Genomic DNA, 144,179 nt, shown 5'->3' with positions numbered 1-144,179 from the left:
TCAGTACAGTCATACATTTAAGACCGATCTTTAAAGCAGTGGTAGCTTCACATGATTCTGAGACTGCACCTGCGTTCTTTGCTTCTACAGTGCCTTCAAATTGCTGCTGCTTTTAAATGATTTGAGATGTATGCGAGTGGTACCAAACTTCTACCTCCTACCTCCATCCCTCATCTGGGATTTCAAAGGACGACGCATTAGCCTCTTAATGTCATAGTTCTGCAAGGGCATCAAGAACTGTGATGAAAACAAATGTCTCCATGCAGTACTTACTACGCCCATTATCCTAGAAAATGCAGAACTGGCAGCTTTGCATGTGTAGAGCATGGGCAGGGACTGCAAGAAGATCCAGTTGCTGGGATAATCATTTATTATTCCCGCCCCCAGTTTTAATTGTATGACCATAAAGTACACAGTCAACGTAGCAACATTAGTGCATCAATTCTTCCTCGTACCGATTTTATAGAGCAGCATGGTACTTACGGTTGCCAAGCCGAGAAAAGTTAGGCTGGACTCTGACTGAAGTCAGCCTGGTTTTCATTTGGCCCACATCGCGCCACTAGTAACAGATTGCTGGAGCCAAACTCTGCCCTCAACTCAATGTAGACAACTCCCTGTTTCCAGTAAGGTAGAACAAGGGTAAATTAAAGGCAGGATTTGCAACCACAGTAGCAAAATAGTTAACAACGCCAAGACTTATTCCAAAACTGAGATAGCTGCGTGCTTTGGCAATGCTTAATTTCTTTTACAACTGCAAGCATATAGGGATATGTTATCAGGTATTTGCTGATAATGGTGTGTTATGGAACGATAACGGTATGTTATGAAGCGATAATGGTATGGAGGAAAGGTGAAATTTTTTCAAAATGACTTTTCAAAGTAGAAAAGTTCTCTGGAAAGCATCGGGTTAACTAATATATTACTGACATTTGTCGATAATTACTTGCTATTAGGACCAATATGCATATGTATCCACACATGGTACTTGTAAAAATGCCCATACAAGAAGTATAGCATCCATCACACACATCCTTTTTGAAAACTTTGACTATTGCAGGAGCTTAGTCAGCTTTAGGCTCTGCACAAACTATTTAATGATAGAGAATCGCCATTTAATAAAGGATTTGGGCGAGGTATTATCTTTGGGAAACTTGAATAAGAATTTACAGCAGTAGATTACAGCTCCACAGACTAATAAGGGTACATAACTAATATTCACAGTCCTAGTGTCTGCATCCTTTAATTGAACACAAGGTGTCATTAGAAAGGTAATGTTTGCAGTCACATTAGAAGTCACAAACCCCAAAGCATGCATTATTACACAGATGGTAGCTGAATATCAAACACAGTAATTTCAAGGTATGAAGTTTGAGACAAGCACGCAGATGATAGTAAAACTTTCGCAATACTGCAGCTCAATCGTTCCGGAAGCATGAAAAGAATGATTAAAGAAAATAAAAAAGAGAAAGGTGACACAGCTCACTGAAACCATGACGTGATTTGGGAGTTTGTCTAGTTCTGCTTAGGAAGCCAAATGAACCACTCACCACAGGAAAACGATATCCAGTAAGGAAAGGAAATCAGATGAATACACAATTTACACACCGTCTAGATAAGAGATATTTGCCTTCAGATAACTTTAAATTCAACTACTGAAATCAAGTATTTCCGGTCTCCAAAACTCTTGTGACTTAGACCAACATCTTAATAGCTCTAATCCATGTAATAGGGGATGAAAAAAAAAAAAAAAAAGAAAAAAAAAAAAAGAAAACCAAACAGAGCTTGAGGTACCTTACACTTCAACTCAATCTGTTACTGGATACACAGCAAGATAAGGTACATTCAATAAGGAAGTCCTCAGGCAATCTTCTGCCTATAGAGTACTCCAAAGTAGTCCTCTTTTTCTTGCTCAGCATATTTCATTTGAAATGTTTAACTAGAAAATGGGATTATACTAAAAACAAATTTCCAGGGAGAGTTGCACTTCGGCTGCACTCCAAAGCTCAGTGCAAAATATTAGACATGCAAGTTATGATGATGGAGAAACCAAATTTCCACTCTTAAATTTATATAGTATAATTAGTAACAAATCTACTCAGAAAAATATTTTAAAAATATTTTAGTGGTTAAGCAGCACCTTCCTTTCTGATGACATAATGCTATTCTTTACATCAAATCCAACCTCACTCAATAGTTGCTTTTGATATTAAAGTGAGCCTAGTATTAAAACTAATGTAAAATTAAATTTTACATGCTCTTCAAGGCAACCTTAAAAAGTGGTAAAGGTTGTCTTGATGTTACTGGAAGCCAGTTTCTTTGCTAATACATGAAAAGTCTTTAAAGGTCTCATTCATCTGGAAAGCAACAACGTACTAGCATAATACTTACCCGTGAATCTTGTAAACCAAATGAAAACGTACCCACTGGATCTCAGTGGGTCAGAAATCAGCACCAGAATCAATCTCCTCTCGATCTCTCTGCTAGTCTCCGCGAAAGGGCCTATTATAATCTCCCAAAATTCAGGAGGACAAAGCACCAACAATCCTATTTTGCACACTGTGCCCACAGCCCCTGGGTTTTTGGACAAAAGCAGTGTAAACTGTGGAAGAGTGTGGGGCAGCAGTAAAGGGGAAAGCCCGCAGAGTATATCCTATCAATGAGCTCTCCATCTCTTCTTCTAGGTGAGACCTCATGTAAAGGGAACACTGCCTTTGTGCCAAAGCTGTAATAACACACAAGAAAAATGATTAACCTAACCTTATAAAAGGCTATCTTAACTCCCCTCTTAAGGAAAGGACTCATTCTTCTTGGGAAATACTGTGGATGTATGGAGAGTGAGCATTAAGGATCAAGGTGCTGTATACACACAGAACATAAATTTTGTTCTTGCATCAGAGAACTTCCAATTAAGTCAAGGTCAAGAGAGAAGACGTAGATCCAGGCAGACAGGTAAAGGACAAAAAACGCACAGGGACAAAGGAGGAGAACAGTCTTGTGAAAGTACCTGCAACAAGATGTAGACAAAACTCTTTGTAGGCACTCTTGCAGAGCAAAGGCTCAAGGAAGATTCTGCAGGACAATAACATAATATGTGATATTGTATGACTACAGAAGAATCCTCTGACATACGAATAGCAGCGGTAGAAGGGAAGCTTGACATATTTAGCATATGGCAATGCCTCATTTTTAATAGTCTTTACTAAAAGGGCTCATGAAATAGCACCAAATACCTTGAGCACAGGGTGATATTTTTTAATTATCTTTATTTGTTTTGACATTTCAGCCTTTACTTTTTACATACTCATTAACATTAATGTTGAGCCAATCTGGCTTTATTTTAGCAGGCAACACTTTATTAACACTCTAAAACTTCAAGTTTCCTCAGAAATGCCTTCAACACACAATTTGGATGACGGCCAGGCATGAAAAGCCACCTCTAACTGAAAATTATTAAAAAATGGAATGGACTTTGGAACGGAGAATACGTAAGTTCAGTTACCCAAGTTTTATGAAAATATAGCAAACATGAAGAGTAGATGGTGTGCCACAGGGAAAAGACGCACACAGGTTGATAGCCTAATCGACATTTCTTTCATGGATGCTCTCTCAGTCATTGCATACTGGTGAGTAAAGCAGTGCCAGTGCTTTGAGTTACATTCACACGGAAGTTCAAACTTTAACTGTATTAAACATATTTGCCTCAAAGAAGAAAAAGTCCCATAGCAATCTCACAGTCTACCTCAATCCCCCCACCCCAGGCACCCTACAACTGGGAAGGGATCCCTTTCTGCAACATAAATGGGAGTGAGAAAAGCCTAAATATGATTTGAAACATTTAGCTAGTAACTTTTTAAAAAGTAGTTTACCTTGAATATGCATCCCGTTTCCCCCCCCCATGCTCTGTCAGCCTGCCCGAGCTGACAGCAACATGGTGGTGACTCTCTCCACTTCAACTCCAAGGGTAGTTGTAAACCTTCACACCCATGTTCTGCCCTGGGTTGTTTGCTTCAAAGAGAAAAGAAAAAACCAAAATAGAAAAAGCAAACCAGGGCACAGCATTAGCACTGTCCTTTTCACTCCCACAGCTGACCAGGAGTGAGGATTAGCTTCCTTTCAGAAGTCCTCTAGCCTTTAGCCTTTACAGGCCTGAAGAGAAAGAATGAAATTTTGCTTGTTCCTCTTCCTGCGGGTTTAAAACATGACCAGATTTTAGGAACTGAACCAACAGGAGAGGGAAAGTGTTCTCACAACTAAGTGCCTTCCTTGCATTCTTTCCCAGCATTCATGGGACAGAAAAAAAAAAAAAAAGCCAGAATAAAGTGCCTACCCTGCCACACCTGGTTATCATTAATTACATAGTTAATCAAACTGGAAAGGCCACACAACCTAATTTAAGCAGAAACTTGGACAGAAATCACTTTTTTTACTGTTGATCTTCCAGGGCTTTGTATGTGTGGGTTATCAGAAGCTGTCATTTTCAGACTGCGCGGACGGGCAAAAGCCAGAGCTGGCATATTTAACTCGGGAGGAGGAAAGGTGAGATTTATGATGAATGGCAGGAGCCAGTTAAAAACTAAACACCTGTCATATTAAATAGAAAGAAACCTGCTATCTACCGAAACTCTGCTCAGCAGAGTCTGACCCCACCTACAGAGAGCTTGAATTACAGGATATTTGTTATAGCAAACAGCAAAATACTAGGGAACCCAAGCCAGGAGTCAGGCTGGGCAGCATGTTGCAGCTCTCTCCCCAAGGTGACAACCTTTCCCCCAGTGCGAAGAGCAGCCCTGCCAAGGAAGAATTTGTTATTTGCGCAGCCAACCTCCTTTTTCTGCCTTGGCCCCAAGGCTAGGAGGAAGGCGGTTGTCCTGCTGTTTATGGCTATGGTCCCATGGGAAGTGCTGCCCCCTCCTCATACAGGGAACTGAAAATTAAATGTTTCGCGTGAAGTGCAGAGATTCTTCAAAAAGTCTTCAGACGGGGGAAAAGGGTAGGTCTATCCATTGCAAGGAACTCTGTAATACACACATAAAGGGTCAGTTTACAGTGACAGAGTGAAGTGAGGAATGTCCTTGCTCTTGCTGTCCTTCATTTGCAAGACAAGGACATTACCTTTGTGCACCATTTGCGCAAGGTAAAAAAGCATTTCTCACCATTCCGAGTCTCTAAATGATCATCTGGGGAATGCTTCCCAATCACCAGCCTGAAGGTCCTTACCAGAAGAAGCTGGGGAACTCAGGACCTCATGTGCACCCAGCACTGGTCTAACGCGGCAAGAAACGGGATTGTCATGGGAGCCCAGGGCATGCTTTCCACCCCTTGGAATTCAGCCCATTGTCTGCCGTGTTTAGTGGCTGGCTGATGAGAGAGTATGGCCACAACTCTCTTGCAACACATAAACCAGAAAGACGACTAACGGCATCAGAAGTATTACAGCAGGGCCAAGGTGGTAGGAAAAGAGAACGTGCTCTGTGATTACTTAGCATAAGATGGGTGAGAAAACAGATCCCAGCTTAGGAAACTACTATATAAGAGCATGCCAGGTTAGACCAAACAACTGGTTAACTCAATATCCTGCTTCTGACGGTATCCAGCAGCAGATGCCTAGGGTAGGTGTATGAGAAACGAAAAAAGACCATATTTCTGCTGATGTGCTTCATGGAGCTGTGCAAATCACCATCCTTGGTTGTCTACCCTTCACCATCCTGTGGTTGTCTACCCTGGCTTGCCCTCCTTCCCCCAGGTTTTTCTCCTGCTCTTTAGACTGAAGCACACCCGGGCAAGGGCTGCCTTGCAGTATGTATGAATGGCACTTACTACAAACAAGCCCTCATCTTGGATGGCCCTCAACAAGGTCTACAGAAGAAATTGTAGGCTAAATCCCATTCTTATCCAGAAAAGTCAAATGAAAAAAGGAACAACTCATGTTTTGCTTCTGCGTGTAAAAAGAGAGGTATGACAGATAAAACCCCTCACCGTTGTAATCCCTCCCCATTTTTCTGCTGCCAGAAAAACAAAGGAACTGCAAACAAATTTTTTTTGCAACTTTTTTCCATTCCATACAACATCAATAGCATAGAACAAATTCAGAAAGTAAGCTGAGATACAACAGATACAACATAAGAGCTACTACAGCTGCATGTGCAAGAACTAAACAAGCTGATGATCCATTAGAGGACTAAGCACAGAGCATTGAGAGGCCAATCACTGCCTTCTGTATGCCAACTGAATATGCCATAATTATTTTCATCTTCTCACTTACAAATAAATCAAAATTTTATTTGAAGGCATAGTTAGTCTTAGGAAGCAACGGCAAGTATAAGCTACAGCCTTAGAGAAAACTACTTGCTTTCCAGTGTATTTGGATACCATTATCAAAAGTGCACACATGCAGCTGAAAGGTTGAACAGCTATAATTGAGGGGACAATTTGGCCTCGTCTCCAAAATCAGGCTAAAATGATAGTTAGATCCATATTAAGTACAGCTTTTTTTTTTTTACCCTTTTTTTTTAAAGCATCAAAAACATTAGTTTCCTAGCTTAAATCTCTTGCTGAAAATGCACTTTAAAATCTGATACTAAACAGCCCAGCCATAGTCCTGATACAAAATACAGTACTACAGATGACACACTGGGAAAAATAAAACAAAATTAACATACCAATGTTTGTGGCTGAACCACTATACCATTACTGGCATTTTGCTTATGTAGTGATTCCATTGGTGTTTTGCATTACATGGCAAAACCATAGGTTCCCCTTCTAAGAAAAGAATTGCTTAATGTGCCAAATGGTACATCTGGAGAGAAGTACTGCCAGCCTGCAGTGATAAAAAAATTAAAAAAAAAAAAAAAGAAGAAAAATGCAAGATTAATTCGATGCCTGCTGGCTAGGTTTCTAAATGATGCTGCTCCTCACAATATTCCTATTGAGAATCATATTTTGGTAATGTATTGTCTAAAGCTTACAGGCTGGAAAGCATCTTTAATCCATTATTTTATGGCTTTTTATTTTTTTGGCAAATCCCATAGCTGCAGGGGAGACGACTGTGGTTTTGGTGAGATAACATGTATTATTAGTGCTTTGCTTTAGCTTTTTAATTAAAATATTCTGTTGCCTTCCACTGTCAGAGACACTATCAGGCACAGAATTTGTTTGATCTTCGAATGAGTAATGTAAAATGAAGCCTTCTGCCTTACAGTGTGGATTTAGTGTCATATGGTATTTAAAGTTCAGCACGTGCATCAGAGAAAACAGGTAGAAAGGACCTATAGATAATAGGTGGTCCATCATAACAGTTTTTTCTGAAGTGTATTACACTACTGTATAAAGTCTAGTCAGCCCTTCCAAGCAGTGACTTCTGCTACTTCTTTTGGAAGGCTACTGCACAAATCAAGCTGTTACTGGCACTGGGAGAGGTCCCTGCAGGGGGACCTCTGTGCCCCTTGGCTACTGTTACAGTGCCCTGGGCAACTTAAAGGCTCTGACTGTGCAACTCCAAGTGGAGACCGGAGGTGTGGCAGACCTCTATCTGAAGTTTTAAATTTAATTAGCTTCAAATTACACCTCCCTTTTAACACTGTTCTCTTCCTGGCATTTTCACTGAAAGAAAGAAAAAAAATCCCAAGCGTTTTAGACTCTAGAGACTCAAATTTGTACAGAATGATACAAGCAGCTGCCAGATCTGCTATGATTTAACTCCAGTGACTTCAAATATAACCTCCATTAGCAGAAGTAACGTAATAGATGTTGTGGAAGATGCTACTGCAGCAAGGCACACAAGTAGTTCACGGTAGGGTTCAAGACATCACCAAACACATCTGTCCCAGCAGACAAGGCAGGGATACAAAGACGCCTTGGAGCAAGGCTCTGCATTGCTAAAACTATGCCAAACCATCCAAGAACACAACTGTGCAAATCTGCAGCCGTTTCAGAAGCTGAAGGAGCCCTCTGGTTTTGAGGTTTGTAACAGTCCCTACATTACAAAAGGCCATCCAAAGAATACGGATGATTTTTTTTTCCACTAAAGGTGAATGATTTTCCAACTGAATACCTCCCCGATTCGATGGTTCTAGGCATGCTGTCTGGAGTTTTTGGAAAGAGACTTACACTATAGATCTCAGAGCAAAAGTTCCCCAAAACATTGCTCTGGGGTTGTGCATAACCAGTCTGAAATAGTCCGTGGACCATATTAAATACTCAGTGGAGAAAAAAGGAGATGCCTTTTTCTAAAGAATATTTTACACCCAAAAATTCCAGAGAGCAAGCTGAGATAGCTGAGACAGGGTACTTAATACGGCAATACAAATGCTTCAGGGATGAGACACCAGTGCATACGACAATGTGGACGCAACACAGGTGAAATGTTTGAAATTCTGGAAAAGGCTATGGGTCATTATTACTAGCTCGCACTGCTAGGTTAGGGCTGGGAGGGTGAGATGAGAAGAGTCGCGCCTTTCAGGGTTACATCCCTTGGAAGCTGCCTTTATGCTGTGAAATTTCTTATCAGTTAGAACAAAGACGCTGACGAAGTCGGCTCGGTCAAGCTGCTGGTTTTGAATGGCACATGTACGGCCACACTTCGCCTGCTTCCCTGCCAGTTTAGGTATATGTAATTTGTGCTTCAGTCTTCAACTGGGTAGTTACCACTTCTCACAGCATTAATGAATACTGAAAAATAGAATTAAACCCGTACTGACCTTTTCAAAATTCTCCGTCATCATCTCCCCTAAAATGGACAAATTGCCAGCCGTCACAGGAAGCTCCTGTGTTTCATAACGTGAACGGCATAAATTGCTTTGACGTTTGTCAGTGCTTCCTACGTCTGGAAGCACCTCCTCACAAACTGGCTACACACGTCAAAAGACACAGCTGAAGTTTGAAAATAAGTCAAGTCTGGCGAACAAACTCACCTGTCCTCCAAACACAGTGACATTTTTCATCTCACACAGCAGTTCCTTTATTTTCCCAAAGATCAGAATTTTTACATTCCAGGAGGTAGTTTTCAGGATTGCTCTTTAGTTCCTTCCTGAAGAAACATGTTTGAAAATTGATCTTATCTAAGTTATTTCCCTTCTCTGACACAGAATACTAATGGAAATTTGAAGAATTCAGAGCAGCATGCCTGTCGACAAGTGGATGAGGAGTGTCTACTTTTAGACACAAGCTACTGTACCTTTTGAACAGCTTTGGGAGACGGATCTCCAGAGATCCTGATGCTATTCGTTTACTTTCAATGTCCAGACCTGTGCTTCATTTTATTGAACAATCAGCTCTGAAGTCTTTCCAGTGGCATTTAATGCGCATCTCTTATTTTAGTGCCAGACGTCAGATCTACAAGTATGGCTTGCACGGCATGTTCCGTGAATTTCTGCTTAACTTATTTTTTACGTGGTAAAAACATTGTTTTTCCCGGAAAACAATGTAACAGCAAAAGAACAAAGTTCACAGTGAAAATAGATGTGGCATGGTTTTATCCTATGATAATGTAACAGTTCCTTAATATTTAACTTCTATAATAACCGCTAAATTAGATACATGCTTTCAGAGACACAAACTGTTCCAAGCCTTGCTGCTTCACAGATGGTGGATGCAGAGATTAAGTGACTGTCTGAAAGTAACTCAGGAAGTCTGTGGCAAAGTCAAAAACTGATCCAAGAACTCCTGATTCCTATCCACTGTCTGAACCACAAGACTATTGTGTCTTCCAACTTGTATTACTATTTTGTACCTGTATATATTCTTTGCCTTCACCATGCTCTCTTAAAAGAGCTCTTGATACCATTAGAAAATACCGGCTCTTTATCTCTGATAACCCCCATGTTCAGCCCTATCGTCCCCTCAAACCTGGATGGAGGTCCAGGGGCCCCTTCCACCACCGTTCCGAGACACACAGCGCTGACAGCCCACCTCCTGCCAGTCCTACAAACACAACCCCACAGAGCTCCCACCTCCTCCCAACCTCTTGAACACGACCTGTCTCACAATTCATTTGCTAAACTGCAAATCTGGCAGCATAGCTGCAGACCTGAGCGTGGTATGCGAGTCTTCTCTGTCCATTAGTGTCTTGAAGGCACTTGTGGTTCAGAAACCCCTTTCCTACCTGGTCTAGGAGGTCCAGTCTCACCCTGGTGCCCAGCAGCTTCAATGCAGCCACCTCAGGCTGCAGGAGTGAGTGCCGCTGCTCTTGGAGGGACCATGCAGTAAATGTCACCTCTGCAAATACATTTTTGCAGAACTTAAATTCTAGGGAAGAAAACCTCAAAGCTTTCACCTTTTATTTGGGATAACTGAGAACATGAAAACTGAAAGACTGTATGGGAGGGATTCAGGAAAATACAACCGGCTGTTAACCACTTCATGTTATTGCGTGTCGACGGGAAATAAATACCAGACGTGTGTCTTCGAAGCCACCCTGATGCTATTTATCTACAGCTGCAAAATGCACACCAGAAGTACAATCCAGGAATTGCACACCATCATGTCCCAGCACTGATCACCACAAAACAGCTTGCTGCACTTTGCGTTCACACGTGGAGTGCCTCAGGTTCTTGCTAAGTGAAAAGAAATCACAGCGGTTCAGAAGCCATCAAATCCAGCTGCCACAAATGTGCTAAAAACGCTGGGGGAAAGAAATAAAACAAACATGAAAAATGTTTGTGTAGAGCAATAAAAGAATATGGAAGACTGCAATATATATAACATTTAAAATGAATCACCATTAAAAAAATGGTGATTATTTCCCTTTTAAAAATTCCTTAATTTTCACAAACACACATACCTGGGTTTACTGTTCTATAAACCAGTTCATCCAGATTTGTTCCTATTAGCTAGATTTCATAACTTACAGTGGACCAAAAATGAAAAGCTGGATCCTGTCACTGGATGCCAGGCAACTTGTGATTAAAAAAGATTTTGGGGATGGAGTTTCCTGAGTAACCATGGAAAACCCACATATTGATCATTTGAGATCAGTGTTCTCCCTTTCCCAAGGGAAAGAACATAAAAACATGCATTTGTTTACATCAGTTTGAAAGGAAGTGGTAGAAAGAATGACTGTAATTCTCCCCTGTCCAACATTATTTCCTGGCGCTCTCAGCATCTGCTGATGTTTGAAGTGAATCTGCATAAAGTGTACCTTTGCTAAACTTCTCAAAATATATAAAATCTCAACCATTTCTGAACAACAAATTCAAAATTAGGTGATAATGGAAATGCAAAACAAATGCCACCTTCTCTCTCTCTCTCTCTCTCTCAGTCCACCAGCAGGAGCTAACAAAGCCTATCCAAATTTGTATTTGAACCCCGCCAGCACCAGTGGGAATGTGTAATTCAGAAATCTCAGAACAATGGAATTTATTTCCATACTGCCACTAATTTCTGGTCCCTGCCTCCAGTTTGACCGGTTCCCATAGAAAAGTGAGGAAGCTGCGGGATGGCTATGACAGCAGATAAGGAAAAGAGGATTATCATCAAAAAGACTTACCTGAGAGTAATCATTCGTCAATATTCGAGTTATGCTTTCCATTATCACAGCATTTGCCATATTCTTTCTATTATAGACATAGAAATGCCAAGGCAATACTAATTTCGAACTATTAAGTTATTCCAAGTGTGATAATTTTGAAAAAATAGAATACCTTACTCATGCTACTCATGAATGTAGTTGCACAACATATAAAACAGGACTGCGCTTTTCCATAGAAGCATAAAGTGGAAACAAATAGGTCTTGCATGGAGATTCATGCTGGTAATTTGATTGGTAATCCCCGAAAATCACTCTGTCATTGGCATATTATCCTCCTGTTCCACAACACAATTTATTGACAATTTATTTCTCTGACAATTTGCTATTACTCCTGGGCTTGCTGGGCAGCCTCCAGTGTGTAGCAGGCTCCAAAAGAGCATGCACCTAAACTCACAGTGCCTCATAGGCTCCGGGAATGATTAAAATGAGAAGGGACAAGATGCTGAGCATTTTCTGTGAGGGTTCTCCCACTTAGCAAGTCACAGAATTGGATTTGTAATCCCATAAACTTTGTTACCTCAACAATAAGACAGGATTTTTTTTTTTTTTTTTTTTTTTTTTTTTTTTAGGGAGTGATAGGAGATATCAGGACAGCAGTGAATGAAATAGAAGGTATCTGTTTGGCATTCGGTGACTGATAGTTGCTAATGTAGTGGATTGGAACATTTTAATCTAGAATTTGCCCTAAAAGAAAGAAAGAAAAAAAAGGGTAATAAATAAAAGGAGATACATGACTCTGGTGGAGGAACCCTGGGGCTCTCCAGCATTTGGAGAACAATCAGTGGACCGGGCACTCAAGGAGAAGCAGCCCTACCCTTCCTTCCATATCAGCTTCCACACAATCCTCCCCCCTCCCCCCCCCCCCCATCTTCAACACATCCTTCACAGCAACAAGTTGTCCTTGGCATGACCCATGTTTCCAGCTAGTAAAGTCTTCCTCTGTTCCCCCCATTCCCTCAGAAGGCATCAGTTTTCTATTTTAAAAATATCAAGTCACCCTATCTCAGCTGCATTATAAACAAAGACAAACAAAACAACCCAAAACAGTTTTGTGTGTGTGGAACAAGAACAAAACACTTCAAACCCAAAGAAGTTTCCAATAAGTCACTCATTGAAATTCAGGAAGAAAAAACCCCAAAGGGTAAAAATACCCCCACGTATCCAAGTTCTCTGAGGCCATTTCTTTCCCTCATCTGTGTTCCATCATCTTCTTCCTTATCCAAAAAAGTTGCGGTGTCCGTGGGAGTATGAAAAAACATTGGTGTGACCACCGAAAGGAACTCTCTGTCTGGCAGCATAAAGCCACGCGTTATCCCGTCTCCAGGAACTCAGCCTTGCTTCGACGGTCATAAATATTCTCTGATGACAAAGCAAAGGGTAGTCATTCATCCAGACTGAATAATACTTTAAAACCTTGAGAAGCACACTGGGATCTGTGCTTTGTCCCCGGCCAGAATGTAAGATCCATGGGAATGAACCCCTGATTGGCTTTGCATCTTGGACACCCAGTGCTGCCCACCTCCATTTTCAGGGTGATCCAGGCAGGAGTGTTGGGCTTCTCCCTTTCAGAGGTCCCAACCCACCCGGTGGCCATTAAATTTATCTGAGGACAGTATGAAGGTTTAAGACGTTCCCAATTCCCTCCCTTGTATTTTTACAAAAAAATACTTTCTGGTTTTTTTTTTTTTTGCTTGCTAGCCTCATCCTGTCTTGAATGTGTATAGGAAGCCAGTCTTTACATTATGTAGGCACCACTGGATGTAGTTTCACAGGGTAGCAAAATAAAATACCATATCCGTGAGAGTGATCAGCCTCAACTACATCACTGAATGACACACAGACATGTGAAGGCTGAAGAAAGCATCCAAGCATAGGCTATCTGATTAATGATAGCTAGTGATCGTTATCAAAAGTTAGGTCACCTTTTAAGATACACTACTCTGCCCCTGGAAGTTTTCAAAGCTTTACAAAACATTGACATACATGTTTTTAAAAGGCAGGAAAAAAAGACTCATTACAAAATTAATTGTACACTATACTGCGTAATCAGAGATCTCCTAATTTTCAAGACAGCATTATTTGACATCCTGTTGCATAAACATTCTGCTTGTGCAAGCTGATCCACGAATGATCAGTAATGTACGTCATAGTCTTGCAAAAGTTATTGATGAGAAAACTATCTTTATGACTAGCTTTCATTTAGTCATTTTAGGAAAAAAAAACCCAAAGATCTAAATGTAAATCACTCTCCTCTTTTGGCCTCCCTTTCCACTGCCCATTCCAGAAGTTAATAACATATTTACAATGAATAAATAATAACTTTATGCTTACCTGTACGCCTTCTCCTTTTACAGCAGTCTTTTAAATTACATTTAATCTTGCCATTCAAGGTAGAAACAGGTAATAAAACTTACCTGTTTATTAGTCAGCGTAGTTTTAGAACGATATTCGCATTTCTTCCTTTGAGAATGTAACTGATTGTTGACACAATGGAGGCCAAGCATGCATTTATGGTGCATGATATCATTGTGTGGCTAATAGAGGGAGTTTACTTATTCCACAGATGACTGCCACAAGAGAATGTAATTGCTCAATAATATGTCGATGTACCCATGGGAAGGATTTAAGTCATCTGAGACCTGTATTGGGAACTTGCCAGGGACCCCAGCACCACCTCTAATTTGCACGAAATGGAGGAATTGTGGCCATCTTCCGCAATAAGGATAAATAGAATGAGGGACGGAGTCAGGAAGAGTCAAAAAGGCAACCCAGATAAAAAAATTGGTTAGACTTCTAGTTGACATGAATAAATCAGTGATTTAAAAAAAATAATCAAGTTCAAGTTTTCTGATTTAAGAGAAAGACTAAAAAAAATTAGATGAAAAAAAAAGCTTTTAAAAACAATTTAGTTTTTATGTTTTTAAAGGCTCCAGGATGTGGACAGTATTGCCACCTAGCCATAAACTCCTAGGAAATGTAAATGTTTCCTCATAAAAAATTATTATTACATGCTTCTTAAAAAAAAAAAAAAAGAAAAAAGAAAAAGTATTTCTCAGAAAACTGAACACAACTAGAAGGGAAAAACTGTTACCCAGATGCAGGAAATAAAAGCTTTAAGACTAACAAACTTCCAAGGGGACAAGTCTATGTAAGTGTAGTGTAGTCCAGTACATAAGATGATCTGCATCAGACAGAAATTATCTCACCAAGAATTAAAGGCTCAAAAATAGATACAACATCTGACTGAAAAACTATTTATGGACAATGAAATCTTTGCAACATTTGCACCATGGCTTTATTTTTTAAATCACGTATCAAGTTAAAGTGGAACATCTGATTGATTGAATACTAGTGTGAGATAAATAACTGTCAAAGCAGAGTTAAGAACTCATTGAATATTGCAAATCAAGTAGCACAATGCAGGACCAACTTAATGAGTATTTTCCATACTTCTCAAGGATGCAGAGAGTCACAGGCTGAGATTCAGCTTGGTGGATGCCTACTTTTAAGTACTTTTAATAACTCCTTCCAAAGATTTTTGAGAAGCTTACCCAAATGTTTTAGTTCAGGTACATGCATAAAAAAAAAATAAATCTTTGTGAATGAAGGCTTCGGTTAGGAATTAATCACTGGATGTGTTGAGAAGCTTTTCAAACCAATGGAAATTGTAACACTCTCCAATAAGACGCATAATAATGTAAAGATACCCTGCAGTTAAAGCAAGAACGACCAGACAGCCCCCACTGGCTAGGGCAATACTGGAATGTAATCCCATTGGATAATTTTTCCTGAATTTTGAAAATCGTTTATGGGATGTTTTCTGTCCGTTCTTTCCTCAAGACGCAGCTCAGAAGAACCTGACCAGTCTTAGCGTGAAAGAGTTCAACCCCAAAACCCACAATGAGTCAAATTATCTGATTCAATGAGATGCACTGTGTCGTGATGTGACGCTCAGCTCAGAGCCCATATGTAACCTACTCCACTTAAAAAAAAAAAAAAAAAAATTAAAAAAATCCTATGCTATTCCTGCTAATTTCAGGTTAGTTTTTCAAATTAGTCCTTTCCCCCAGCCTTACCTCTATTTCTCCCTCTCATCCCCATCTGATTTTTCCCATTTTCAAATAAGATTTAGAAATCTGCTCAATGGCAGGTGGGTGGAGGCGCTCCAGATACTATGTTTGCTGGTAGCCCAGCAGTTATTTGTGGTTGACTTTTTTGGTTGCCCACAGGAATTTCCAGGGTGGTGTAAAGAGACAGATGTGGGATCTTTTCTGCTATATAGATCACACCATAGAGAGATATCAAAGGAAAAAAACAAATCCATGAATAATGCACTAGTGGCAGCATTTGAAGCTCAGAACTTTGAAGACTTGCCTCTGAATTTATTGGTTTAATTATTGGGTATGGACATTTAGGCCACCAGATAGCTTTTGAAATCAAAACATCACTGAAAGTTTTCCCGAATATTTAAAAGTTCATAAAAAATGAAAGTGGGTTCAAGTACTGGCAAACTCAAAGCTGCTCCCGCCCTGACAGCACTGCCCTAATCTTAAATGCTAAAATTGCTCTTTCCTTCTTTTCCTCAGTATCATATTGGTTTGCTTTTTACTTCGGTGAGGCACCTCAACAACTATTCCACGGCTCTTTGCTGCTATAACGTTGGCAAGCTAAAGCGGAGGGCTTCGAGGTTATGGGTGACAAGACAGACCTTTTGCCAGTGTAGATTAGTAAAGCTCCACTGATCGCAGGCTAACTCATGTTAGCCAGGAAATTCTGCTCCTTGTTCTCTTTTCCTTTTATTTTTTTTTTTTTTTTTACTGGTACCACTATGCAAAAATTACTGTCTCTGTGTGATTTTTGTGTGCCTTGTGCTCACACGAGTGACACATTATGGCATTTTTCCCCTTGAGATTAACAAGCAGCACATGATTAAAATCATGTTAACCTAACAGTGCAACTTGCTAATCATTCTTACTCTGGAATCGCCAGCTAAACCTTTTTTCATCATTTATTTTTTCAGGAGAATTTGTGTATGTTTCTGTCAGTCTATTTCAGAGCATGGCAGGTTACAGAGGCGCTTTGATTCATGGCTGGACATAGATTATTTTAAGTAGAAGGAAAAAGGAGCCTTGGTTTTAACAGCATTGCACTGTCATCTTGCGGTTGCAGCGCTTAGTTCCTAACCCTTATTTGGAAATGCCTCGAACAAGAATTCGATGTGAGCAGGAAGAAACGGTGATTGCCTCACTCCCGGGGCTTCGGTTTGTTTGGAGGCCTCCTTCCTGCCACTCTTGTGACAACAAGACAGGCTGACCTTGCCAACTGTTTCCACTTCAGTTCTTTCCATCTCCTTCCTTCATGAGAGGAGAACATGACCTCCTCCATAAAACCATCATTATTCAGAAGACTTCATCTCCTACGGACTTCCAGCACTTCTAGTCTGAACACTTATTCGAAGACGCATTTTCAGGCCAGTGTTGTGTACAGTCCTCCTCCCTGCCTGAGCTCTAAAGAGGGAATGCTCTAACCACTGTCACCTCCCGATTAGTTATACATCTGTTTCACAACTGAGGCAAATCACTTCAAACAACTTCTTGGCTTAATTCACTTTTTCCAACTTGCAAACAGCAACCATTTTTTGCTTCTTTTTCTGGACGGCTCAAGACACCAGCCAGTGTGGGATTCTCCTTGTAGACCATTCCAATCAGCTCAAAAGTGAGTGTTTCCTGAGCTTGTCCAAAACATAAAAGAAAGCCCTGAGCTAGGCTTCCCAACACCTCCAGTTGTGCTTTTCCCAGCTAGAGTGCTGCTCTCCCACCTGGCTCCTTATATCCTCTTGCTGGCTAAAAAGAAACCATATTCCTGAAAGATAAACAAAATGTATCCAGTGCCATGAAGTCTGACCTAATCATCTATCACTGCATGGCTAGAAATGATGAAATGGTAGTAACGAGTTACTTGGAAGCGTGCAGCATGACGCTACCCCTAACCTAAACCACAGATTCCAAAAGCTGCAACCCTTTCCTCCTCCTCAAAAGGCAGTATGTAAATCTCCGATTATATAGATTCTTCCTTACCCTTTTACCAATACCAGGAATCAAAAGTTTAAAAATCTACATTGTTTCTATTCGTGCTCTTCACTTTAATAATTTCTCTCAAGTTAGAAAAGAAAAACTTACAAGGTCACGATTGTTACCTTCAGTTTTGGCTTTTGTATTTGGGCGGCCAATACTTTGAGGGAATGTTTATTTTTGCAGGAACCACTGTTAATGTTAAAAGTCGGGGGAAAAAAAAAAATCAGAAATGGGTTCCTATGGGGCTTAGTTCAGTACTTGGGAGGAAAAACACTGTATTTTGATTAGAATTGTGTTACTATTGTTCCCCTGAATGGAATTCAGAGTATGCATACTGAATTCCGCATTTTCAGAAATAATTGCCTACAGCTTAAAATGCTGCAAACCATGTTTACTTCACCTTTTTTAACAAGTGAAAATTTTCATGATCTTGCAAATGGATTACCACAGATAGGCTTATGCATCGACCCAAAATCTTAATACCAGCAGAGGGATCCTCTGTGGATTTTGGAATCCATTAATGCACCATTCAGACTATGCATGAGAATTACACTCTAAAACTCCCAAAATGCAAGATATTTATTGCAAGATTCTTTTTTACAGCTATGAGGTATTTTAAAGGGTATTTTATTATCTATTTTACCCTCACACTTTCAAAATGACTACATTTTGGTTTAGCTTCAGAAAAGAACAAAACTTCTTGCAGAGATAAAATGAAAAAAACACTTCAGAAAGAGCACTGCAAAATGATGAGGGTAGTATGGAAACTTTTGGAACCGACAGCTACCACCGGTGCGATTGCCGTTATGAAACAAATGGACTGAAATGTGAAGAATCTTATTTGTGGTGGATTTAGCAGAGATGTTAGGGGACTAATCTGACTGATAAAGTGTACGTGGGAAAGTCCAACCGCCAGGTGTGGAATTGTCCCTGAACCCAGGAATCGATGAACTGCAGAGGGCAAAGCAGAACCAAACCAAAACGGGGACACGGCTCACTGCGTGATATTGTGGGAGTGAAAAAAGTTGCAGTCTCCCCAGAGGGAGAAAATCCACATGCGCACACAGTCCAGACAGTGTCAAAACCAAGCTGCTGCTGCTGCAAGGCTCCAAGAGCAGGGTGCCTTGGCTCTGTTTCGGAGAGACCACCTCTAACAGCAGAAGACAGCTCGATGGCTAATTCAGTCCTTCGCCTCACTTACCCATACTGCCAACAAGGCTGCTAATTAGTACTAACTGTGACGGTGGTTTCTGTGATGTGGACAGCTGTTTGTGAAAAGCTGGACTGAGACCACCAACTCACTTCAGACAGGCCACTAAACAGCCATCTGAGGGTAACCACTAGGTCGCTAGCAACTTGGGTTAGATTCAAACTAGTGACTTCGAGGTGAAAAGGCTCCATATTCAATTACCAGTCCCCTGAGTCATCCCCTCCACCCTCTATAGTTATTTCAAAGCGCTTTGGTAAGCAATATCTGAGGACATTACATGTGTTCAAAATGCTAAAAATACACATCTAAGAGGGCAGGGAAAAGATCAGATCACCCCAAAGTAAATTTTCCTTTCTGTTTAAAAAGAAAATAAAGGGAAAAAAATCAGAATTCTAACACTTTAAGCTTTTTTTTTTTTTTCTTAAATATATATGTAAAAGGCCTCCCTCCCACCCCGCTTTTCCATTCCAATTCATTTCTTGCAAATATCATTACAATACTAAAGAAAGAGAGACTGTTCTTGGAAAAAAATAATATTCCTTTTACCTTTGTATTTTCTAAATTGCCAAATCAATCGTAGAAAGAAGGGGAAAATCCTTGAGGGCAGGGGGTGTGAGAAGGGTAGCAGGAACAAAACAAAATGCTAAAAGATGGATTAAAAAAAGCCCCACGCTGAAAACGACAACTCCCAGGGATTCTACCCAGGGCTTCTCAAACTTGCAGATTTGTTTTAAGACCGACGCTGCCCTCTGTTATCCCGGTATATGGTATTTTCAATGCAGCACCAGAGGGCCACCAATCTATTTTTGTCACCTATCCTGGGATCTGACAACTCTCACCAGGGGCTCAGTTAAACAAGACCGGAGTTTTTAAACAAAGTGGATTTTAATTGAGAAGCACCTGTGGTGAGAGTCTACTGGTATTATTAAAAAACAAATTTATCACAGTGAATCATAGAGGCAGGGGGTGGGGGAGCAAGCGGGGAGGGGGGGTGTCCATGCATACGTCATACCTGCAACACAGTACCATTCCTTTCATAAAACTCCCTTGAAGAAATGTGTAGGGTTGGACTGCACCCCATGAAGAGTGTTTTTCCCAACAAGCTGTTCCCAGGGTGGTGAAAAGCTATCATTCATAAAAAATTATTGAGGGGGAAGGAGGTAGCAAAGGGGAGTTCAGAAGGCCAGGGACGCCAGTGGAAACCACAGAATGAGACCCTCTGTAAAGCACGCACCTGTTTATGGCCACCATAATGGCTTAACTAGAAAGCTTAAAGTTCCAAATTGTGGGGGGTGAGAGAAGGGGGGAAAGAGGGAAAACATAATGAAAGCCTGTTCTAATATCAAAATAAGCTTTAACCCATGGAGAGCAGGCTCGCAACGGAGGGCTGCAATGTAGAATAAAGCACAGACAACGAAGAATATGCAGAATTGTGGAGGACACTCTTCAGACACATCTTGCTATCATCAAATAGATATAGGCTTGGGCCAAAGATTGGAAGTGCACTACTTTATAAAATATGCAGCTAAACCCCCCTGCTTATTAAATAATATTTAATGCTGGCCCAGAGAGCAGTTGGGAGCAGAGAGTAGGTGCCAAGGTCTATCTAAATGAATTAATGAACAACTCCTGTAACAAAGAATTCACAAGGCAAGGAAAAGAGAGCGAAGCCACCCTGCAAAGACTTGGATGATACACAAATGTTTAGAATGACAAAGAACGTGCTGTAACTTTAATGACACTATTAGCAAAATCCCTTGGCGATTTGTAACAGTGTTATGCACGCACTTTGCCCTCAGTGAGTAGCAAAAGTGATGTACTCAAGGCTGTTAGTCGAGCTGAGAAGACTTGACATTAAGGAGGAGACTCCTCACAGGTATTAGTCAGTAAGGATGCGCTTTTTTTTTCCCAGGAAGGAGCCAGGCATTTTCATGCATTATTCCCTTGTGAAGTGGTTTCGTTGACATTTTTGCCAAGACTTCTCAAAACATTTTGAGAAAACAAATCTCAAATTGAATTGAGGGAAACCACAGGCAGAGGGAATATACATATCTCACACTGAAGCTGGGTTTAAATGTTTCATCTTAAGTATTCTGAGCAAGGTTGGAAGACTGCCTTTGATGCAGAGCACTCAGTTTTGTTGACAAACTGACACTTCTGGCCGAACCTATCATGATGGGCCTATAAAAAGGAGAACAGAAGGGCTGCCCCAGAAGTTTGAAGGGGAACATGGGTTAATACGAGACAGTTGTAGGTTTCTTTTCATTAATATTGTTGGCCCAACACTTTCCCATTTATTACTGCACATGCAATACTGCATTTGTTTTCGCCTTGTTCATATAAATCAGCCTCCTGAACCTCACTTTTAATCAAAAGTAGGAACAGTTTGTGATGTGCAGAAGGAAAGAAATGCATGGTGCAGAATAAAAGGGGTAACGAACTGAAATATCACCCGCTCTACAACCTATGTCTGGGAAAACGTGATTTTTTAAATGGTTTATCAACAATGTCTGTTGTTTTTTTTCCTTTTAAAATCACCCCCAAAGTAATAAGCTACTTTTGCCCTGCCAGAGGGCTGTGATCTGCAACACTCTAGAATCATACAATCATAGAATTGTCTAGGTTGGAAGAGACCCTTGGGATCGTCAAGTCCAACCATCTACTCTACTCTACAAAATTCTCCCCTACACCATATCCCCCAACACCACATCTAAACGTCTCTTAAACACATCCAGGGATGGTGACTCAACCACCTCCCTGGGCAGTCTATTCCAATGCCCGACCACCCTTTCTGTGAAAAATTCTTTCCTAATGTTCAGTCTAAACCTACCCTGTTGGAGCTTGAAGCCATTCCCTCTTGTTCTGTCATTAATTACCTGTGAGAAGAGACCAGCACCAACCTCTCTACAGTGTCCTTTCAAATAGTTGTAGAGAGTGATGAGGTCTCCCTTGCCTTAACACAGACAATTTAGGCTGTTTAGATCTGTATTTCTATGTCTGATCTTTTTTAGTCAGCCGGTCATATATTCTTCCATCATGCTCTTCCCCTTCTCTACTTTACTTCTTACATAAAATGTTTACAGCCGAAAAAGTTCTGCAGCAAATGTAGGCAACTTCATCCACAGTTAAGGAACAGGTAACTTGAAGCAGCAAATGGATTCTTCTTCCCTGCATCCCCCCAAAAAACCCACAACCCCACAAAAATAAAATATATTGCAAAGCCCAGTACAAGACACCGATCTTGCAACACGAGACCACAACTCCAGGCACTCCAGACAGAACATGATAGGTTCTTAGCACTCTTTCCACTGCTCTTCCTAGGCACCACTCTGCCCAAATTCAGTATAAATTCCTGACATTTCCAATAATAAAATACTTTCAGAAATTACTGGGAAGAGATCATCACTTACTGTTTAGCTAGTCAACCTGTGAATTATATAAGTAATTAGCCACAAGAAAGTCCTTTGTCGTGAATCCTCACTTCCCTGTTTTTTCCCCAATTTGCCCATAAGCAGTTTATCTTACAGAAGTCCACATATGTTAGTTTCACGATCTGTTCCATAAGAAATGTGTCAAACAACACACTACATGCTAATGCCCAGTGTTAAACTGATCTCTCATTAAAGTTGTTTAAATATATCTAAAACAAGCAATATAAAGGATTTCTCATGAAAACCCACAAAAACGCTTTTATAAGCACTCATGAAATAGCTCACAAAGGATAGATTTTAAAATAATAGAAGGATTCGGCTTTATAATAACTTTCAGTAAACACGATTTCAAAACCCAAATTGCCCAGACTAATAGCTGAAAATCCCCTCTACACCCAGAGTTAGGACTTGATATTTAAGATGAATTACATATTTTTTTCCTTATTATTGTGCTGTGAATACAACCTAAATATGTATTTCTAAAAAAAGTTCAACAGCAGAATAGCTATCATCACCAATATTCGTTATACCTATGTTTCAGAGGTAACACCATTGTTGAGAGGCCTGTTCAGTTCATGCATTTCAAATGTATTTTTGAGATTTTTTTCCTTAAGCAACATAGCTTTTGTGCCTACTTTGATCACATTTTCAAAACCCCATGAGAAGAAAACCTCTTAAGAATAATCCCACCAAAAAACAAAGCAGAGATTGGACTGCTCATCTTATAACAAATATTGACTATGAACATAGGTCAAAAAGTGTTAAGGTGTTCAGAACTCTTGAAGCCCCATCCCTGGAAGTGCTCAAGGCCAGGCTGGATGGGGGTTTGAGCAACCTGGTCTAGTGGAAGGTGTCCCTGCCCATGGCAGGGGGGTTAGAACTAGATGATCTTTAAGATCCCTTCCAACCTAAACCATTCTATGATTCTATTACAAAACACCCCACCAAAACTAAAGGCATTGCATAACAACTCCACAAGTGGATGGACAGGTTGAAATGTTTCTTGAATAACAAAGTGAAATTCAAACAGAAATCCCTTTTGTGTGATTGTGTATCTAAATTTATGTTTGCTTGTACTCAAAAATGATAGGAAACTTATAAGTTTAGCATAAATATATTACAAAAATACACCTGAAGTTTAAACAAGACACAGTGCAAATTACAGTGCATCTTACTAATGGAGCTTCAGTGATGTCTCTACATCACTACTGGAGAGGCATTAGCTGTGCTTCTGAATTGTGGTGAGATGCCATGCAGCAAAGAGAGGATGAGGTTAATTTTAAATGCTCTGGACTTCTATCTGTCTTCACCTTCAGCTGCTTTTTCCTATCCTATGAAAAGACATGAAAAATTAGAATTCTCTGATTTATTTATATATTTTCTGGGTCTGATTTAAATATTTTAACTATTTAAGTATTTTCTGAATTACATACTACTTTTAGAGTAAGCTGTAAGGCTGCAGAAAATGCTGAGCCAGATAGCAGAGTGTCCTCGATTCTGATAAGGCAATTAAAAGCAGTATGGAGCCAATCCTGTCCAAATTGAATTTGAGGTGAAAGTAGACATTGCTTTGATCTAATTTGAAGAGGATCTTCCTACATGATACCTTTTGGATAGCAAACTTCTGCAACCATTGAAGTCTAGGAAGAATGATGCAAAATAATCATACCCCCTCATTTGCTCGACAAACTGATAATGTGTTCCCCATCTTCCAGCAGTCATCTCTTGGACCTGAACTACTCCCTCTGTCACCCCAAGATCCATTTTTATTTGTTGCTGTCTTCTGCAGTCTAAGCAGTTTCTAACTCCGTGTTAGATGGACACAACCAGGCAGCTCTCAGAGAAGTGCACAGAAATCTCTCAGTTCTTGATTTCTTTTGCCAGCACGACAATGGTAAGGAGCAATAGCTGTTGAAAATGCCTTCAACAGACCCTGGATCCATGACTGGAACAAAGACAATAAAAAGCAAATTCAGCAAATGTAGTAGCTCAGCTCTCACAAGTCTCTACTTACAATGTATAAACTAAGGATTTCCAGAGCTTACAATGTGGCCAAATTTGGACTGCATTATGGCAGAACAAAACGCATAACCCTCAGTTATACTGGGAATAGTTAGTTTTTAAAATATTATTTTAGGGGTACTATTAACATATACAAAGAACAATGCCAGTTTCTCGTCCTCATAAATTACTGGATCTTATCAGAAATCACTGTGAGAGGAAGTTCCTGTAAAGAAACCAATTAAGCCTAAAGCAGCATGGAAAATTTCCACTTGAATGGTTTCAATTTGGCCAAGCTACAAGCAAGTGGAACCAGACCTTAACACAGAAAGCATTTAACCCTAAACAGAGACACTGCTAACAGGTCTGCCCATAAACAGCGAAGACCTACGTATCTTCCACGTGTAACACGGTAAGAAGTGTTTCTTATCAAGTATACTTTAAAAACAGCACGCACGCTATTACCCAGCTGTGACCTCAACACACTGCAGAGAAACCCTAGAGGAAATCAGGGAAATAGTGGCAACAACAGGACGGAGATTGCTTTCCGTGCGAAGGACACCGGAGGTTTGCAAAGCGCTCTCCTCCTGCAGGGCCGTGGGCAGTTTCATCAGGACCATGGACAGCACTCGGGGGACTCCACCAACGCGCCGCTCCGGCCGCGCCGGCTCCGGTCACCCGCGCCCCGGGGGGCGGCGGGCGCGCTCCCCCCCCCCCCCCCCCCCCGGCTCCGGCTGCCGCTGCCACCTGCGGGTACCGAAGTGGTGTACAGTGCATAAGGAAGCCTTAGGGATTGTGAGAAGGAAGGGAAAGGCAAGGGAAAATACGTCCTGCTGCACTACTTCATAAATCCCCCCCCCCCCCAATATGGTCTACTTAGAGTACTGTAAGAAGACAGCAAATTCTAAGTCAGCATAAGACAATGACATAGATAAGGCTAGGTACAAACAAAGATTTGAAGTAAGTTTGGGTATAGCCTCCCATTTCATTGCTTCTTCATTTGCAAATAAAGGGGAGTTTTTTTGGAGTCTCACAGTTCAAACACACCAACCTCAAATTATAAAATCAACTGCTATATAAAGATTGTGACAATGGCATTAACGGCCTGCCTGGGGTTTTATTTTTTGATGGTTGCATTTAAAAATGTATTTTACAAGCGCTTTAGGCAAAACAAACCTAAATTATTAGAAGCAGTAAAAATTCAGAGCTTTACAAAAATTTAAGCTCATTTCTCATAATTTGCAATAAAGCTCTTTAAAAATCTATCCACTTATGATGAAAAACCAACTCCCTATTCCCTTTAATAAAATATAGACCTTAAAGAAAAAAAAAAAAGAACTGATCACTATTGTTTGAAAGCACTCGAAAGCAATAAGATGGTCACAAGACTCAATCTGACTGTTCTGCCCCTTTACAAACTCAATAAAGCTTGCTTTTTATGACTGATTGCTGTGCTGTATTAATCCCCTAGCATATAAAACAAGCCTATTGGAGACCGGGACTCCACTGGGGGAGGACAGGGAAGCTGTTGTGTTCTGAGAATTAATCCATCTAGGAAAATCAAAAGCCAGCCACTCACAATACAGTAATCAGCATGTTCTCCACTGTGAAAGCCCTACATTTCCCATTTAGAAAACACAACTATTACTCCATTATGTACTGAAACACACAGACCCCTTTTATTTATTTGTGGTTGTTATTATTTGGCTTATATTTATGGGTTTGTGCATATTCCATTGGTGGGTAATACAACCATCACGTTAAAAAAACCCAGTCTATTCCCAACTGCTTAAAAGGAAAAAGGGACTCCCACTGCTTTTTCCACAACCAAAGTTCTTTCTGGATTTGCTTTGTGAACAGGATTTTAACTCTTTATCACCCTAAATAAAAGGAAATTCTTTGCATTTTTTCCTTTCACAGAAAGTTCATTTTCTCTTCAGGATAATTATGTTATTTTTTTCTTGCTTTGTTGAATTATCTAACATGAGCTTCCCAAGTAGTGGTGCTAAAATAAAAATGTTTGAAATTTTATAATTACTCAATTGAAAACAACTTCATTTTATTGCTAGGTGCTATTATATTTGGTGCTGCTTTTTTAGCAAAAGTTTAATTCTTTGCTTTTAATGTTAAATGATGTAGCCTTCTGAATAAATTTTTTTTTTTTTTTAAGAGTAGAATCTTTTTTTTTGCCATTCAGGTGCTCGAAGCATGAATTTCCCATTGTGTTATGGAGATAAAGATTAAAAAAAAAAACAAAAAAACCCAGCCGCAAATCTTATGTGACACAATAATTAAACTGCTGAATGAATTCTGTCCTAAACAGAAGAATTAAGGCTTACGGAAATCATTGAGAAACCACAACCTGATAGACCATGTGCTCAAGAAGAACCAAGACCATACATCCTTTTCCATTCAGCTAGCAAAAGGCACCTACCTGTATAAGAAATTATTATAAACCAGCACCTAAACGCAACAGTTTTTAATATCCGCTGAAACGTTCCCGTCAAATTATTTTAAAAAAGCAAATTGCTTATATTCATATTTATTCTTTGCTAAAACTAAGAACAATTTTCTCCACCATTTGTTTTTAAAATTAGAAGTCATTAAACCCAACAAAAGTTATAGCCTTTGTTCCTATTGCCATTATCCCTTTATATACATCCTTTACTTAATAAACGGCTAAAGACAGCAGTTTTATATCATTGCCTTTAAAACCAACAGGTGACTAAAATCCCACTAGGTCAAATCCATAGTCCCACCTGGTCAGCAGGGTACACACTGAAATATTACGGTTAACTTGAAAAGATCTTAGCAGTCCAGCTATACTCACCATCAGTTTTAAGTATTACTATATATTTCTCATAGTTCAAAGTACGATGTGTTTTTTCCATTTTTAAATCAGAAAACAAATTGCAGGAGGAAAAGTTGATGCACATGGCTGAATGTCTGTTACATGTACACGCAGTTTTAGGACATAAACTTGCCTTTCCATTTAAGAATGGGATTAAATGACGACAACAACACGAACAGTTTAACTTTTCTGGGACCTTCCTGTTAGACACAACTGAAGATAACCAAACAGCAGCAACGATACACAAACACGAGTCATACTAAATTGTAATTCTTGTTTGTAATTCTTGTAATGTGTATGCATGCAGGATTACATTTCTTGGGTACCCGGGCAAAGCTATGGCACACACAGAGTTAACCATGCCCCCCCCCCCCCCCCCCCCCCTCCCCCTTTCTTCACCCCCCTTCTCCCCCCATCTCATTCATGCCACATTCCACAGTGGCAGGGTCCAACAACAATATAGGAGGGTACCCAAAATGAAGAGGCAGGGCCTTCCATTCTTCTGCCTCTCTTGAATTAATTAACTGGAAATGAGTTTTGTCAATGTTTTGGAAAGGCAGAGGGGTGAAAAGAAACTGCTAGAATTAATCACAGTGAGAAACTACCTCTTCAGCAGTCTGCCAGAGTTCAGAAAACCCATGAGAAGTGCAAAATAAAAGAAAAGTGGGCTGACTTACCATCCAAAGGAACAAATAAAATTCAAACAAACACCCAAGTCTCCAAAACAGAGACATGCCCCAGTGCAAAGGAATGTAGCATCTGTTGCCACAACAGCTTCAGCTTTGTTTTTAATATACTTGTCATGAAGAGTGAAAGGTAGCAAGGTAGAAGAGACAATTTACTAATAATTTAAACACACAGAAGGCATGTTGTGTTTAATTCACTAAATATTTATGTACATCCAACATGTTCCACTGATCCTTATATAAGTAGAGATATTTAAGTACCGCGACTGAAAACGAGTTACTTTCATTGTTTAGCCCTGACTCAGAACAGATCTTTTAAATGGAGAAGGCAGACTGCAAAGCGGTTATTTCTTTGTTGAGTTTTTAATGATAGATATCTCCAGGTTCAGCAACGGAAATTATAACAACTCAATACTGCACGCATGACATCTTTCTACTAACAAAACAAGAAAGTAATGAAATTTCAACCATCTGAAAAGAAGGATCTTTTTCCATAGGTTAATTTACCTAGGTATTTAGAAAATGTCTAGGTGTCCTTTTGTTTACAACAGTGAAGGGGAAGTGTCATTTGGCAGTTTTTCTGAGAATAAATGTAACATTTCCAGCAGGCTGGAACTAAAACTGAAGAAATCTCGATTGCCTGAGCAGGGAAAAATATTTTAAAAGAGAAATCCTCTTTCAATGATTTGACTGTTCTTACTTTTTGTTCATGAGGGCTTTTTCCTGACAGATCTCAGAATTAACTTGTCATCTCGTTTCTCTATCTCTAAACCCATACTCTCAAGGGCAGAATTATCTGCCAGCCCCTTCTCCTCCATCTGCGCGATAAGCTCTTGGTTTCTCTCATTCTGTTCAGTGAGATTTCGGATAGCATATACTGCCCACTGGTTCACAACTGTTGGACATAGTTAAGGATCATTTATTTATTTAAAGATGAAACAATGCTTATTTTAATTTATTACTGCATTCCCCTCCCCCTGCCCCCTCCAATCCCTCAAACCTAGAAAAACAGTAGAAATCAAGGGTTTGAAAAAGTAAGACATTTACAGGCAATGACTCTGAACCTGCAAATACTTGCATGTGAGATAATTTAAGTTTAAATGAGGTATGTCCATTAACTTCAGGCAAGTTTACTAGGTTTTATCTTGAATTTAAAAAAAAAAAAAAAAAAGCAAAACACAAATGAACTGCAGGAATTAAAAGGACATACTGTTTTAAACCAAAATTACAGTTAATTGAAATGTTCCAATGATCTTCCTAGCGAGATTTAAAAAAAACCAAACAACCAAACAAGTCAGTCACTGTGTTTGTGACTCGAACACTTCAGCACTATACTTCCAAGGGCTGGCAAACAAAATAAGATGCAAATCGGGTACAAGAAAGACAACAACTATTATTTTGACTATAAAAGTTGAAGAAATGTAGAAAAAGAGAAACACATCCAGGGTGACAACTGAAAACAGAACAAATCATGTGGGAGACACTTAAAAATATTTAACTTCTAATGTTACCTACACTTGGTTCTTTGTGCCTGGGTGCTTTTACAAACTTGCCAGCCGAACAGACACTAAGATCACCAGCAGGTAGCTCCTGCTCCTGTTTAAATGGGCACAAGCTGCAACTCATTCACCTTCTAAGGTGGTCCCTTGAGGCCAGGATTGAGGTACATGTCAGGGCCATAGACAAAGGATTTAAATTCCCAGGATTATCAGTCAGGCATCTTCCAAGTGAACTATAGTGTTCATTTTATGTAGTGTCAGAGATGTTAGTCCCAATTCTGCAGCTGAAAAGCTATGTTATGATATAATCTTTCCCAAGTTACCCATATGGGATGCAAGCCGTTCTGAATCACACAAAAGTGGTTTGCCTGCAGGGCACCTATTATTTACTACATGTAGCTTCACATCCAGTAGAAGAATATGCATAATTTACTCATCTCCTTGACGTCTTTTGGGTTGGACAGTGTCTAAGCACAGAGATAAGACAGTATTCTTATGGGCATTTGCCAGAGGGTGACTGGAGGGGAAAACTCCTCTGTTGCGGAAGATGGGAACCTCAGCCAAAAGAATAAAATACAGGAGCTGGACTTTCTTACACAATCTACCATGACAGCATTTGGAATATGCAGTACCACTGCATGCATGCTCTTACAGTAGCAGTCTTGCCATTTTTTGTGCACTTTCCACTGATTGTTGTGCCTGCCTTGCTGCCACCTCCAGCTACCCCTTAGGCTTATTCACTTTCAGCAGAGGTGGTCTCATGCTGGACTGTTGGATGCACCAGGCAATGTGGACGAACAACAGAATGTAGCAGGAACAGCTTTCTTAATATAGGACACGGTCCTGCCTTTGTAAGCTTACATTTTAAGAGAGAGGAAGTGATAAACTGAGAATACAGGAGACCGAAAAAAAAAAGTTTACGACTATACTTAATCACAGCGCTACTTTGATGCCAAAAGAGAATAGAGAAGGGACTAAAATAAAAAGCACGCAAGGAATTGCCAACAGAGAGAGAGAAGGATTTAAATGAAGAGTAGTTTGAACAAACATCACAGGAAACATACATGCTAGGGAACAATCCTGCACTGGCATGCATCAGTGAAACAGCCCCCTGCCTTTTAATAGCAGTTTATATTTATTTTCATGTTGAAGCAGCCCAAAACCCTGAAATAAAAAATAGCAAAGCAGTAACAACCATAGGGCTTTTTTTTTTCTGACAGAGTTCTTCAGACTTTGTCAGGAAACATGCCGCATAGCTCCTTCATTAAAAAAAATTCTGGCCAAAGGCTGGATCTAGGTGGGGTAGTAAGAGAGGAGAGAAATCAAGAAAAAAGGACAATTATGTATCCCATCAAAGCATCTCTACCATGATTAAGTGAAAAAACAAGTGCCAAACTACATGTAAGTTACATAAACCAACTATTTGCAGTGAAGATTACATTTGAGAATATAAAATGACAATAAAATACCAAAGAAATCAAATTGCATATAAGCAGAATCTCACTCATCAGCTCCAACGGTAAGAATAAATTTCAGAATAGTAAAGTATGCAAGCTGATGAACACACGTAAACAAACAGATGAACAAAGGCTGATACCTAGCAGGTCTTTCTGAGATCTGATTTAAGGCATTTCAGGAGTGCCAAAAAGTAACGTGAATTTCTCCCAATGGACTGTGAGAAACATGCTACCACCCTCCCTGGCTCTGCTCCTGGGAAGAGAAGCAGACTTGCTGTGCTCCTAAAATACAACTCTGCTTGAAACACAGCACTTGCATAAAAGTATACTTCCTAAAAAGAAAAAAGTTATTTTTGAAGAGTGACAGTTCTCAATCACGCAAAGTGCCACACAGAGAAAACGTACTCTCAAAATTTTTTTATTTTATGTATTAGCCTTGGGAATAATCCTGATACAAAACCACTGCTAAACCCCCCAGCAAATGATGTTTTCCTATTATCATATCCATTCATGCTTACATAATATCTAAGACATCCCCATTATCTTATGAACTCTATAGTCATTATGGCATTTATCATTATTGACTACTGTAGCTGAAGCTGCAAAATGGTTTCAATAACGTTTTCACTCACTCAAAAACTCTTTTCTGCATGTAGGTTTTCCATTGTAAATTCAGTCATGAATATGCATGATTTCCCTTGTTCGCATGCTGTGTGAGGCTAAGACCTTTGGATGGCTGTGTGCAGACCTAGACAGACTTAAGTGTCAGCAGAGATTAAAGCTAGTCCCCAGCTAATATTCACATTACCCTCTTGCTCCTCTCCAAAGACAGAGACACAGAGAGAAAATTAAACATATTCTAGAGTCTCTAATCCTACCAACACTTTAAGCACTTTATTGTATGCTCAGCTTTAGAAAGAGAGCTTCTAAAGTTTCCATAGTTACTACAAATAAGAGCATGAGCCTGTTTGTTGTGAAACTGCATAAAAGAAAAGAAATGCAGCAAGGACAGCAGATCAGATCGCACAGGCTTGTCTAGATTTTTCCAAGAGGACATATCGCACTCTCAAATTAATGAATATTATAGACAAGGTTACAATATCTCTGTCACAGTGCAGAGGCATACAAAAGAAAAAAAAAATTCATTTAATTTTGCAGGAGTTTCTTTACTAGACTACCTGTGTTTAGGGAATGAAAGCAAACATTTGTATGCATTTATAGCAACTGTTTCAAAATCCCTCAGTACTGTATGCTATAGGATTCCTATGTAATTTTGACTTATACACACAATAACAAAACTGAATCAACTTGCCCTGTGTTCCACACTTTTGTAACATCTTCATACAGCAATTTAAAATTTATCATCTAAACTCCTCTGGGTCGTAACTTCAATTGTCAGGCAGGGAGGCATACAGGGAGAAAGGAAGAGAGGTGGAGAAAATCTGCCCTAGAGGATGAAAAATCTGACTGTCTGGAATCAACATAAACCATGAAAATCTATGCCACTAAATCCTGTAGAAGTTTTGCCATTGACTGCAAAGGGAACTTTTCACAATTCTCTTGTTTCTTTTCATATGGACTCTGCTACAGGAGGTTCCTAGAGTCAACGCTAGTAATAGCACAGTGACTGTTTTATAAGTTTAATGGTGTGTGAAAATATAACCGCACACTGTCAGGAGTCACTAACCAATACCCTATTGCAAGGCATTACTGGAGAGGAGGACTTACAAACCATTTCCCAAAGAGACTATTCCAGCTTTTCATTCTATTAGGAGGCCCGATTTGGACTAAATGTTATTGGCAAGTCTATTGTAGCCATCAGGACCCCTAAGAATTGCACTGTAAAACAATTTGGATTCTATGGATGAAAGATGCTAGGCATAATTATTAATGAGTTTTGAATCTGATGAGGTAGATATACCGCAGTGCATAAGTAATCTTGGAAGTATGTTGCTTGAAAAAGGCAAGTACTGAGTTTTAAAAGTTAAGTATTATCATTAATTAATATAGGATACTGAAGAGTGGTGACAAGGAGAATGAAATACGCACGTCTGTTTTTTTAAGTCTTCTTGATTAGTTATTAATACTTAGCAAACTTTCTTCCTTAAGAGTCATTTTGCCTAATGAGCAGAAGAGGATATTCTTTGCCCAATTCCACTACCTCATTTAAATCAGATTTTTGACTATTTAAATATTAACTAGATTTTAATCAAATACAGGAAGAGATACAAACCTTATCAAGAAAGACAACCCACATGGGTTGGAACCCTAGTCAAACAGGCTGTTTATGCAACAGCTAAAGCCACCCAACTTCTCCAGGAGCTTTTTTGGAACAGGTCTAGAAATCAGAGATAATGAAAATACAATTCTTGTAAATGATATTTCTTTCTGGTCTTCAACAAGTAATCCAATTATCACTAAAACTTCTGTAGACAGGAATGAAATACTAAAGTGTCACGTTAGAAGTATCGCTTCCACTTACAGACCTGACTGGACCACACTGAAAAGACATAAACCATTTCCCTTTCAAGTCTTTCAGTACTTTTAAGTACTTTTGTTTCACAACAACATGAAGATAATTCTTCTCACCATTAAAAGAGGTCTCTAGACAGCTACTGCAATTGTTAATCACAGTTTGGAAAAATGTGCTGTGATTGACCACACGTAGTAGACAGTCAGGATTTTGGTCCCTCACAGTCAGCCAAATTGCTTACAAAGCTCTAAGTTTCTTCCCATTGGGGGTTTTAGTAGTTTTATGAAGTCCTAGAAGCTGTATAAGATGACAGCAATTCCTTACAACTCCTTTATCCTTTTTACATAACTTTTACTTGTGCTTAAGACATTACCAAAAAAGTAATCACAGAAAATGTAAAGAACAAAATGTTTTATCTTAATTTATTTACTTGAAGAACTATTTCATATTTTCAGAATTAATGCTTTGGACTTTATTTATACCTGACGTTAAATTACGAGCATCTGAAAACTTCAGGAATTCAGCCTTTACAAACTTAAAATACTCTGCCTAGAAGTTAGAATAAAAAGGTCTAAAAATTTCACTTGCATGTATTTTTATTCCATAGCAGTTATCACCTGTGATTGCAGTCACCACATTCTGGGTTTAAAAGACAGAAACAGGCAGTGCTGTATCAGCTGTGAATGTCCTTCCTTCCTTCCCCTGCTTGAGCTGGCTCTTGCAGAGCAGAGACAGCACAACTCATTTAACCTAGAAGCCTCCAAGGTGGAGAGGCCCCATTTGACGTTGGAACGGGTATTTATTCCTGATCACACTTCTTAGGCATAAGATTTGTAACACTGGGGAACCAACAGCAGAAGTTCACTTCTGCTACAGGTAACTCTCACCTGGTCCAAGAGATCAGTAGGAGGGCTGGACCATCCACTGCCAAACAAGCTTCAATCTCCACCACTACGTGGCAGCAAAGCTTCACTGGAAATGCATGAAATAGGACGCCTGCAGCCAGCCCTCTCCCACTCCTTACTGGGACAGGAAGACCAGGGTGGGCTGCTGATGCTTACTGCAGGCGCTCCCCATACAAATTTGCTTCCACAAAATATTTTGGTAAAGACAGAAAGCCTATCCCCAAAAACCTGAACTGGTGTTTGCCGCTTGAATTCCACTCTGTAGAAGACCAGTGCTTTGCCAGAGGAAGATCTCACATGATACCATCTCAGAACAAACAGGCAAAAATACTAAGTTTAAAGTAATCAAAATAGTTTCAATACTAAGGCAACATTCTCTGCAATTCACAGCCTACAGAAATAAGGAAACATCCATAGCAGAAAATAATTGTACATTAAGTATTTTTTCCAGTTCCCAAGCCTTCACTAACCTCCCACACCAGTAATTATCTCTTCCTCTAGCAGGCAAACACCATCTTTCTGGCTACCCATATTTATACCAGCCTCTAAATGACCTACCTATCATCTGTAATGATGAATCCACTTCTTAAAGTGTGCCTTGTGGAATACAGGTTTCTTTAAAATGGGACTGATATCTTCTGCATAATCCAGACAGGCATGGTATATCTTATGTATAACTTTCAGTGAAAGTTCACCCATTTAAGTATCTATGGCCAACAAATATACTTTAAGACCAGAATTGACTATTAAACCCCTTTTGCCCAACAGTTCTGCACAGAACACAGATGACCAAAGGTCAGTCACTCTTGAAATCAATTCTGTTTCATGTACAAGAAATTTTCACACCTTTTTCTGAAAGACATCTAATCTTGACCAGGAGATTTCAATGTGTCCCTAAATAAACTGTTCCAGTGGGTAAATTCATTAGAGCCTGTGATTGATTTCTGGTTTAGATTTGTTTAGCATTGTTTCTAAATACTGATTTTCATAATAGATTTTAAAAAAATAATTCACAGATGATAATCAAGGCACTCAGTAAGCATCTTTTGCATGAACTAAAGAAAGAAACTAAGAGAGATACTCCAAGTGTTGCATAATTCTTGTACCTCTTCCTTCCATTTGCATTTTGCAGCATCCCTTTTGAAGCATAGGCATCAGAGCTACGTAATGAATTCTGCCAAAATTTGCTATATGGCTGAATAGAGGTGCAATGCAGTCGCCCGCTCCTTCCGCCTATTAGCAATTCAGAAAAAGTGAAAAACAAAAGCTGTCAATATTCAGTTGCTCTCTCACTCCTAGCTACGGTCCCACAAGTAGAGCCCAAGCTCTCCAGGTTATATTGAGTGACACATTTTCTGCACTGTCCAATTCCGCCACCCAAGGTTTGACTGCTTTTAACTACATACTCCCTTCAGTGACGTCCAGCTAAATGGTACCCAATGATCACTGAAGTGCTGTTTACTACTTCAGCAATTTGGGTTACTGAGACATTTCTTACCTAGAGCATATTTTACCCAGATCACTATGAGTCTTTAATGTCTGCCAGCTAAACAACATTTAATCCATATTCTATATGCCTCCTTTCATGCTCTGTGGGACTTAAAACCACAGTGCCAACACACCTTAGCATACTAAGAAGTTAAACACAAAATTTCAGTCAAGTACTCCACAGCTACAAAAGCCATAGTACACGTTGAGCTATGTCAGGCTATTTTTATTATAATGTCTCTTATGCCAAAACTTACAGAACTTTAAAAAAAATTAAGCCATAACCTCTAGTTTGTTTTACTTTTTCCTATACTCAGACTTGTAATACTAGCCTAAAACCATGAATATGACACATTCATTTTTGCTGCTTAGGCTGCCAATTTTTTTAAAAAATTATGACTTACATTTTTAATAGAAACCCATAATTTATGAGTAACTATAAAGCATCTGGTTTTAAAACAGAATCACACTCTTGATCAATTTCAAGCTAATGCTCCACAGTTACAATATTCTGTTCTTGCAGTCCCTGCTATTAAACTAATCTCATTTTAAGAATTCACGACAACTAAATCTGTTCGCTATCTGTAAGAGGTACTGGAGAGTTAGCAGGTTGTTACATTAAAAAGAAAAAGAGTCAATTGCTGTTACTTAACTGTTAAAAATGCCTTAGCTTATCTTCTTTTCCCAGGTACAGAAAAAAAAATAAATGCAAAATTCCATTAAGTTGAAACTCATGTTATCAAATTACTATTAAAACCTACCACAATAATTGAGATGTAAAGCACTAAGGCATAGGGGGATGGTAATTCTGTTCACAAACTGATTAAATATCACGCAGACTGTAGTAATTTTAAATTTTCTTGGACATGTAAAGAAAAAGCTCCACCTACACACAGAAATATATTATTTATATGTATTTATATGCATACATATAGAAATAAACAGCTTTTCTAAAATGCTTTAAAATGGAAATTATGGAAGTCAAATAAGACTTTCAAAAATTTGGCACTAGTCTCAAAAACCCAACCTAGTTAACACCTGAGATGTGGTCAAGCTAATTATAATTTATCACTCTAAGGTAGATGACAAGATAAGGTGACTCACAATTTGGATAGAAGCTTTTTTCTATTTATAATCTCTGGTGATGAATCTATTTATAGAGATTCAACAAGGATCTGGGTGCCAGCTTACCTATCAGCATAGTACTTGAATATTTTATTGATTCAGTGTTTCTGAATAACTTCTGTGGCATAACTCCCACCCCTGCTGCTTTTGGTAATGTCAAACATCACTTTATGACAAATAATCAAAACAATGAAGGTAAATGACTCTCCAGTTCCAGTCTCATAAACACCAGATGATGTACAGTGTGCATCCAAAAATAGCAACGGTCAAATAAATGGGTGTTTTGAAAGATGCAACTGAATTATAACCAACTAAGGTTTTTATCCCACATTTTGCAAAATAGCCATTAGCCACAATTATACCTGCTACAGTTTCAGGAAATGGTTGCATCTCCTTTAAGAAATCTCAGAGCACCAAGAGACAAGAACAAATCAACAAGGTCAGTGGAATGGACTGCAAATATATCCTTAGTAAGAAAGAAAAGGCTAGATTTTGGAAGCTATTTTGGAAATAGAAAAACAAAGTCTAAATAAAGATTTGGGGAAGCAAGGGAAAAGGATTTAAGGATCAGGAAGGAGCTACATAGGACAATGCATTCACCAGCTGAAGTTGGAGATTGTTTTAATAATAATGACTGAAAATGGGACAACAGAAAAATGGCAGAATAAAGATATTATGCAAAGCATTGGCCATATGACATCTGAATATTCTTTGGAGGCATGCAAGAAACAATGTCAAGAAGACAGACTGAAATATGATAAGGTGGTTGAAGAAGGCATTCCATTCTCAACAATATTTCTGAACCACTCCTAGCTTTATTTAAAAAAAAAAAAAACAAAAACCTTTGGGTCTCGAATTTCTAGTGCTCCGTCTCAGCCCAGAGGGGAATTTTTCAAAAGAAAGTCTACAGAAAAATCAAGCAAGCTGTTTGAACTATAAAAGCAGTGAAATACTATATTTTCTCTGTTTTTTTGTTTGGGTTTTTTTTGGTGCTTCTGGTAACTAAAGATCCGCTTACTTTCAAGAATTCAAGCCTGTCATGGATTTAAATCCACCAAGAGGATTAGGGCAGAGGACAAATATGACAATATTTGGTTTAGAAATAGAGTTATTAACTTTAATTCCTCACTTTTACATGCATGAGTTGGTGCCTACAGAGATTACTCTTCTCAAGGGATTAGAAATATTATAATGTAACATTTGAAAGAGCCTTCTTGCATTCTGTACACCCCTGTTAAACTTCCTCCAGGTCTAACAGCGACCCTGTACATCTCACAGGTTTCTTAATGATGGTAGTTGTCATGTACTGGAGCTGCGTAGAAGTGAGATGTTGAAGAACAGACTTCATATCTGTATCTCTGCATATCTGCTTTAGTAATTTATATACTGTCAAGAAAATTAATACTCCCCCCCCCCCCCCCCCCCCCCTTGAACTCTGAATTTCAGTATTTTAATCCTTCTGCAGATGCACTAAAAATTGCATCTTGAAATTATGGAATCAGCAACCTGAAATATACCATTAGGAATTGTAACTTTGCTAAATGTCCAAACAGAAAACTTAACTGTGGTCATTTATGGAATAAAAAAAGGGACAGTGCTTTCATTTCCCAGGGTATCTTCTCCTGTACTGCACACTGCATTCTTCCTCTGGTCTTAGTCTTTTTCACGTTAAGGAGAACTTTGCATTTTACATGAGAAAAATTGTTTTTTGGGAACAGTGTGAGTTACTTATATAGCTAGTAGATGCAGAACATCTCACAAGAAAACGTCACATTTTTGTTTTCACTCTAAAGTAAACACTTTCTTACATCAAACATTTCAGAAGTGCAGTCTTTGAGCCAGAAGTTAAATCTACCAAATATCATGCTTAATCCTGACGTGGTAGGTTTTTTTTTCTTGGGTCATCACCTTTAGGTGAGTTCTATTCCAAAGAGTTTGCAATATACAGAAAAGATTAAACAATGAGTTAAGACATGGAAGTTTTATTATCTCAACTCTTCAGACGTAAAGCCAATGTCAAGAGTGATTTAAAACAGGATTAGGTTACACGAATGCCTCCTGTACCCTGTTCAACAAGGATCATGTACCTAGTTCCTCCCCCTTCAGAGCTTTACAATAATCACACTTTGGAGACTTTACTCAATATCATATAGAAAAATCCTACCTAGAATGAAATCCAGACCTCTTTAGAGTCCATTAACGCTTCTGCAAGAACAAGACTGGTTACTTCCAATGCTTCTTTCAAGAGTGCAAAGATGCCCAGTGACAGAAATAGGCATTGGTGGGCAGATGACCTTCCCAAATAAAACCAAAAGTAGTGTTTGCGAATAGCTGTGTTTTCCCCTTTCACCATGAAAGATAACAAGAAGGTTGAAGACTCTTGAAAGTCATTTAGGAAACTGGCCCACCACTGCAGCTAAAAAAAAACCCTTATCATACAACACAGAGGAATGCCTTTGTGAGCCACAAAGACCGCTAGGCTCCATTAGTATCTAACAAAATACAGCTATAAAGAATTCACAGCAACTTGCAGGAACAGGATAGGATTTGGTCTGCTGAATATAGTGAAAGAAATAAGTCCCTTTCAGAGACTGCTCTTGCTCAATGAACAACCGCACTTGTACCTCTTCCAGTTTCTAGTCTGACCAGTTCATCTGAATAAAAGTGTAAGATATAGGGAAGGAGCTAAGGTTTGTACATATGCCACAAACAGAAATCCTCCACTCTCTCCGGGGTTTTAGAGAAGAATTCTCAGCATGTAGGTGTTGAACTGGACTGAACTGGAGTATGACAATACAGCAACTTCTTCTTGCTTGACCATTTTTTTCATTCTAGTTCCATCTGTGGTGGTTGGCTGCCACTCAGTTGGTATTTTGTGTTGGTTTTAGCACGAGGAACCTAAAGGTTCAGGCCAATAAATTTCTGCTCTTTACCTGTGCTGACAAGTCCCATTCTTCCACTGCTGACCTCAACCACTGCTAGGTCACTGAAAGCTTACTATCTACCTTTTTGTTAAAGTCATAGTGACAATCAGTACTGGTTTACAGAAAATAATCTTCTAATAGTGTTCTGTGTCCGTGGATAATGGCGGCTGCAGTAGCAGCAACCGGTGATAATGCAAAAATTTAGCCATCTACTGAAGAATACACTTCCATTCAGCCCAGGTGGACTTCGGACTTACTTGTGCAGCAAGGCAAGTGTCAATGGGATGAGCAAAAGTGTAATTTCTTTCAAGGGAGCAGACCTCGACTGGGCATGAGGAAGTCCTTACTGCTTTCATTAGTAGTCTAGTTCTTTTGCACTGACCATATTCACTGAAATAACATGATTTTATGTATGCATATGAAAATACAGAATCAAATAGGTCACCTTGAACTACTACATGCATTGGCAGTGCCAAAAGTGCGCTTTCCAAAGAAAGGCAACCATTACTAACGTAACATTATGCTGTATTTTTTTGCCAACATACATGAGATAGCCACATTTACGTGAAAATGCTCAACCATATGATGGCTTACTCTAAAAAGTTAACTCACACTCCTATTTTTGCTTTCTACTGGCTTCTGTTCAGCTGTGAGGCTTTTTTACAGTATGTGGCCTATTTTAGGTTGCAGTCTATAACTTAGAAATAAAATGTCTGTCAGCTCCCCCAAAAGTCTTTGCTGGCATCTCACAAAAACAAACTGCCATTGTTGTAGACCATAGCAACTTGATTTCTTCTAGCTTTAGCCAGAGGTTTCATGAACCACAATTATACTCGCTGCTGCCATGAAGTCAAAAGTATTTTCAACCTACCTCTCAGATGACTTTCAAACTGAATATAATAGAAGAAGTTTAGGGAAGGAGTATCTGAAAATTAACTTGTATTTTCTACATTTTCATCCATTATTCAAACTAAGGGGCCTGTGTATGGATATCAACAGCAACCACAGGTTTTCCTTTCACGACTGCTGAAAATTCTTACTCCTAAAACATAACCAGCTGGGTGTTTACTCATATATATAAACATATATGTGTGTGTGTGTACATACACACACACACTACACAGCAGGATATTTTTTCTTCAAGTACGACTACACTTTCCGCTAACAGAAAAACATGCCTGATTAGGGGTTAATATAATATGGACACTTACATAAGGTCATTCCAATTAAATTCAGACATTCACAAAATCAATTTATCAAGATACCTACTATAAGAATCTCAAAAGGGTAAGACTGGCAAGCATCCTGAAAAACCAGGAATATTCTATCTTCAAAACTGCGTTTAATTTCTGATTTTCAAGTTTTATCAGTTTAACTAACAGCTATTACCTTGTAGTACTTTGGATAATATGTTTTTTTCCTAAATTAGTAACAAATATTTTCAAGGACAGCCATTAAATTAAATTAAAAAAAAAAAACAAACAAACCCACAACCCCCCCAAAAAAACAGAGCAGGCACATCTTTGTGTGTTACTCATGACCCTAAATGTTAGGGAGGAGCAAAGACTAAACAACTTAGCTAAGGTAAACTGAAAAGTCTTCAATAATAAACAGGTTAGTTTATTTAAAGTCTTTTGTAAGCACCTTTTTTGTATGATTAGGGTCAATAGTCTTTTGATCAGAGTGGGCTGGCCTCCCTCCTTATGTTTGCTTTAAGCGAGCAGAATCCGTGAAAGGTCAGAAATGAAGCTGTAAGGAGCAGTAGAAGACTAGCATGAGGTAAAAGACAAGAACAAAAAGAAGGGCTCTTGTCTGATGCTAGAGCCTGTCAGAGATGAGGAAGATGGCAGCTCAGATAGCAAAATAGAAGAGAATATTCATATAGAACACCTTTCCAATCCAAATAACTTGAAAAGCAGGATCCGGAGTAAATTTTTTAGTGGTATTACCCAGAGAGGCATCTCCAACCCCCTCTGCTATTCTGTGGCAGGATAATTTATTTGTTTTTAAACACAGGTTACATAAGTGAAGCACAGCACTTCCAACTTCTCTGAAGCAGAACAAGAAACTGAATTTTCAAAACTAGAAATTTATCTCATGAAAGAACCTCTCCTTAATCCAAAGGCCACAAGTCCACTTGCATTTTGAAACACTTTTTTCTTTTGACTACTGAAGGACAGTTATCATTAGGATACAGCCAAGCCAAGATGGAAGATTTAAAGGGTATAGGAAAAGTTAAAGTGACATTCAGCCTCCTCTGAACTTTAACTCTTCAGATCCCAAGGTCTGTAATGAACTGCAACTCTGCAATCTCACTCTACCTTTTCCCCTGTGCTAAAAGACTGCTAACAGTTGAAAATCTGGCATCTCTCGGATTTCTCCATTGAATTTACTTGTAACCATGCAAAGTTATAGTAGCTGAAAATTTAAAATACCCATTCAAATAATCTTTGCAAGAGGTACAGAAAATTTGTTCTTAACTGTCCATAATCATCTTCCAGTCTGTTACTAACAAAGGGGGGGTGGGTAGGGGGTGCTGCTTTTACTCGTGAAATATCCAGAAGGAAAAAGTACTATTTGTTAGTATAAATGTAAAAGATACAAATCTGCCTGAGATGTAATTAGACAAGGTAACAGTTCTCCCAAACTGGGCACTGAAAGATGAATTCAGACCTAAAAAGCTAAAGCAATGCAAACATGTCCGCTGACCTTCAGCTAGCAATCTCAAAAGCGAACCTCCTGATATTTCTATGCACATTACAAAACTGTTCAGGACCTCAAAGGATGCAACTTCAGGGTAATGACAGGTTTACAAAGGAATTTATTTTAGGATAAGAGCAGACCCATTTCCTCTTCCAGTATGCTTCCATACGCTACATATAAAAAGGATTATCAAAGGATTTCTCTTCTCAAAGGTAATACAGAGCTCTTTTAACATCTAACATGGCAGTACAGCTTCTCCTGATGAATTGCATACTTTAGGGAAATTATTTTTTTTTCCATCCAGAAAAAAAAAAATCCCATCATTTTTACCACAAAAGTTACATTTTTCTTTGGAAAATTTTGTATGTGTAATTTGGAGGCAGAACTTAGTTACTAAAATATAGAAAATCAGTATACCATATCTGTTTTCAGTAGAAAACATAGTGACTTCTGAACAGTAGACCTTGGGTGTCTCCGAAACAGATAAAGCTCAGAGAAAAATGTGCATCTACAAAGACTTTACTAAGAAATCTAAGATGTTCTTATATAAAAGGAATCTGGATGAAACTTTTTCCAGTCAGCTTTATCCAAGGAGAAATCCGAGTAACACAGTCTAAAACCACAAAAACAGGCACTAGAAACAAGAACGTAGAGAGAAGTTTCTGGACATGATTCCCTGAAGCAACCCTGGCTGAAGAGCTACACCGAGCTTTCCCTCACAGCTTGGCAGACTGCAGCACCACTGAGTGATCATATTTGAATTTCAGCAACTCTCAATACCCAGCTCAAGAGCTGCCTAAATACTTCCTTATAATTAATCTTCCTTGAAAAGAGATGAAATATATTCACTCTGGATCATAAAGTTACAATGTGAGCCACTTTAAGATGTTTCAGTTTTAAGCAAGTAGACCTTCAAATGTTAGTAAGAGCACTGCTCTGGTTTACAAGCATCACAAAACGCATTTGTGCCAGACAAGGACTGAGGGCACAGAAGGAGGAGAGACACAGTCGAATCTCTTCAGAGGAATGTTATGCAATGGAGTCAGGCACCTACATGCTACTAAGGACTTGGTTTGTAGCGTCTAGAAGTAGCAGACTATGTTACAAAGCAGGAGAAAGTAAAGACAAACACAAATTGCGAGCTCTTCTGCTTCCCTGCATAAGACATGTTCAGAACGCAGCAGATTAGGAACATTAGAAGCAGGAGAGAAGCAGGGGAGCGTTAACTTCACGTAGCACGAGAGCACCTGGAATAGCTCTGGATCAAAACGACAAACAGAGCAGTAGCCAGCAGCTGTGCTCCAAAAGCAGACGCAGCAAACTGTCACAGCAGGCTAGTCCTTCCTCTGCCCAAGTGCTACTTACTTTTTCATATAGCTGAATACTGTACGCCATGGATCAGTGGTGAATGCTCACATTAGGAGGTGTCATTATGCCTAGTAAGTCTCTAAAAACCAAGTAAGCAAAGTTTTATCCTCTGGTAAGAATTTTATAGTACAGCCATAAAATGTCATCCTGTATCAAAAGGTGTAAGAAGTTCCACATTGCTCCAAATGCAGTAAAGGCTCCCATGGTATTTTATTTTCATTTCATTCAAGATCGTAAATTACAACTCTACCCTTTGAAGGCCTCAAACTTTATCCTCTTTTACTAACAGCTAATATGAAGGATCAATCCTAGAAATAAATTCTAAAGGCTGTTGCACAGGTCTGCTTTCCAGCAAAAGAAGAGTAACTTGGGATCAAAATTCCTTACTAGGTTTCCTCAGAGCTGCTATTCCACTTTGGGATAGATAACTTTCCCTGCCCTTCCCACCACATCAAGCAGTGCCCCTTACCAGAATTGGACCTCGGAAGTACAACTCTGCTACTCAGTGCACTGTCAAGAGATGTACTGTCAGGTCTCCAACTATAGGAAGTGATGAATGTAAAAACCTTACATATAAAGCAACGAAGTGAAAAACTCAGAGGATACTTAGCAGCATTGCTCCTCCACCCAGCTTGTTAACATTTTGCTATCATCTGTCCCCACATAATTTCATCCTTTTAAGATATAAATATACGTAGGTGTTCTACAGCACACAATTATGAGAATAGGCAACATTTTCACTTTTTTTCTGGTTTTATGATACTTGTTAAAAAGCAAGCTTTTTCTGACAAATTAATTTAAAAAAACCCAACATTTCATGTGGTCAGTATAAGAAAGCTGACATTACTCTAAACAAGAAAGGCATTTGATTTCCAGATACACTTATCAGAAACTTACAAGAAGATAATGATTAGACGACAGAAAATAATAGCTCACCCACTGCACACACCAGTAGGATTACTATGCAGTTCATGGAAGAGATGGATAAGCCAGCTTAACAACTGTTTACCTTCAGTGGAAAGTTATTTCCCTCTAATAGCAATCTATCTTGGAAAGAATCTGCTCTTAAACCCCAGGACAAAAAATCCCAAATATGAAGCACAATGCTATTTATATTAAAATCTCCCCAACATTTCATTAATCTGTATCATTAGTTCTGTCAATTATACACATTTCATTACAGCTTGCTAGCCTTGTCTCTGTGCTTAGAATAAGTTCTCCACTCAGATTTAATAAGCATAAAGAATTGATGGAATACTTATTTCAGTCTACTGAATAGATTTTGGTTGAAGCAAAAGCTCCAAGATGTGATACGATGACCAAACATAGTCTTAAATCAGATTCCTGTCACAGTTAGCTCTCTGAATTGACATTTGTAAACCAGTAATATTTATTATTTTAGGAAACAGAATATAACCACGGCACCACAGTTCAACTTAATTAGACTTCAGTTCATGAAAGCATATTTATGAGTTTGCTCACTTCTGAACCAAGCATTTAAATACAACCTAGGCCAGTTAAACTTGGGTACCAAGTGAAAGCAATGCTGACATAAATATATTAAACCGCCACACCTTTTTCTTACGAGCCATATTCAATAATTAGCATTCTTTTGTAAAGGATACAAGGATTATTGTCATCAATGCTGCAGTTGTCCAGGATCAAGGGGATGCCATCTAACTCATAAACCTAAATAAAAACAGAAGTTTCATTTAACAGATGTCTTAATGATACAATGTTGTTTCATGCAAAAAGTATGTAAAAACATAACAGTGACGTTCGTTTCATCAAAAATATTAAACGTGTTAACATTGCAGTGTAAATCTGGTATTATCAGCACTAAGTATCACAAAATAGTAACACAAGCAGACGTTATTTTCACATTCTTCCTTCTATGTCATGCTTCTCACACTGAGCCAGAGAAGCTATGCTTATTGACAGCTCATGCTTGCTTCCAGAAGGAAGAACCATGAAAAACTACTGAGTGAAAAAATTAGGAAGAAAAAAAAAAGTTGAAAAAATATATATACATGCACACAAGTTAGCATGGGGCCACGTCTTTGGTATCTTCTGTATCTACGCCACCTTCAAAAGCAACGTGTTACCTGTATGGTATGTACCTAAGCACAAATTCTTTATATCAAGAGATAAAACAGAAGCAATTTTCTGTTCAGTAATTCTACTTCTTAGCTAGGCCTCTTCTAACTACTGAAATTAACAGCCTATTGTGCAGAAACTGTTTGCTCTCAGAGTGATAAGACCTATGATTATAGTTGATGCCAAGGTGTGGTATGCAGAGAGGCTCTTGCTTATAGTTATTGCTCTAACACCCCAGGCCATCCAACTTTGTTATCTGCCCCGTTGGAGGGTCAGAAGCGAAAAACCGTAGAGGGGTCGCCCCTGCAGGGAGGAGCGTACAGGACAGGTGACCCAAAATTGACCCACAGGGTATTTCATCCCATCTGCCTCATGCTCAGTATAAAAGCTGAGGGATCAAAGGGTCAGCTCTCTTTCTTCAGTGGCTGATGTCCGAGGAGGCCTCTGTCTGTTCATTTGCCTTTGATCCTGATGCAGAATCCAGATCCAGAATCCAGTTCCCATCTGTCACTGAGTCCAGTCTGGGACTTCCCCAGTGCCAGCCAGTGATGTGATCATCATCCTGGGAGCCTGATATGGTTTTGTACATATTTTGTTCTTTCCTATTTATTATTTTATTAGTAATATTTCATGAAAGTAGTTAGTTGCTTCTCAACTCATAAGTCTTCCTCTCTCTCCCCCCTCTCCTTAGAGAGAGAGGCGGGGTAGAGCGTCTGTCGTTCGCCTCAGTGGCCAGTCCGGCCCAAACCACAACATTCAAGTAAGAGCCACTGACTTTTTTCCTTTTATGAGGTGTTCATTCTGTTACTAGCAAACCAGCAAAGATGAGATCTCTCATTTTTTTATCTTCTATATATGCATACGCATGTGAATTCACAAATTACACTGATAGATTTGTGTGTGTGGATGAGATAATAATGTATAGTCCCAATAGACTCATACATACATACACACCCACACTACCAAGAACTCAGGACAAGCTGATGTTAAGAATAAATACGTAGCATAATTATCTTAAGAAAAGTATATTCCATAAGAAATTTATCTAGACTTCTAAGGTACACTGTAACACCATAAATCATCATGCATATTTATAGCTTTAGAAAGTGTTACCTATTTAAATTAAATCCTGTTCTCAATTACCTGCAAAATTTCAACCTTGGAAATACCTCCTTAAGACATATAAGCTTTTTTTTTTTTTTTAATTACAAAAATATTTTTAAAAAGACTTGAGAGCATGAGGATTAATTGTTTATGGTCTTATACCTGTATATTATTAACATTCTTTAACTCACCTGGACACAGTCCTGGGTAACCTGTTCTGCATTTAAGCAGGGGGGTTGGACAACAGGTTCCTCCAGAAGTCCCTTCCAACCTCAACCATTCTGTGATAGCCAAACCTTATTTGTCCAAATCCTAAATTCTTTAATTCTTTAAAATTAAATTTCAAACAAAAAATTGGCAGGCAAAGGAATTTAGCCAGAACATCAATTTAGGTTGTGGCTTAATGATGGGATCTTCTCTTCCATCTTTTTTGCCCAAAATAAGGTACACTTTTATTTACCATGTGAAACAATAAATCACGAAGTTTACACTTCAGGACGGATCAGCTTTCTGAAATGAAAGTTCTATGGTAAGAGAGGAAAGTTGTGTAGGAGAAGATTTAGATGTGAAATCCAAGCCAGACTATCGATCAGTAAAACTGAATTCAGAGACAAATCTGAGCACATCCCTCTTACAAGTTCTTTTTCAGATAATCTTATTGGAAAGTCTCAAGCTATAACATGAGAAAGTAACAGTAACAGAGACGGATATACAAACAGGCAAGGCTTATACGTAAGAAAAGCAAAGAGCATTGCTAGCTCTTAAGACCTAACTGGCATGTCTGTGCTAACATAACTATACCTACACAAAATACAGCTTGTAAGGCAAGTTTTAAAATACCCATTCTTTCCACAAAATTTTTGTGTTTTCTCCAAAGGTCATGCATCATGTATGATGTCACACTTCAAAGCCTGAACAAACAATGACCTTTCAGTAATACAGTACTTGCGCCTACTTGGGAAACGTTAGTTCTTTGATTTTCACGCTGTAGCCAAACTCTGATATGCCTACAATGTTACCTTTTATTTTCCATCAGTGAAATGCTAAACAGTACAAATTAAACTAGATTAAGTGTTGTCAACTGAAATAAACCATGCAATCTGTTCCAGTTTGATTCAAATGAGACATTTGGTTAACAGAGTAAGTAAGTATTCGGGGAAAGTAAAATTTTAATTAAAATCCACACATGCTTCAAAAAGTTACTGCAGGAATATAATGAGATTCTTTCAAAGTTAAGTGGGAACAGAAGCAGCAAACCACAGCCTTAGCGATATCTTAATGTAAAAACCAGTTGCTAACTACCACTGCCTTACACACCCACCGAGAGTCTCTTGAACATCATACAATTAAGCCGTACATAATAAATTTGACCTAGTTAGGCATAGCTTTTGCCACCAGGACACCAGCTTTAGTGTGTCACCTGTGACTTACTACACAAATGAAGCAAGGAAAAGAAACCTTACAATGTACCCCCCCAAGACAAATCTATATACTTCTCAGAGTGACTCATGAGGTGAAGAGCTCTGATTCCTGACCAATCATTACTAGAGAAGTTCCAGTCCATGCCAGCTGTTCCTGAACCACCAGTGATACACTGAAATAGCATTTTATGGTAACCTGAAATTCATGCCAGTGTACTATAATGATCTGGGCTGCAATGTGAGCCAGTTCAGCAATTGTTCTGCATGTAGCAGAGCCACTTCTGCAACGAGAGTGCCACAGATAGTCAAAGGAAGGAATCACTGTCCCTCACCAGGCTGTCCCACTTGCATTCTGAGAGTCTCTCAAATCCCACTCTCATCTGCCTGTAATCTCCCACACCAGCAGATTTTTTAAATATCAAGAAACCATCACCCTAGATCTCAATCTCTAGCATGGATTTATTGGAACTTTACTGCCCAACACAAAGAGATTAGTGAATTTTTCCAACTCATCATTGGCCATAGTGTTTTTCCTTTGAAGAAAAATGTCCGTGAAATGCACAGTGCAGAATAAGGCAGTAGAACTTTTGTAGGCATCTCCTGCAGGGCTTGGGAAAGAAGACAATATTGCACAAGCCTCAAATCTCACTTTAAAAAAGGTGCAAAAATATCCTGGGAAGAAAACATGTAGTGGCTGGTGTGAAACTGGCTGTAATCCATCCAGATTTTGGAAGAAATTATAGACAGAAACTAAAGAATTGGACAGTTCTGGTGACTGTCCTGTAAACATAATTACTCACACTGGCCTGTGTTAGAAAAGATCACTAAGCTTATTCTTCATTTACATTATTGACAATACAGCTGGCCAATAACATGGAACTGCACTGGACTGTAACAAAACCACATGGTTATTTTGTTATAAAGAACTGTAATACCTTGTCCTGAACTACACTGAAACAGTAAATGAAGCTGCAACCTATGTGTAGGCTGATATCTTGACCACATTTAAGTTAATTACAATGGTTACTTAAGACAAGTTTAAAATTAAAAAAAAAAAAAATACAGCTCTGCACTACTGATCTCTAGTGCTTCAGTCAAGTCAGTACCAAAAATTTTGCACTAATGTTATTATGCCAGTTTCTGAAATTGTTTTCTGAAAAGCAGAAAAATAGAACATCCAGCATTCAAAGGCAGGTCCTCCATCTCTGCCAGTTAAAAAAGATATCTTTCACAACACAGCTTTATATTGCTGTCCCACTTGTTTTCTGTACTTGCCTTTGAAATATAATGAAGATCGGTATCATGCCAGTGAGAAATTTAAATGTACTACACTTAAAAGAAAATGCCTTCCTCAGTGACAAAGTGACTGCTAGGTTTTTTTCTCTTTCTCTATACCTAGAATTTAACAATGTATTTCGGGTACTTGAACCAGACACTAAAGAGAAGCCCATGTAGGTATAGAGAGGTTCTATATAAATATTAAACAAGAGCTTATGAAAGTGACCAGCCCAGATCATATATATCCACTGTTCTCCTTGCCATGTAAAAATATAGTGTTTTATTTGGATGCTTTGGGACATGTCAGTCGTGACAAAAAAACTATGCTTTTTCTCTTGATAACCTATTAAAATACTCAGACCAAAATTAAAGCTTTCATTTTATCTTACAGAATGGGGAGTTGGACTAGATGATCTCTAGAGGTGCCTTCCAACTCTGACACTCCGTGATTCCGTAATTCACATTTATTGACCAATATATAAATAAGGTCACCAGCGTAATTAAGGATATTTGCCTAAACAGAACTACTTCTGATAATCTCCCAGCATTTACTTCTGATAATCTCCCAGCAAGTTCACAGAAGTAATTATCATTAACACGATTATTCACAGCAGAGCCCAGAAAAAGCATAAGTTAACAGTAGACTGTTTCTTGAATCTTTCCCTCTAGCAGCAATGGAGCCAAGCTCAGAGGTAAGAATGCAAATTCTCCGAGCATGACAGTGCTTGTTGCTGAATCGGCATCTAGTAAAATGCAACTACAACCTCCAGGTCCAGCAACTACACAGCCAGTAACAGAAAACCTCCAGCAAAAATAATCTCTTCTAAGAATCATTAACACTTCAGGCATTAGAAATATTACCTAGTCAACTAAAAGAGCACTATTATGCAAAAAGAACATTTATGTGTTTAGATAATGACAACTTGAACATAAATTATTCTTCAACCAGCATGCAACCGATTCCCAGATGCAGAAGGCAGAATGAGAAAAGTGTTTGTTTCAGCCACAGAAATACTTCTATTTCTTAGAAGTTTTGTTTGGTCTAACTATAGATAAGCAAAAGGAAATGCATTCCCACAAACAGAAGTGGACTACTAACATTTTGAATAATCCATTCTATCACTCGCTCTTCTTTTTACATGTTACTGATATGTACATTGACAAATAGACAAATTTCCCATTTAAAAAGCGGTTGGGGGCGAGAAATATACTCTAGACATGAGTCAAAAAAGCAGGAACCATTTATATGGAAAAACTCCAGATACGACATTCATTACGCATCACCAGTTTCCTACCAGAGAAAAAGTCTGTCTCCAGCAACGTTTAGCTCCAGAGTATTAAATTTCAATTCACATTATGGAACTTAAAAGAAAAATGGTTTCTGGGAGTAGCAAAACTGGCAAATTTTTTTACAGACTTGGCTCCTTCACCTCATTCTTTGCAATGCTCCTAGTTCTGTCACACAGCTAAAAGTGCCAAAACCCACCCAAGTAGCAGCACGTGGTTCATAGGTACAGGTGTGCCAATCGGTTGCCAAACATCAGCCTTGGTTTGCAGTGGATCGGGGATTAAGCTGCCACCACCCAACTTCCCCTCTCAGGAGCATTACTTCAGGTTTCTCATTTATGCATTTGCTGATTCTCATGAAGCAAAAAGTAGGAGTATAACAATATTTCTGACACCCATATTTCTCTGACAAATTTGATTTAAACTGGCTAATGAATATAAAAGCTGGAGCAGTTAAAGTAAGGGAGAAGGGGAAGAATAATACAGCTGGGATGGCATGACCACAGAAAACCTAAAGAATGTATTAAGGTCACAGAAAACAAACCTATTGACTGTATTCTCTGTTTTCTCTTTGTACCCTAGATTACTGAAATTATTATCTTTCAACATACTTCTCAAGAGCTGATTCATCAAGATCTTAACATCCATCCTACATGAAACAACAGCATCCTAAGCTGTATCAACAGGAGCACAGCCAGTAGATCAAGGGAAGCAATTATTGTCCTTGGTACTAATCAGACTGCAATCTATTCAAGGGCCATGCAAAGAGAGGTTGAGGGTACTGGGTTTTTTTTTTAGCCTGGAGAGGAGAAGGCTTCAGGAGAACCTGATCGCACACTTTCCCATACCTACAAGGAGCTTATTAAGAAGGCAGAGCCACTTCCCTGACTTGGGTTCACAGCAGTTTAAATAGAGAAAATACCGTCAAAAAATGAAACTGGGAAGGTTCTCACTGGAGAGAAGGCAAAATGTCTCACTATGAGGATATAGAGCAGGTTGCCCACAGATGCTGTGGCCATCCTGGAGGTCTTCAAGACTTGTCTAAAGTCCTGAGCAACCTGCTCTGAATTCAGCTTTGAGCAGAAGGCTGGACTATAGACCCCCCGAAATCCCTTCCTGCCTGAATGACTGTGCAAGTCTAAGACTTTTCCATCTCACTCCAATAAAAATCAAACGGCTATGGAAAGAAGCGTAAATCCATTCTTCTCCTCACATTAGTTCAAAACTAAGTATGTAGGAAACAGAAAGAGTTCTAGAAAAAAAACAACCCAGCTTCAAGGAATAAAGTACGATCTATTATCTATATCCAGCAGGATGAGAAGTAACAGGCCTAATGAACAGAACATTCACATTACACTTTCAGAAAGTATTTTTAACAGCAATGGTTACTCAAACACTATATGAGTCTCAAAGACTCCTGGAATGGTCTCCAATATTGCAAGTCTCCACAAAGGACCTGAAAAATCTTAACCATGAATAATCTAACCAGTCCTGCCCTAGACAGGTGAATGGTAATGACCCTTTGAGTCCTTTCTGTCTTTAAGTTTGCGTGACTTCCTCAAACAGAAAATCATACTATAATAAATCATGCCAAAGAAAAGTAATCCAATGAAACACACATTGGGGATTTGTTGCCAATCTTTGGTCATCATTAAAGATATGTTTAAGTCTTATTCCTTCTGAATGTACCATGTGAGGACTACATAATGATTATGTAATGAGAAGTATATGCTTCAGGCTCTGCCATCAAACAGGTTGACCAACAGGAGTCAGTTTTCCTTGAAGACCTGCTCAACAAGCTAGGTAATTAAGAATTAGACATCTGGGTAGAATCCAGCATTTGATTTGATTAACAGAACAGCTTAATAAGAGTAGGAATATATCAACTGGTTAGGTTCACAAATTGGATCCTCTGCAGCTATGATGGTATCGAAAAATATTATTTCATTTTGTTCATTTGTGAATCTTGGTTTGGGGTTTTTTTGTTTGTTTTTCCAAGCAGCAGAAGTACAGGAGATACACAGGAGATTCTACTTCAAAGGACAAAAGAACACTTTAATCCCTTAGTGCTAGTGGATTTCTAGGTCTACTGCAGACTACAGGCACTTTGGCTTAGAATAGAGGCAGCTGTGGCTTGCGGCAATCAAGTCTATTATTGGAGTTCACCACATCCTGCAGATCTACTGAAATACTTGTGGACAGAGGCTCCAGGACATCACAGCAGACTTGCTTAGCTAGTTTGAGGCCTCCTTGCACCAGCGTGAATGACTTTGAGAGCTAAGAGAGATCTTTATGTCCATTTCAGTCAAGGCAATGTCCCCAGAATACTCTTCCACCTACGACAGTTTAGGTAAGCACGTATTTAACATTTTAACATTTGAAATTCAGAAATCACGGCAACAAAACTTGTTGCTCCTGCTACATTAATTTCAAATACATTCTCCCGCTTTCAGCATTATTTCTCAGAGAGACATGAGGTTTATTTCAACTCTCCCAGAAGAGATGACCCTTGCCTCTTTCTGGGAGATAAAAAAAAAATTGGAAAAAAAATATCTTAGAATCTACAAGTGGGATTCCTTTGTGATGTCCTAAAACTCTCCAAAGAGAACTGGTTTAGAAGGTGAAGGTTTTGGCCTTACTGAGGGGGAAGGGAAGAGAAGAGAGCACGAAGGTACCAAGCACACAATCAGGACTGAGCCAAAACAAGCAGAAGCTAGAGTGTCCAGCTACTTGGAGTGGGTAACAAGTCATCTCAGTTGCTGAATATTTTTTTCCACTAGTCCTTCCAAGAGCAAAACACAGGAGTTCCTAGCCATTGAGATGACAATATAAACACTTGAGAATTCAGAATAGGCTCCCGCAAGAGACAGTAACATAATTGGTTCATTTGTTTTACAAACAATTCAGCTTTCATCATTCATATTTACAGTTCCTGAAACAGAAGCCACTTTTCAGTAACAAACAGATGCTGCTCTGAGGAGCAGGCTCTTAGCTCTTTTTAGGTTTAGATCTGCTACTTAATGGGGAAAAAGTCCATTCCAACACAAGATGAATTTAACTTGAAACACCCAATATTTGCTAGCGTGTCTTTGCCTATCCTGGCAGCAGCAGTAAGAGAAAACAACGGTGTTAAGTATCATCCAGTATTAAACCACTGTGCTTCATATCAGTTGAGTTTCTACAAATTTGCCACAACAAGAGAGTATGTGTTTCTCTACTTCTAGTCACTCATTATCTTATTCTCAGTAATCGGATAGTCTTAGTTTGCTGATTTCAAATCATAGGTATAAAAGAGGTTCTCTTAATTTTTTTTCTTTCATCAGAACAAAAAAGAAAGTTAAAGGAAATTAAGTGTAAGAATCAGCTATGTGACTAGAACTGGGCTGAGGACACCGCTTATATAAGACCATCAACATTTCAAAACTGTATTTTATTCCAAAGCAGAATGAAAACTGAAGTCTTCAAATTACTCCAAAGTTCTGAAAAAATACAGAGATAAAGGTTGGGTAAGTCACATGATTCATTTCAGCTGCTATAATCACCAATTGCAATAGGAAGTTCCAAGACATTCTGGCAAGCTGCCGCTGTTTTGGTGGCTACAGTATTTTTGTCAAGCTTAACAAATGATTTTAAGCATCTCCCAATTAAAATGAGGGACTTTGTTTTGTTGGTTGCGTGTACTGGGTTTTTTTGGGAGGGGCTGTTTGTTTGGTGTTTTTTTTTTTTTTCTTTTCAGTTTCACATTTCATATTATGTTGGAACAGCTTTTTTTTCTGGAACAAAATTCCAGACAATGCATAAAATATCCCAATTTTGAAAATCATTCGCATGGATAGAAAAACAGATTACCACAGAGGGTTTCTGTTGAAGATTTCCTCGTTACTATTCTACATGTGATCACACACTCTTCTAACCAAAAATGATCACAACAGTCTTGTGACTCTCTATTAACCTCTTTGCTCTATTACTCATGCCAACTGTGGTACTTAACTTCATCTCTCCCCCAACCACCTGAACATCTGCTTTGCTGCCACCTTCCCTCAATATTGCAATTGCTCCTTGAAACCCAGTTCAGCGGAAATATCACTGAAAACTGATGGCTGCTTACAACTTAGAGTGAGTGGGAATGGAAAAGAAGGAAAAGCATTTCAAATTCATACCTTCTTTTTTGAACACACAGCCTCACTGAGGCCACACGTGTCATCACTCTCCCACATTACTACTGCATTCCAAAATTGCTTCCACTCCCAATATCAGGGTTTACAACTCTTCCTTGGAAACTTCTGAATTCAGCAAGCAAAACTATATGCCAATCAGATGTTCTGTGCTCTAATGATGACTTCTGTTGTGCCCAGTATTACTTAGCCTTCTCCTTTTACTTCACTTTGAACCGAGGGTTTAAAAAAATGTCATGTCAGACATATAAATTCGGCTGTGGCAAAGACAGCAACACACAATACTCAAAAGATAAAAATAACATCTGAGAAAAGATCTAGGATGATTTAAAAATGTACAATGATTTGTGCCGGTGATTCCTGCATTTCATGGTAAAATTCTGCAGCTAAATACAACAGAATGCCACATTGAATTGCAGCGCTTGGAGTGCACTGACAGACTCAAGACTAAAAGCAAAGTACCAAAACCACCCAAGTAGTGGCAGTTTCCCATAATTCCCCAGAGTTTCCTATTGCAATTATGAAGTGACTTTAGTAGTGATAAATTTTTTTTAAGGAACTGTAAACATTAAGTTATTGAGCATATTTTTATCACCCCAAACTTCACAGTCAAGAGGGGTGGGGGGAAATAAAAAAAGAAGAAAGCTAGTAGGCTTGAAGATCAAAACCAGCACATAGGCATTATTAAATGGCATTCACTATTCTCTGTTTCCACATTCCCTCATGTGCAGAGCTTCCCAGATTTTAGTGACGGGTCAAAGAACAACCATTAATTTTCTAGTATGTGTGTAAAAGACGTGCACTCCATTTCATGTTAAGTATAAAGCTATCCTTGATGATAATTACATTTTTCACTAGGTTAAAGCATTGTAAAATAAAGCAAGTGTTTCAGGAAAGGACTGTAAAATGCCTTTCTAGAACTCTACAGAAATTGTAAATGGCAAACTGCGGGACCTGGCTGACTACTAAAGCCAGAAGACAGTTTAATGGTGTTTGCTGCTTGTGTTTTAAATCAGACCAGTCAGGGAAACGTTCAGAAGTCTGAAGCCAGCCATACAACTCAATTGCTTAATCCCACTGTAAATAATAGTTCTCACTGAGCAATGCCAATTTCACACTCCATTTTATATGAAACATTACATTTTCCAAGAAACAGATAATTAATAAAACTATGTTCCTTTCGAAAGAAAGAAAGCCCTCATCATACAATAATTGCTTTGTTTCAGGACTGACAGATGTGGTCTCAATTTACTACAGAGCAATACATACAGCCTACTGGGGATGGTTTCAAAGGTTAATGCAGGTGCAAATCAAGTCTTGAGCTGGGAGGAAAGAAGCTTTAGACGTATGCTGTTCTGCTAAGATCGATTTATATCTTCTTCCCCATAAGTTTTTCCCTTATAATACCTTCATTTCAGAGTATTCTTCATCCAAAATAGAACAGGTGGCAGATCATTTCAAATACAAAGCAAAGCAAGTATGTTTTCTTCCGTTTTTCAAAAGTAATTAGTTGGCTTCCTTTTTTATTTTGTAATCCTGTACAAAATATCAATCCTGGTTGAAGTACTTCCCTGTAAAGCCCTTTCATTTCTTCCTCCAAGTCATTTTATAACCAAATTCAGTAAATTTATATTTTTTCAATCCTCCATATATAAATAAATCCCAACAACTTTCACTAGAACATTCAAGAAAGGTAAGAGAAGGTTGAAGCGTTCAGCTTAACTTCATGACAAGGACGAGGTCCTCTTTTAAACATGATCAACCACCAAGACCCTTTCAATCCTCTTTCACAAGCTCTGTATACTCAGCTATCAGTTTCTGCCTGTATTACCTAGAAGAACAGTGATTAAAACCTACCACATTTGCTTTGTATGTAGCAATAACAGACTGACTGACAGGTGTTGGGGTTCACATATTTGTTTCTTATGCCTCTCTTTGGTATTTTGCTTTTGTAGAAAGCATCTACTGCAAAGTAAGACAAATGATTTGTAATCAGTGTCAAAAATAAGAAACTACCATAAATTAAGTGACTATAAAATGAACAGTGACTTTTGGTTCAGTTTACCGTTGTTTACAAGTCAAATCGAATTCATTTATTCATGACTGAAATAATGCCACAAATTACTTCAGCAACATTTTTACTGAGACAACTACAGTCACACATTTTATGAATAAAAAAACCTTCTGATTTAAGAACATTGCCCGAAGAAGATACTCTCTTGAAACCAGAGTATCCCAGACAGACTAAATGATTTCTCACATGCAGAAATAGCACATTAAAAGAAAACATAAGACTTTCAGTGACATATTTAGAAGATTTCATAGTATTAACACAAGGGGCAAGGGAAGCTGTGGCATGAGAGAAACATTTTTCCAATGGAAAAAGTGTTCAAATACACTAAGAGAGGCTTTATTCAAGTTAACAATCAGTAACATGATGTGTCCATTCTTCTCACTTTATGGCACCCTGTGAAAAACAATTACTATTTCAACAAATGTTATTTTATAAATTTGGGGTTTTTTCTAAATCAAATTTGATTTGATTTCTCATCAGCTGTGTCTTATGGAAAATATCAATGTATGGGAAGATGACAAACCAGCATTTTCTGTTGTTTAAAGAGAAATATTAAGCTAAGGTTTGTAAACTGGTATAGTCGCATTAAAGTGTTATTCTTTATCAGCTTAACTAAATAAGTGGGGGAAATCCCTGTGCATGCATATTATTCAATCATTTAATGTTCCTCACATTTCAGAACAAAAAGGGTTTTAATTCGGTTTGGGGTCTTTTTTACAGCTGTTATGGTTTAAGAAACCCACAATAATTTATTGTCATTTAGACAATTTTTCTATCACCCAATGATCCCTCCCCACCCAGGAAGGGGAATTGGGAGAAAACAAGGAAACCCCAGGGTTGAAATACAAACAGATTTAATAGAATAAGACTAGATAATTGACATTAATAACACTAAAGAACCAATATTGATCCCAATACCAATATAACATATACAAGGATTATACTCAACCAATTCTATCAGTAGGAAGTTGTGCACTCCCAGCAGTGGACAGCATATGTCAGACACTGAGTGCTACGGCTTCAGGAGGAAGGGAAGGTCTCAGGGGTCCGGCACCGGGGCACGAATTTCTGAGGAAGGCCACCATCAAGGGAGAGAGAACTTCCCAGAAAACTGTCTAATTTATATTGAATGTGATGTTTGCGGTATGAAATAATCCTGTTGGCCAACTTGGGTATAGTGCTCAGGTCTCGCTCCTCCTCATCCCTGCACCTGGCTAACTCAAAAACTCTGAGACCTTGAAACCCACTTACCATAGCTGGCTATAAAGTAAGTATTTTCACAAATTCAGACACTGGAGTCTTCTAAAAGCGCAGTTTTCCCAAGCATTAGAACAGAAATTAGTCCCGTGTTGCTCAAACCAGGACAGCAGCTTTTATACAAACAGAACCAAATCCTCAACAATTCCAAGATTTTGCTAGTAATGGGGTTTCATTTTTAACTGAAAATCTGAATGTTGATCCTTTAACAACTCTTCATCATTCTTGATACTTGCAACCCCTTTTGCTAAGGTAACTGCAGTTAAAAATAACCGCTAGAGAGTTTTCCCACTGACAATCGTTACAAAGTGTGATTCTGGTAGCATAAAGTTTTCATAACTTTTCCATTATAGTTTTGCAAAGTCCCAAATTGCCAATGGCAAACCACAGAAGGATTTGGAAAGCAAGCCAAATTTTGCTGTAGGTTACACTAGTGTATTAGTTCACTTGGCCCCTTGCAGCAGTTATCTGCAAACATACCAATATGCAAGAGCAGAGTAAATCCTTGCACCTTACACTACACCCTCGTGAGAGCTGAGGAAATCAGTTACCATATTACATGGTCCATTTGCTTCATAACCCAGCTCAACTGCATTCTGAAATGCCACTGCAAACTCAGGATACCTAACCTCCAGAGCACCCTTTGACAAACAGATAAATGCAATACTTAAACTTCTCCTGCAGGCTGAGAGCTATCTGTGTTTTGAAAACTATTTTCAAGGAAAACAAACTACTGAAAAGGTTAGGAACTAGAGAATGTCATGAGGTTAATACAGGAGCAGGGCATAGCAGCTTCAAAACCATAAGCTGCAGTTCAAGAGATCTGCAAATGAACTAGCAATGAGTTATCGAAGGTTTACCTACACAGAACAGCTTGAGGTGGGGGTCTCCACAGCCCAAGCCGACGGGACCCAAGGTCTAATTCCTCCTACTGTGATCAAAGTAAGTATAAGAATCATTACGGGAGATGCAGAAGGAATGTGGAAGGAAGGAAAAGAATCATCAACCTCATCTTAGGTGAACAATACACTAGTGAAGTCTGAAGGCTGCAACAAACTTGGGTCATTCCAACTCATTTCAGCAGAACTTCTAATTGCATTAGTAAGCAATACAGAGCCGGGATGCTGGGCTTCAGCACTGGCTTGCAGTTGACCTTTCTTGCTGTACTTTTTGGATGGTCCCCAAGGGGCTGTTGGTTCATGACAACTAGCACTCCTCTGAAGATTTGGGAATGGCTGAGTATATGGAACGGCTGTAGGCTCAGGGCTCTTCCCAAGGAGAGGTAAGGGAAACGCAGTTCTGTGATTTGATTTTGATGGGGGAAAATGAAGGTAGAGAAGGCCATAAAGGAGAATTCTGTCATGCGGATATGAGCCACGCCAAAGTCTGCAACTTGCCCTCAAGGCTAGAAATGGTCCCTAACACTTTTTACTTGCTGTACCCACTAGGGACTGGCCCAGTCCTGATGTGACATTGGCTGTGTTTCTTTGCTGATGATCCAGGCTTACAGAGAGTTGTGCAATTATTCTCTACATTCATCTGAAATTCTAAGAATACGCATTTTCTTTTAATGATTCACCAAGCATAACCTTTGCACAGGATCAGATTCCCTTATTAAGATAAATTTAGCCACCTTGTTGAGATTAAGATCAACTTTACATTTAGAAAACACAAGAATCCTGATGTTGTGATTTATATGTCTATAAAAGCCATATATTTAGTATGCATGATATACAATAACTCAGGTATGCATGCTCTAGCACTAAATTTCGTGCTGAAAGCTTGCTGATGCCTCAGGCTATTGAGCGAGATGATACATGAAGCTGTACATAAGGAGATTGCATACTAGTTTCTTAATTTACTTCTAAATTACAACTACCAGAGGATTTTTGAGTATTTGTGTCTCTAAATGTCTTGCTGCCTGGTAAGAACAACTGCAGGTACTACGAAAGTAAAATTCCCAGCTTCTAGCTGAACTCATATATCCATGATGAACAGAACTCTAAGTTTTTAAATTTGTAAAGGTGTTTAAATTGTTTTAAAAATTGCTTCATAAATGTATCCTTTTCATATGGTCAATGTACATGAAAATATTATTGGGCAAAACAAGACATGTATATATATCCTCAGGCACTAAGTCAACTAAATGTTCTGGTTAGTTTTATTTGTATTGTTATTTTCTTTCTTGCAGCAGATCATTAATTTGATTACAGGTCTGTACCTATAAAGTCAAGACTGCAGGTTCTAACTGAAAACTAGGAAGAGTTCTTGTTTCATGACTCTACATTAAGTATATATATACACAGCATGTTCTTAAAAGTTCATTAAACGAAAAGTTCTCATGCACAGTGACTCTTCCTAGCAAGTCCATTACAGAAAAAATCTCATATGAACAAAGCTGGAGGGTACATTTCAGTAGCTGAAAACTGTACCAAAATAAATGCAATCATAAAATTAGAAACATTTTTTTTTTTAATTCTTAAGATCTACAAGTCACTAGGTTTTTTTTTTGTTGTTTTTTTTTTTTTTTTTTAAATAACAAAGAATGCTTCTATAGGAGTTTATTAATAAACACTGTTTTCTTTGAAGTTGATTTTCAAAAGGACAGGTCGACACTTTTATAGAAAAGCCTGCAGGAGCAGGTTGACAGTAATGGTGGGTCAGAAGGTGAGAGGAGAAAAAGCGTTGAATCAGAACCTCAATCAGCTGCCACCAGATTGATTTATTCTAAGGGCATTAAAAATGACATTTTTACTTTTAAAATTAAGAAAACATTTTTAAGCTTTTTTTCTCAGCAGTTACAAATTCTAAAAGCACTTTCAAAAATACATTAAAAGGTGAGGTACTCATGAAATCGTACGACTTGAGCTGGAATTAAAAGGTGACCAAATACTCCAATTGGATTGCAAATTCCAGAAGAACTGCCAGTAGGGAATGTCTTCTCAAGTTGCACCAGCTTCTCATGACTGGAGTTGTGGTGAACAGGCAGAGCTGAGACAACTAAATAGACCTGGTTGGAAAATACCAAGGTAGTGATGTCTAATCAAGTTAAAGTGAACATAATTTAGATGCAAGTTCAAGGGAACTTACCAGTTATACTATTACTTTTCACTGAACTGTTTCTATTTTTGTTGCAGACAAAACACTGCATTTCTCTTTTTTTTTTTTAACTACAATACTGAGCAATCGCCTGAAATAAAGCCCTTCTATATTTCCAAAGCCAAATGCACAATCTTAACTTAGCTGGACTAAAGGGTGAAAGGATTTTTAGAAAAGCTGGAAACTGTCCTATGGAAAATTCCAAGCCCTGAGCAGCTCCATAGGTAGCACCCCGCCTTTTCTAAAAACACAGGAAAAAAAAAAAAAATCAATTTTTTTTTTTTTACTGAAACTCAACAGAAATGTTGCCAACTTCAATATGAATTCACTGAGCTCCATAATTGTGCTCTAAAACAGTAATTTCTAGACCAAAATCTAAATCCTTCTTATTTTGTCATAGGTAAGAATAATGTCAAACCAAAGCAGACTCTAATGCTAACACACACAAAAATGAAAGCAAGCAACTAAATACTTATTTTAGTTTGTGAAGAACACAAACACATTTATTTTCTCAAGATGACGCTACTCCTCATATTGAGTTCAGTTTCATATTATACTTGAAATATCAGTCAGATTGTAATAACTTAAAGTATTAAAGCAACCTGAAATATTGCACATATCACCTCAATAATTATTGGACTGAAATGAAGCACACTGGGTATTTTTACTTCAGATGCTGTCAATAATCTAAAAGTTTTTGTTACACTTAACAGCAGCAAAATTATATTTCTGAAGTTACACAAGCAGAATGAATCTCAAACTCAAATTAAAGTACTGCAATAGCGTTGGTTATGCCCATTTGTATTGCAAATAGATCCCTTACACAGGGTGTTCTGTTCCTTGGGAAACCATCATCAGGGGAATATAATTTCCATGGTTTGTATCACATCTAAATTGCACAGTGAAATACATACATTGTTCAAGACACGCACATTTTTGGCATCTATAGTTTTCAAAGTACTGCTGGCTTGCAAAGTAAATTTTTTCAGCCGCTGTAAATTCATGTAATTTACATTCATATGAAATTTTTCATGTTTTCAAGTATCAGTGTTGTTTTTTCTTTTTCCTTTTCACATCATTAAGACTGCTCCATAGCTCATTTTTAACAAGGTTCATTGAGAGCTGCCAAAAGACAACATCTCACCACCAATGAAAAAAAGATCTAGTAAGGTACATATAACTTATTCTATTTTATTTTTAATTTAACAATGCAACTTTTTTCCCTGGAATGGAACAAAAGTTATGATTCTTACTCAAGAGATTAATTAGTCTCATATTTGAAAGTCTCTTTCACAGCATATATGAGTAATACAATCTAAACACTGCTTGTGGGAAGATTAGTAAATCAAAGATGTACAATGCAATAAGTTTCAACCAAAAATAAAACCACTCTTCTGTATTTTTTTCAAAGAAGCCCACACACAGTAGTATATTGAGGCAACTGATCAGTTTGTGTGTGTATATGTATACACATAAATGTATGTATGTATATAGAATCATAGCACCGTTTGGGTTGGAAGGGACCTTTTAAAGATCATCTAGTCCAATCCCGCTACCACAGGCAGGGACACCTTCCACTAGACCCAGCTGTGCAAAGCACCATCCAACTTGATGCTGAACGCTTCCAGTGACAGGGTATCCGTAACTTCTCTGGGCAACTGGTTCTAGTGTCTCACTACGCTCACAGTAAAGAATATCTTCCTTATGTCCAATCCAAACCTACTCTCTCTCAGTTTAAAACCATTACCCCTTGCCCTTTCACTAGCAGCCCTGGTAAAAAGTCTCTCTCCATCTTTCTTGTAAGTTCCCTTCAAGTATAGAATAGCCACAATAAGGGCTCTGCAAAGCCTTCTCTTCTCCAGGCTGAACAACCCTAACTCTCTCAGCCTTTCTTCACAGGAGAGGTGCTCCAGCCCTCTGACCGTTTTCGTGGCCCTCCTCCAGACTTGCTCCAACAGGTCCACGTCATTCTTATGTTGTGGGCCCCAGAGCTGGATGCAGTACTCCAGGTGAGGTCTCACAAGAGTGGAGTAGAGGGGCAGAATCTCCTCCCTCAACCTACCAGCCATGCTTCTTTTTCATGGATATATTAATCTAGAATATATTTATATTCATGTATATATTTATGTATTATATATATACACACAGGTGCCTATATATACATATAAAAAATATACAGACACATGCCTCTATAAATATATATAAAATTATACATATTACAGATAGTAAACCAGAAAATAGCTAATTTCTATTGATTACCAATCTCCCTATTCCCTAGAATTATGGAAAATATTCCATTTCATAAATGAGAACACTGTACAATAAGACAAGAACACCAGCCTGACAGAAAGGCTCTAATTGCAATTTCAGAAAGGAATTGTTACAAGTGTGTGGGTTAACGCTCAAAGTACATGCAAAAAGTAGAGCTCTCTTCCGTACCTTCTCCTCGGATGACTAAACTTTTACACCTACAGGACATTTATGATAACCCACCAGTATGATGACATATTAGTTATTCTATTGAACTTCAATCTTGCTTTATCTTGCGAAGAATGACTTTGGTCAAAATCATCCCTTATTTGTGCACCACAGCTGCCAACAATTTCTATACTTATTTTAGCCATCTGGAACCTGCACACAGACATTTGTTTTCTCCCGGTCCTCAATCAGTGGCAAAAAAAGTACATTTCAGAATTTCAGACTGTGAGGATGCATTTGAAAATTTAGCAAGTCAGTCTTGGAGATGAGGATGTTTGTATTATCACTTTTCTTTTCCGAGCAGATACAACCCTGCTGGAGTCCACAGGAGCCTGTAACAGTGTCTGGAAGCTGGATAAACAGATATGCAATGCTGTTGTCTGTTCAGTTACTCTCTTTCATGCTAAACCTATGGGAATCCTTCACCTGAATATACACTTGATTACTAGCAAACACTTAATCTTACCCTACTGAGTGATAACCTTAACAGCAAGAAATAAAATCACATTGGAGGCGCAGGCTTCTTCCTTCCTTGAAGAAAAGCTTAGCATCAGGATATGTGATGGAAGCAACCAGTCCTGTGATGTTTTCTGGTGGAAATGCTTGGAGGAAAGATGGAAGGAATCTTGCTAGCAGTCTCTATTCAACTAAAGCTTAATACATACAATCAAGCCATCACCTTGGCTTTTACAAATCTAGCTCATTCTGTGTTTCATAAACAACAGAAGATTAATTCAACATCTTCTTGCTGCTCTGACTTTGAGCACAGAGATCACTTCACATAGTATTTTGATGTTGCTCCCACTGCTACAATATCTAAATACAGGCAGTGCTCCATTCAAGGAACTTAAACTAAAACCCAATTGTTTTTCCAGTGTCTTTACTAGATCTTTGGTCAACGTCCCTTCGAAATCCTTCCAGCAAACCAATTCTGCCATAACAAACTGAACAAGTCTGACTGATTGTAATTATGATGTGTGAACTTGGAGGCATGCAGTTTTAAACATTTAAATGCTCACTAATGAGGCAATTTTTATCTCTGCCACTTCTTCATGGGAATACTGAGCTTTTTGATTAAAGAATATAAGTTTTTCAAAAAGCACAGTTAATGTGAATTGCCAAAATAAAGATGTCAATAGACTGTAAAGGGAATATTAAGTCTGTTCTCCCTCAAACACAGACAGAAGATCCTCACCATTTATGAAGTCCTCAAACAATGTGAAAACTGAGATATTTTTCTAAAATCTCCTTAGAGATTACAAGAAGTTTTCCTCTCCATCTATTCTACCACTGCACAGATAAAAGAAGGCATGAAAAGCTCACACAGATAAAAAGGATTTGAGGTGCATAAACTTCTCAAATGCCTAAAATGAAGAAATTTTTGCTGCTACTTTTTGACTTACAAAGTAGATTAGAAATTAAATTTTTACCAGAACAAGACAAATACAGCATATGAAGTGTTGGTGTAACTGCTAGTTTAGGAGGAAAAATAAGACTTTTTTAGCATTGCATCTCATACTCTTTAATTTTATGTTATGCTACCACCAGCAAAACACAATAAATGTAGAAAAATCAGGCCCCTGCAGTCATTTAGTGTCCTCGTTTGCATATATAGGAACGGAACTATTTTCCAGGTATAGACAGTTTTCCCTCTACAAATCTGTAAAGGAGCTCTACAGAAAACTTTGAAACTTCCAAAGTAACAGGAAAGGTCAAGCTCCAGTATCCAGACATTTTAACATCAACACTCGCTACAATGTGTGAGGTACCTCTTTTTGGGGACATAGTTAGAAGCTTGGTAATAAATAAGTGAAAAGAAAACAATCCTGGAGACGACTGTTTATGTTGAAAATGGTGCACAATTTCACCAGACTCATTTCCTCTACGACCTAACATGATTATGACATGAAGGAAAAATCAGGCTTACCACTCAACCAGGCAGACCCACACTGTCTTAACAGAGCACAGTTAAAAAAAAGGAAAAAAATTAAAAAAAAGTATTAGGATTTCCATCCCCTTCTCCCTCTCCCACCCCTTCTGGTTCAGCAGCCTTTAAAAATGAGACTGTTCACGTACTTTGGTTCCCTTTGGGCACCTGCATCACCACACTTTGCTCAAGCACTGCCACACTGAACAGCAAGGAGCAGAATATTGCAGGTGTACAATTTAGAACAAACAGCATCACCCAATGGCAGAAATTCAAAACTGCAGCTGACAGTCACTGCAATTTCCTTTCTCTTCCCGAAGACACAAAGAAAAACAGCAGAAAGGGGAAAAAAAAAAAGTAGAAAACCAAATTCTTGGTCTCTATCTGAAGACTTGGTGCTCTGATACAGCCTCGCGTGCTTCAACAGGAGTTTTAGCAAACAATTTCCAGGGCTGGTAACAGAAGTTACACTAGCTTGAAGGCACGCAGGCAAAGAGAACTGAAGGCTCACAGCCGACTTTTTGTTAAGGCAAAGCCAGGCTGAAGCCTGCAAGACATTACATCTCTATTGAACCTGATGATGGGCTGCCACAGGAGCGGAGGGAGTTAAGTAACTGAACCCCACTGTGGTGAAACAGAAACTGGACACCAGACTTCTGTAAGCACGTTTGTAAGCTTCTGTCTAGCTTGATGCTTCTCTGATTTTGGTGGGAAGGTTAGCATCAGGACTCAGGGGCGTGTGTTCAGCATCCTGCTTGCTGATCAATGGTAAGGGATCTTTCACCACCCCTTTCCACAAGCCTTCACACAAAGTCTCCTTCGTGTCCTCCTCACTGTGAATGCAGCACAGAGTTACCTCAGTAAATTCATCACAAAATGTAGTCTATCACATACGCCATGTTTTAGTATTTCCTCAATGAAACTATTTCATTCGTGCTTCCAAAATGTGAACTGAATTGACAGATTGCATGTAGCAATGGCCAAATCTAAACACCCAACAAAACAGAAAATCTTCCTTTTTTTTTTTTTCCTTGTACCTATGTTTACAAACTTTAGGACTATCATAAAATTACACGCTGAGGAACTTTAATATCTCACAGTGACCAAAACTTAGTAACTACCCAGGAAACATGAAAAGATGACTGATTCCTGTGCCTCACAAGTTAATTAAAACAGCAAACGCAACTTCTTGTAAGTGGACAGGAAGAGAAAGTTTTATGTAGCCAAAAAGGATCGTGTTCAACACTCACAGCATTGTAACATCAGCCCATTGTGAAGTCTGGTGCAGCTTTAAAAAAAAAAAAAAAGGAAAGAAATTGTATGTGGGATGGCAGTTAAGAAAAGATGGGGAAACTCAAGTTCATGCTGAGGTTAGAACGATGAAAAACAACATAGAAAACTAATGAAACTCCTTGTTATAGTCATGGAAAATATATGTCACTTGTATCTGACACCAGAAGAAGTGGAAAGAATTTGGATTAACAGCTCAGACCTGATCTGAAGAAAAAGTATTTAGAAAGGTAGACATTCTTCCACCTATGGTGGTCTTGCCCCCAGCAATCAGTCACACTGGCAAAAAGCAGGAAACAGATAAAACCCCTTCCTGCAACACAGGGTACTGTATGTCTTCTGAGCCTTTTTAAAAATATTGTATTAGCCACATCAGAGGTTGGTTATTTTAGTAACAGTTCTCCTAAAGTTGAGCACCCCAAACAAATTCATTTCTTCACCACCTAGTAAACTAGCAAGAAACATTTTTGGTTGATACAATGCTCTTAACTGAGAGCGATATACGGAACAACAACAAAAACATCTGTTAACACCTCAATGTTTTGCAAGCTACTAGAACTTTAACTTACCAAAGCATGTGAATCCAAGCTGGAAAAAGGAAAAAAAAAAAAAAAAAAAAAAAAAAAAAAAAAGTTGTCACAACTCCCAGACTCCTTTTTGTAGAAGCTGGGCCACATCATCTTCCATCTTTATATGCCTCAAAATATACAACCGGAAAAAGAAACAACGAGGCCGATCTCGATCGCTGAGGAAAGCAAAGACATTTTCTGATTTCAGTGGACTTTAAACCAGGGCATTTGCCTAACAGATGCTGAGGTTATTCTTGAAGAGAGAAAGTGCCTGCAAAGCCCAGGAGAACACTCTTCTGTTTTACAAAGGTGGCAACACACCGAGAACTACCTGCAATATTCGCAGCACAGGTTATAACACCCTCGTTATAGAGATATTGGTTCATTACAGAAATTACTCCAGGCAGTGAGGAAGGACTGCCACACAATACACTTTTCAGGTAAGTACTACATCAGACCATTCTGCAAACCAAGTAGTCTCAAAAGCCTGCAACAGCACAAAACACCCTCTGGTGAACACCAAGTTTAATTCATGTTTGCCACATGTATGATAACTACAACTCAGCCCATCGGAACAAGAAAGAAGTCCAAGGAACCTCTGAGAATTCTTCCATATCAGGGTCAATAACTTATTTTTAGATTTCAGTCTGGCCTAAAACGAGTATTTTTACATGATCTGCTCATCTTAAACAGGCATATTAAATATCAATGCTACAGACGCAGTTTCAACGCTTAGAGTAAGTGCTTATTGTGAGTTTGAAAAAAGTCTGGAAATGGCTGTTTGACAACGGCGTGCTGAGATTTCCTTTAAAAAAGGGCTACAGTCCTGTGCTGTGCCACAATGGTAATAGGGGTTCAACACCAAATAGGGTTCAAAAAATAGTTCAGAGTCAAGAAGAGGCCAACAAGCCTGTAAGTTGGTACTGACTGTTTGGAAATGTATGCAGAGCCAGCTTGTTTTAATTTTGAATGTTAGAAGACATCTAGTCATCTTACTCTTCTCTATCTTCCCTCTCCACTATAAATCAAAGCAATTAATTTAATTTCTAGAGCTATCCAACATCTTAATTTAAAACACTACGAACTTCACAAGAATAATCCTCCTCCCACAATCCTTCTTTTACTACAAAATGCCCAAGTCCTGTTCTTGCTTTTGGCAAATGTATGTTGCATAAAATCATCATTCTACAGACATCTTCACATTGGCAGAAGCCAATGTCGTTTAGATTTATGTATATGTAAGGTTTGGTCAAAGTCTCAGCCTATGATTCATAATAACATAGTAATGTAGAGACTGATCTTCATACCCCTTTATCTGTTAGATGGTAATTATGGTAATCCTCCACATGAAGCAGACCAATAATATACTAGAAGGGAAGTACAGTAGTGTGCATATGTCCGCCTTCACATAACCATTGAGGATACCCAGGCAATCAATATGTGAAGATGTCTCTATGTAGTATGCAATTTTAATATCAAATTGAAGCTGTTTAAAATAAAAGCTAAAGAAACACACACAAAAAAGCTTAAACAGTATTAAAATAACCTTTAATATGAAACTTTGACTGTACCTAAGTGCATCTAAGTTCCTTGCAAGAAAAAACGAGAAAACTTTCTACGCATTGTATGATCAAGGCTTCAAGTGAAATTGGTCAAACTGGACAAGTCACAAGGAACGAATGGATCAACTGTATCAATGGCCAAAAATTGGTGGGGCGGAAGGGGGAATAGGAGCAGCACAAGGGGGAACACTAACTTGTTGCTTAAAAAGGGGTAGCACAACTGTCCTGTTTGGGTTTTGTAGTATTCTCTAAGAACAAATGAATCCCATTGTTGTAAAAATAATTCAGTGCTTTACAAATGATACTGTATTAGGCATGCATCTCCGACCTCAGGCCAAAAAAACTCCACACTAGCCCTTTATTACTCATATTGTCCCATCACTTTGAGATGTCATGACTCTCTTTTTTTAACAGTCTCTAGCACTTTGATGAAAATCTTGGCACTTCATTAAGGATTCACGATTGTGACAGAACTGAAGACTAACCTAAAATCTGTATGGGACCAGGACTAGAGACAGTTACCTCATATGTCACAACAGATACTTTTAAAGACATTCTTGAATCACAGATGCTTTTCTACTTGGGGCATCTCTATACTAGGTAGGTAGAGCTCTCATTTCCACAGCAAAACCTAGGCTTTTAACGTGCTTCTGTGAGAAAGTCCATTTTATGCTTTACCACTGGCTTTTACAGTGCTACACCTAGGCAAAACTTACCAATTAAAGTGCTCAGTCCTGCAACACCCTGAATGTTTTGGCCTTATCTAGGAAAGCATTAAAATATACAGATAGCTACAACATTAGAATAGCCCTGTCCAAACACTGGAACCAAAAGACTCCTCCTTTTTTGCTCAACTCTAAAACAAGAATCTCTTCCGTTTTAGGCTTATGTTTAATATTAGGAAAATATAGTAATCACAAGTATGTAGGCTTCTAATGGAGAAGTCAAAGCGGTTTATTTCTTTCCTCCTTCTCTCAACAGCATAGGCAGATAAATGTGGGATGCTTTTCATTGCAACTAACTCCAAATCATGCCATGCCAGGAAGAAGATAATTACTTTAAAAAGTTAAACTACTCCTGAAGAAAAAGAATAGGTAAGCTTATACAGTCTTTCTGAAAACCTTAGGGGAGAAAGAGCCAATTATTAAATAAAACAAAGTATTTGTTCTTAGTTTGAAATTTTCTAGTTTATAATCACTACAGCAAGAAGATTAAGTTTAGGAGCTGAATGGTGATGATCAATGGATGATGGCACCTTTATCTAACTGTATTCAAACTGGAGGCATTGCACACCCTGCCCCAGTGAACAAAATAACAGAAAACTGAATTCCAAACAAGTCAAATCTTGTTCATACTTTCAGGCAGAACAGTCTTCAAATTAGGGAGCTAGTCTATTCATATAAAACAATTTGGCTTAGACATCTATAAAAAAAAAAATCCAAGTTACATTAAACAGTATCCAGATGTTTTACTTGCTACTTTTATTAAGATTAATTTTAACTGTAGAAGCTCGCCCCCATCCTTTTCTCCCAGAAGACTTCTTTTCTCAACTCTGCAGTGACAAAACCCAATATAATTGCATTAGAGGAAACATTGCTGCTACCTCAAATAAAAAAGAGGCATGTGAAAAAAATTCTCTCATAAATTGTTCACCTCATTGCAGTCATTCCATATAGGTAAGAAGGTGCCAGATGCCAGTACCAAAGACAACTCTGTATTTAAAATCCCCCCCCACCAAAACAGAACAACTTTACCAATGGAACACACACATTCCAGGATTAATATCCTACCATTGGGTCCATCAGCATCCCTAGTACCTATGTCCTTGGCATAAGGGTATGGATTGCTTTCTTTACTTTGAGGGAATCGGTTTTGCTTTCAGCAGGCTGATTAAGAAAAAGAGACATCGCAAAAACATACTTGTGCGTATTCTCTATTCTGCAGGCAATAGAGATCTCTCAGCACGTATCAAACTGTCACAGCACACTAACTGCATTGCTAGTCAAAGTAAGCAGGTAGCAATAAACTACCTATCCTATCAGTAACAAGAGTCAGTTAAAGATGGCAAAGCCAATGCAACCAGATTACAGCACCAAACCCAAGCTAATTGCTTTGCTCTTACTAAGTTAGCCTTAACTTTGCATTCAGAAACGTCATAATTTTTCCCTTCAGGATCCCTCTCAAAAGGCAACAGTACAGCATGATCTCAGCATGCCGATGTTCTGCCAGTTGGCTGCTCCCCCATTGCAAGGAACACAGCTCACGTCTCACATATAGCTTGTTCCAGACAATGCTGCATCCTTTGGGAATAGTTTTCACAGGGCAGAAGCCCCAGGCAATTCAGATCTCCCCTGTTTGATCCCAGAGGTAACAGTGAACTAGAGTGAATAGTGAATAAAGACTGCAATTAAACTTTGTCAAGCTTTCTTCTTCCTTTCAATTCCCTAACTCCAGCAACATTATGTGATTGAAGTCTATGTAATTCCTCCCTTTACAGGAGAGGAAGGGAAACAATGCAGAATAAGGTCTACATCATTCCATTGCTTATTCAAGTACTGATGACACTTGCAATTAAATCAAGTATTTTAAACAACTCACACTGCATAAACACCTTACAACATAAACAAGTTTTAGGAAAAGGTTATGCAGAGCAGTGCTATCTGTCACAATAAGGAAGAGACTAGTCATCTCACCTTCCAGTACACATTCTTGTAAATGAACAAAGAATTAGGGGAGCAGATTAATTGCTATGACCTATTTTATATTTGTTTCATTTCTACAATGAAGGATTATATCCTCTACACTTCATTCATTAGGTTTCTTTCATAAGTTATATTCGTTATTAAAACAGTTCTACTATACTAAAGCAGCAAAAAGAGCTGCACTGAATCCATCACTTCATAGCTTTAAAAATTATAGTGGAAAATGAGTGCCTAAAGCCTCCCCCCACGAAAACAGTACAAATCCTGTCCAGATGATAAAACTGAGGTGGTTAGAAGGCAAGTCAAACAAGGTGAGGGCAGTATGAAGGAATTTTCTCTTTTTCCTTCTGATAACTTCATTCAACAACTGCCAGCCAAAACTTCCATTCCTTCTTCAGCCTGACAACCCATCTCCTTCCTTCCAGTATATTTAATAAAAACACACAACGCATCTTTGTGAAGGAGACATAACAAAATACAAGCCACGGGACTGCCCCATATGTATGATAATAACTCTTGACAGGTCTTCCTCAAACAGAGAGAGAAAGCACAGGAGAACTGCACGTCCACTGCAGGCTCTTGGCAGGTTCATCATGGAACTAGCTCAACACTTGGTGTCCTAAATATAGTAGTTTTATTTTTTCTTCTCTCCTTTTCATGCAAAAGTGTGTGCAACTCAGGACATGCATGTACCCAACATTTACCAGTCCAAAATGAAAATTTTATCAGGCACTTTTCTTACAAATACCAACCCATCCAGCCCCGCAAAACACACAAGTGGACAGTAAGCCTGGCAAGACCCGTTTTAATAACTGCATCTCGGTTTACGGCTTAAATGTCTGCCCACTCCCTTATATCTTAAAGAACTTACCACAATAGTGTAAATAAAACTATGAGAAAGAAAAGATGTAAAGAATGCATTCCTCTTGCTAACAGAGTACAAGCCAAAGAATGCGTTTTACAAATAATGGTTTTAAACAGAAAGTGAAGGAGCAATAAAGTACTAGTAGATATTTCTCTGTTCCAAAGCATTACAAGATTTTTCACCACTGCCAAACCAATGCACTAATCCCCTGCAATTATTGTTCTTAGAGCAGGTGGAGACCATAAACAGAGATGGAGAAGCAGCCTTTACAGAGCAATTATCCTCCTACTTCCAGGCATTCTCTGTTGCTTTGACTCTGTCACTAGCACCCCATGCAGTAAGACTGCACCATCGTACTTCAGGAGACGCACACTGCGTGAGGCTAGGCTGGCTCAAGACCCACCTCCCAGAGAACAAGCAGGTTGTCACTCAACTCTTGAAGAAGCTCCTGAAGACAGTGAGGGCTTAGCCCAAGTCACCATTCGAGCCCCAAATCTTTGGGGACTACTTATGTTTTCAGAACAAGTCAGGCAGACCAACACCAAGCACTAAGGTTGTATTATAAAAATAGGGGCTAATTTTTTATTATTATTAGTGTGCTATTACTCCATTTACTGATGCATTATCATTGTTACTGGGAAAAGAGCTCTACTAGGACTGGAAATTACATAAAAATATTAGAGAAAACAAGTGTGAAATCCTCAGTTCATTACAGAGTCAGAAGACTAACAGCGCTGTTCAAGAGCCTTTGGTAAGTGATGTGCAGCCCCCTCATGCCAGGCAACCAACTTAACTGACTGAAGAGAATGCCACTTCCCCACCTTGTGCCTACAACTCACGTGGTAAGTCACCCACAAGCGACAGGCAATGGTAAAGCCCAAGGTCTCTCAGATACGTTGCTCAGTTGGCTTGTTACATAAAAAACACGATCTACCCGGTATTACATTACTTTAGATAGAATATAGAAAGTAAACTCTGTGTAAATCCAACAATGGATATAAAATAAGACCTATATTGTGAGATACTACTCTGAAGAGAGACACGGGAACCCAGGAACTAACCCCATTACCATTCAGTTCTTGGTGCGACACATACACCACTTTGAACAATTGACTCCCATCTCAAAAATTCAGTTTTATCTGTGCAACGATATGGGCTGCTTGCCCTGTCCTCACAAGCATGTGTTTATGTATGGAAACTGCCTTAAAAATGACAAGTGCATTTATTAGAACCAATTTAAATGTATGAAATAAACTGAAGGTACAGACAGGATATCATACTATTGGCATTTCTAAAGTTTCAACGGCACTTAAATAATGTTCCATGATATCACACACAAGAATCTAAGTAATTTTCAAGACAGCATAAAGCAATAATATTTGCAGGCAGTTTAAGGCAAGTTAATACCCAACTTCCATTGAAAACACTAAGCCTGCACGCCTAATTGCTCCAGGGCCTTTGAAAATCCCAGCAAAAATTAACAATAAGCAGTAAATCAATCCTTTCAAAATGAAAGCAACCCCCTCCCCTCCACTATCATAACGTATTCCATGAAAATGTATTTCACTTACATAAACACATATTACATCATAACGGGTCAGAGCCAGAGCTGTGCAAGAGTGATTAATAGGATTAATAATATTTTTCAGAAATATTAAAATCTTTTATAACATACTGTAATATAAATGGGGAAAGGGAGGTTCATTACCATATTTCCCATCTAAATGCCCGTATTATTAGCATTTGTCAGACAAAGAGGGTAGCATTCCTCAGATTTTCTATTTCTCTGCCCTGCAGAAGAAATAACAAGGAAATGGGAGTATTCCCCTCATACACTATGAAAATGCCCTGCTGCCATTATAATTATAACTTCATAGACACTGCCACAGTTGAAACCAGCAGTTGATTGCATCAGTACAAAAGAATCTGTTACCTTTGTAAAATGAAGTAATCAAAACCAAAAAAATATTTAGGAAACAGAAGCTTCTAACAGAGATTGATTTTGCAATACTTAATGTCTCAATAGCTCCTTGGCAACACAGAATTAGACTCAGAGTATGTCATCATATTTAACTTCCTGCAAAGTAACCAGTATTAATTACTGTATTTTTAGTACTTGCTGACATGGGCCTCATGTAACAACACGAGAGAAGTAAAAATACTCCGCTATCTCCTTTACTCTTATTTCGATGGAGCCTTTCTTCTATGTTTTTCACTTTCCAGTCTACAAATTGCTCCCTTGAGAGCTGGTGAAAACTTTGATTCAAATTAATGAAGTAAGAAATGAAGGAAAACAATCCCAAATTTCCCTGTTCAATAACAAATATCAATAACAATGGCTACTAAAGACCTTTTCCTTCCAGGACAAGGCTGCCATAAGGAAAGACATTACGAGAAAAGGAAGGTACAGGAATCAACAGAGGGTTTCTCTGCAACAAGAAGCTCACAAGGAAGAACTAGAGACACAAAAACCTTTCTCTTCTACACTACATGGTTACTTAAGCCAAATGAGAAAAGTAACCTACTTGATTTTTGGAAGTACTGAGACGAACTGTAAGATAACATTATCTCATGACTGCTTTTCTTGCTGAAATGAGGTTAGTCTAACAAGTCCTGGAGGAAAGTCACATCTTTTATCACTCCAAGAAAAAAAGCTTTCATATTTAAAAATACACTGCTGTTTCCTCTTTTTCCTCATGTGGAAACAAAACTGATTTTCCATACAGGAATACTAAAGATAAAGGGTTCAAAGTGATCTGATGGAAGTAGACCTACATTTTTAAAGTGGCATGGAAAAATTTAAGGAGTAGGAGGACTAATTCAAGGATTTAAAACTAAGTTCATGCAACAATTCCCATCCATTTCCCTTCAAACTGAAGTTGAGGTTTAGTCTCAGATGTTTTCTTTTCAAAGAAAATGCAAATGTGAAAACAATAAAGGAATTAGGCACTGGCTTGCATTCTTTAGGACTGAAGGCAGGCCGGCACACATCACATTGTTATTAAACAGTTAGCATACTTGTTATAGCAGGTCAAAACCACTAAAAAATAAAATACCTCCTTTACATGACCAGTTCTAATCTCTATTTGTATATTGACAATGTATTATCATGAGTAAAGTCCTGGTCAGGCGCACACACACCTGTTCACATGTCAGAGTTCTGCCAGAAAAAATGTATTAACTTACCTTGTCTTGGTTTTCCTTATTTTTGTAACACAAATTTCCAATCAAACGAATTATATGAGATTTAAAACCCACAGCTGGATGTGAAATTTCTTCTTGCCCTGTCATAGCATGTGTAGCGGTGAAAATATTTACAGTCTGTTTCCCAGCAAGATGAGTTAATCTCAGGGTATCTACAGAAAACAAGAATATTTTAATTAATTACCACATGAAATTTAGTATCACTTTGCACAGAGCTTGAACCTAACAATTAGTAGTAAAAGTTAATCAAAATGATTTCAGATATTCATCAATGTGTCAAAAGAACTTTGAATGTTTTCTTAATTTCTTAATTTGCGCTAGTGTAACCATTGCCATCCCAAGGTCAGCAGGTATTTTTTGTACCTTTTATACACACTAACAGTTCAGACTTGAAGTCTGAAGGCTGGTGCAATTGGTCTGTACTTGAAGAGTGAGAATTTGTAGGCTGTTGATGATTCTGGCACTGTAAATATATTTCTAAACCCAAGTTTTTTTTAGAAAACTTTCTTTAGTTCAAATTTGTCACAGCAACACATACTAATTAGAGAATTACTTTTTTCTCTCTTCTCCAGTCTGTTCCTAGCTCTGCAGTATGAGAAAAGATTTCAAATACATTTAGCACCTTGACACATCTTTACAAATCCTTCAGAGCCATAATCTTGTCAACTGAGAAACACTAATGCTCCCGTATAGTAAATGCTAGTTTACAGCAAGTTTACAGCAACTAGGATTTTTTTCTACAATGCTCCAGAGAGAAATCAGGGAGAAGGGAAACTGAAATCAGTAAAAACAACATTCCACAAAGAGACCACACCCAGAAGAAAAGTTGAAATCATGTGAACACCTGACAGTCTATACAGCTGAGAAGCCAATTCACTAAAGGCTGTGCCTGTATTTAAAAATTAAGCTAGTATTTCTCCTCTAAGCAACCTGCAATACTGATAAATGACCTGGCATGCCATTGTACCCAAGATGCTTCATGCAACTTACATTAGAAAAATAAAGACGTAGCAAAACCAGGTTATAGTACAGGGAGCCCTATGCTCTTTCTGCTCCAGATCTGACAAAATCTACAGTGGAATGGGCACTAGGTTTCCCAGATTTAAATTAGAGGATACTTCATAGGTCCTTGTATTATAGTTTCACTCACAGGTGGCTGATACGGGAGAAGAAAAACAACTCTGCTGATAAAGATGTAACTACATTTTTGGTAGTGGGTTTTTGTTGTTTTTTTTGTTGTTTTTTTTTTTGTTGGTTTTTTTTTTTTTTTTTTTTTTAATATGAAGCTATAATATGGCCTCCTGTATGACAGCTACCACTTATATTTTTTCATATTTCGAACTAGGAAAAAACAATCAATCTCCTGATTGCCCCTAAAAATGTCATCATAAGAAAGCTTTTAACACAATCTCTTTCATAAAAATTTGTTTGCTTTTGTAACTCAAAAATTGGCAGCGTCTCTCATCTTTCTCATGGCATTCACTTTGTGTGCTTCCTTGCCTTATAGTATTTTCCCACACACAAACACATAAGAGAGAATTCCATGGTCTTCCCTAACCTTCTCCCTGTCCTTAAAAAGGACTCCTGAACAAAAGGATTAAAACCAAAAAATAAAACAAAACAAGAGACTCGCACAAAAAGTTAACAAAACTCTTCAAAATTTTATTACAGTGCAGACAAAAATGCAATGAGCAATGCGCCTACCTGGAAAGAGAGCTACAGGAAAAGGTGAAAGAAAAGCAGCCATTTCCCATGCATGAAGCTAACCCAGAGAGAACAGTGCCCCTCTCAAACACTGCACATTGACACAACACAGCAACTGCTCCTGGGATGTCACCCAGGCTCTCAAGCAAAGTACACCTCGGTCTGCCTTTCTCTCATTATCTCAAAGAGCAACTCTTCCAAAAAGTCCCTCAATCCAAAAGACCTCCCTGGTGATGTTCCCCAAACACTGTGCGATCGAACTGTTCGCAGTGCTAAAGATATTACTAACACTGCAGTATTACTGTCTACCTTGATCCAATAATAACTGAAAATAGCAAAACACACTCCTTATTTGGTACTTAAAAGATCATTCAGATATTTTTCAGATCTTTCAATCAATCTTTTAGTAATTTCCAATGGGAAATTTCTCATGATATAAACTGAAGAGAACTGCCTCATCAAAAGAATGATTAGACCAAAATCTTTTGCACTATCTATCCTTATTCTTCTGGTCTTCAGAACTAAATACTGAAGGTGATATAACCCATCAATAGAGTTGTTCACTCTGTCGGCTAATTGAGGATTTAAAGGACTCATGTAGCCAAAAGGTAGTCTTAAAGAGAAACTACATGAGTTGATCCAATTCCTGTTGGCAGAGGGCATGTGGGAAATACATAAGATGCACATGCTAGCAATGTTCTAGCCTGCACCTGTTTCATTAGCCTGGAGACAGCTGCAGAGAAAAGTCAGTCCATGCACAGGTAGAGAAAGGAGAACTGGCCTACCGGCTTCTAAACTTAAGGGACCTGTAGCTCCTTGAAATTCTCATTTCAGTTGAAAGACTTAGAGAAGCATTCAGATGATACAACGCATACCTTTTGAGTTTCCTCAAAACACACATGCATATATGCAGAAAATACATCTAGTTAGTCATCTGACTGTAAGCAATAAAACTATGAACCTGTCATCAAAAACACAGAAAGAGAGGTTTGGTTGGGTATGTTTTTTTTGTTTGTTTGTTTTTTGTTTGCTTATTTGTTTGGGTTTTTTTTGGTTTGTTCTCCCCCCCCCCCCCCCCCCCCCAAATATCAGTCACAGTTAACAGCTGTTTCAGCCTTTTTCATTCTGATGTTTTAGCCAAAATATTACATATTTCTCTTTAAAATCCATAAAATTTTACAATTTTCTCAGAAAACAGCAGCATACATCCGTTGTCTCAGAAAGTGCTAAGATTTAGGAAGGCACAAGTCAGTATAAGTATACATCCTCCTCAAGCACATAGGGTCTCTCTGGACCATCCTGGCTTAATTTTCGTTGTGTACAGCCCTTCTCTTGTTAGAATCATACAATCGTCTAGGTTGGAAGAGACCTTTAAGATCAAGTCCAACTATTAACCTAATACTGACAAAAGCACCACTAAACCATGGCCCTAAAACCATGTCTACATGTCTTTTAAATACCTCCAGGGATGGCGACTCCACCACCTCCCTGGGCAGCCTGTTCCAATGCTTAACAACCCGTTCTGTGAAGAACTTCTTCATAACATCCAATCTAAACCTCCCCTGGAATAACTTGAGGCTGTTTCTTCTTGTCCTATTGTTTGTTACGAGTAAGAAGAGGTCAACCCCCACCTCTCTACAATCTCCTTTCAGGTAGTTGTAGAGCGATAAGGTCTCCCCTCAGCCTCCTCTTCTCCAGGCTAAACAACTGCAGTACCCTCAGCTGCTCCTCATAAGACTCGTTCTCCAGACTCCTCACCAGCTTCGTTGCCCATCTCTGGACTCACTCCAGCACCTCAATGTCTGTCTTGTAGTGAGGGGCCCAAAACTCAACACAGTATTTGAGATGGGACATTACCAGCACAGCAGAACGATCGCTCCCCTTGTTGTTTCTTAGCAGAAAAAAGCTTCTTTTGAACTGACCTTTAAAAGTCCCTGAATTTGGTTAATAACATTTAAACTATACTTTGTTTCAAGTTTTCAGGTATTTAAGAAACAGAAAGCAACAGGCATGGAAAAGTCCTTTTTCTACTTCTTGAGGCAATTCTTCCACACACATTCCACCAGTGGAAGAACATAGGAAGCAGCTGTCCTTTGCACAACTCTTACTGTATAAATAGCACATTGCTGACAGTTGAATCAAGGCTCTGTTGGGTAATAGGAGCCAACAGAGCCAGTGGAGGAGCAGAAAAATTCCAGGAACAAATCAAATATTTGAAGATGTAGATTAACTCAATCTCCTATTTACTTATTTTATTAAAAGGTCAGAATCATAATTACCACCAGTTGTGAAAAACATGTTTTCATTCACAGAGCATCATGATTTGCAAGCCAACAGTTAATAAACCTTGTGGCTTCTTACTCACCTATGGCTGTTTCAAGCAAACCAGGCAAAGCCTGTAGATGTTCTAGCTGTCCGTTGTTTGATGTCATTTCACAAAGAACATCAAGAAGACGAATTGTAACCAGTGCTTCCTATAAACAAGAATTACATTTCTGAAAACGGCTTATAAAGGATAGCATTAGAACGTAAAATTGACAATCTAAATGGAGGACAGGACCTCTCAGCACCTCCGGTTCTTTGCAGGTCTTCTAAATTGCCAAGAATAAATTTATATAAAATGAAGACATCTTTCTACAACAACAATAATGTATTACACTGCAATAATTTCTTTTCTACAGTCAGTGTTATACGTGCCCTGAAAAATCACGGGGAAACCAAAACAGAGCCATAAGGGATAAAATTTTAACAAAAACACAGTAGCTTCCAAAAGCAGAAATGCAGAAAATTACTAGCTGAGAAAATTATTTCTGTATAAATGTTTTCTTTGAGTTTATTCAGTAGGAGCGTCCCACTTTAAAGACGCAAACACCGACTGTAAGACACCAATTTGTTATCCGCAGGAATTCTGTAAAGTTCTGTGGTCAAATGAACTTTGGCTGCGAGAATTTACATTATTCTTGGGTAAATAGGATTGGGATCATAGATACAGCATTTTGGTTAGGTATGAGACACACAACTTTATTTGCATATTATTTATTCAGCCAGAGAACTATTTTTTCTCACAGGCTATGTTGATGCGTGTTTCTAATGGCAATCCAGCACTTACAGAATTTACCTTAGGAGTGTATGGCATAATTTGGAACACCACATATTTCTCAAGAACCAGACTGTGACTGCAAGATGATTCCACACAAGGTGTGGTACATAAACTGCAAGGAGCCTTGAAAAGGCTCAGACATAGGTCATAGTAACTATTCCTGCCTTGTCTGGTCCAAGACAAAGAGACTTTTACTTACTAACAGTATAATATTTTTGAATCCATGTAATCAGTATAACATAATTGAAATAATCAACAATAGTGTTCAGTAATTCAGTACTACGATTATATCCATGTTTTGCTCCTACCTATGCTCCTTGAAGAAAATAAATCAGTATAGGCTCCAGGTCCTAAAGCTGTTTTCATTTTTTTTCCCCTCACACAAGCATAGGCAGGTGCAGGTCTTGCCCTAAGTTATTCAATAAATTGCTTTCAGCAGCACAAACCCAGCCTCTGAATACATTGGTCATTGTCCTGTTATAAAGTAAGAATATCCCAACTGCATTTCATAGAATCATAGAATAGTTTGGGTTGGAAAGTACCTTAAAGATCACCTAGTTCCACCCCTCCTTGCCACGTGCAGAGACACCTCCCACTAGACCAGGTTGCTCAAAGCCCCATCCAACCTGGCCTTAGACGCCTCCAGGGATGGGGCATCCACAACTCCCCATGGCAACCTATTTCTTTCCAATATCTAATCTAAATCTACCCTGTTTTGGTTTAAAACCATTACCCCTCATTCTGTTTCTTCCCAATATCTAATCTAAATCTACCCTGTTTCAGTTTAAAACCATTACCCCTCATTCTGTTTCTTCCCAATATCTAATCTAAATCTACCCTGTTTCAGTTTAAAACCATTACCCCTCATTCTGTTTCTTCCCAATATCTAATCTAAATCTACCCTGTTTCAGTTTAAAACCATTACCCCTCATTCTGTTTCTTCCCAATATCTAATCTAAATCTACCCTGTTTCAGTTTAAAACCATTACCCCTAGTCCTATCGTAACACTCCCTGATAAAGAGTCCCTCCCCATCTTTCTTGTAGGCCCCCTTTAGGTACTAGAAGGCTGGTAGAAGGTCTCCCTGGAGCCTTCACTTCTCTGGGCCGAACAACCCCAACTCTCTGTCTGTCCTCATAGAAGAGGTGCTCCATCCCTCTGATCATCTTCACAACCCTCCTCTGGACCTGCTCCAACAGTTCCATGTCCGTCTTATGTTGGAGGGCTCTAGAGCTAGACGCAGTACTCCAGGTGGGCTCTCATGAGAGTGGAGTAGAGGGGCAGAATGACTTCCCTCGACCTGCTGGCCACACTTCTTTTGATGCAGCCCAGGATTCAGTTGGCTTTCTGGGCTGCGAGTATGCATTGCGGGCTCATGTTGAGCTTCTCATCAACTAACACCCCCAAGTCCTTTCCCTCAGGGCTGCTCTCAGTTCATTCTCTGCCCAGCCTATATTTGTGCTTGGGATTGCCCTGACCCATGCGCAGGACCTTGCACTTGGCTGTGTTGAACTTAATGAGGTTTGCACAAGCCCACCTCTCAAGCCTGTCAAGGTCTCTTGGGATGGCATCCCTTCCCTTCAGCGCATCCAACCGCACCACACAGCTTGGTGGTGTCAGCAAACTTGCTTAGGGTGCACTCAATCCCACTGTCCATGTTGCTGACAAAGATGTTAAACAGCACCGGGCCCAGAACCAACCCCTGAGGAATGCCACTCGTCACTGGTTGCCACTTGGACATGGAGCCGTTGACTGCAAGTCTTTGAGTGTGGCCATCTAGCGAATTCCTTATCCACTGAGTGGTCCATCCATCAAATCCCTGTCTCTCCAATTTAGAGACAAGGATTTTGTGCGGGATAGTGTCAAATGCTTTGCAAAAGTCCAGGTAGAGACAGAGACAGTAAGATTTAAGAGACAGTAATCAGTTATTTAAAATTTTTAAGCTATTTTGCATTGTTACAAGACAGTATCTTAACCAAAAGCTTCTTCAGGTCATACGCTTACCTCCTCACAAGAAAAGTTTACGTGCTTTACAACTGTAGAGCAAACAAGTATCAGTAGACAACTATAAATCACACCAATAAGGTACAACGGCCCTTGCTGCCTATGTGTACTCCATGTGTACTCCATGACCTACATACATAATGCAAGCTCTGTAGCAGCAGACAGTATGAGGTGTGGCTTTTCCTTTCTCAGCCTTATCCTTTTCCACCCCCTGCCTTTTTTTTTTTTTTTTAAATGTCTTTCTTCACTATCCTCTACATATTTCTTCACAGGGTTTTACACTACCATCTCTCCATTTCTCTTATCCTAACATCTGGCTCAGTTCAGCAACTGTTCCACCTAGATTTGAGAAGAGGAAGAGATTATATAGAAAGCACAAAAGAACCCTCAAATTCTTATCTACGTTGGAAACTTGGTATTTTCAAAAAACTGTTTAAGCATCTCTGGTTGGGTTCTCCCCCCCTCAACCTTCCATTTTTATTTTTTTTTCATCCTCCACCTGTACAAAAGAAAGCCAGAATAAATCAAAATACTTCCTTTTTAAATTCAGCAACAAGATGCTGTTCAAACCCCAAAATATTTTTAAATCTGACAGCCATCTTGATGTGGATATAATCTGAAAAGTAATTACAGAAATAATTGAAGAGTTTTTAAATAAATATACTTCAAGAGAGATTCAGAAAAGGTGTTCCTTATAAACAGATAAAATAAGAACTTAAAATCCAGGGAAAGGTTTTATTTTGCAAGTACAGTTGAAAGTTAGTGAAAGCAAACTGATGCTGAATTCAGGCTTACAATGGAAAAGCTATTTTAAACATTGGTTTAAGCACTGCAGAAGCATATGATTAGCTTTTCATTGGTTTGAGATAGAAGCTACAAGACCTGAATTTCCTTAGAGAAAAAAGGCAATGTCTACATATAATAAATTAAACAGTGGATAGGACATCCAGACAACATTTTAGGAGTTGGGCCAGTTCAAGGACTGTTCCCAAAAGGCAGTTTTCAAATGTGGCCATGCAGTTTTGGAGGCTAAGACAGCTTACTAGCACAGACATAGCCTGACCAAGGCACTTGGCTTCAGGGCCACAGAAAAGCCCAGGCAGAGTTTAGTTGAATATCACAAATGTTGCTTAAAGCATTTTTAATGACAGACTGTACATGCACAACTGCATTTTTTTCAGTTAAGGACAGACAACTCTTACGCAAAAACTAAAATATATATCAAATTGAGGAGAAATTGGGGCAATTTTTGATCATTTCTAGTAAGAAAAGCAACAGTTCTATGAATTTAAGCTGGAATTTCTCTTTTCCCACGGCAAGCATATGTTATGAATAAACATACACACACTCTTTTAAAAAACTATTCTTGCCATTGCTCTCCATTTATGCAGCTATTATGACTTATATATTGTGCTCATTAAACGATCCACATTTCCCACCAAATAAGTGATACTCAACTTATCTTACATCGTGTTTATGTTAGAGAAGGATAAAGTCAGTGTCAAGCAGGGCAAGTTATATAGTAATATTCTCAATACTGCTGTCCCAGCACCTTCAAGTTGGACAGAGACCTCCTTCTGCTAGGTGCAAACAAATGTTTTTTTTCCAAGAACTGAAACCACAGAATACTTGGAAAGTAACCACACAGGACACAGAAAAAAAGAAAAGGGGGGAGGAGGGGGGAAGGGAGGAAGGGGAAAAGAAAAGAAAAAAAAAAAAAGAGAGCAATGTAATGAGGAAGGGGAATAGGGACTGGGGGGAGATGGAATTGTCTGTGTCTCAGTATATTTTCTCTTACTCCCAAGCTGATACCTTTACTGAAGTAGTCAACTAAGTTTTCCAACATAACTTAAACTAAGCAGTTGGGGCAGTGGGGGGAAGCCGTGCTTCTTGGACAGGTAAGAAGAGATTGCTATGTGGATGTTTTGGGTTTTTTTTAATGCATCCGACAATCATCCCTCATAAAGTGATTTTTAATCTTTTCATAACACCTCTCAACATACGTTTAAAGTTCTTGTGCCCATTTAAACAAACAAACAAATTGGCAAGTACAACACTGTGTAACATTATCATATGAAAGCATTTAAAGATCAGTATTTTTCCCTTTGATAGTAAATTAGTTATGACAGCTGTCCTCAAGAGTGTCTACAAATGAAACTATTACAGGTTAATTTCGTTTTAACAATAAAATGCTTCCAACTACATGTATATTGGGTAACACAATTTCAACATACCACTGTGGTAATTTGGCAAGACAGAAGCTAGATGTGACTTTTTTTAAATATCTTATTAAGAAAATACAATAATTACACTTCTGAAACTAAGCATGATTAATCAGTGAGAATTGGTGGCTGACTAACTAACTCTATGTTTGACTAAAGCATATTCTCAGGCTTTTAGTTTTCTGGCTTGTCTTAAATAAAATCAGCTGAAACATTCAAACTTTAGCTATATGAGAGGGACCAAGAACTGAGACCAGTGTGACCTGGCACTGCCTGCTCACAATACAATGACCTAACAGCAAAAATAACATCACTGCAAGTTATGGTGCAAGTTGTTTTCTGTATTCCCAAAGGCTTTGTTAGATCTTCAAGCAGCTTGTTGAGAGTAAGAGGAAAAATAGAACACTGTATTATTTGAAAAGACCTCTACCCTTAGATGGCCTAAACCACCTTACTGCACTATATGGTGTGGCAAGTAGCCAGCAACTCTTGGATACTTCATAAGGAGGAAATAAAATAAGGCCATCCAGGACTCAGCTCTGCATCAGAGGTTCCCAAAGTGCAACCCACAAACCATCTGTGACCCATAAAAGCCTTCCTATTTAGCTTGCAAAGGGACTTCATTGTGGCCATCCTCAACAGAACTAGTTCATTAAGTCTGAAGCAATAACAGATTTCTTCCAAGTGGACTGGAGTTGGGGCAAGCGTCTGGGTGCTCTGGAGACAGGAGCCGACTGCCACTAAGAGCCCAGCAAGCTCTGCAACTTGATGCTGTGGACGCTAGCTGTCCCCAGGAGTGCTGCCTTGTCAGCGCCATGCAAGGTCCACCAGAGAGCCCCAAATCATTGGGAAATGAGGAAGAGTCCGTAATGAAAGCCCTTGCTTGCCAAAAGGATCACTATACATTTCAGACAGCTCCCTTGCACTGAGCCAGTCACACCCCCCCCACAGCTCTCCACGATCAGAACTTGATGTTCTAGGTCCCAAACGGATCAGGAACACCTGCCTTACAAATAGCCAAATGCATTTTCAGAGGACTACTATTTGGGACGTTAATGATGTATTAATTACCAAGTTATCATCAGTTATGTAAGTTTTTAAAAAAAAACAAAACCAACAAACAAACAAACAAACAAAAAAAAAAACAAAAAAACAAACCACCCAAGATTTACTTACTTCAGTACTGCTAGAAAAAAAAATAATTTACTCTATTTTTACCCCAATTTTAAGGGGTTGTAGATTTATTTCTATCTCAAAATACCATTTTTTTTGTCATCCTCAAATTACAAGCAAAATTGGGCTGCTGTCTTACAGATTCTACTGCGAACTCTACCACTGCTTTCCCAATGTAAAGTAAGCTGGGAATGTACACAAGTGCCACCTAGATAATAGTGGCAATGAAGATTTACCCCTTCAGATTCTAGTACTATAATGTTTTTTGTAAGTCATACCTCATCTTCTGCATCTGCTGCAGAAGTTAACTTGAGCACAGCTTCACATTTCTCTTGGAAACAGCCTGCAAGGAAGTCAGCATGTCTCATGAACACGTTCATTTCTTCACTGTTAACTGGGTTCTTCTCACTTACTTTCACCATCATCAGCTCTAACAAAGTAACTCTAGAATCAGAAAACAACTTATTACTCAAATTCACTAAACCATATAGAATTATCAGTACAATAAGCTGATACAGTTGTTAAAATGATACAAACAATTAGCATGCTAGTAACAGAGATGACTTTTGAAAATTAAGAAGTCTTATGAACACTGGCAATCAATTCCTGTTTGCTGGATTATTTCTGCAAACTGTTCATTTAATTCATCATTCAATTAATACAATCTGGCCAGACAGTCAAGTCAATATTTTTCTCAAGTCTATTTCAATTTCTAATTTTTATGTCTTAACACAACATTACTGTGACTGCATACTCCGTATGTCTAAAATTTCCACCAAAACAGCTCTTAAAAGCTGTTGTTAAGTTCAGCAAAATAAACACAGACTACTTGACAGCTTCCGTTTGAAAATACCAGCTTTTCACAGCCCTTGCCTTGCATGCATTCCTTCATTAATTCTCCTCCTCAGCCCCAAACCAATTCAGAGCAGAACCAGGGGAATTAAAAATTGATATGCACACTCGGTTCTTTACAGCTGTTTTATAATTGCCACAAGACGGACTACAGTAAATCCAAGTTAATTACTCATACACCTAGTAAGAGTTACTCAGTGTATTAAATGAGCAAGTAAGTGGATACATAACGAAGCTCCTCTATAAAATGTACTTGGGTCATTTATTTTAACAGCTTTAATGTCATTTTATTTCCGATATCCCTTTATGCTATTATGACAAACGGAGTATTTTGTGGAAGCTTCCCTGTACAAATCCAGCATAGAGGAGCACATGGGTTAGCAAAGTCCCACTGTAATTCTCTCAACCTGAAAGAGTGCTATTTATTGAATGAATGCAAGAGCAGGCTCAGGGTTTTCTTTCACTAAAATATTTGCAATTCAGATGGACGGACTGACATTTAAACATGTGGATTGCTTCAAATGCTTTTTAAATTTACCAAGCAGGTTGTCACTAGGGGAAAAGTCTTTTTCTGTGGAAAAAGCACGGTCACTGCTTTATTAACCTCTAACAACCCACCTCTATTAATCACATAACAGCTACTCAGTTCTTACTAAAGTCACCCCTTGATGTCATTAACACAGCTGCATTAAACAATTATCTGAATGAGGACAAAAAGCTTTTTCAACATGGTAGCACAGAAATGCACTCAACATATTTGGGAAAGGGTGGACTCCAGACAGAAGGCTGTCAAACACTGGTAACCTCTCTCACAGGCTTCACTTACGTATATGATGGAGCACCAACACAGAACAGTGGTTCTGTTTTGTTCTGCAGGTTACAGCTGGGTACCACACACTTGCCCATCTACAAATCGCCAGTGTCCTGTTACCCAACACCCCTAACGAAACAAAGGCTTTCAGATTTGGCATCCTATAAAAAAATCAAATGCAGGGACGTGCCATTCATCCCAAGACAGGGCTAGATTTCACATGCCAGTTTTTACCAAGCTTAGAGCCTTTCAAGCATATGCTCGGCTAAGAAAACAGGCTGCTCACAGAATTTATTATTACAGGAATCATTCCAATAAATTATTATCTCCTGTGTAACAGAATTCCAGTCAGCTACTGTTGCACCAATCATCCAAATAATACACGTTTAAAAGTGACAAGCAATACTTCTGTAAAGAAATTGGAGGCTCACCACATACTTCCATAAACTGTATTACTGAGATGAAATTGTTGCAAATAGGAAGTTTATTGCATTACTTTACCTCTTGCAACGTCATCGAGTGCCTTTTAGACAACCATAATTCCTCCAGAGAAATAGGAGCAACATTAAAACACCACCTGTATGTGATTTCTTTTAAGATTTTCTGTTCTCTTTAGGCATTCATGTGAAAAGTATTTTCCTGACTTGTTTTCCAGGCACAGTGATTCAGTACATGCCCATCTTTCCCCTGAATTTCAAGCAAGTCTTGCCATTCAGCCAACAATTTCCTGAGAGCAACGCTTTTTGTTCTGGTGCAAGTTTCCTCGCATTCCTTTCTTCTATTGTTTCTCTCAGTTTTCTTCCAAGACTCACCCGAATTTTTCCAAGTTAGTTCCCCTACACAATGCAATTTGCTCATTTCTTTCAAATGACCTCACAACTGTTTAGCCATTCAAATGACAGAGTTTGTTCCTACTTGTTTGCCTACAGCTAAGTACAAAAGATATGACAACTGTTAGTACCAGTTTTAGCATGTCTCATAATGAATTTTTGTAACACTCAGTTCAATATCTAAAATATAATTTTGTATATTATATTTATGATTGTATTTCTATTTGGAAATGATCATGCTGTGAGCATCATCTTCCTTTTCTTTAGGCCTCACTTAGGAAAACTCGTTGTCAATCTCTTGCCTTTTTTTCCCCTAGCCAAATTTAAACCAGTTCTTCCTGAAGCTGACCAAATTGGCAAGAACTTAGAACAACTACTATAAAGTATTTGCAGTCATCAGTAAAACACATTGCTCTCTCCCATAGTCTGCAAATAAACCACAGCATTAAAGGGCAATTTAAATCTGGAAGCTCAGTATTACAAAATAAAGTGAAGTCCTGCTAAGGACTCAACTTTATTATTGCTGAACAATTTTTGTATCAAGCGTGCTTGGTGTACAACCTCTTAGCAAGTGCCAGACACTCGGGACATTCCTTCTCTGACACTGGGACTTCTCTTTCCTGAAACACTTCACTGACAGCAATGATTCTATGCGACAAATTAGGTCCTTCCTCTAAATTTTAACTTCTTTCATCTTCGAACAATAATTGTAAGCATTCTATAAAATGAAAATTGGTAAGTTTGTGAAGGACTATAGTCCAACGCTACCTTCAGCTATTCTGCATCTGTGAGCATTACCAAGAACATAAACCCACCACAACACTGACATTAGCAGCCCCGTAGCTGAACATAAGCGAAAAGCGGTGCAGCTTACACTACTTGAGTGACCATTTCCCAGCTGGTAATGCAATTGACTGCTATATCATTCACTGAGAACACTTCACATGAAATAACACAAAAATCAAAACTAAAGATGCAAGTAGTTGAACATCTTAAAATCACCTGAAGCTATTCAGTTGCATTTTTGTTGCTGTTAATTAAAGCAAGCACGATCTGGACAGACTGGATCAATGGGCCGAGGCCAATGGTATGACGTTCAACAAGGCCAAATGCTTAGTCCTCCACTTGTGTCACAACAACCCCATGCAGTGCTACAGGCTTGGGGAAGAGTGGCTGGAAAGCTGCCTGGCAGAAAAGGACCTGGGGGTGTTGGTGGACAGCTAGCTGAATATGAGACAGCAGTGTGCCCAGGTGGCCAAGAAGGCCAACAACATCCTGGCCTGTATCAGGAACAGTGTGGCCAGCAGGACTAGGGAAGCAACTGTCCCACTGTACTCAGCACTGGGAAGGCCACACCTCAAATATTCTGTTCAGTTTTGTGCCCCTCACTACAAGAAAGACACTGAGGTGCTGGAGCGAGCCCAGAGAAGGGCAACAAAGCTGGTGAGAGGTCTGGAGAACAAGTCTTATGAGGAGCAGCTGAGGGAACTGGGGTTGTTCAGTCTGGAGAAAAGGAGGCTGAGGGGAGACCTTATCACTCTCTACAACTACCTGAAAGGAGGCTGTAGCGAGGTGGGGGTCAGTCTCTTCTCCCAAGTAACAAGCCATAGGAGAAGAGGAAATGGCCTCGAGTTATGCCAGGGGAGGTTTGGGTTGGATATCAGGAAAAATTTCTTCACCAAAAGGGTTATCTAACATTTGAACCGGCTGCCCAGGGAAGTGGTGAAATCACCATCCCTGGAGGTATTTAAAAGATGGGTAGATGTGGTGCTTAGGAACATGGTTTAGTGGTGGTTTTGGTAGTGCTAGGTTAATAGTTGGACTTGATGATCTTAAAGGTCCCTTCCAACCTAGACGATTCTATGAGTCTTAAAAGGCACAACACAGATGTACTCATTTTGAAGATTTTACAATGTAATTAGGACTATCAAGGCATTAACTTATATTGCCCATGCTGAAGGCTAACTTGGAATCAAGCATAGAAGGCTTTTTCTAAATACTTCTGTCAAATACTTGAACACACGTGCACGGAAATCTCAAATCTGGCAAAGAATTCAAGAATCTACAATCTTTTGGCTCAATACTGTAGCTATATGTTTCTGCAATAATCACGTGCAGAGAAACAGCAGGCATTTTCACATCATCATACACTTTTCAAAGCCAGAATATCATTAAAAAAGGTGATCATATTATCAAAGTATTAATTTCAGGCCATTTGCAAACCCAGACATGCAACACCAGTGTGCTTAAATTTGTTTGGAAATGAAAGAGAAAGTTGTCCAGAAGTCAGGAATTTGTCTTCTAATTGAAAATTCAGATTCCAGATCCACTTCTACAACAAGAACTATTTCATGGCATGCACTATGGCCACTGTATCACAAATGCACTAGATTTCAATTACAGGAAATATTTTGCATAGTGCGAATACTGTGAATAGTGCAAATAACTGCGGTTATGCAACTGCATACACTTTGGTTATCTAACGCAACTGCCAACTTTAAGAGTCACCACTAACATATGTATTTGCAAACTTTCTCAGCATAGTTAATTTTGTTTCAGTAAATACATTTTAAAGTAAGTGTATTTAATGTGTATGATAGAGCATACTGTAACTGAGAGTTGCCATATATTCATGAGCTCACGCTGCTCTCCCCAGACGCCTCAATACCACATCTGTCCTTTCTTCATTTATGTGTCTTAGTCAGCCTTATTGGACACCCAATGCGGCAACTCTTGCGGTGAAGGCTCCTTGTCTCGTTTTGAAACAATGAATACCCTATGCTTTGGTTTATACGGTTACTTTTTTCTCCAGTTAATGACAGTCAAAATGTTTTTATCGGAATTGGATTTGTCTCTTCATGTATCTCAAAAGAATGCATTCTTAAATATGCTAACATTACATAGGAAGATGCCATGGCAGGGTTTTCTTCTATAGCTGAGATGCAAAAGGACTATTTCTACACCACTTCCATATGTTTGACAGTACATTAAGCAGTATCAAATTCATAATAAACTGTACTATGATTATGTTTTTGAAAAACTTAATTGGGTTTACTAGATTTTCAGAACTCTTGGGATTGACAATAAATTCAGTGAATACGCTGTGACTAGCCATCCCGCATATGATCATCCATATGATGCCTACACCAAAAGCCCTTCAGTCAAGGCAGCCGACCACAGTCTGTAGCACGGTGTGTGCAACAAACCCAGCTGAGACCTTTCTAGAAACTAAATTACATCGATTGCTTTAAGTAAGACTGAACACCCTAACCCAGTCCTGGCTGTCCTCAAGGAGATTATGAAAACATACAAACAAACTGCCATTCATGACAGCCCTCAAAAGAATTAAATCTAGCTCATTCACCTAAATTAGTCTTTCCTGCTAACTGGTTAAGAAGCCCCTACCTCCAGGCACAGTAAGCACACAGCATGTATTCATTACCATTTGGTCAGCCTGAATAAAGGATGAAGATAGCATTTCCCTCCTTATCATTCTCATCCCTTGTTTTCCATCTCATACCTATACATTCCTGATATTTTATCGATGGTTCTCAAACTAACGTATACTCTTTCTTTGCCTGCCACCCCTTTTGTTTCTTCATAATGGCGTACAAGTATCTAGAGGGTGGGTTGAAGGAGGATGGAGTCAGGCTCTTCTCAATGGTTCCCAGTGACAGGACGAGGGGCAATGGGCACAAGTTAGAACACAGGAACTTCCGTTCAAATACACGGAAAAACTTCTTTACGGTGAGGGTGACAGAGCACTGGCACAGGCTGCCCAGGGAGGTTGTGGAGTCCCCTTCCCTGGAGATTTTCAAGACCCGCCTGGATGCAGTCCTGAGTAATGTGCTCTGGGCAATCCTGCTTTAGCAGGGGAGTTGGACTAGATGATCTCTAGAGGTCCCTTCCAACTCTGATAATTCTGTGATTCTGTGATAATCTCTGATCAGCATTTGTACCCCTATTTGTAGTAACACTGCGGCTTTAGTCACAGCAAAAAACACAGGAAGAAAAAAATAATTAAGGGACTGCTTTGTTTATTGCTGTCTTTCACCAACAAAAAATACAGGGCGAATTTGCAGTTTCCCTGGGCAAGTGGGGAAAAAAGTAGCCTTGTTGAATACATAAACAAGATCACAAAATCTTCAAGCAGTTGGAGGAGCTGTAGAATTATACTACAGGATGTCCCAAAGTTGATTATTCTAACAAAATAATTTTTTATCTTCCCCCATTTTCTATTAAAGCAATTGTAAATCAACATTTTCCCAATTATAGCAACAGCCATTTCACATCAATTTAGCATACATTTACTCAAACGTTTAAAGAAAAACTAGCTAGTTTCTTTCAAGGTGAAGGTTTGTTGAAGCATTTCATATTTTCAATAGTCAAAGTACTAAATGTAATCATGGGGTATCTGCGCATCTATGTTTTTTAGGTTCTGCTAACTATTATCAGAGACACCTCCAAGTTTAGTAAAGGCTTCCTTTTAATTTCTTGTAATTACAACAGGAGTATGAACAGCTGAGGACATTTCAAATACAGCTGTAAAACACGGCAGGGTGTGGTGCTCTTATGAAATCAAGACACAGGCCTGAAATCTTGTCTTTTTTTTTTTTTTTTTTTTTTTTTTTTTTGAAGTATTTCTTTACTAAGTAATGGCGCCAACCTGGATTCTGCAACCCTACATAAATCACTGCCAGTTGTGGCTAAGCTGTAATGTTAACCAACCAATTTAAAACCATTACTGACATAGAAACATGTATTTAGAGATTTTGTGCCAACTATGAAACCACACAGTTTTTCAATCATGTGAACAGGATACTCTATATGGAATGCTAAATACTAAAAGCCACATTGGTTTTTGGGGTTACCTTTCTTGATTGCTCAGTTTGGCATAGAGGGCTTTTACCAACTCTGGACATTTCAGCAAATGTTCTGTAACAATCAGGAACCTAAAGAAAAAAAAAAAGTGTTACTGGTGCTACAAAACCAGCATCTACATTTACTCCAAATGGTGCTGGTAATTTTCACTTGTAGACGGCCGTGTGACATACTTCTGGCCCTATTTGCTAATTGATACAAATTGTCACAAAATAATTGTGCATTGCTCTGCAGTATTTTTCCTAATGCAGCAATGGTAATTTCCCATCAATTCATCACACTTTTACTCAAATGCTTTAAGGAAAGCTCATTAGAGTCTTTTGCCATTTATACAAAAGGCACACCAGAATTCAAATAATAAAGCACTCATCCAATTGTTTACTCACCTCAGCAAAAAGCCAAAGTTCAAGCTTGAAAACTATTACGCTACTCATCACGACACTGTTTGTAAGGCCACCAAACAGTCAAAAAAGTGCCCAAATAATTTCTCTTTAAAAAAAAATAATCTAACAAAGCATCAAATCAAATGGAAACTTCTTTGTCAGATGCAAGGCAGCAAAATACTGTTGTCGACTTACAAAAAATACCCTCCTTGTGTAATAGGAACCTAAGCTGCTAACCAAATCTAACTCCTTGCACTATGAGGCAGGTAGGTGTGGTCAGTCTAGCCTTGTGCTAATGCCAGTATTTACACTGATGGTTTTCCCAAGCACCATTCACAGCAGTCAATACCAGATGCTAGCCATTTAACTTCAACCCAGACACGTACTCTCAGCATTATGGGAAAAAACAAAGTATGTAAAAATATTTTTCTCCTCAAATTACATTCCTAGGAGTTCTGACAGTGTTATATATGCTGCATAGGCATACACATATTACATTATGCATTTTTAAAGCAGCGTGTCTACCTATTAAGTATAAAATAATTACAGGTCAAATCTCAGGGCATCCTCTGAGCTGATGCACTTCAGATGAGCTAATGGTTTGAACATCTTTTTGTGAGTGTGGGCCCCAATTCCTACCAGGCCCCTCTCAGGTATTCCTATAATTTCTACGTGTCTATCACTTCTCTGAAATGAATTGGTAGAGTAAGAGTGCAGGCTAGTCCACCATCCCTCAAGCCCTGGCGTGTTTCCCTTGAGTTTAGTCCTAACAGGCCCAGTTATCCCCCTCTCCCCCCTCAATCCCCCTCTCCCCCCTCATATCTAGTTTAAAGCCCTGTCAACGAGCTCTGCTAATTCCTGTCCCAAAATTCTTTTCCCCCTCTGGGACAGGCTCATCCCACCTGCCACCAGCAGGCCAGGTGTCTCATAAGGCAACCTCTGATTAAAAAACCCAAAGCCCTGTCGGTAACACCAGTCCCGAAGCCACGAGTTAACCTGCTGTCTCTTCCTATTAATTTCCTCACTCATGATAGCCACTGATGGGATAGAGAACACTACTTGTGTTCCCGATCCCTTAAGCACCCTTCCCAAGGCTTTAAAATCTCTTTTAATTGATTTTGGGCTCCTTCTTCCCACATCATCACTGCCCACCTGAAATACTAAAAGGGGGTAATAATCAGAAGGGTTGACTAGAGTAGGAACTTTGTCTAACACATCCCTGACCCGTGCCCCAGGGAGGCAGCAGACTTCCCTGTGAAGGGGATCAGGATGGCATATTGGTCCCTCTGCCCCCTTCAATAGAGAGTCATCCACAACGATGACCCTTCTGCTTTTCCTTTTAGAACTAGTTGTGATGCCAGGTCTACGGCGACTTGGTCTTTCTGGCACTTCCTGCCTAGATGTAGCATCCTCCTCTCCAACAGCCAGTTCCTCCTGCAAGATTCCATACCGGTTCTGCAGGGGTAACTGGGGAGGTGGGAGGTGCAGGGAGGGGATTGGCCTGCTTCGCCTAGCCAGGACCTGTTTCCATTCCCCCTCTTCTCTGAGGTCCCCCTCTTCTCTGAGGTCCCCCTCTTCTCTGAGGTCCCCTTCTATTGCTGGGTGAGAAAGTGAGGAGAGGGTCATCTGGTGTATGTGAGGCCCCAACATGTTCCCTTAGTCTCAGGGAGTGGGCCCACCAGTCAATCTCCCTCTCACACTCCCTGATAGTCCTCAAGTCCTGATGAAGCTAATGAGAAAGAATAGCTAAAAATAATATGAAAACCAAACGATTTCAGTATTCCCTCCACCTCCTCCCTACTTTTCCCTTTGCTGACAGCCTTTTATTTTGTGTATCCGTAATGCACTACATAGCTAACAGGAAGATGACATAGAAGCCTTCCAGCTGCAACAAAGTATTTTTTGGACAAACACTCAATGACAATTGGGGAAATAGAAAAATAAGAGGCCCAAAAGATTAATAGTTCCTCTATTTCTAACAGTAAATGTGGACTTAGCCAGCATCTGGTTCAGTTACTGTAAACTAGACATTTTTGAGAGGGGGGAGGAGAAGAAAAGTTATTTTGTGCTGTGCTTTGTTTTTTACTGATATTTGTACACACATTCAAGGAAAAAAATAGGATAGGCGTAGGGAATCATCAACTTAAAATTGGCATTCAGAGCAGTGTAGCATTGATTGAAGAGTTTCTCAACACAAATTTGAACCTACAGACTTCCCCAAAGTCAACAGGAGAAATGTATTCCAACTGAGCAGCACAGACTCAGCCATAACAACTAAATAAAGCCATGAGTATGGACGGCAGTCAAGGGGAACACTTCTACAGTTCCTGAACCAACAATTCACGGTATACAGGCCATCCACAGTTAAACTTTCAGAATGGTAGTATCTGACTTTATTTTTCAAGGATTTGAGTAGAAGCAAAGGTTTTTTTATCTGGAGCTGCAAAAGAAAAAAGCATAATGATCAGAGTTGTGCAGAATACAGTACTTAGCCTCACAATGTACAAATTTCAGCTGACAATGAAGTATGGTAAAAGTGCATTTAAGGAGACAATCTGAAGCCTGATTTTTCAATTTTGTAGTTGGGAATATTAATTTACATCTTAATTTTCATGATTAACATTACTTTGAGGAAACCTTGTCTATTTGCCTTGTACTTAAAAAGCAATCAATAACTATCACAAAAAGATCTAATGCTATTAGGTACACCTTAGTGATTACTATTGCAAAGTGGAAGACGTATATTTCAGTCATCACTTGAGTCTACACTCTTGTATTTATACACACACATCTTCCACATTCTGTGGACTAGACCTCTACTGCTTGAGGAGCTTGCAGTATTTCAGAATAAAGTTCCTGCTTATAAAGGTGCACAGACTTCTGCATATGCTTCTTACCCTCTTAATTTCATGACATGAGGTAACACCTCAGAAATTTCTGCTTCTGCATTAAAGTTTCTATTTTACCTTATCCACTTCCTGCATTGCTGTATCGTACAGAATAGAGCACTAGCATGTTTTACAAGAGCATCACCAGGATGTAACAGAAGAATTAGTAGTGGAGTAAGAGCACTTTCAACTCTTGCTACCATGCCCTGAAATTTTGGTGGTAGTTAAGCAAGGATGCCACAAATTAAATCTAGTATCTTTAGTCCTCAGCTCTCCTGTTTTTCATTTGGGGCAGGGGAGAAGAAGAAAAGTAAGACCATCCACAACTCTGAAATAAAAAAAGACATTCAGTTTTGGGTTACCAACTGAAAATGGCATTTCAGATGCACACATCTTTGGTAGGAGATTTAAAATCTCTTTGGGGGCCAACAGCAGAACCACTGGGATAAACTGAAGACTGCTATAATTTAGTGAAGGAAATGGTGAAAATTAAAGTTGTTATGCAAGCGTAACACAGTAACAAATGAACAGTGTTAAATATGCCAATTTTCTTGACTTTTAAAAAAAATTTTGGCTAAAATCCTAAAAAAATCAAGTGCTTACATAGTAGATAAATACAGAAGGAGATGTTCAGTTCAAACACTGTACAATAGCACAAGGGCTGCATTGTGCCAAGTTGAATTTGAGAGGCAGCCAAGATGAAATGGTATAAGCTACATTTGTACTCAGTATATTCCAAATGACCACTAAGCTTGCTCCAATCAAAGCTGGTTGTAAGCAATCAACTTTATCATCAAATGTCATGCTCCATATTAAGTTGATTTGATCCCATTAGCAAGTTTAGAGAACAATGTCCTTGGTCTCAGAAAATGAGGAAGAAAACCCCCACAAATGTTTGACAAGAAAGAAGAAAGACATAGCAATTCTCTATTTGATCAGCAAACTTCTCTTCTGATTTCAAAACCAAAAGCAGTTTTCATCATCCTACAATAATGACACTCTATCCAAAATATTTAGTAAGAATGAAATATCTATTTTTACTGTATTTTAACAAACAAATGTAACAAATCACCCAAATTTTGAAGAAAAGAAGAAAATTTAGGCAGCTAAACTTTCAAAGTCGTATCACCAGACTTTTTAGATGGTAAAAAAGCAATATGCCTCATGAGGAATTGTTTGGGACCAGAACATATTTTAGAAGTAATTTTTGTCCTTGCACAAGAATATAAGCAACCTATCAAAACTATTTAAAAAACAATTACAAGCATAAAGCTGTTTAATAACAAATGGAACACATTTTCTGTCACAAAGACCTCTAGAAACTAGGCAATTCATCCCACTTAAACACCAGCACTTCTGACTCACTCCAAATAAGAATAAGGAAACACATTTCCAGATTTAAGGCTCAAACCCAAGTATCAAGCATCACAATACTCCTTTCCTGATCTGAATCAAGCATAACAGTGAACATCCTTCCATCTTCAAAAGGCATTATCCATAATGAATGCATCCTCCTTACAGGCCATGATACTGTCCACTAAGTCAACTCTCAGGTCTAGAAGACTTATTACAAATAATCTGAAATATTTCTCTGATTCAGAAGACACTCCTTGAAGGGCACTAAAAAGAGATTTATTTTTACTTATGTTCTAAGTTGGAATAATTTTCTTCTGAAGAGCTACCAAGAAAAAACTGGAAGATGATTAGCAATACAATCACTTCCTGCTCCCCCCTCTCCACAAAATACACAAGAAGAAAGAGGTGACAAGATAAATAAATATGTGTGGTTGGGACTTGAAAGATTGAGAAAATCTGGCCAATACACTGCTACTGCAAATAGAAAGTAGAAGCCACTCAGATCTCTGCAATTATGGAAATTAAAGAAACTTTTCCAATTCTCAGTATTTTTAAAAACTATAGTTGAACTTGGAACCTGCAACAGAAGTCTAACTTTCCGGGAATTAAAAATAAGAATTACTTTATGAAGAGTAGAAGAAGGGGGTGGAGGACACCCTAAACTGTCAGAGAGAAGAGACAGAGTTGCCAGCCCAAAATAAATAAAATAAAAAAAAAATAAAAAGAAAGAAAAAGGTAACATTTTCTGGTTTCTCCACCACGTGCATACCAATTAAACAACAAGCGCTCTACTGAGGAGTTACATCTTTGCCTTTAAATCTGTGCCCACGGGCGAGACTCCTTGCCACAGGAGCACTAGTTTATGTCCACACTTCTTTCCAAAAGCCAGGACAAAATAACCAAAGGCAAAAAATGGGGAGGGGGAGCCCCACAGCCTAATCTTTACAGTCATCATTGAGTTGTGGTTTCAAAAAGAAAAAGCGGATGTTCAGAAAATCTTACTTCCAGTGCCAAACAGCTGACCACACTCTTAATATCATTTTTCTGGAAGCCAAAAGGCGTATTACGCCTCTTATTTTAAAATGGAGGATTTTTGTTCCTCGCTCTTCAGGAATCAAAAATACAACCTGTTTTTTCTTTCCATAGTAGCTACACTGTCCCATGCACACTTGGAAAAACTGATGACACAAGCTATACTCTCATCTCTAATGAAACCACCAAAGCATTTCTAAAATAAACAGCTTTTAGAATACACATTGGTCTCGGTTAGGATAAATTATAATGTAATTTTGTACTACTTTTTCCTAATTATTTTACAAAACACATATGTTTGCAGGTTCAATATTCTAAAATAGATCTCATGTGGCATTCTGTGCTGGTTTCTCTTCTAAATACAGTAGCTTCTAAACTGTGTGACACACTTTTCTGCTGTTGATTAATACAAACCCCGAAGGGATTGGATGTGTGGGGAAACACAGAGGAATGACTTTTTAAAGGTTCCATAAGTTTCCAGAGCTTAAGGCATAGCTCTCTGTATGTTTTAAGAAAAAGCTTTTACTGGGGGGGAGGAGGAAAAAAAATAAAAAGGCACTGCTTGGTAAGCTGTTTCAGCATACTGCACATATATCATAGGATGCTGCTTGTGCTTTGTTCTTCCTTTGGAACGGCAAGGGAGTTTGTTACAGACGACTCTTCAAACCTTGGTTGTCAACACATAGAAATAACAGTGAATTGGAAATACATTTCTGTTACTGAACAGTGTATTTCAGTGTATGTAAAGGAAGGATATGTCCAATTCCCTGATAGCACCCTTTGGTAGGCAGCAGCTGTTGAAAGAAAGTAGCAATGGGAAAAGAGAATTAGCTTATGGAGTAAGTATATTTGCTTACACGTTAAGATGTCAACACTTCAGAAGAATTAAATCAGCATACCATTACAGAGGTGTCCTGGTTTGAGGTAAAACAGAACCAATTTTCTGTTCAGTAACTTTGCTCCTTAGCTGGGCCTCTTTAACTACTGAAATTAACAACATATTGTGCAGACAATGTTCACGCTCTCAGAGTAGTAAGACTTATGTTTATAGCTGATGCCCAGGCATGGTATGCAGAGAGGCTCTTGCTTATGCTTTTTGCTATAACACCCCAGGCCAACCAACTTGGTTATTTGCCCTGTTGGACAGTCAGAAGCTGAAAAGCATAGTGGGGTCCCACCTGCGGGGAGGAGTGGACAGGACAGGTGACCCAAAACTGACCAACAGGGTATTCCACCCCATCTGCCTCATGCTCAGTATAAAAGCTGAGGGATCAAAGGGTCAGGGCTTCTCTTTCTTCAATGGCCAACGCCTGAGGAGGATTCTGTCTGTTCGTCTGCCTTTGAACCTGATCCTGAATCCAGATCCAGAATCCAGTTCCTGTCTGTCACTGAGTCCAGCCTGGGACTGCCCCAGTGCCAGCCAGTGTTGTGATTGTCAACCTGGGAGCTTGATATGGTTTTGTATATATTTCATTATTTTATCATTAATATTTCATTAAAGTAGTTTAGTTCCTTCTAAACTCGTAAGTCTCTTTTTCCTTCCTCTGCATCTTTCTTTGAAGAGGGGTAGAGGGGAGCATCTGTCAGTCCCATCTGGGGTCCCCCAGGTCCCCAGTGGCCGATTTGGCCTAAACCACAATGAGAGGTATATTGGAAAGATGGATGATGCACAGAAAATAAATTATTGTCTCACAAGGGCTTGAAAACCATGCTCATCCCTTTGAATAGAAACAGAAGATGGAACCTAGGGGTAGAAGAAGCAGAACCAAAAGATGCATAATGCATAAAGACCGATCATAGTTTAAGAGACAGATCATCTGCTGTTAGGGAACAGACAGACTGGAACTAAGTAATACTAAAAGACAAAAAGAAAGATCACAAGAGACTGGAAGCAACAGAACTGAAGTTGACAGGTTGAAAAACTTTCCATGTGCAAGGAAGTATTTAGAGGGAATGCTAATCCCACAACTGCGATCAGGAGCAGAGCAAGCTGGAAGCAACAGATCACAACCACCCCCAGAAAGAGGGAGCCTACATTGAAGAAGGTCTCAGGACTAAAGATAGGACAGGAATGGTCACCAGGCTGTACCAGCATGGAAGTTTTTCACCAAAGTTAGAGGGTATTAATTCTTAAGCTAATAACCTAGGCAGTAGCTGCACGTTGCAAAGAACAACACGTTTTCTAGAAGACAACTGCACAGCAAAGAACCACCAAGAAGATAGGATCATTTAATTAGTGTATGCCATAAATCAAATCAAAGAAAGGAAATTAACTTGTTTCTGCAGAGCCAGTGTCTTTGCAAAGACATTTGCTTTGAAGTATATTCCGTAACATCACGCTCCTTGAACCTTTCTGAGAGCAGCAAGCTCTGGGCACTCTTCGCAAGCCCAACTACAGATGCAAACATTCAGGGCAAGACAGGTAAGTTTCAATGACTTTCAGTCCTGAAAACTTCCAGTTTCTTCTTGTGCTAAGATTTTAGCCAAAAGCTACAAAACAAAGAGGTATACAGCCAGACAGGCAACGTTCTGAAGAACCTCTGTTGGAGATACACAATCTGCTTCCTCAGATCATTGCTCTTGGGAGTCAGACGAGCAGCAGCAACCTCAGAAGAGCTCCTAGCATTCAAGATTACAGGATTGCTAGCCTGAAACAAGTTCAGGAGCTGTATTGACTAGAAGTTTAGAGGCAGTTTAAAAATACATTGTCTAATATATGTTAATGAATACTATTTTAAAATGCCACTCAGTATCTAGTATTAAAGATGGCAAAGGCAGCAACATTAAAAAAATCTTGGAGCTGTTTAGAGGATCAAGCTTCTAATACAAAAAGAGGAAGAGGTATCAGTTCTTAAATCAAGAGAGTATTTATTAAACGTGTCAATTATATCCTGCAACTTCACAGATTTCAGAGATAGAAGCATTTCTGATGCTTACAAGTAACCACAAGCTTTATGAAATGAGCCTTCAGACCATCTGGTCTGGATAAACAGGTATGACCATAGAAAGACTGAATACAAGATTTGACCAGGGCATTCCTTACAGAACTGACTTCCTTCTTAAATTTGTTAACTATTTCTTAGCTCAGTGCATGCCACAGAAAATACTTAATAAAAAGTGTATCACTCATGAAGACACACTTAGGGGTGCACCACAGCACTGTTACCTCCCTTTCTTCCAAGTTCTGAGGCAATTTTTGTCATGTTGTTAATCTAAAAACGCATTCTAAAAACGCATCAGTGCTCACAGTCTCAAAATCTCACAATGCTGACCTGAAAAATCACTCTCCTTTGTTTCAAAAACTGCTTAGAAAGTGGATGCCTTGGCTTTCCATCACCAATTAGATTCAGAAGTCGCTAAACTGAGGCCTTATCTCCCATAACCCACCGCTCTCAGGAAGCATAGCCAACACTTCAGACATTCCCTTTTCCCCGAGAGGAGATCCTTGTCTTCTACCAAATGTCTCGTGATTCCAGAACTAGGCAAATGTGACAGAAAAATTGCAGAAAGCTACATCCTGCCTTTAAAGACGCTTCCTCCACTCTCTTTAACTGCGAGAGGGGGTTATGGCAGACAGAAGAACTGCAAAATGTCCACTACCAACAGCTGTTTCTAAAAAAGAAGCTCTGAGCAAGTGCTCAGAATAATCGCAGATTTCCTCTGACAAAATCTCCTTACAGAACTACTGCGAGATTGGAAGGAGAAGCTGAAGGCGTCACACTTGGAAAGAGGTTCCTCCTGAACTTTCCCTAAGGACTTTTCCAGTTTGGAGACAGAAAACTGGACTCTAAACACGCATGTGGGATAACGAACACAGGAGGAACTGCCAATTCACCAAAAAAAGATTTTTAAAATGTGCCTGCCCTCCCATGATGGGCAAAGAGTAGAAAACCCAACATGTGCTATCCAAATGGAGTAGTGAGGACCCCATGGGAGAGACTACAGCTCAGCCAATGGCCTCAAATCCAAATATTTGTCCTGGATGTCCTCTCTCTGTCCTGATGGTTCATGGCAGCAACTGCAAAAATAACTTGAGCATCATAAGTGTTTATTTGTGGAATTCATTGGATACTAACTTAGAGGAACATTAAGTCATAAATTTCAGTGCACAATAAAAGGGAATAAAATCATGAATAAAAGTTTTGCTTATAAACAAAACTTGCCTGCTTATTCAAAGAAATGTTTTCAATACCTAAAAGCAGCATTTGACAGCAAGAAAGCCCAGCCAAGAGGAATAAACACACGTGCCATTCACTTTTTATTCGGTGTAATAAGAAACCAGATGCTCCAGTTGAGAGACAAGAAGGTAGGCAGGAATTAAGTAATATTTTTAACTTTAAAAGAAAGAACATCTTAATTTCGGTGATTTCTGAGTCCAGCAAGTGAGCATAACCTCCCAGAAGAATAGTTTATATGGCTCAGCCGTGTAATGCCATAACAGCCGCTTAAAAATGGTTGCTATGAACTTTGTTAGCTGTGGCGCGAGGGATCCAAATCTTTACAACAGAGTACTGGCTCTGTTGCACATACCACGGCTATGTAAATTCGTTTAAGCAATCCTAGTGGTATGTACTACAGTGAGAGCTGAAGTACAGCTCCAAATTTTCAATGAATTGCTGACAAAGTATTTTTTCTACAGTCCAGCCAGGGGAGTGTCCAAAGCTTAGCTTCAACATTGTAAGAAAAGGGACAGAATTCTTTTTATGCACTTTTACCTGACTATATCTCATTCATACTCTTTCATACCATAAAGTAACATAGGTACCCAGTGGGGAAGGGGGAGGGGTTGGGGGGTAAGCAAGTGATTTAGTAACGAATGAAGAATTAGTTCAAACCAGGAAGATTACATGCAATGATAAAAAAGGGACACCAAAGCAATAGCAGCAATACACCAGAGTCCAAACTTACTCTAAACATATCCTCAAAGCAGCAATGACTGCGTCTGTCTTTCATACACCCAACTGTAGAAAACTGCAATTCATTTGATACCCAAACACATTTTAGAAATAGAGGGTTCTAATGAAAGAACAGCTATTATTGGCATGAGGCACACGCAAACCTACACAATTTCAAAAGCTATCCTAAAAAGACAGCATTACTACATGTCAGGACCAACACTGACCCAAGGACAAAGCTTAGCTTTTCCCTTATCATTGCCAAAAAAATCTTTTTATAGTCAAGACAAGAACCTTTCAGCTTTCATTAGCCAAAGTAAATAACATTACTCCTACCAAAATAAGAAATCCTGTCTACTGTTCAGCTTTTCTGTTCACAGCGATGTACGTGTTAGGAAGCCATTTCTGGACACTGCCTGCTCCATCTGATCACAGGAACAGAGCAGCACTTTATGCTAGTGAAGGGAGAGCAGTGAAAAGTTCACGACAGTTTTCTACGGAAAATAGATGCAACATGGCTGGCATCAGTAGAGCTTTCCCCTAAATTTGCAGAACCAGCTGAGAAAACTGCTCTAGTAGGCAGAACACAAGAAAATCAGCACAAGAGCTGCCTAGCTTGCTTCCCACTGCTCAGCAATAAGAAAGGAAGCAAGCAACAGAAGGCATCATCATTACATTAGACAATTGTACCCATCTACGTTTCTCTCACAGTAGAAGGATTAGTGCTAATTAAAGAAACAGGCTTTCAGACTCAACTCAAGACTACCCTCAACACGAACCAACTCTAATATTCCAGAAAATAAAGAGAAAACGATTTGGACTGGGAGGTTCAGCTGCGTGACATCAGGTGTAATACTTGTAAACACTTACAGTATGTGCTTTACAAATGGAAAAATGATAGAAAAATGCAAAGAGGAACCCGAAACATGAAATAATAAACCTCTTACACCAACCCTTTTTTTTTTTTTTTTTAAAGTAAAAAAGCATGTGAAAATGTTACTTTCTTACCTCCTCCTCCACACCAAGTAGACCAAAGATACTACATGTATTCTAATATATAAACATTATTGTTTCTTTCAGGGTGGAAATAACTTTAAAAAAAAAAATCTAATATGAAGAAAGAACATATTTTGCCATTTACATTACTCTCAGCTGTGATAATTATTATCTCACAATAAGAACAGATGAACATGAGGGAGAACCAGAGAGTAAATGTGTTTCTTGAGATGGGAGATACAAGAAATGGAGTATTAGAATAAAAAATGAAACAAGGATCAAGAAATAGGGGGAAATAGGTACAAGATGAATCACAGAAAGGCTCTAGAGCTACAGAAAAATCAGCCCCTTTCTAGCAACGAATTATCTTTTTCATTTTCAAGGTAATACTGTTTGATTACCTATTCAATGCTTGATACTGCACTATGGCAATGCACTTTTTGGTTTAGGTTTTGCACTTGTGAACGCACTTTACCTGTGTTGATTTGAAAACAGTGCCAACATTACTGAGAGACTTCCATTTATAATTTGGTTCAAGACGACTGTATAAAATGCCAAGAAATTTATATTACAAACTCATTACTTTTTCACTTGGGAAAACTGATAATGAGCTTTGAGACTTAATTAGCCATTGTTAAAGTACTATGAAAGAAAACCAAATGTATTGTTTTCTTAGTGTCTGGAAGATAGCCCGAAGTGCCTTTTTTTTTTTTTTTTTTTTCATTCCCTGTATGAGGAACTCGGTGTTCTGATAGGAATTAGAGGGCAAACATTCTGCAACTGCCTTATGGCAGGGCTAGGATTACTCTTTTCTACCCATCTCTTTTCCTTCATCATAGTCTTATATCTTGTGTAGAAGTTTGTCCCTTTGTAATTTCAAGACTGCTCTGAAGACAAACTGTTTCCCATCCACATCAAACATCCATAGTGGAGGTAAGACATTTTCATCGTAACATCAACAGAATAAACTTCAGACTAGAAAGATCAGGGAAATGGATACCTCGGCATTTATTTTGATGCAGCATTTATCCTGCAATTACCTTCAAAATATAAATTTAACACCAAGGCAACCCCTTCCAGCTCTTCCTGGCTTTCATATCTCAGTCAAAATACATTTCAGCATATCTTCAATACATAAAGAAAATGAAGGATAATCAAAATAATTATCTGAAAAGCAATCTTTCGCGTGTGTTTATATCGACAGATGCCAAAACTAAAGGCTCAGTTTGCCACTTTTGAAATAGAAGTCTGGTTGCCTAACCCCGAAACTTTGCTTTCTGAAAACTATTTATGTTATAAGCAAATTGACCTGGCTATGAAAAAAGCCCAGCCACAAACAAATTTTAAAGTATTTTTTTCAGTACAAAAGCAAACTATTGGATGACATTTGCTTTTCATTCAATCATCTTAACTCTGTTTAGAGACTTTCCAAATAACTAATAAAACCACAACAACTCTTCCTAATTAAATTTTGAATTTAAACATGACCATCAAAAGAATGCTACAAAAACATACAAACTATCCCTTTCCCCCCCCTCCTTGGAATGCATCATATAACAATTAACTGACTGTGTATTCCTTGTTGATGCAGGGCAGAATATTTCTCAAATGCATAATTGACAACAATATTTACAAGAACGGCCATTAGCAAAAAATATAAAAGCTCAATGGAATAAACCCACTGATTAGGTGCTCCTAAAGTATGAAAATAAAACACGCAAGATTCACAAAATGTATTCTCTGTTTGGTATAAAAATGATTGCATGTCGCACTAGACAACAGATCAGTTAAAAAAAGTCTTCCTGGCACAACCCAGTAACCAAAGTCTGTAAGACTACATTCTACATTAACTTTATTTCAAAAATCTCCACAAACCAGCACAAAAGTATAAATTAGTTTGCATTCTAGAACCCTGTTTCATTTAAAAAAAAAAAAATCATGATTTTAAAATTCCTGTCAATATCCTCAACAAACATGTAGTCTTTAGCAGCAATCAAACCAGTCAGTGAAAGTATAATGAAAATTATCTCTATAACCAAATTACTAACTTCTAAATAGATCTTCATTTACTACTTAGCAGTGTCACAAATTTAGATATTTTAATACAGAGATTTACACTAGAAAAACAGCTAGTTAAGAGACGGGGGGTGTGTGGGAAATCTAAGGATACATACGACCACTCAGACTCCAACTGCTCTTTGTAGACTTTCAGGATGTGAAGAGCCACAGTCAAGTTCCCAGGATCCAGCAGTTCTCTCACTCTCTCTGAATTAAGGCAGGTGAACAGGACCATACAACAATAGGCAATAATTTTCTCATCACTGTACGTTAGGCATGTCCTTCAAGAGAAAATGAGGAGTTCAGAGGTTAAGTTAAAACTGACCCTGGAAAAACAGACTAGTGGCATTCAGCTTGTTGAGTTGTTGTTCTTTGCTGTCTTTTACACAATCATGAGTTCTAAGAGGGACAGAAGTCATCTGCAAAAAAACCAAACAACCATCCAACTACTAGCTGAAGGTCAAACTTAACAGACAATTTACAAAACTAATGCTAAATTGGAGCTAACTAGAGATCTAGAAATTGGGTGAAACCATAATAATCATCTGCTTCTACTATCATAAGGTCTTCCTACATCCAATGCTGATAAGTGGACACATAACTATTATCAAATTGAATGAATGTGCCTTTTTTACTAGCTTACTATGAAAAATTTGGCCAAACACATCAACAATACTGTCATGTGTCTGCACAAAATCATTTATGTAATATTTCATTCCATGTATGTCATCAAACCTCCAGGAAGATATTCTGGTGAGGTTAGGAGCAGTGGACAAAAGGATTGGAAGACACAAAGATTAAGTCACTTTTGTAGATTCCATCTGATCCACAAATACTGACAGGTCTGCACAGCAGCAACGTGAATAAAGGAAAAGCTATGTTCTTGGAAAGAAGTACAACTGCTTGAAAACACCTCTGAAATAAATCTTATGTTTGAAGCTCACAATTTGAAATAGTTTTTTTCCAGTTTCTGTTAGATGAAATCAATTTACTGTTAGTTTAGAACAAGTAGGTTTTTAAAGATCCTGACCCCTGTGGTTGACTAACAAAAAAAACATCTCTACAGGATATGGTCTCAACTGTCACATTCTCACCGAAGTTATTTTTCAAAGCTTCATGGTGCTAGTAGAGGCACAACTATCATGTAAAAGAGATTTGAATATAACCACAGAAATTACATTAGAAAAAAATCCGCATCCATGCTTACAAGAAGAGGTCTGGGAAAGCACACTTCCAAATGCTATTCTGGGAATCTCCATTTCCTGCTGCAATGTTTCCAAGAAACTGGAGACTACAACGAAGAGCTGAAAAAACCCAAGAAAATACATTAACAGGAATCCAAAGAAACGTTAATAAATTTCATATACATGACAAACTTCAACATTACAGCTATACACTACAGAATCCATCTCAATTAAGCTTTCGGTGCAGTATTTCACTGCTACTGTGCATTTTCTCTTCTAATGTGAATAATTTTACAAAGTATTGTAGAATTATACCCAAAACAAATCAATTTTTTCCTCAGTTAGACTTATGAGGATCAGACATTGGTTACTAGTGATTACAAGAACTAATTGACCCTGTCAATAAGCTTAAGACATTGAAATCAATGAAAGCTTGGAGCAACAGTCAGCATAAACTGAAGCAGATCCATGCCGAACCAGTGGCTACCACACGGCAGTGGCCATTTTGCCTCTTCCAGACCTGAGGTGGCTTTCTTCCTCGTATTAAACTAACACAAACAGGCTGCCTGTCATCACCCAAACTCTGCAAAAGCAGCTCTGCCTGCTAATAAGAGAGGTCACCAGGCACCCTCTCTAAGCTGGCCAGAGATGGCTTGAAAATTTTGTTGCAGCAGGTAGAGCCAGAGCAAGAGAACTGAATCTACTCCCTCGCTACCCACGTTAAATTCTATTTAGCTGGACAAATCATTATACAATATGATTATATGCTCAATACTGATTTCTATCCCAGAAAAATTAAAGCCAGCACTGCAAGTAACTTTGCCTCCAAATTTAACAGATTTTTACTATTACTACAAAGGATTTATTCCAGCATCCTCTCAATACAGACTTAAAATATGGGAAGATGATATTTCTTCATACAAGTCAATGTCCTAGAGCCCGCCAAAAGATGTAAATTCATGAAAAACAAAAGCGTGAAGCCACAGACCTCAAAAAATTAAAACACTTTTTTGGCTCTACTGACAGCTCTCAATAGCCTGGCCCTTATTAATAGGTTGGCAAAAAAAACCTTCAAATTAAATGTTAAAATACAGTTTAACTGATAATACAAATAGCAGCCTATTACAGATGGAGGTGGCTGATATTGCCAGGTTCTGAAAATATAAAATTAGGTCTCTTTGAAAGGTCGTGTGCCAGCTGGCAGCCAGATTGCCTACAGACATCTGGGCATATGTCCCCTTGGGAATAAAAAGAAAGCAAGTCCATAATGAGGTCACTTGGGCTTAGGAAATAGTAACTTTTTTTTCCATATATACTTTTTAAGCCCCAAATATATATGTCTTCTCCATAATGCATTTTGAATCGTCTTCTCCTTTATGGTTTAGTTCTTAAGATCTCTGTTCTCTCTCCCTGCACATCTGCACTTTTTTTATTATTTTCTGCCCATCATTATGCTTCCGCTTCTTCCATTCATCTGGTTCCCATCCTGCTGACTCAGATTTTTTCTGAAGGACAGCAAGCATGGGCACGCTACTCTTCTAGCAGACATTTCATGGAAATACTTCTCTGCTAGAAAAAAATAACAAGGCAGTACATTCTAGAAATAGGGTATTATTTCTCTTGGTGAACTCTACTATTAGAAAGATTTCTGAGAGATATGAGGTTGGCTGATTATATTCCAGTCTTTACCTGAAATTCGCTTGACCCTTTTCAGCTATCAATTACACTTTGGTCGTTAGAGACTAAGCTGTCAAAAAAAATACTACAGACTAGGAAAAAAAAAGTTAAAAGACCTTTTAAAAGTTGCCATTCTTACTGTAACAATGATGAAATGCTATGAACACATTTGCAGTACAATAAGAAATACCTACAAATTCTCCATTAATCATACACTGGAGTGTTAATATTTGTGAAAGCAACCAACACTGCCCTAGTTCAATTGTGATATCCTGAAAAAGCGAGAAGGATCCAGGAAAAGATCACAATTCTGTGAATACACCATGGAAAAAACAAACAGTTTTATTTGTACGTTCTTGTTTTTAACCAGTAATGGTTAACATTTTACATTTAATTAGAGGACACAAATCAATATATGGGCAAGCAGATAATCTGCAAGACAAAAGCAACTGTATTTATTGACAACTAAACAGAAAAAGAGGATGTCTTGATAATGCAACATTTCCCCATGCAAGTAATCTCATGTGATGAATCTCAGCAATTCAGAAGAAAGATGCGATTTTACAAACACGTAAGGTAATTGAGCTACTCCAGGAGTATGGATTACACACATCAGGACCTAGCTCACAACCTCTCTCATTTCAGAGTACTTAGCATGATCACTGTGCCAGGTCAATGACAAATGCCAAATATGGTTAGTGTATTGGAGTGTGAATACTTATGTGGGGAAGCTGGGTCTGCTGGGAGCTGATGAGATTCACCTGACCAAGTGGGACAAGAGGGTCTTCACCAACAAGCTGGACAGACTTACAGGATGAGACACCACCTGGAGTACCGCATCCAACTCTGGGGTCCCCAGTACAAGAACAACATGGACCTGTTAGAGTCAGTCCAGAGGAGGGCCACAAAAAAGTGATCAAAGGGCTGGAGCGCCTCTCCTGTGAAGAAAGGCTGAGAGAGTTGGGGTTGTTCAGCCTGGAGAAGAGAAGGCTCCAGAGAGACCATATTGCAGCCTTTCAATATATAAAGAGGGCTTACAAAAATTATGGAGGGAGACTTTTTACCAGGGCCTGTAGTGACAGGACAAGGGGCAACAGTTTTAAACTGAAAGAGGGCAGGTTTAGATTGGATATAAGGAAGAAATTTTTTATGATGAGGGTGGCAATACACTGGAACAGGTTGCCCGGGAAGTGTTCAAGGCCAGGCTGTATGGGGCTTTGAGCAACCTGGTTTAGTGAAAGACGTCCCTGCCCATGGCAGGTACATTGGACTAGATGATCATTAAAAGTCCTTTCCAATCCAAACCATACTATGATTCTATGTGCCATGTCCAGGAGTCACAGATTGAAAATCCATGACGAAAAGGGGAAAACAGCATTAAAAGTCATTATAGCACCACAACTAGAGTAGCTCATCACAGCATGTTCTCTGAATCACATCACCCTGGTATCTGAGTGGTTATGCTTAATAAAACCCCAAACACTGCCCCTGCTGAAAACCCCACAGGTGCACCTGGTAGTCTTGGAGTATGCAAATGTCTCATAAGCAGTTTTTCTCTCAAAGATGATTCCAGATAAAGTCTACTAGCCTAGCACAAAGCTACCAAATGACAGTGAACTTTGATACAAGCATTGGAAAGCTATACTTTGTTATTTATGCCTTAAAAGAGAAATCCCCCAAAAATCCAACTAGAGCTGTTAATTCACAGCAAGGTATTCACGTGCTAGAAAATGCAAATGCTACAGTAAAAGTGAAGCATTGCATTCCCAACTATGGAATTCTCTTCCTAGAGTTCAGTTTCCATGTTTTTTGTTTTACCTCTATTGGACTTAATTGCTGCAACATATGATTCAACTATACTCAGAAATCTGCAAAATACAGCTACTGCTTTTCTCCTCTCCAACAATTTAATTGTCCTTACAGCAAAAGCAAGAAAATCTAGAAGTCAATTAAGACAGACACCATTGCATAGTATACCAGTTGAAACCATTTTGCCATCCGTTCAATAAGCCATGTGCTTTCTGAAGAGGAAGGGGGAAGAAAAAACAAAAGAAAGGGAAAAAAAAAAAAGATGACAACATGACCATTTCACTTTTTCCCTGAAAACTTAGATTTTTATGAAGCTAAAAATAATTATCAACTACTTTTTCCAGCTGCATTAGCTAGTATTTGGGAAATACAATTATAAAAAAGTATGTCTTTTCCATAGAACTGATTTAGTTAACATCTTAAGTCCACCCCCTAGCTGCTGGCGTCTATAAGCACTGACTTTAACAAATAATTCTGTAGCTGTCGGCACAGCTAAAATTTAATTTAAAAAATGTTACACTGTGTGTGGTCAACAAAACTATTTTTAACCTGACCATCAACCACTGTGAAATTACATGTACTAAGATGTAACTTCTGATACACAGACCGACCCTAGAGCTGATGAAATTCCCCCCTCCCACTGATTTCAATGGTTCCTGTAAAAGCAGGATGTTCTTCAGCAAATGCAAATACTCAGATTACATGTTGCTTTCACAACCAGCCTGCAATGAGTTATGGAGAATTTTCTAGGTTGTACAAAAATAACCTCTTTCTACAACAGGGCAACATGTACAAGTGAAAACACTGAATCTTGGTACCTGAATGTTTGTCTACATGTAAACAGATCTTTTAGAGTTGCTCAACGCCACTCATGCAAAAGGTGAAGCAGCTGATATTACTTCATAGCCCTGCGTAAGGATGGCTTGAATGCACTCCAGCAATTCAGTACCTTCAAGATCATAGCTCCATTTGTTCCTTCCAGTGTCTTATAATCACACCACTAACTGAAACAAGCTCTAGTGCACACTTTTCATTTAACAATTATATTGCAGTACTACCCAGATGGTCTGAAGGATGCACATGAACCTTTCAGAGGTCTGACGCTGCATCTTGCTCCTCACAAAGAAATAATTTCACACAGTGTCATTTGCAGAATCAGATTGTGTATTAGATAAAAACTTAAATCCTTGATGTTATTCGGATAAGGATTTTAAGCATTATGATTTAAAAACACAATACATGGTTTCCTTCTGCTCCACATGGTTAGTTAACAATATTTCCAAAAATTTATTAAAGTTCCAATACCAAAGGTAGAAGAATTTATTGCTGGTAAGCAACAAGATAGACAACAAGATTAACTGCAATTTCTCACCACCAGTATCTTTCCCCATTGGATTGCTACACACAATGATTATGTTATTATGCAAAATGTTTTGCTGTAGTGTATATTATATAAACATTTATATTCATACACATTTTTACAACTTCCTTACAAAACATGAGTTTTCTCCTGGTGGATAATCAGACTTACCTTTCAAATTCCTACTACAATTTCTCTGGTCAAGAACAGGAGCCTGTGAACTTGCTCACCCATCACTTTGAAAACCTTGACCTCAGTTGCAGAGGCTTACAACAGTCACAGGAAGAGATTTCCATTCTTTTTATTCGGGGCAGACAGCACAGAGATAGTTATAAGTACAACCCTTTGCCTGTACTGGAATTACATAGATATATAACATAAATCCAATCAAAGCATGTATGAAGAGGTAAAAAACTGACTGGATGGCCAGGCCCAAAGAGCTGTGGTGAATGGAGTTAAATCCAGTTGGCAGCCAGTCATGAGTGGTGTTCCCCAGGGCTCAGTATTAGGGCTGGTTCTGTTTAACATCTTTCCCAACGACCCGGACAAGGGGATCAAGCGCACCCTTAGTAAGTTTACAGACGACACCAAATTGGGTGGGAGCATTGATCTGCTTGAAGGTAGGATGGCTCTACAGAGGGATCTGGACAGACTGGATCAATGGGCCAAGGCCACTGGTATGTGGTTCAACAAGGCCAAATGCTTAGTCCTCCACTTGTGTCACAACAACCCCATGCAGTGCTACAGGCTTGGGGAAGAGTGGCTGGAAAGCTGCCTGGCAGAAAAGGACCTGGGGGTGTTGGTGGACAGCTAGCTGAATATGAGACAGCAGTGTGCCCAGGTGGCCAAGAAGGCCAACAACATCCTGGCCTGTATCAGGAACAGTGTGGCCAGCAGGACTGGGGAAGCGACTGTCCCACTGTACTCGGCACTGGGAAGGCCACACCTCAAATATTCTGTTCAGTTTTGTGCCCCTCACTACAAGAAAGACACTGAGGTGCTGGACTGTGTCCAGAGAAGGGCAACAAAGCTGGTGAGAGGTCTGGAGAACAAGTCTTATGAGGAGCAGCTGAGGGAACTGGGGTTGTTTAGTCTGGAGAAAAGGAGGCTGAGGGGAGACCTTATCACTCTCTACAACTACCTGAAAGGAGGCTGTAGCGAGGTGGGGGTCAGTCTCTTCTCCCAAGTAACAAGCCATAGGAGAAGAGGAAATGGCCTCGAGTTATGCCAGGGGAGGTTTGGGTTGGATATCAGGAAAAATTTCTTCACCAAAAGGGTTATCTAACATTTGAACAGGCTGCCCAGGGAAGTGGTGGAATCACCATCCCTGGAGGTATTTAAAAGATGGGTAGATGTGGTGCTTAGGGCCATGGTTTAGTGGTGGTTTTGGCAGTGTTTGATTGATGATTGGACTCGATGATCTTAAAGGTCCCTTCCAACCTAGACAACTCTATGATTCTAACATCACTTGCCAGACTGCAAACATAAGGCTAGCAAACTTACAAATCTCTTTAATGCTTTACTAAGCAGTAAGTATGCACGTAAGATATAGTTGGTGTGACCCTTCTAAACTGGGGGCATGCATAAAGGTTTACAAGTAATTAGGCCAAATCACAGCCTCCTGACAGCCTGTACATCTTTTAAGTCTTGGCAGATCTGAATTGTGGACTGCAAGCCCTTACACAGTCCACCTTTGGTTGTTCGTAAACAATGGCAGAATGTTTTGTGATATATTGCCATCCCTGGAAAAATAAACCTCTCAACTCAGCATAAGGTGTAGACTTCTATTACTAGAAAATGTTAGTTTCTACCACTATCATCCGGTCATTGACTTGTTTCCTTGTGGCTGCAAGTTAAAGCAACTTCCAGTCATAAAAAGAGTTATTTGCCTCTTCACCACCATGAATCATACCACAAATACTGATGAAAATGTATTTTCCTTGGAAAACAGTCTGTCTAGACTACTCAAATTGAATGTACAATACATATATGGGCTCTGTCATTTAAAGTTATTAAAACAGTGCTTAGTATTTTATTTCTGTAAATAAAATGAATGTCTAGCTACCGATTATATTTCCGCCTTGATCATACTGCACTTGCTGCAGTGCAGACTAGTAACCCATTTTTACCATCTGTGGAATACCAAGAATGTTGTGTTTAATAAGTTTCTGTTCCCACTCCTCATCTCCACCACCTCCAAAAGAAAGCAACACAATTTTTTTTCTTTCCCTTCAGAAATGCCAACCCTAATATTAACAGAACATTATGTGCAGTGACTGGACAACCATTCTGCTCTTGGAAGATAAACATCTAGGCAAAATATAAACACTTTGTTCTTACTAAAAAAAAGAATTTGACTCAAAGACAAGAAAAATCCCCACCACGCTATTAAAAATGTGGAGTTACAAGTGAATTAGAAGGGAGCTGGAAGAAACCAGCAGACCACTTAAATTAGCCTGTGATGCAAATTAAGCTCTAATGAGAACTCATAATGGTAGATTCAAAAAAATTTATTTCTGCATTCACTAGGAAAAGAGTCAGTTTGACAGCCAACTGCCTGACATGAGATCAGTTTCATACAGATTCTGATTCATACAGCATTACCAATGCTTATTAAATACAGTAACAGGATCATTCTCTTTATCTTCTGGTATTTTAATTGCATAATTTTATTTTTAGAAAGTATACATCATAAGTGTGTTCATTTCTTTAATAAATTATCTATTAAAGTGTAAAGGCATAATAAATGGGACTGCTGTTATATCCCCATAAGTAGCAAAAACACACGCCTAAGATTACTCTCCTATGTGAAGTAAAACAGATGTAAGTGCTTGCAGACTTGGGAACTGCATTTATAAGCTTCCTGCATGTGTTAGGATGTAAAATCTTTTTCTTGAATCAACCTAAAAGTTGAGCCTAAATCTAACAGACAATGTCTCTTTAAAGACCCTAGTCTAGCAAAATCAGCAAGTCTGAAGTACTGGGGAGTCTCAACCTGGACTTAAACCATGCCAGGAAACCAAGAAAAATAACAGAAAGGACTGGCCACCCACTATGCGTTATTCATGGTATCTAACCATATGACACACTACTACATGATACCTTGTACAGGTCTGAAAAAAAAAAAAAAAAAAGATTAACATGTAAAATACTAACCAAGATTATGAGCAAATTTCTCCAATTATTTTTGATGGCATACTGTGGATGTTGTTTCATTTAAACCAAAATTTCCACTGAAGTGCTTATATTTTCCCTAGCAAAGCTAAATGATCTTTTTCTGTGAGTCGGTGGAAAGGATATCAGACTTTTTTTTTTTTTTCCCCCATAGACCATTTATATTCTGTATCTGGCTAACAATGGATTGTGGTCCTTTTGCATCTGAGATCAACAAGCAAACTTACAGTTAGTATTTTTACTTGCATATCCATATTAATATACAGCAACAGCTTTATCATCCACGTGTTTGGGCATTACCATTTATTTTTATTTATTTTTTTTAAACCTATAAAGGCAACTTGCCTCTTCTCATTGCTTTGCTACAATCCCTTCCGTATCACACATGATGCATGTCCAGAGGACGGATGAAAGGAAAAGACCTTGATGTCTCCTGGTACAAATCTTCTAACTTTTCCTTTCTACACTGGCAATATTCCCTAAAATTCTCACTGAAAAGTGAAGGATAGGCATGAGGGATTTCTCTCCCAGCCCAAACCCACTAGCAAAAAGGATACTGCAAAATGGAAAAAAAAGTCTTGTAGCTCGTGTCTGGAAAGCCACAGTTACAGATAGCCCCCTCCTTTTCCATCAGAACAGTGCTCATGTAACTGGAGAATATGGAAGTTGTGCCATGGCAATGATAATAAAAAGGCTGGAAGAATACCACAGTGATCTTTTACATAATTGTAACTACTTGGATTTTGATCCAAACAGACAACAGTTTACCTGAAGACAAGCAAATGTCAACATTATTCTCTTTGCCTGGATCTTCCTCCAGTTCCTTTCCACCTCCTTCATCTCAACTTTCCCTGCAGGAAGGACTATAGAACTCTCAGGCCTCCATGGGAGACTCTTTAGTAGGGGCATTTCATCTCAATACACATGAAAACAACTAAGCTTCTTCTCCCTACATTGTATTTAGGATGCTCTGTCTTTAGGAACCTCTCTGCAGTAGAAGGTTTGTTTTCTCTGTTCTTCCCACCTTGATCTTAAAATCCTGACATCCCTGCTGGGAAAAACAAAAATAACCTAGATCTGGTCATATTCCATAAGAACATAATGCAGTCTTTACAATAAATGTATCCTTTATCTCTTCTCCTCCATCACAGCCATAAGACAGGGAAGAACCACATGACCTGCACTATACCCGTCATTGCCAACAACCACAGAAATCTATTAAGGACAGTATATATATAGTTGGCAAACCCCATTGATGCCTGCCCTTTGCTGGACAAAGCCTAGCAGCAGGTTATGAGATAAAAACTGGTTCCTCTTCCTGCCTTTGATGTAGAGGGAAGCTAGAAACAGCCACTGATCAGCTGCTGCAAGGTAAGATGATCAGAAACATGATGGACCTGCTCACACCAGAGCTGCCCTGTGCAGCTGCCAATTCAGCACACAATGTCAGAGCAAAGGAAAAACACCACGGCCTTTCCATCAAAATAAAAAGTCAGGGAACAAACTTTCCACAATAGAACAGTTCGGGTTTTTTCCCTCCACACCTTTACAGTCAACCAATGGTGAATATCTTTAATCTACAGATATTTCTGCAAGTTTTGATTCACATATATTTATGTAGATTAGAAACCTGTCTCATTACGAATCTTGTTGACATTATTTTCTGGTAGGGCAGGGAAGGAAGGAAGGAAAGGACTTACAGAACACTGTATTTAAAGGTCCACAGAAATATAGGCATTACTGTTCATTTCAAGCCTCAACCAAAGTAACCAGAAACCATTCTAATTAAATAGACATCAGCAAACTCCCATTTCCTTTTGTGCTCCAAGTGGATATCAGTCCACATTATAAAACCACTATGCGTGTCATAAATCAGCAACATCTTTCTTGGCATGCTGTACTAGAAAGTCTCCAAACTGCAGGAGGAAAAAAAAAAAAAAAAAAAACAAAACAGCTATACCCACTGCCTAACAGCAGTATCAGCAAGGAGAAAAGGGAAACCTACAAGGCAGCCCATTGATCTACTAATTGTTACAACTTAAGGATACCAACTCAGGTTAGTCTCTCTCCTAGAAGGAGCAGAATGATCTACATTGAGACAGTCATTGCCTCTGTCTGCCAGTACAGCAATCAAAAAAATTATCCATAAGTATCATGAAAAGGACAGTTTTGACCGTGAGTGCAATGAACACTGAACTGTTGAAAAGCACTAGCTTTTTTGTCGCTATTCCTAAGTCTGCTTTCAATGCTATCAATGTCAACATCATCAGACAGATGAACCTCACTAGGCAGGATCTGGTCTGTAGTTCAAATTGTACCTCAACAAGCCACTGCAATAATACACTTTTATACTTACAGTCCACAGTAAATAAAGTAATTCAGATCAGCACAGCTTAAATCAGTCAGTCAATGCAGAAGCAACATGAGTCAAGTAGAGAATCAAGCCCAAGGTAGGAAAAAAAACCACTATCAAGAATCACTGGATTCAAACTTGGTAGGATATTTAGACCAGACTTTGAAAAAGGTTTTTAAATAAGAGGGGAGTATAACAATCTTGCAGAAGACCAACAAGGGATAAACAGAGGAAGCTGGAGCTTACTATATTCAGACACAAGATCCTACAACTGCAGTTGTCTGTGGTATCAATGGTCTAGTAATGATGATTCAGGCCCTCCTCAAGCTTTTTATTCTCAAGTTGGAAGCCTCGCTTCCCTCTCCTTCTCCCTCCCCCATTAAGAGAAGAAAACGTTGCATTTAAATAGAGTCACTGGTCCTAAAGATGCCCTTCTTCAGTGGATCTGAACTTGCCTCTTCAAACTTCACTCCACTCCAGAAGTTATGAAATGAGAAAAAGAAATTAAAAGGCATGTGTAAAGTTTCCATATTAATACCAGAAGTCACAGCCAAGCCATGTACACGAACACAGATGCAGCAGGCTGAAAGCAACACTGGCATTTACTCAAAGTAACATTTCCTGCTGTATCACATAAATATAGTTTACAGTACTAGCCATGCAGAGCACAGCTAGTTGTGCCTGTATGTGCTGCACAAGCTTCTAAATGTGGACTGTCAGCGCATGGAACAAGAGTTAACCACTGCATACAGGGGCAATGCTACATGCACAAGAGCTAAAGAGAATTCAGTGTTTTCTAACTCAGGACAATTCATCGGTTTGACTTGTCTGAGTCCAGGTTTGCATCTTTTCCTTCTGCAGACAGCTAAAAGAGCTGTAAAAGTTGGATTCCTATTTTGCAGTTTCTGAAAAAAGGCCAAAGAACAAAGACCTGAAACACTGACCTGAACCAAGGCCCACCCAAATTAGAGTCCTTCCACAGCCTTTAATGGATTATGAACCAAACTATGAGGACGAAGAAAACCTTCTTGCCCACAGAAGGTGGCATCAGGTTGACATGCTTAGGAAGGGTGAAGCTTACATGGCTGTAATCCTTGCTATAGATGTTCTGAAGACAGTTAATTACAAAGGTGTGGCAATATTCATCAAAACACAGCACAGACAGAGCAGTTCTAAAGTTAAAACTGCAATATAGGGCAGGACTGAAGAATTTTTACATCTGGTAATTCACCATTGCCCAGCAGCAAGACTGCCTAAGTCCTGCCTGCACCATCAACTAGCAAAGGAGCAACTGCCTATTGTTAAAAAACCTCGTACTTGCTTCCTAGCGTAGTTGTTTCTGGGAGATGCTCACAGTCACCTTTCAAAAGGACTCAGACTCACTTTCAATTAAAAAAATAAAATAAAATAATAAAAAAAAATTAATGAGCTAAACACAAAGGAACAAAAAAAACCCCAACCCCTAACAACCCTAAATGGTACCATGAGAACAAACCAATTACTTAAAACTTTCCTGATTGGTAAAGTAGTAAAATGCTCTGAGCTATAATAATTAGGGGATAGCAAAACTTAAAAAAAAAACACAGGATTTTCTTAAGCTATGGAAACATGAAACCAAAATCCCAATATAAGTGCAAATAGCAGTTTACTTCTACCAGATAGTGTATCAACTGATTGTTAGGGCATACACTCTGCAAATGCTACAAAGACCATGAAAATCCCAATATTATTTTTACAGATTGGAAAAACACAAAGGCCAAAAACAACATCAATAAGTCAAATAAAAAACTCATGCTTATGTTTACATAAAAGTTTGATGAGTATAATATATTCGTCACACTCCCACAATTATTCCCCGAAAATACTATAAATATTATTTTGACAATGTAATTACAGTTTTTACTTTAACAGTGGCAGCAAAGTACTGGCACCAATCCCCCATACAAAAAGCCTAGACAGACAAAGCAAAGATCACACATGGAAATTGGCAACTTAAGATCAGGGCTGTCCCTTATTTATATGGCTAAAAAAAAGTCTGTTTAAATTAGCATCTGGTTTATTTAAGCTGTAAAACATAAGTAGTTTAATTATGCTAGCAGTAAGCAAAAGGAAACCCCAAATACAAAAATAAATGGAAGTGCAGATTTTTAAATTCTCTTTTCTTCCAAACAACTGAGGCATGCTCCTTTCATGCAGCTTTTTGGGAATTAACCCCATGGACTGTGGGTCCATTCAGGAACCACTCTCTCCCACTTCCTCCCTTGAAAGAAAAGCTAATATGAATAGGAACTTAAATTGGCAAATGTCACCTATTAACAGTTCATGATGTTTTGACTCTGTATGACAAGTAAAATGGTTCAAGCTTTATAACCACTTACTCTCTCATTCCATATAAATCAGCACATATGACTTGTATGACAAATCAGCAGCGCAATAATTTACAGTATTTGCTCACAAAAAAACCCTCCAAAACAAACCACCATCACCACCACCAATCTCCAACAAAACAGTATGCCTTCTCTTCTAAAGATAAATGTAGAGGGCACTGATGTGGGAAGAGAGGAAGGATTAACTTTCCTTCCTTAGTCCTGTTGGTTTAAATTTAGTAGCCATTGTGTTTGAGAGTCTCCAGGATACAATTTAAAAGTTACATCTTCTCCAACTGCAGTCTCATTACAATCAAATCCATATAACCAAGCCTGTGTGGAGACACTTGTTTAGACAGCAAAAAAGACCTCTGTTTATAGGCAATAAAACTTAGCAATGGTTTCCCAAATGCATTAGGTGAGCTCTGGATATTCGCTCTGCTATGATGTCTGTCTAGTAAAAACTTACTGTTCCATCACAGTTTCCAGGCATATTTTAAAATATTTATTTTTCATATATAAAACACAAGCAGTAATTTGGAACTGAAATCATTCAGTGCAACATGATTAAAGAACTACAAAAAGCAGTGAAAGCAGAATGCAATTTTTTTAAAGAAGAAAACAAAAACGTGAAAGCAAATGAACAGGAAATAAAAAGAGAAGCACAAGAGTCAAGAGACAGATTGCCTTGGTCAATATTGGCATTTGTTGAAGAATATTTAGGTTCCACAGTTGACCACTCTGTTTCTCTTTCCTGTTAATTTAAAATACATTGCTGAATGACCAGTCATTCCAAATGACAAGGTACAGAAAAAAGAAAGCATCAAATATAGGCCATAGATAGACTCCTATGCCAGTACATAAGCCCTAAGTGCCCCAATTTTCAAGCTAACTGGTTCTCCAAAGGTACCACTCAGATGCATTCTGAGAAGGTGTGAGTTTTTATTTACAGGTTATTTTCCTATTACCAAGATATAATCCTTTTAATGGGACCAAAAGTAACAGTGCTGCTGTTGCCATTGCCTTCTAGGGGAAGAAAATAAATAAATAGACAAATAAATAAATATCAACAAGAATCAAGAAATGGTTGAGAACACATGGCTACCCATTTAAAAAAGAATAAAATAAAATCAATTTAGTATTCTTTGGCAGGTCTGACAACGTCACCTTCCCCTGCTCTTTCTCAGCCTCAAAATTAGCCAGTCTCAGTTCTCCAGTGTAATTCTAATTTTCAAACGGTTGAGTGCAGAACTAGGAACAGGTCTGAGCAAAGAAACATCTTATGTTTCGTTTCACTGAGTAAGGACAGAACTGAAAGATTTATTTCTCCTAGCCTTTCTTGAGGAAGTAGAAGTCATCTGAATCACTTAACTGGTATTCATTCTTTTTTGTTTTCAGGAATACTTTTGCAAACATAACAACTCAAAGCTCCCTGTTTTACACAGATTCTTTTGTGGAAGACAAAAACATTTGATTAGACATCTCCTTTTCTGTAAGCCTTTGAAAATGACTTTGAATTAACAACTTTTTAGAAGGGATAAGCTACCCAACGCAGCTCCTGGGAATTTCTGATCTCTTCCCCATTTCTTTTCAGGGATCTCTCACAACGAAATGTCAACATGATTTTCTAGTTCTAGATGAACTCCTACATATTATGATTCAGTGACTTTTTAACACAGCATGCCTTCACCTTCAAGAGTTTACAAAGAAATCAAGTAACCTTTGCTCAATCGTGTGATGTTCTCCTTCTGCAGACCTCAGGAGAGAGTTTTTGTCTTGCTATTTCATCAAAGATGAAATTCTTCCATTCCATCTGGCTTTCACAAGAAATATCTCCAGAAGCTATGTATAACCTAGGTTTCTTACCTCTTATTTTTTAAGCACACGCACAACCTTATGCTTTTTTCTTTTTTAAATCTCTCTGAAAGAGCAATACTGTTTTTATTTTTACACAGTTCTGAATTCCAAGGTTACTTATTGCCATTTGTGCTGCAGAGTACCCCTCTTCCACACTGACAGATTAAAAGCACTTTCCAACGCACTTTCTTCCTAGACCACAATCAACCAATCAGGCAGCAATGGGTCAAGAGCTATTGCTTTCTCATTAACGAAAAGAAAATACACACAATAGCTGAACAGGTCCAAATCAGTTTCAGTTTTAGATTTTAGACTTCAGGAGGGCTAACTTTGATCTCTTCAAGAAACTGCTTGGGGAGATCCCGTGGACTAGGGCTCTGGAAGGCAAAGGGGCTCAAGAAAGCTGGTTGATATTCAAAGACCACTTCCTCCAAGCTCAGGATCGGTGCATCCCAAAGAGCAAGAAATTGGCCAAGGGACGCAGGAGACCTGCCTGGTTGAGCAGGGAGCTTCTGAACAAGCTCAAGTGGAAGAAGGAAGTTTACACTCAGTGGAAGAACAGCCTAACCCCTTGGGAAGATTACAAGAATGCTGCCAGAGTGTGCAGGGATGAAACAAGGAAAGCCAAGGCCGCCTTGGCACTAAACCTGGCAAGTGACGTCAAGCTCAACAGGAAGGGCTTCTTCAAGTATATTGGAGGCAAAAGGAAGACCAGAGAAGCTGTGGGCCCACTGTTGAATGAGACAGGAGCCATGGTGACGGGGGATGCAGAGAAGGCGGAGTTATTGAATGCCTTCTTTGTGTCAGTCTTTACTACCCAGCCAAGCCCTCAGGAGTCCCAGGCCTTGGAGAAAGTAACAGGGAAAGAGGAAGACTTCCCCTGGGTTGAGGAGGATCAAGTGAGGGACCAGTTAGGTCAATTAGATATTCACAAGTCCATGGGCCCTGATGGGATGCACCCGAGAGTGCTGAGGGAGCTGGCAGAGGTCATTGCTGGGCCACTCTCCACCATTTTTGAAAGGTCCTGGAGAACAGGTGAGGTGCCTGAGGACTGGAGGAAAGCCAATGTCACTCCGGTCTTCAAAAAGGGCAAGAAGGAGGACCCGGGAAACTACAGGCCGGTCAGCCTCATCTCCATCCCTGGAAAGATGATGAAACAGCTTGTTCTGGGCGTCATCTCAAGGCACGTGGAGGAAGAGAAGGCTATCAGAAGTACTCAGCATGGATTCACCAAGGGGAAATCATGCCCGACTAATCTCATAGCCTTCTATGACGGTGTGACTGGATGGACAGACGAGGGAAGAGCGGTAGATGTGGTCTACCTTGACTTCAGCAAGGCATTCGACACGGTCTCCCACAGCATCCTCATAGGGAAGCTTAGGAAGAATGGGTTAGATGAATGGACAGTAAGGTAGATAGAAAACTGGTTGCAAGACAGAGCTCAGAGGGTTGTGGTTAGGGGCCCAGAGTCTAGTTGGAGGTCAGTGACAAGTGGTGTTCCCCAGGGCTCAGTACTGGGTCCAGTCCTGTTCAATATATTCATCAACAACTTGGATGAGGGGATAGAGTGCACCCTCAGCAAATTCGCTGATGATACAAAGCTGGGAGGGGTGGCTGACGCACCAGAAGGCTGTGCTGCCATACAGAGAGACCTGGACAGGCTGGAGAGTTGGGCGGAGAGGAATCTTATGAAATTCAATAAGGGCAAGTGTAGGGTGCTGCACCTGGGGAGGAATAACACCATGCAGCAGTACAGGTTGGGGGCTGACCTGCTGGAGAGCAGCTCTGTAGAAATAGACCTGGGAATCCTGGTGGACAACAGGATGACCATGAGCCAGCAATGTGCCCTGGTGGCCAAGAAGGCCAATGGCATCCTGGGGTGCATCAAGAAGAGTGTGGCCAGCAGGTCAAGGGAGGTCATCCTCCCCCTCTACTCTGCCCTGGTGAGGCCGCACCTGGAGTACTGTGTCCAGTTCTGGGCTCCCCAGCTCGGGAAGGACAGGGAACTGCTGGAGAGGGTGCAGCATAGGGCTACCAAGATAATAAAGGGACTGGAACACCTCTCTTATGAGGAAAGACTAAGGGAATTGGGTCTCTTTAGTCTGGAAAAAAGACGGTTGAGGGGGGACCTGATCAATGCTTATAAATACTTAAAGGGTGGGTGCCAGGAGGATGGGGCCAGGCTCTTTTCGGTGGTGCCCAGTGACAGGACAAGAGGTAACGGGCACAAACTTGAACATAGGAAGTTCCACCTAAACATGAGGAGGAACTTCTTTACCTTGAGGGTGGTAGAGCACTGGAACAGGCTGCCCAGGGAGGTGGTGGAGTCTCCATCTCTGGAGACATTCAAAACCTGCCTGGACGTGTTCCTCTACAACCTGCTCTAAGGTGGCCCTGCTCTGGCAGGGGGGTTGGACTAGATGATCTCCAGAGGTTCCTTCCAACCCTATGATTCTATGATTCAGTACTTAAAGAACACTGATTGACGCTGAACCCAAGTTATTATTAAGTCTTCGAGCAGGCAGAGGTGAAAAAGGCACTGAAAAAGTTTCAGATTCATTGTAGTCATCTTTACCTGAACAGCACCACAAGCTTTTTCTTCTTCTGCTCAAAGCAAGAAACGTTTCTTTATAGCTCCCTTGTAAGTACATGGCATTTGGAGTACTTTAGAAATGTTTAAAACAAGCTAGTCCATATTTTCCTACACATCCTCCCTCAAGAAAGGAGGTGTGAACAGGTGTTGGACATATGATATTCATGTTGCTGCACATCCTACCAGAAAATACTCAAGTCACTATAGTAAGTGCAGTATTAAAAAAACTACAGTCATCTTTCATCACTGCTTTTAAAGGAATGTTTTAAGTTCTGTTCTGAATAGAATATCTGTAGCAATTTAACTACATCTGAACACTTCTCAGAAAATTGGAAGCAAAGTCAAATTCCTGTTCAAGGATTCAAGCTTATCATCCGCTAAAATTTGCCTAATGTTTCTGGACTTCATAACATTAAGAGCAGAGAACAACATAAACCTTTATACAACAACTAGCACATCTGGACTCTGACTTTGACTAAGATCTCCAGAAGTACCCTTGACACTAACATACGCTGTGAATATTCTCCCACTAACGCATGTTTACACAGCTCACCCTGCTTGGTTAAAACCCCTAAAAACCTTCAGAGGCATGGCATCAGCACAGCATAACAATAACAATACCCATGCTACTTGGTTTAAAGCTGGCTCAAGTATCACCAGCAGCCTGGAACTGAGGAATGTGGGCACAACGCTCAGAGCGCCTCTCTCTGGCACACACACAGAGTGCAGTATTGCTCTGCAGCTGATACAGTGCAGTTGTACTCAGTTCGCTCAGAGAGGACAATCAATTCATTCAGAGAACTTGCACAACAAATTGTCCCACGCAGAGCAGCTATCAGGCATTCAATGTCTTTTCATCCTAGAGGAGAGAAAAGTATTTTGGCTGATAAATACTTCTAAAGCAATTTTGTTGGAATTCAAAGCACATTCCTCAACATTGGCAGTATTTTGAGAGGTTTGTAAGGTTTGAGAAGATCTATGTACAAACAAAAAGACTAAAGCTCCTTCTGTCCTGGATGAGGTGTGGGTGGGAATCAATGAAAGGATCAGATGGGACACAGCCTATTGAACATAAGGTTGCTCCATAACAGGCATGCCCTCACAGCAGTTTATTAAGGAGAAACAAAGCTATCTGTTTTTTTTTTCCAGATTTCAGAGATGAATCCTAAATCCAGATCTCACACTCTGGAATCTAAAGATCCAACGTCTTGACAAACCTCAACATACCTTCCCAAAGGTCTGTTAGATTCTGCTGGAAAGCTTAAGATTTGCCATAGGAAAAAGTTAAAAAAAAAGAAAACAAAACACCCCACAACCAGACCAAGACACATGCTATGAAGTGCAGGAGATTTTCTTCTTGGGCTTCTGACAAGGATATTTCCTATGTCTGCTGCAATCCCTAACATACTGAACTACTTCTTAGCTCTTAAGAGATCTGCATCTGCTTTAAGTTCAGTTAAAGTTCATCTGGCAGCTTCATCAGCCTGCTTCTCTGGCAAGTGTTCTTGGTCTTTGTACCCACAGCAGAAAAATAAAAAAAGCTTGCTATAAGGCTTTTTTCTTTTAATTAAAAAAAATAACTAAACCAAAAGGGATGCAGATAGGGTATTATGAAAATTCAATCAAATCTATATTCTGCAGAGACTTAATTTTTTCCTAAGTCTCAAAGTAAAAATTTGAGCATCTTATTAGCTGTTTCTTGCAAAACTGTGGTCTCAAATCTGTTAACAAAGAAACATAATGGACCTTCTTGCATGCAGCATTTCCTGCATCTTCAATCCCTATTCAAATTAATTCTGAACTGGAGAGAGGGACGCAGCCTTTGTTATCTTCTCTGTCTTCCCACCAGGAATATCCAGGCTCTGTAATCTAAAAAGTTAAGTACTGCCTTACACAATCACACGCTTTCAGCATGTATAGTTTTAAGAATACTGAGGTGAAGTCCAGTTTCCAGATACTGTCCAAGAAGTGTAGCACTTGAATTTTTTTCTGCTTGACTGGGAAGTTCTATCTCTTGCAGAGAGAGAGAGAACTGCTGGAGCAATAAGAAATCAGAGCACATTTACAAGTATGTGTGACTTACTTGACGCAAAACAGGTGCCCAGAAGAAAGGCTACAAATTGTTAAAGGCTTCCTAAGCATCATTGCCCATCACCCCCCTGCACTTATCTAGCTGTTGGCTTTCACCATGTAAATCCTTATAGCAGGTTCCCTTCTCTAAGTACTACAGAATATAAATTGCTCAAGACAAATTATTGCTATGTATTGTAAGCAATTACGAGAAGAGAAACTAGGCTAGGGAATACAACTAAAACTAACTCAGGAAGTAACAAGGGAGGAAGAGTAGGGACAAACAGCTACCTGTAGCAACACCATATGGGAAAGGCCTAAAAGTGTTCTTTAATATATGTATTAAAAAGAAAGAAGAGTATTATTACAGGGATGGATGGCTTGCACATGGGGTTGGAGAATCTTTATATGCCATATGTATGAATTAACTAGTTTATTTTTAAACCTATATGAAGCCTTAAAGAGCTATTTCAGGACAGACATATTAACTCACCTTTGGGTTTTCTGGCCCATTGCCTTAGTGCCATATCATTTACTCAAAACAACAGCTTTTTCTCAGCCAGCTGTGGAAAAGTACACTACAAGCATACAGGTATTTCACTAACTTTTTATAGCATTAAAAAAAAAAAAGATATGCTGAAAACTTGCAGTAGAGTTGTTTCAGTAAATATACTGAAGTGAGGAGCCAAGTTAACCATTATATAATAAGTATATAACCATGTATAAAACTATTAAAAAAAAAAGTCTTTCTCCTAGCAGAGAAGATGCAAAAGAGTCTGGATTTGATTGAATGAATCTTAGCAACAGTTTTTAATCCCACCACTTTGCACAGCACCTCCTTTTTTGCTGCTTTGATAACTAATATATTGCGTCCTGGTTTGAGGTAAAACAGAACCAATTTTCTGTTCAGTAACTTTGCTTCTTAGCTGGGCCTCTTCTAACTACTGAAATTAATAGCATATTGTCCAGACACTGTTTGTTCTCAGAGTAATAAGACCTATGTTTACAGGTGATGCCAAGGTGTGGTATGCAGAGAGGCTCTTGCTTATACTTACTGCTATAACACCCCAGGCCAACCAACTTGGTTATTTGCCCCATTGGAAAAGCGTAGAGGGGTCGGCCCTGCAGGGAGGAGCGGACAGGTGACCCAAAACTGACCAACAGGGTATTCCACCCTATCTGCCTCATGCTCAGTATAAAAGCTGAGGGATCAAAGGGAGAGCTCTCTTTCTTCAATGGCCAGCATCCAAGGAGGACTCTGTCTGTTCGTCTGCCTTTGATCCCGATCCTGAATCCAGATGTGGAATCCAGTTCCTGTCTGTCACTGAGTCCAGTATGGGACTTCCCCAGTGCCAGCCGGTGATGTGATCATCATCCTGGGAGCTTGATATGGTTTTGTATATATTTCATTCTTCCCTTTTGATTTTATTATTAATATTTCAATAAATTAGTTTAGTTCCTTCTAAACTCATAAGTCTCTTTCTCCCTCCTCTGCCTCTCTTTGAAGAGAGGTGGGGGGAGCAGCTGTCAGTCCCATCTGGGGTGCCCCACGTCCCCAGTAGATGATTTGGCCTAAACCACAACATATTGTTAGAACTGGCAGTTCATACCCTTCCTTAGAACCACCACACTGGTCACAGTAGTGGCCAGAGAATATATACTTTACTTCACCTCTGGTTTTATCCATTACAAACTGTACTACACTAAACTTTCCTACAAAAACACCACTCAGAGACTTACCAGTATTAGCAGTTACCAATGGATAAAAAAGAGTGAAAACATACCACAGACCAGGTTAAAATAATTCTTCAGTCTGCATAAAGAATTTTTAATCTCTCTTCTTCATAAATACAATAATGTTAGAACTTCAAATTTATTTAGCCTAAAATGATTTGCTCTGGGAATTTTTCACAGGGACATGAACTGAAACATTATTTAGTATTGTTCACTCTGCAATACAGCATTACCTCTTTATCCTTGTATTTTGTTGCTATGGTAGCAACATGAAGGTATTTAAAATACCTTAAGGATATAAACAGGCACCAAGAGGGATCATCAAATCCAAGCAGCCATTTAAAGGAGGAAACAGGACAAGCATCTAAATGAACAACTTGAAATATTCCACTTAACACCTAATTATCTGGTAGAAAAAAATATACATGCTACTCTAGCCGTGTGACCCGATTTCCTGTATGAAATATGAGAATCAAGAAACAGAAATACAGTCCATAAACACAGTAACATTTACTAATTTCATGGGCTTCTTTTCTTTCAACAGTGCTATCCAAGTCCAACTTAGCAATTTGTCTCACTTTTGAAAGTATGACTAATAATCTGCATTTGAACTGTTAACTTCTGAGGTATACCCTTTAGAAGGAGCTGGTGCTCTAGGCACAACGTTCATCAGATCACTCAGCAAGGTATTAGTATCTGTCGTGGTTTAGGCCAAAATCTGCTACTGGGGACCTCAAACCAGGACAGCATCATTTACCTGTCTAGAAATTTTTGTTGTAGTAGCATAAATGGAATACCTAAGCCACACTCATCACAGATGTTTCCCCGTGAGATCAATACTACATACAGTATCCAACAAACCATCTATCCTGGGTCAATACATCAAATTTTAGTCACAACTCAAACTCATTTGCTGAATGGCTACGTAGAGTAACAGTGACAAAACACTTTTTATTGAAATACTATTAAAAATTTTCTGGCCAATGCCCCCTTAATTTTCAATGGCAATAAAAAGAGATTTTACAACATCCTCTGGCCAGGAAAAGGAGTCTGAACCAGTTAATCAAATTACTGGGTTCCACCCCCTCCTTTCTTTTTTGCTGAGTAACATTCACTGCTTCTTCAGGTCCCAGCAGCAGGAGAACAGCACACATGCATATGATAACCCATCAAGGATGTGTCAGCAGCCACAGGACTGAAGGGGAAACCTCAGGCCACGCATGTAACCAAGGGGCACATCCTGCTCACTTTCTTGCAGATGCTGGGAAGTGCCACCGTAAGGTGGTATTCTCACAACACAATTCCTGATGTTTTGAATAAGCTGAAGGTGGGAAGTACAGTTCTCCAGGACAGCCTTTTCAAGCCTACTGCTGTCAAGGACCCTAGAAGGGACAATGTCAGGCTGGACAAAAGCAGCATTTTAGTTCCCATCGCTTTTCCTTTCCTCTTACTGGTCTACAAAGGGGTTCATTACAACTGTGTGAAAAGACATTCTTGCCCTCCATGCCAGTCCTTCTTGTCCAAGCCTGTGACGTGGCATGAGAGTCACGCATGTGTGCTGTCAGTTCCTCCTCTTTATGATCATTGAGAAAGCCCTCTTTTTGCCACTCACAGGGTTCAGTTCTGGTCCTCCCACAGTGAATGACTGTGCTAGCATCAGTGATCCTTCCCTGGAAGAAGGATTCCAGCAACGGGTGAAGGAGTGAACGCGGCTTAAGCATAATACTATCACATGCCTGAAAGGCTTCATTTTGAGCCAAATATAGCAGCACAAGGAAAAACAGTATCCTGGACTTCACTGCTCTTTCCCAGCTTCATAAAGGTGTTTGAGGGCAAGTTACTATATGACAGTAGTTTCACTTGCTTTCACAAAATGATGGAAAAGCAGCAACAGGAACCCAGTAAAAATCTCATCCAAGTAAAGGGAGTGAAAAGAAACAAAAGTAGCAAGAGAAACCAAATGTTCCCTACTCTCTGCGACCACAGACAATAAAGACTGGGATCCAATGCCCCGTATCAAGCTCCTTATGCACACACAGGGAAATGCAGCTCGTGAAGAGAATTTCTGAAAATGCCTTAATATCCAGTGAAATCAGTTTGGTAGAAGTCAGTAGCAATAACTGCTGTTAAGGAGGAAGGATACTGTAGTCAGATTTTCTCTTCACTGCATGAAAAGAAAATAAAAAAACTGATCCATTATAGAAATGTGAACATTATCAAATCAGCATTTAGTTCTTGGCAGGTATTACCCTGACTGGCCAGCAAGCACAGTACAAAAATGAAAATCAAAAGATAATTTTAAAAAGTCCCAGCCAAAATTTGTTTCCTAGAAACAGATTAATTATTTCAAGTGTCATCAAAATAAAAAAGGAGTATTTCTTCATTTCACTATGCTTGCAAATCAAATAAAAAGACATTAAAACAGCAGAACATATTTTTGAATGGAGATATTACAGCAACATTTCCTTTTTCCTTTTCCTGGTTAATTTTAAAGAACTTTCCACATATCTTTCCTTTAACAATCTATAGGGAATTGTTGAGGGAAAATACAATTGGACTAGACTTCGGGCTGAGTTTTTTTTTCAAGCAGCATAAGAGAAGGCATCCCAGTTCTTTACTGCAATTCAAGAAACAACTAAGCTTATTTATTTAAAAAAAAAAAAAGCATGAGTAAGGTGCCATCATAACACCACAAGACTCCCCACATGAAAAAATATTGTGCAGGCTATATATTTATCAAAATCCATAGCCTTACCAGTTAATAACAATTCTTCTTTGATTTGTATTCCATGAAGCAATTTGATCAAATGGACAGATGTAGAGATGAGACCCAAGTTCCTATCATTAAATTGGAAAAAAATAATACATCACTTGATATGAAATACACTTAAATAAAGCAAAAATGCTTTTCACTGAAGTTAACAGAGAGTCTTTAACATCTAACTGAAATAAAAAGCAGTTTCTCCTACTTAACTGTGCCTGACTATCAGTAGCCACACTACTGCCATCTGAAGTAAAAGGAACAGGTTTACTGCATCAGCCTGCATATTAACAATTTCAGATACAGTACTGTCAGTGCTAAGTACCCTTTCCTCTCTTTTCACTATTCTTCTAAATCAAATGTTAAAAATAGGCAGGTCATTCCTATAATTTGAACAGCTTTATTTGTGTAAAAACTTTGCTTTGCTTGAAGTTCAAGTTCAGGGAAAGCGTCAATCTATGTTTCTTAGTAATAAACTTTGAGGATTTTAAATACCAACAAAGTAATTAGTGACTGCCATTATACTGTTATTTTTCCATCTGAACATGAGGAAAAACTTCCTTACTTTGAGGATGACAGGACACTGGAACAGGCTGCCCAGAGTAGTTATGGAATCTCCATCTGTGGAGATATTCAAAACTCACCTGGATGCGATCCTGTGCAACCTGCTCCAGGTGAACCTGCTTTAGCAGAGCAGTTGGACTAGATGATCTCTAGAGGTCCCTTCCAACCCCTACCATTCTGTGATGGCTATCAAATGAACAGGGCCAGTTCAAAGGGAAACATACAAAATTCTTAGAGGTAAGCAGGGAAGGTAAAGTAATCATTTATCCTTTCTCCAGTGAGAAGCAATCATAGGTAGATTCTCAGAAGGGTTTGGGTTGGACTGGACCTTTAAAGATCTTTTAACCCACCCCCCCTGCCACAGGCAGGGACAATTTCCACTAGACCAGGTAGCTGAAAGCCCCATGAACCTTGAACACTTCCAGACATGGAAAAACATGGTGATATTGAAGATAAGCCAGTGAAGTGAAACTATTTGGAATGACAAAACACCAAAGTAATTCTACAGCCAAAGATCAACAATCCTGGAGGTAGATAACATGCATGCCAGGATGCACATGCAAAAAAATGAAAAGTGAAAGAATTCAGTATAAGCAGATGAAGTTTGCAGCTGTTAATTTGTTTGCACTTTAGTAGTAAAGCTTTTTGAGGTCAGCCAAGATAGAGTGGCTGAAACTTCAGAACATGGCAATACCATCTCTACCAAACCTCCACACCCATGCATGAATGACTTAAAAAAATATCACAGCATCACATGAATACTGAATAATTGTCTTCTAGACAAACATATACTCCTTCTCACTGAGTTCTAACACAGAACAGAAGCCAAAAATACATTTCTAAAAATATAATGCAGACTGGTATACATACAAGCTATTAAAATCAAAACGTTTCCCATTCCTTCAGACCCCAAATTTTTAGTAGCACACAAAGCAGAAAAACTGACCCTGGAAGGAACAAAACTTCATATTCCCCAATAGTTTAAAAACTGTTACATAATCCATGTGTTTACAATCTTTGCATTCCTTCCTAGAAACAGTTTTGATTTTGATAAAAAAAAAAAAATGTAGTTTGGCGGGGTTTTTTTTTTGAATATCTGAATGTTTCACACTTCAAACCAACATCAAAGGCACATAATTTTCCTTCCATTCACAACTGTTGATTATTCAGGACATTTAATTCCTTAACAAGTTGTGCATTTGCCACTGTTTAAAATCAACACAAACATATGGGCTGAACATCCATCCAGCAAAAATTTATAAACAAACATAAATTTTCTGTCAGATCAGTTCTTTGACCCACAACACATTCACAAGCGCTAGCGCTGCCAGGAACAAAAAAGTAAGAGTCTGAACTCAGATTTACCTTATTCTAAAACTAATGCCTTCTACAAAAGGTCCTGCAACTTCTGAGGGCATTAATAAAATTCTGCCCCAGGACAGCAGTTGCACCTTTGTCCCATGTCAAAATTACATTTAGCTCAATAAAACAAATTTGACCAGTCTGAAGGAACCCAACTTTAAGACTGTACTCCACAACAATTCGTCATGATCTAACAAACTTGTAACAAGTGGGGGGGGGGAGGGTTGGTTGATTGGTTTTGGGTTCTTGGCAAGGGGTGTGGTGTTAAAAGAAAACAGCAGGTAGACTGCCAAGTTTTGAGCTGGTTGTGTCCCAGCCCCTCAGTATTGCAACAGATGCAGGCAAAAAAGGGAGGCTAAATAACTTAAGGACCCAGACTGACTTCTTATTATCCATTAATATTAGTTTACCTGTATATGTATCATGGTTGATATGTACAATTCTACACACTATATGTCACTATGAGTGCCAGACAGATCTAAATGTACCTTAAAAAAACATACTAATCTATAACTGATAATTAAGACTATTTACTTATTCATTATGTTATCCAAAAAAATTATAAAAAAAAAAGAAAGAGGAAAAAAGGATAGTCTACAGGCAGACTTCAAAAGGCTTACATTATTTGCATAATCAACTCATACTGAGGACACAAACTCTTTGTTCTATTATTAAGCAGTGGCCCAAACTCTGACCTGCAAATAGGTCAGCTATTTTTGTTCCTTGCATAGTTCATTTCAAATGATTGCATCAAGCAGGAAATACCAGTTAATAAATCAACTAACACAGCAGTGTAAAATAAGAATCTCTATATACAACCACACAAACATCAGAAGGTTTTATTTTTGTATGGGTTAAAATGGATCATAACTATACCTCATGACATGTTGATTCTTGGCACACTCAACACAGGCATTCCTCAAACATCTGAAACACTCTGCTATGAGCAGCAGGCAGGTGTCTAGATCTACCAATTCACAGGAGCCCTTGTAGACCTGTTCAATTTCACTTGAGGCACCCATCAGGATTTCCAGGAGATTCTGAAATATACTTTCTTCTGCCATTTCTCTGAAATAAATAAATTTCTAGTGAAAAAAAAAACCAAAACAAAACATGCTGCTATCAAAAACTATCATGGCAGTTATGCTTCCTATTGTAAACCCAAAGGTATTTCTGCATCAATCTGTAACTATCCTTAGTACACAAGGTTTTTCCAGTAGAAAGACCAAAATATATGCACACAATCGTCCCACCGGCCTTTTCATAAAAGGGGCTGTAAGGGAGTTGTGTTGCCTTAGCATTCCTACAGCTTTTCAACTGCTCTTTGGAATCCAAAATACAAACAAAGTTTCCCTAATGTATATAGCTAGCATGTTTATACATGACACTGCACGTTGTTTTAAGAATCAAGAATCAATTTAATTAATAAACACAGTTTAGATGTCTAGGACTAGATGTTTCAGAAGAAGGCGGCATCAAAAGCTCCATTATAAAATAGCCTGCCACAAATTTCACCAGAGTGAGAAAGAGTTGTGAAGAAAGAACACCCACGGCTGCACTAGCATCATTCTGAAGTGTGTGAATCAAAGCCAAGGGAGAAAGTCAGCTGTCCACTTCAGAAGAAAACTACCCAAACAAAAAAAGAAAAATACCATGCCACTTCTTAGAGTATCAAGACCTAGGAAAACAACACTACAAACCCATAAGCGCATAGACAGACACTATATGAATGGATAAGAGCTGATGCTGCTGCACCACGCAGTTTCACCAAACTCCCCAGGACCGACGCATACATCTGCAGATGATCTGTCACACAGATACCCGCAATGTTTCCAAACTGCAGCTATTTACATACTTTCTCCCCTGATTTTATGTTCAGGCAGGAGATTAGGGCAACACATTACGAACACTGCTACCTCAGTTTTGGTACTACGTGTTGGTGAAAAGCCACACCAAAGAGTGCTTATAGCATTGCTACAGGAAAGCTCAATAAATTTGCTCATCCAACACTTCTGATCAGAGTCAAAAATCGGAAAATCTAGATGCAGCTTCCTTGAACCCTTAAACAGACTTGTTGTGTACTCAAGATCAAACAGGAAAATTAGGATCTGACACATAAGGTTGAGAAATACATCTTAAGCTATGAACAGAAGAAAGTGGCATGAAATGGAAAGTAATATTAAAAAAAATACATTCCACACAGAAAACTTTTCCGAAAGAAGGAGAATTTAAAAATTTCTTGATCAAACATCAGTGGGTGATACAGTATTACCTGTGTTCTGCTGCTCCCTCAAATGTCTAAACATTTGCACAATTAGAAAATCTACCCACCCTTCATCTAAGCGATCACACGTCCATAAACCAAGCCATGTAAAAAAATACCATTAAATCACTACAACATTAGATATCAGATCTCCAGGAAATATGTATTTTATTCTACGACCTCACAGCTGATCAAGACCAATACATTTACATGATCTCCAGCTACATTAAAAAAAAAAAAAAACCAACAAAAAAACCACACCACTGCATTAGTGAGAATTATCAACAGGGAGGGAAAAAAACAGCCAAGTCACATTTTACAGTGGGTAGTACTGGGGGGAGAATATACCAAAGTGGCACAAGAAAGACCAAAAGCAGACTTGGTCCTCAGTCATAAAGAAAAGAGTGGAGCTTATATAACCAGAAAGGTTTGGAATTTGGTTTTCTTTTTAAGACCTAAGAAAAGGCACTCATGGGACTCGAACCTTCGATTTACAAGAAGTGGTGCAGCTCCTGCCGCTTCATCACAGACATGCATGCCAAAGAAGATTCAGTGGCTGACATACCACAGTACACATGGTAACTCCGTGCAGGCACAAGTTTTTCTAAACATCAGAAGAGCTACGGTCCAGTAAAGGAGGGCCCCACTGGGCCCTCTCCCAAACACACAAAAGCTGTGTTTTCTCTCTTGAGTGAAGATGCTACATAGAACCATTAGCTGTTAGTCAGCTGAACTTTTAAATACTGAAATTATTCTAAAATAAGAAATTTCTCAATCCAACTGCAGTTTCCTTTATATTTATAATCCCACACATTGCCTGTGCCTAAGTGTTGGATTATCACATGAAACTGGTCATTTCCTGACCCAACCTCAAAATACAGAAATCAGTGGTCAGGGCAAAACACGTACTACTGTACAACATTCAATTATTTGAAATTGGTAAAACAGAAATGAAAAAAGCTGCAAGGACTTGCAGTCCTGAGTAATGTGCTCTAGGCAATCCTGCTTTAGCAGGAGAGTTGGACTAGATGATCTCTAGAGGTCCCTTCCAACTCTGATCATTCTGTGATTCTGTGACTTTTGTGCGTGTTCTTATGACTCTACTGTTAAAAGGACACCTTAAAGTAATTCTGATGCCGGAGAAGCTTCTACTCTTGTTACAGATCCATGCAGCAGAACACAAGTTTTAGTCAGATAATGGATCACAAACATACCAGGCCATTGTGACAACCTTTCTCTTAATATTAGACTGAAAGTAAAAAAAACTAAGATCATAGATGCTTCCAGTAAAAGACAAAGATGAAAATCCTGCCTGTCCTAACAGAGCAAATGTGATGTAGACAAGGAAGTGTCTGTCCTCATTGCGAGTGTGGAAGTAGATGTAGATTTATATGTATCAGCAAGGAGACAGGCCTCCAAATCTCTCTTGCACACTATGAAAGAAAATGAATGTGCTCAAACCAGGTGTTTCTGCCCACAACAACTGTCTTCCTGCAACAGAAAAGAAAAACCTAAACAAACAAGCAAAAGTTATTCCAAATGAACAAGGAATGACTTAAAGGCCATTTGGTAAAGCAGGATTCTCTTCAGAGAAAATTTAAATGCAACTCTTGTACTTAAGCATTTATACATCATTGCAATTTGAGTGTGCTACAAAGGAATTTTCATTAAAACCATCCTTCTGCACAAAACCCCACCCCTAAATTCTCAAATCAGTGAGTAGAGCAGGAAATGTTTAGCTAACATCAAGAAATCAGTCAAGACTGACTTCAGGTAACTGTTCCACAGTAATGCTCAAAACCATTTTTAAAAAAATAATCTTTCCAGTAGTACGTCAAAATTAACATAGAGAAAAAAATAGAAGCTACAAGTATTTAAAATGTATTTTTGAAAAGGAAAGAAATTAAAATATTTTCCTTCCATAACCTTTACCCTAATCTTTAAATATTGATTTATAAAATTAGCAAGGAGCCTGTTTAGGAGCTTTTAGGCAAAAAAATACCTTCAGTTGTAACTAGGCCTTGACATTCATTCAGAACTGCTCTGTGGATATTCCAAAAATTTGCTGTTGCCACCTGTCCTTGATTTCAGCATCAAGTATTCTGCAGGAATACAAGAGGAAGCAGAAGCAAACGGTGCAACAGCCCAGCCCTACACACACCAATGTTTTAGGTACTTATACCATTCCACTCCTGTAAGCAGAGTACCTAAAAAGCCTTTAAAGTATTTATCTTCACAATACTCCTGGTAATAACGTAATTTTCTTCCTTCTGTAGATTAATAATGGAAGCATAAAGAAATCAGGTCATCTGCTCAAAAGCAATGGAAGTCTCAAGTAAAGCACACAGCTGAATTCAAGTCTCACAAATTCCACACCACAGTCTCATAGCTGGGGCATTATTTTCCTCACTTTATTTGGTTCTGAATTACAGACCACTAGAACTCACATTTTTAAATTATTTGGTTTCCACAAGCATTGAACAATCACGTAGTAATAAGATAATTGTCACTGAATATCACAACTTTAAACACCAAACATCCATCAGATTGTGTCTTCTGGTTCAACAGCACCAAGAACAATATTTTCCACAGTTGGCAAATTTATTGCCAAACTTGCTCTCAGATCCATTGTGTCACATCCTGTTGGATGTAAGCTAACCCTACAGCCTTGTCCTTCTGGAAGGGCAATTACAGTGTCTCTCTTCCAGCCCACCTGCACTCACAAAACTTGGCTATTTGGGGAATATCTACTCCTCTGTCAAACACAGCAGCAGAGGCTTCAGGGAGAAAGGCAAGAAACAGGCAGAGAAAGCATCAGTATGTAAGCCCAAAATTTGCACAGGTCCTCCTCTCTCTCTTCCTACAAAAATTGAGATGAACACCAGAAAGAAGTCTCCTGTACACACAAAGGTCACAAGACAATATCTGTAAGTACATCTTCCCCCCACCCCCAACTTTTGAATGTGGGTTTAACTAATATAAATAGAATTGGGAATTTAAAAAAAAAAAAAAAATCGAAACAAAACACCACCACAATTTTATGCTAAGCTAAAAATTTTGATTTCTTCTTCTTCAGGTACTACAACCTTCAAGCAGCTACTCTTAGGTCAAGCGAGCACAAGCTTCACGCTAACCTATGCTGCCTCTCACCTTCCAGGAAGAGCGGAAACTATTACTGTATGCCCAGTCACACAGCTGAACCTCTGCATGCCCAACCTTTGCCAAAGCCAACAGCGTTGTGCGGTATTGCAGTGGTTCCCCCGGCCTCACAGGAACAGCAACGCTCCATCCTGGCCCCTTGATTTTTCCAGTAAACCCGCACTTCCTCTCCCTCTCCTAGAGCTACTTAAGGGGCATCCAACCTTTCCTCCCACTGAAGCCACGGCTGCCCATCCTGCTGCACAGCACATGCCCTCAGTCACCGAGGCCTACAACCACCACCCTCATCCCCAGGCCTTGCCCTCAGCCGGGCATGAAACTTGTGGCCCAGCAGAGCCTCACAGGGGCATGCCTTACCCATCTCTAGCCGCCCTGCAGGGCTCACCACGGCTCTTTTTTGCCCCACAGTGGCTACTCCCGCGTCTACAACCCACCTGAGCGTACCTGCCTAGAGAAGGGCAACTGTTGGCATCGGCGACTGGGAGATGCAAAGCTTTCCTCCCTGCCCTTGGCCTGCCACAAGTGCCGGCCCACTCCCCATGGGACCCCAAGGGAAAGGAGGGGAGAAGGGACAAATCTACTGACCCCGGGCCCCACAGGTGACACACACCCCACCCCCCGCCCGGGTACCACACAAACAGCCTCCGGGAGACCGAGATTTCACAGTAGGAACCGGCTGCAGCCGACCGCCCCTCTGTGGGCGCTGAGGGCCCCTTTCACTGCGGAGCCCGCAGCCGACACCCCGAGGGGGAGGACTGCGCTCGGAGCAGAGGCGAGCCCTGCCTGCCGGCACACGGGCGAGCGGGCGGGCCGCCGCAGGGACCACCCAGGCCCGCCGGCACCACCGCTCGCCGCGACCAGAGCTCCCTCCCCCGGCCCACGTGGCCGCGGCCGGCCCCTCCTCCCCGCTACCTGGGCTGCGCCTCCCGGAACAGGCCCGCCAGCGCCCGCACGCTCTCCAGGCGGGCCTCCGGCGCGGCCGCCACGGTACGACCCAGCCGCGCCGCCGCCGCGGGCAGCGCTGCTGCCGCCGCCGCCATCGCCTGCTCCGGCACGGCTTGGCTCCGCCCCGCGGAAATGGCGGCGGGCCGGCCCCGGCGCGCGGGCGGGCGGTGTGCGCGGCGCGGCCCCCCGCAGGGCCGGCCCCGGGGCCCGGTGGTAAAATGGCCGCCGCGCCCTGGGTCGGGGCTTGCGGATGGGCGCTCGGCGTTGGGCCGCAAAACCTTGCCTGTCCTTCTCTCGCGGAACACTAAGCGTGGGGACAGTTTTCAATTCTGCCTCCTTCCACCTATTAGCGCTACCCCTCGGCTCTCCTCAGGGAGCGGGAGAAGGCCGGCTGCACACCACAGAGCTGGACCTTCCCCTCATCCCATCCGCTTTCAGAGGTGCCTGCCTCTACGTGGCCCAGATAAATATTTCAGCGTGTTCTAAGCATATATATGAAAAGTCAACGTACATGCATTAGGGAAAAAAATACTAAGCTTTCCCATGGGGCTTTGAGCAACCTGGCCTAGTGGGAGGTGTCCCTGCCCATGGCAGGGGTGTTGGAACTAGATGATCTTTAAGGTCCCTTCCAACCTAAACTATTCTAGGAAAAAGCCTAATTGTGGCCAACTGCTCTAGAAAGCCTTGTTAGACTGGAACTAAACTAAATTTAGCAAAGATGGTTGAGGGAACCTGAAAGCGATACCTCCAACAGAAAGCGGGTGGCAGGAAAACCCTGCTGGTGATTCATTTGTCCCCACTGATGCCTTCCTTTGCGTTTCCCCACCTGTCCCTGGCACCAGAGGCCACAAGAGCGGTGCCTGGCGCTGTGGGGAGCAAAGAGGACCCCAAGGGGACCCCATCCCAGAGCTAGCCCCGACACACCCAATGGCTGAAGGCAGTATCCCTCTTTTAGAAATAAGGTTGCACGTCTTGGGTTACGAGTGGGGTGGGCTTTTTATTATGTCCGCTGTCAAACTTGTTCGTACATTAGTAAGTGCCATTTCCAAGCGTCTTCCTGATAATCATTGTGCGTTACTAATGCACAAACAGCCTGGTTTTGACAGCTCTCTAGCAAAAATAGCCTTAAATCACAAGTAGAAATTAAGTAAGTAAAAGATGCCAGGCAAGACCCCTGCAATCATGCAAGTTTTTCCTTTTAAGAGTTCCTATAACTTCTAAGAATTGCCTGTTCATGGGTAAAGAGTTGTTTGTTTCAACTGCAATGAAACTCAAGACTAAGAACAGTGAAGCATCAGAAGCGTCCTGGCTGTGGCTCAGTGTGTTGAGCCTGACGGTGATAACTCCGGGGGAGATGGTGGCCGCACCACGAAACAACATTGTTCTGCACATTTGCAGTGACCACTGGTTCAGTCGGTCTGGGCAACCAGCCGATCACAGCTTCAATGAAGGAAGCAGTAGAGTACACTGAAATCCAACAAGGTAGCCACATGTGCTCTGTGAAAATTACCTGCAAATATGTAATTGTGTATCTGGTTTTATCCTACCCTGTTTGGGAAGGGACACAGTGTGCCCAGCAGTCCAATATTATTCAACCTTCATCATCTTTTACTTCCCGTTTTGCCCATCTTTTGTCAAGTACAAATATTGTAAGCAACAATTTCTTGTTTACACCTTAAAAACATTTCTACTTAGGATTTTTTTCAATGACATATGGTGTTTGAAAGTGACCGTTAACCAGCTTTTACTCCATTAAGTATACAGATTTTTCATGTAGTGTACTCATGAGGCACACTGCAAAATATTTCAGATCAAATAGTTTGAAAATACACACTAGACCATAGATGTCCAAGACATCTCTGGGGATGCATTCGTTCTCTAATTCAAACTAGTACATTGTTAAGGCTTCAACATAACCTCAGCTGACATAAAGGAAGACAAAAGTAGCTCGTGCTTACCCTGGGGCAAGGTTAGATAGCATACAGCAGCTCCACGTATAAATATTTTCTTTTTAAGAACAGTTAGAAAGCAATGCAGAACATGAAAATGTTTTTTTGCTGACAATCTTAACAGAGTCCTGACCTTGATGATTTCTTCTTCCAACAATTTCCATAGGCCAGCTTTACCCTGTTCAGGCTTGCTGCTTTTTCATCAAATGTCTGCTCAATCAGCATTATTGATTATTACTTGTGGAGCCTTGTGGAAAAATAGTTTTGCCTATGTATATGATCTCTTTTGAGTTGTTTTTTTTTCTGCCTTAAACAGCCACAGAATTTTTGGTTTTCGTCCTTTTAGTCTTTCCGTGCTTTCATTCATTCTCAAAAACACACTTGAAGCCAACTTCATTACGAGGCTGTGCAATACTTTGAGATAGGCTTCTCATAAGGGAGTTTTGTAGGGTCTCGGGGATATCAATTATTGAATTTATTAATCTTTACCAGATTACTCACATATGTTATATCTTGAGCTCATCTGATCTGCCTGATTCTGTGAACACAGGCAGATCCCTTAAAGGTCCAGTTTTTCCCCCAAAGAGCTTACAATCTAAATAACATTCATTTATCTTAGCACAGATTTAGAGAACTACAAGAAGGGAAACAATCCACCTAGAGCAAATACTCCGTCTGAAAATAAAATGATGCAGAACCTATTTTTGCATCAAATTATGAGGTAGACCAGTCTCCTGAGGCACTATTGTTTGAAGCTGGACACAGAAAAAGATCCATCACTGCTCATACTCTGGAGGGAGACAGTTCCCCCATTTCAGCAAACACTGGCTCTGCAGGAGGCAAAGCAGGTCAAAGACTTTGAATCCCTCAAGTCTCAAATGTTGAGAGGTGAACGCTCATTTTAATCAAAAGATGTATACTAGCCTTGCCCTTTTTTTATTGGAGGTAACTTCCATCAGAAGATGAAATTTGGGCTCTGGAAAAAGTTACTTTACACTAAAGAAGTAAATCTCACAGCATGTTATATTTCCGGCATAAATATTAGTTTTCTGTCTCTTATTTTGGACCTGCATTAGATTAAGTATGACTTGGGCCACAGAGCTTTGAAGCTGTAGACCAAAGCTTTTATTTTTGGTCTAGTATTTAATAGGATCTAGTGAAATTGATTGATGCACTCAGGAAAATGCTTTTGATTAGCCTTTGTTGCTGAGCAGTGAGTCTCATGGCGGATCCACCAAGCCACAGAGCACACTGTACCCTCATGCCCATCCTCAGTTTCCTGCTTATACCCAGCAAATTACAGTAATTAGCCAAGGAATTCTGAACACCTGTGTTAAAAAGACAAAGAGCACATCCAAGAGGAGATAGCACCACCTTAACCACCAGAGGTGGAACATGAAACAGCTTTTACAGCTTTTGGAGGTATTCAAAAGCAATGAAGTATTCATATGAAATGGATACTGCAGACTGTCTTAATCCCAAGAATAGCTATTGCAGTCCCAAGCCAACAACTCAAGAGGTTATTTGGCTTCAGATGAGATGTTACACATGTGTCCGAGGGCCTTAAAAGAGTGGTTGAATTTGATGTTGAGATGTACGTGTCACTCCCTTGTTATGTAATAGCAGAAATAAATTTCGTTCTTCATAAGAAAGAAACCCCTTTGTCTGGAAAGAAAGCCTGCAGGGCCCTGGACAAAGTGTTCAAAG

The 144,179-nt window shown here is 39.2% G+C and overlaps 1 protein-coding gene across 1 annotated transcript; it reads right to left on the bottom strand.

Moving 5' to 3' along the window:
• Window positions 1–27,970: 27,970 nt before the first annotated feature.
• On the bottom strand, window positions 27,971–140,618 carry ATXN10 (ataxin 10; the record flags this gene model as incomplete). The annotated part of the gene is made up of 11 exons (XM_082485901.1): window positions 27,971–28,672; window positions 45,345–45,408; window positions 76,091–76,260; window positions 80,178–80,286; window positions 86,589–86,754; window positions 93,675–93,755; window positions 107,409–107,573; window positions 108,500–108,596; window positions 132,225–132,307; window positions 135,033–135,224; window positions 140,491–140,618. 11 exons carry the CDS (start codon window positions 140,616–140,618, stop codon window positions 28,485–28,487), a joined length of 1,443 nt encoding a protein of 480 aa, XP_082342027.1. The 3' UTR covers window positions 27,971–28,484.
• Window positions 140,619–144,179: the final 3,561 nt, after the last annotated feature.

Source organism: Vanellus vanellus (genome assembly GCF_965231255.1).
Source record: "Vanellus vanellus genome assembly, chromosome: 1".
NCBI lineage: Eukaryota > Metazoa > Chordata > Aves > Charadriiformes > Charadriidae > Vanellus > Vanellus vanellus.
Note: the sequence above shows the minus strand (reverse complement) of the source record. Positions and strands in the feature narration are given on the sequence as shown.